The following is a 142,210-nucleotide window of genomic DNA, read 5'->3' on the forward strand; positions in this document are numbered from 1 at the left end:
GGTAGCTTCCTCATAGGCAGAGCTCTGAAACTTTTTCAATTCATGATACCCTTAGCATCTTAGTAATTTTTCATAGTGTACCAGGCCCCCCAAAATATTTAAAAAGTGTTTTTTTAGGTAGTTAGCTTTAAACAAACATAATAATATTTGTTGGCACAGTATCTGGCAGATGTCATTGTGTTTCCATCAAAATTTTAGATACATTGCAGTGCCTCTGTGAGTTTTCTCCAGTGCCTCAGGGTGCCTGAGTGCGGTTTTGGAATTGCAGTCATCAAGTTTTAAAGATGAAATGAGGCGATGCATGTCAAGGACTTAGCGTGTTGCCTGGTCTGGAGTAGGAGATCAATAATGCTGGTTGTCCTAAATCACCCTTCAAGTCTTATTCTGAGATCACTTTCTCTCTAGCTCTTCCTGTGTCTCCTCCGACTCCACAATGACATCTGTCCAATACTGTGCCAACAATACTTCCTGCCTCCCACTCTTGCCACCTCATGATCTCCACTTGCAACCTTCCCCCTGACCACCTCCAGGCCTGTGGTCCCACTTCCATGCAGTGCTGTCTTCTGGGGTAAGATTGTGGGTCCCACTTCTTCATGCCTCATTAAGTCCACACACTTGCCAGGATCTCTGTGTAGTGCAGCATATATCCCTGCCTCTTAGCTTTAGCCTTGGCCATGTGACTAACTTTGTCCAGTGGTACATGGCAAAAGCAACAGTGTGGCAGTTCTGAGCCTAAGCCTGAAGAGGCCTCCCACGGTTCCACTTACTCCCTTATCCTTTGCCAAGCGAGTGTGGCCCAGTAGCCCTGTGATTCCAGGAGGAGGACAAGAGCTCTGTGGAGCAGACTCAGCGCTGCACATCTGCAAACTATGAGCAAGAAGAAATGATTGTTGTTTGAAAGTATGGAGTTTTAGAGAGGTTTGGTACACAGTGTTCTTGTGATAATCCAACCTCTCAATCTGTGGCAAATTCAACATGTCTGAGAGAAGATCTGATTGGATCATTTGGTCACCACTCAAAATGAAGCTCCTCAAAAACCAGTCACCCGTGAGCCAATTATCTCTCTTCTGTCCAGTCTGTAGATGCTGCTTTGGGCTGGGGCACTCATCTCTGCTCCAGGCAGTTGTCCCATGACTACACGGCATGTGACACAAAGCTTGGTGGCCTATTTGGAGGAATCATCTCTGGCCTCTTGTGTTCAAAAGGGGTGTGAATATGGCAGGCAGGAGTTTCTCCGATTCTCTTGGGTTCTGAAAAGTGATAGCTGAACTAGGAGGAATTGTGCGTTAAATTTTTTCTGAATGTAGCAGTCAGAATGTATCTCAAGCTGTAAACACCAGGATATAAGAAATGTGATGTTTCTTACAACTTGATTTAGTAACTATTTAGAGCCTCATTACGCCTAAGAGGGAAAGGATGAGGCCCAAGTTCACACAGACAGTTTGGCAGGGCTGGAGTTAGAACCCAGATGTCCTGGCTCCTTTTACAGTATCCCTTTTCCTGCCCAGTCAGTCTTATACTTGGAAGGAGCCCCAGGTCCCATCTCTAAGCCAGTGAAGCCCCTACTCCAGTCTCTCTGATCATCTGGGCTATGCTTCTGCACTGCATTGACCGAGCACCCACTGCTTGGAAGAATTCTAAACAACATCTGCCTCTTACTGAGTCCCAGCCTGCTTCCCTTTGTCCTATACCCACTGCTATAGTGACGCAGGTGGATCCCAAAATTGGGGCTCAGTCAGGGAGGGTTCTTGGCTTCATGCACGAAAGAATTCAAGAGTGAGCCAACAGAGTAAAGTGAATGCAAAGCAAATTTATTAGAGCAACAGAGTACGGGAAAATGGCTGCTCCATAGACACAGCAGCGCAACCCCATAGGCACAGTAGCAGTCATGGATTGCTGGCTGACTATACGGATAGCTGCTTTTTCATTATATGCTAAATAAAGGGTGAATTATTCACAAATTTTCTGGAAAAGGTGTGGGATGTTCCCCAAACTGGCGGTTCCTCCCCTTTTAAATCATATAAGGTAAATTTCGGGCATTGCCATGGCATTTGTAAACTGTCATGGCACCAGTGGGAGTGTCTTTTAGCATGCTAATCAATTAGAATTAACATTCCGTGAGGAATGAGGGCAACTAGAGGTTTGCTTTCATTGCCATCTTGATTTTAGTTGGTTTTGGCCAGTTACTTCACAGCCTCCTGTTTGAACAGATCCTGTTTTGATCAGTGGAGTTATGCCTGGGATTGTAACCAGTGTCGGAGAACAAGTCCTGCTGAGCTCCTGTCTCACTAGCCCTGTCTTCTAGTGCTACAATAAATATATGCTATTTTCTCTTTAATTTATAAACATTTACTGTAATTTTAAGTTCTATAGATTCTATTGCATTCTTTTTCCAACCTGCCTTTTAAAAAGTGTCTCTTTTGGCTGGGCATGGTGGCTCATATTTGCAATCCCAGCCCTTTGGGAGGCTGAGGTGGGTAAATCACTTGAGGTCAGAAGTTTGAGATCAGCCTAGCCAACATGGTGAAACCCCATCTCTACTAAAAATACACAAATTAGTTGGGTGTGGTGATGGGTGGCTGTAATCCCAGCTACTTGGGAGGCTGAGGCAGAAGAATTGCTTGAACGTGGGAGGCAGAGGTTGCAGTGAGCCAAGGTTGCACCATTGCACTCAAGCCTGGGTGGCAAGAGTGAAACTCAAACTCAAAAAAAAAAAAAAAAGGAGAAAGAAAGAGTCTCTTTTTTTGTATGATTTTGATTCCTTCTTGTATGCCTCCTATTCTTTTCAAAATACTTTTCTTTTGAGACAGGGTGGAGTATAGTGGTGCAATCAAAGCTCACTACAAGCCTTGACCTCTTGGGCTCAAGCAATCCTGCCTCAGCCTCCTGAGAAGCTGGTAAATACAGGCACATGACATCACACCTGGCTAATTATTTTATTTTTTTGTAGCTATGGGGTCTTGTGATGTTGCCCAGGCTGTTCTCAAACTCCTAGCCTCAAGTGATCCTCCTGCATTGGCCTCTCAAAGTGTTCAGATTACAGGTGTCAGCCACCATACCTGGCCTCAAAATACTTTTAATTATCTTCATCTGAAGCTCTTGGGGGAAGGGGGCGATGGTGTCTCTCACCATTGACTCTCATTTATGGTGAATGGCTTCCTTGTGTGTTTTGTCTTTTGGATTGCTAATTCATCTTCAGGGGAGCTCTATCTGAGGATATTTTGTGTAGCCAGATTGAGAGCAAGTCGCCCTAAAGTTGGCTGAGTTTGCTTTGCCAGTCATTTCACATCTTTATCTGGGGCCACTATGATAATTCTTGGTTTGGAGTTTCTAGTTCATATAAATAAGATAAATGTGTATATATATTATGTATATACATTTATATTATATATATAATATATATAAATTTATATAATGTATATATATATATATTTTATATGTATATTATATGTGCATATATATGTATTTGAGAGAGAGTTTTACTCTGTTGCCCAGGTTGGGAATCCAGTGGCACAATCTCAGCTCACCACAACCTCTGCCTCCTAAGTTCAAGCAATTCTCCTGTCTCAGCCTCCCCGAGTAGCTGGGATTACAGGTGCCCGCCACCACACCCAGCTAATTTTTGTATTTTTAGTAAAGATGGAGTTTCATCATGTTGGCCAGGCTGGTCTCGAACTCCTGGCCTCAGGCGATCTGCCCACCTTGGCCTCCCAAAATGCTAGGATTACAGGCATGAGCCACCATGCCTGGCAAATAAGTTTATATTTTAAAAGACCTATGTGAGAATACATTCTACTTATTTTCTTCATAGCATTAATTTGATTGATTATTTTCAATGACTACTAGGATGTCAGCTCCAGGAAAGCAGGGCCTTTGTTTCTCTGGTTTTGCTTGATAATCCCAGTGTCTAGACCAGAACTTGACACACAGTAGACATTCAATAAGTGTTTGGTGAAAGAGAGAATTGAAAACCTGCTTCATAGTGTGATGATGTCAGAGGCATTTAAACGAGAGCAATCCCATCTTAAGTAGCAGTTAGGTAAAATGAGGCTGGGACCTACTGGGCTGCATTTCCAGACAGTTAAGGCATTCTAAGTCACAGGATGAGACAGGAGGTCAGCACAGGATACAGGTCATAAAGACCTTGCTGATAAAACATTTACAGTAAAGTAGTCAGCTAAATCCCACCAAACCAAGATGGTCACAAGACTGGCCTCTGGTTGTCCTCACTGCTACACTCCCACCAGCACCACGACAGTTTACAGATGCCATGGCAACATCAGGAAGCTACCCTATATGGTCTAAAAAGGGAAGACGAATAATCAACCCTTGTTTGGCATGTTATCAAGAAATAACCATAAAAATAGGCAACCAGTACCCTTCAAGGCTGTTCTGTCTGTGGAGTAGCCATTCTTTTATTCCCTTCTTTCCTAATAAACTTGCACTCACTTTGCTGTATAGACTGCCCCTGAATTCTTTATTGCATGAAATCTGAGAGCCCCTCCTGGGGTCTGGGTCAGGACCACTTTCCTGTAACAATGGGAAGAATAAATGGTGTGTCTGGACTGTGTTAGCCTGCAAGTAGCAGTGTCCCTTAGAAACGGGGTCTGTTGTCTCCTTTAGATGCTGTTGCTGATTCAGGGGTGCAATGATTTCTAGTGGCTCTGTGATTGCCCTTTGTCTGATGGTTGCAAGACGGTTACTGTAGCTCCAGACATCACCTCCATATTTAAGGCAGAAGGAAAAGGGAGAAAGTAGGAGTAAAGGGGAAGCAGCAGTGATATTTTCCCTTTTATTAGGAAGGTAAAAGTTTTTCTGGAAGCCTAACAGCAAATTGCTGCTTTGATCTCATTTGCTGGAAATGGGTGTCATGGGGATTCCAGAAACAAGGGAACTTGGAAAGTGAACATTTCCCTTTGTCTAGACGCTATAGATAAGTAAATGAGGAAGGCGACTGGGAACACAGGTGGAGGTATATGCCAAATGAGACATATACATACTTTATATGTAAAGCACAAAGCGAGCCCTTAGAAAAGAATGCCTATTTTCATAATAACTATTATCTTTGCCATTTAAAGCTTTGCAGTCTTTGTGGTCCTGTTGGCATTGCATATTCTTAGCTTCTGGAACCAGCAGGCACCAAGGTATTCAGACCCCTAATGATCTCCCCCCCTTCCTCCTTGTACTGTTCAGAGCGCTAAAGCCCTTTAAAAAAAAAAAAGTCAAATTACATTTTTCGGTGTGAGCCACTTCCTGCTCTCGTTAACTCCATCTTCAATGATTTGGCCAGGACCTGCTGCCAGTCTGAAGGAGGTAGGGGAATGTACAAGTCAAAGACCCCTCAGGCCCAGAACCAGGTCAGTGCCAAGGTCACTCCCAAGGACACTGAGATGAAAACAGCAGAAGAGCCAACCCCGAGCCTTGGGCAGACCCTGGAGTGGCTGAGAAAGGAGCTGGTAAGGTTTTGCATTTCTTTTCCTTGATCCCCCGACCACATATTTTCCAAGGATCTCAGGTTTTCCCTCCCAGTTCCCCCCTGGGGCAGAGGCTGCCAGCCACAGTATGGACCCTGCAGTCTCCCCTCTGGGACCTGCCACACAATGCACAATTGTGATCTCAGGTTCGGGCATAAGTAGGTCGTGACCTACATAGGAGGCGCTGGGTATGGTGCTCGCCAGACTGGTTTTAGAATGACACTGAGTCCTGGGTGTGTGCCCAGCTTTGCCACCGTGAGGCCTCTAGTGGGAGCTTTACCTCTTTGAGCCTCAGTTTCCTCATCACAAAATGGAAATAACAATAGTATGAGTATCGTATGGGGTATTGTAAGAATTTACTGAAGAGATGCTTGTAATCCTCCAAATGAATACTTGGCACATGGATGCTGGCTGTTATAACCCTGACCCAGATGGACATGCGTACACCCCCTGTCTTAGCCTGGGTCTTCTAGAAAGCAGGAGCTTGGGCTAGGATTGAGAAACTAGCACTTTATTTGGAAGTACAAGCCCAGAGTCGCGATAGGGAAGGAAGTAGGTGTGGCAGTAGAGGCCAATGCTATGCCAGGCAATTATGCCAGACATTGTATTACCAAGCTGCCTATGGCTTCAGAAGGGGCCTTAAGGAGGTTCAGTGGGTGTCTCAGCAGCTGAGATCTCTGTAGGGGTTGAAGGAGGAACTGCACATTGGGGTAGAGAGAATGAGAGGAAATGCATCTGCCCTGCTCGTTCCTGTCTCTCATTTCCCATTGGCAAGGACCTCCCCCATGGAGCACTAACTCTCCTGAACTTACGTTATGTGACTTAGTCCCGTGGTTGCTGCTCAAGAAGCCAAGCTTATGCCTTTCATTATGATATTTTCTCCAAGTTCGAAAAAAGAGGGGTGTCCCAAAGTGTGTGGGGACACCAGCCAGGAGAGAGGAGGCAGTTTAGGGAACCTCAGAAAAGGTTCTCATTCTGGGGAGAGACAGACAGAGTTGTCTGAAAATGACCTTTCTGGATTGCCAGGCAACAGGGCAGCTGGGACCCAACTCTGTCTTCATCCCAGAGGAAGGGCTGACCCTGGAGGGCTTCTCATGGGACCAGGGGACTCCAGCAGCAGGGGCCACAGCTTCCCACAGTCAGCAGGCATCCAGCGCCCGGCAGCTGCCTTCCTTGCGCACCCCGAAACTGTGGGTGCCTGGGTGGCTCAACGTCACCTCTGTGCTGGGCACCCCACTGTGATCTTACAGGCACATATCCAGAAATGATGCTGAAGGTTGGACAAAAAAATGTGCAGGAGGAAAACCCTAAAATCGAGAAAACACAGAGTGAATGTTTTCTGAGGAATTAGGCAAAAATGGGCCCAGGACGGCTCACTCTGCAGCCTGAGCTGTCCCAGTGTTCTGAGGGAGGCTGTCTACAGCTTTGCTGCACGACTTTCTTTTTTCTTTTTCTGCGGGGGTTGAGGGGGAAGGAGTCTCACTCTGTCGCTCAGGCTGGAGTGCAATAGCACGATCTCGCCTCACTATCACCTTTGCCTTCTGGTTTCAAGTGATTCCCCTGCCTCGGCCTCCAGAGTAGCTGGGATTACAGGCTCACGCCACCATGGCTGGCTAAATTTTTTGTATTTTTAGTGGAGATGGGGTTTCACCATGTTGGCCAGGCTGGTCTCGAACTCCTGACCTCAAGCAATCTGCTGGGATTACAGGTGTGAGCTACCGCGCTCAGCCTTATATCTCTCTTTCTAGCTACCTATTCTCTTGGCAGTGTTACTCAGGCTTGAGTAGAGGATGCAGACTTGGTTTTCTCAATTGTAATCAGCTTGTCACAAAAATGAAAACACTATTTTAATGGGGAAATAATGTTCATAAGTATCTCTTGCAAAGACAGAGAAAGAGAGAGGCTGAGAATCTGCAAATCTAACCATGTGTTGCCCCGGCCAGCTTCGGAAGGGCAAACGGAAGCATTCGCAGTGGCTGTCTCTGGGGAAGGATGCTTGAGTTGAGGGATAAAGTGAGGTGGGATGGGAGAGACTTTAAAATATATGCCCTTTTGTAGCTTTAAAATTTTCTGTCATGTGTTAAGAATTACCTAGTTAGAAAATAGAATTTTAACATTTTTAAGAAAAAGCAAACTTTCAGAGCTGAGGTGGGAGGATCATGTGAGCCCAGGAGTCTGAGACTAGCCTGGGCAACATGGCAAGACCCTGTCTCTACAAAAAATACAAAAATTGGCCTGACGTGGTGGCATGCACCTGTAGTCCCAGCTACTCGGGAGGCTGAGGTGGGAGGATCAGTTGAGCCCAGGAACTCAAGGCTACAGTGAGCTGTTATTGCACCACTGCACTCCAGCCTGGGTAACAGAGTGAGACTCTGCCTCAAGAATAAACAAATAAACAGAAATAAAAGGAGAGAAAATGTATGGGAAAAAATTCCTAGAGAAAAATGGGAGAAGGAGTAGAGACAGCTGATGATAGTATAGTTCTAGTGGAGCAGTTCTCAAACTTTTGGATCTTAGGACCCCTTTATACTCAAAAAAATTATTCAGGCCACCAAAAAGCTTTTGTTTATATGAGTTATATCTATCAATACTGACTAAATTAGAAACCAGAGCTGAGACATTTTTAGTATACTTATTAATGCATTCTAAAATAATAACAAACTCATAATATGTTAATAAAACATTACTTATTCAAAATAATTTTTCAAAGCAAATATTTAGTGAGAAAAGTAGCCCCATTTTACATTGTTCCTAATTGCTTTAATGTCTGTCTTAATAGAACACAGCTGGATTCTGATAGCTGCTCCTGAATTCAATCTGTTGAGATTTTACATGTCATTAGCTTCTGGAAAACTCCATGGTATGCTCATAAGAAAATGAAAGCAAAATAAAAAGGAAAATAATATGTTAGTATTGTAATAAAAGTAGTTTAGATTTTGCTGACCCCTTTAAAGGGTTTTCCCTTGGGCAAATTCATTCAGGCCTCATGAGAGCATTGAAAAGTAAGCAATTTGCTTTCTGCTTTGCAGAGCAAGAAACCGAGGTGTTGGTGGATACGGCTTCCGTGAGGTTGTGTGACTCACAAGTAGGCTTGTCTCTGATGAGACAGCGAGGAAAGGGGCTTGATGGGGAAACACCTAGGGCTCCATGCATCCCTTCACAGGCTTCTTCTCTCTCCTAGTCTGAGATGCAGATTCAAGACCAGAGGCTCCTGCTCACACTGAGGCATCTTCACAGTGTCCTGGAGGAGCTGCGTGCTGACAGCGCCCACTGGGAGGACGCCAGGTCCAGCGGAGGGACATCCCCCATCAGAGCTCGAGCGGGCTCTGAAGGCAGGGGCTGCCAGCCTGTTTGTTCAAGGGGTCTGGCCCAGCTCCTGCGAGGGGAAGACAGCAGACGAAGCTCTCTCCCTTAACCAGACAGGGATGACACTGGGCTTTAACCCTCTCACCATTAGTCTAACCTTTCACTGTGGTGTTTTAGGGGCAGAGCATTGGAATGGGAGCCAGGAAGCCAGAGCTCTAGGTTCACTTCTGCCCTCATCTGCTGTGCATCCCTGGATCTGTCACTCAGCTTCTTTGTGTCTCTGGTTCCTTTTCTGTCACTTGGGATTTCTTTGTGAGGCACACATAAGGTACTGGATATGAACACTCTGACGGAAAACACAAACATGCTATAGTGTTTTGACAAGCACCATGGCAGTAGTCCTATCCTTGGGGATTTCTCAAAAGGCAATTGTTGAAACAAAAACTACATGTGCAGTAATGGTTACCAGGGTGAAAATTCCAAACCCTGTGTAGTGACTTAGTGGTTGTTTTCTGTCTTCCCAGGAAGCCTTCCCAGCCCCCTTCATCTGATAACATATTAGGCCCTGTAACCACCCTGGCCATAGAGATGGGTATATTACCAGGCCTGGCCAATGATATAATTCATGATTGCCCTAAAAAGATGATTGGCCCAATGGGTGAGCATGTGAACCAACAGAACGAATCACTGACCTTCCCTGAGATTGCTAGCTGGACGCTCTTTCTATTACACTTACAAGGCTGAGGCTGCTGGCGAACATGTTCCTACCAGGTAAAGAAGACCTGTTTGCAGTAGGAAAGGATGCTAACCTTCAAAGGGAAGTAGAGAGGGCCACACAACAGATGGGCAGAGAGGCAGAGCTCTGGCCTCTTTTAGTCCCCAGTTTTAGGCTCTAATTTTGTGAGTTACCCCTGTCAATGTCACCCCCCTCAACCCCACAGCCACTTACATAAATTTGTTTTTGGTTAAGCTGATTTGAGCAGAGTTTCACACATTTGCAGCTAGAATGGTTCTGAGGAATACGATCCAGATGTTCAAAGAATCAAAGAGGATAAATCAATAAGAAGATGGCATTTCCTTCAATGAGGGCTTGTGACAACATCCTCCATAACAGCAGGCAATGATTCTTGTGATACAGCAGAGACACTCAGTTGTGTGTGTGCTGCAGTCATAACAGAAAAATTACATCTGCCTATAAGAAAGACTGAAACAGAAAAGGTGAAAATAAAAAAGTCATGGTGTTAAGATGATCTGATGATTGGTAGGTCTTTTTGTTTTTGAAAATCTACCTGTATCTTGCTAGAACATTGTTTTTATGCCTTTGAAAAAGTAAATCAAGCCAGGAGCAGTGACTTGCACCTATAATCCCAGCACTTTGGAAGGCCAAGGCGAGCAATCACCTGAGGTCAGGAGTTTGAGACCACCCTGACCAACATGGAGAAACCCCATCTCTACTAAAAATACAAAATTAGCCAAGCATGTTGGTGTATGCCTGTTATCTCAGCTACTCGGGAGGCTGAGGCAGGAGAATCCCTTGAACCTGGGAGGCAGAGGTTGCAGTAAGCTGAGATGATGCCATTGCACTCTAGCCAGGAACAAGAGTGAAAACTTAGTCTCAAGAAAAGGAAAAAGAAAAAGTAAATTGATTGCATGCAGAGGCAGTGTGGAGGGGCTGCATTATAAGGATAATGTTTGCAATCAGATCAACCTGTGATTTTTATATTTGATAATATAAATGATACCTGCTCTGTAATGCTGGGGCTGGGTCCCTGCAAACCACATTTTGGTGTTGTTAGCTGCTTTCTGTTTGAGTTTGTTAGACGTTGCCAATATACAGGGTGGAGTTAGACTACAAGTCTAAAGGAGCGAAAAGGGACTTGCTGCTGCTGCTTTTTTCCCTGTGGACTCCCTGTTCCTCTGAGCATCTCCCAGCAATATTTCTTCACTACAGGCAGCAATTCCTTCATGAAGCACCAGACTTCTCCAGGATCCAGGTTCCAGACCCCTGGGACCTCTTTCAGAAGCTCAGAGACAACAGCTCCAGATGCCAGTCCCTCCTCCTCTGAAGTCTGGGTCACTGCCTTACCTACCTGGCTGTTTCCTGAGCTCAGAGGCACCAGCCCCAGTTGAACTGAGTTCCTTTCTCAGATATCTGAATTTAAGCTCCAGGGAATTCCTCTTCTAAGTTTTAAAGTTTTGATAGTTTCTGCCTCTTTTATTTGTTCCCTCAGCCCTGGAGGTGGCAAATGCTTCCTCCAATTGCTACCTTCAAGTTCTTTTCATAACATTTCAATCACCTAGTCAACAACTTTATAACTAGTTAACAATTCTTTATTTTAAATTTTCTGTGTTAAAATAACTGGTGTGGTTTCTGTCTCCTACCTGTCCCAGGCTGACACAGCTTTTTGCTATGATTACCAATTGCCACTGTAACCATTCTTTCCACTGGAAAGGCTAATGAATGGCACCTTATTATTGCTGTGTGATAATATTCTGATATGTGAAACCAGTGTCCATTGGCTATTATAAATGGACAAGCTGATTAGCCACTCTCACCTTGAGAGACATCTGCCTGGCCATGCAAAGTAGAAATGACATTGGTCTCCCATGCCCACTGCAGGCCACTAGCACCCTCTGCCTCTCCCTGCTTTCCACATTTGGGCCCAAAGACCAAAAATCCCTGCCAACCTCTCCATCTCCACTCTGGGAAAATAGACCTAGAGCCCCAGAACCTGCCCTTCTGGTGGGATATTTGTTTTTCTCCAAGACCCTACATTCAGAACCAATGTTTGCTTCCTGATCCCAGGTCAAAGGAAGCCCAGATGGAGCCCAGATGCTGGACAAGGAGTTGGGATGGAAATGACATCTTCAGCGCTGGTCCTAGAAGGCTGGGTTGGAAATAATGGGCATGCAGGACAGTGAGCACCAGAGGGAGCCTGTGGATCATGGTCTCAGAAGGGAAAATCCAGGGTTTTCTCTGCTAAGGCAACAAAAACAGGACTGCACACCTGAGCCTCCTATCCAGGATAAGGAGGGGAGTGGACAGAGATGGAAAAACAATTAATGAGGTCGAAAGCTAAAACTTTAGGAGCAAGAAGAACAGCTCAAGATGTGAAACCACGCTGGGCATGGTGGCTCATGCCTGTAATCCCAGCACTTTGAGAGGCCAAGGCAGGTGGATCATGAGGTCAGGAGATCGAGGCCATCCTGGCTAACATGGTGAAACCCCGTCTTTACTAAAACTACAAAAAATTAGCTGGGTGTGGTGGCAAGTGCCTGTAATCCCAGCTACTTGGGAGGGTGAGGCAGGAGAATTGCTTGAACCCAGGAGGCGGAGGTTGTAGTGAGCCGAGATCGCACCACTGCACGCCAGCCTAGGCGACAGAGCAAGACCCCTCAAAAAAAAAAAAAGATGTGAAACCTACAGCGGGTCAGGGCAGGCAAGGCAGGGCTTACTTACACTGTGACTGATTAGAAATGATGAGCGGCTTGCCTTTACATGAGAGCCAGCTTCCAGTCCTGGGTCAGCTGTGACACCTTACAGAGCCTATGTGTTGTGGTATATATTAGGGTGTAACAAACTGCCTCCAAACTTGAACACAGCAATCCCTTTATTATTGCAACAGCCATTTATTATTGCTGTAAATTATGTTTCCCATAGTTCGGGGCTCAGCTAAGAGGCTCTTGGCTTTGGGTCTCTCAAATGATTGCAGTCAGGTGGTGGCTGCCACTCAATTCATCGCAAAGACTTACTTGCTCATGTCTGGCAGTTGATGCTGGCTTTAGCTGAGGTTGTTTGCTAGAACACCTATACATGACCCTCCAGGTGGCCATAGCTGAGGCTGTTGGCTGGAACATCTATACATGACCCTCCGGGTGGCCAGGCTTCCTCATAGCATGTGTCAAGGGTTGGGCTTTACTTTCTGGTCTTATTTCTGTATCTTTTCGGGTCTACTCCCACTGCTAGAGTGGACCTAGAGTTTACTTTCCTGCTATTTAAAGTTTATAGAGAGGGAATCTGATTGGTCAGCTTAACTTTTGACACCTGGACATATCATAGGTTATTGGCATAAAGCAGATTTATTTTTGTCTTCCACCTCTCCTCCTTCTTTTTCCACCTCTTCTCATTCTTTCTCCTCCTCCTCCTCATCATCATATATAGGTAATAAAAAGGGAAGTCTTTGACATCAGGCTGCCTGAGACTGAATACCATATCTGCATCTTATCAGTTCTCTAACCTTGGGCATATAGTATCACTTTTCTATGATTCAGTTTGCTTTTCTATAAAGTGGGGATAATAACAGAAATTACCTCATAGGACTATTGAGCAAATGCAATGAGTCAACATGTTCCTGGCATATAAGCAGTGCTCAGTAAATCTTAGCAATTATTATTAATAATGACAGCTACCATTTTATTTTATTTTACTTTAAGTTCCAGGATGCAAGTGCAGAACGTGTAGGTTTGTTACATGGGTATATGTGTGCCATGGTGGTTTGCCGCATCTATCAACCCATCATCTAGATTTTAAGCCCTGTGTGCATTAGCTATTTGTCTTAATGCTCTCCCTCCCCTTGTCCCCCACTGACTGGTTCCAGTGTATGCTCTTCCCCTCCCTGTGTCGATGTGTTCTCATTGTTCAACTCCCAGTTATGAATGAAAACATGCGGTGTTTGATTTTCTGTTTCTGTGTTGGTTTGCTGTGGATGATGGCTTCCAGCTTCATTCATGTTCCTGCAAAGGACATGATCTCATTTAATTTTATGGCTGCATAGCATTCCATGGTGTATACGTACCAATTTTCTTTATCCAGTCTATCATTGATGTGCATTTGGGTTGGTTCCATGTCTTTGCTATTGTAAATAGTGCCACAATAGACAGCTACCATTTTTAAAGTCGCGATAGTTTAGTCATTGTAAATATGGCCTGGAGCCTCATTGCCTGTGTTCAAATCCCAGCTCTACAATAAATTGATTGTGTGCAAGTCATTAAACTCTCTATGCCTTGGTTTTATAATCTGCAGAATGGGGATAATAGTATCTCTCTCCTGGGGATTTTATGAGGAATAAATGAGTTAATACATGTAAAACACAATAGTGCCTTGTCATCTAATGAGGGCTATGTGTCATGTAAACTATTCATTATCATTATCAATATCTGCCCTAACTACCAGCATCACACAAGGCACTGTAAAGACCTTATTGCACTGAACACACTCAACATCTCTGCAAGGGTGCTATTAAATCTCCATCTTATGGATGAAGGAAGTAAAGTTTAGTGGAACTAAGTTGCCCCCCTAGAAAACACAATGAGTAAGTGGCAGTAATGGCACTGAATCTCAGGTCTATTTTCCACCTAAGCAGAGCTCGTACTACGACATGATGCTCTTCTGACCAGCCACAGTGGGGGACGGGTGCCATGGAGAGAAGAAGCAGTGATGTCAGGCTCATAGGACCTTCGCTCCCTCCTTCTGGCAGGGTGTGGAGCAAGGCAGTTTCTAATGAGTATGAAGGAAACTCTAGGACAACACCTTTGCTATCTCCCCAGTAAATAAGCAGACATAGAATCTGGTGACCCCAATAATGCACACCCATTCCTGCTCCAGGCATATCTTGAGCCCTAGTTCTGTCTTGTCTCTGTCACCCTGCTTTGTTTTGTCCAAACCCTCCCCAGGTCATGGGACAGCTTGTATTTTACTGGGCTGAGGTCAGTTTCACTGGACCAAAATCAAGGTGTTGGCCAGACTGTACGCCCTGCTAACTCTAAGGGAGAATTCTTTCCTTGCCTCTTCCAGTTTCTCGTGGCTGCTGGCAGTCCTCGACTTGGGCTGCATAACTTCAGTTTCTGTCTCTGTCTTCTCATACATAGCCTTTTGCTCTGTGAGTGTTAAATCTCCCTCTGTCTACCTCTTCTAAAGAATCACATGATTGCATTTAGGACTCACCCAGATAACCCAGGATAATATTCACATGTCAAGATTCCTAATCACATCTGCAAAGACTTTCCCTGGTATAAGTTAACATGTAAGGATTAGGACATGGAGGCCATTTTTCAGTTTACCACAGTAGTTGATCAACGAAAGGGAAGTTCCCTCTCATTCCTTCTGGAAAGCATTTTCTGGCCAATGTGCAGAGCTAAGAAGAATTTCACATAGCTGCAGGTTACCTTGGTCACTGTCAGAAGAGCTCATGTTTGTTGAACACCTACAATGCACAGGCATTGCAACGTACCTGACCAGTGAATATGTATTAATATTTCCTTTTGACAGCGGAGAAAACTGACTCAAGGAAGCAAAAGCAGGACAGTTGCAAACAGATGAAACTGAAGGTTCAAAGCTGGACTTCTCACAGTTGTGTTTAGATTTCGTTACGTGCGCCATCGAAGACTAGGGGAACTATGCTGTATGTGGGCGCCACCTAGTGTCCGCACAGAGCAATTCTTCCGTGAATAGGCCCTCTCAGGGTTTCAGGACTGGCTCTCTCATGGTCAGCTTTCGCGTTGTGGGGCATGTTACTGGGAAGACCATGAACGAAGAGACTTTGTCGCCCCAGAGATCTGCGTTTGGACTTTAGCTCTGCCACTGACCAAGTGATCTGGGTTCTCCTTCTCTTATCCTCCACTTATCTTTAGCTCTAAAATAAAAATGATACCTCTCAGAGCGGTGGTGAGGATGTTGGAAAATGCTTTGTAACAAACTGGGAATAATTGGGGGGAATGGAAGGTAGCATTGTCTGCAGTTGACCAGCCTTGGTTTCATTTTAAAAAATACTTAATGTGCACCTGCTGTGTGTCAGGCACTGTTCTGGATGTGGGAACGTAGCAACAAATAAAACAGACAAAATTTATGTTTTCGTGTTGTTAATATTCCAGCATTCCAGTTTTTGAGTCGTTCATTCATTCATTTACAAATATGTTTCTGGCAGTCCTGTGTGCAGCACTTTCCTAAGCAATGGGCACAGAGGGTATCTAATATGGCTGGGACCCAGGAAGCCAGGGGAATGGGATGGAGCAAGTCCAGAGTTGTGGGGCCTGAAGCTTATACGATTTAGGATATCAATCATATACCCTAAGAGAAAGAATGCAAAGTCAGAAGTACAGAATTAGGCTAGAAAGGGATTTTTTAAGAATGAGAGATGAAATAAACTTTAGCTGGCATAAAAACACAAAACATAAAATCTAGAAACACAGCATAATATTTTTGCATGATATGCCTCTATAATGATTTTTCTCTATATTTTTTTCTGTATCTTCTTTGATAATCTAATCTTGACAGTTTTGTGGTTTTATTTTCTTCAAAGAGACTGTGGAAATAATTCAGTCTCCCCTCTACAAGATTAATTTTTTGTGTGTGGATACTTTAAACAATTTTCTTTATGTCGTAAAAATGCCCTGTATGTTTTTAGGATTATTGTCAAGTTTGAGAAAACCTCTATGTTCCTTTTATATATGAGCTGTAAGCCTTCTTGTAAAGTGACTAATTTTAAATATTATTTGAGTTGACAGTATCTTAGCCAATTTATTGTTGCTGTCCCTATCATAGCAGTGTATTAGAAGTTCTATATTTTCTTCCTATATGTCAGTATTTCATGTTAAACAATTGAGAAATTAAAACTTTCCCAATGTCTTTATATGATTCACTCCTTTTAATTACTTAGACTATCAAACAATCTAAGTCTATTGATTACTTTCATTGCCAGAAAAGGGGGTCTTGATTCAGACCCCAAGAGAGGTTTCTTGGATCTCGTACAGGAAGGAATTCAAGGTCACTCGCAGAAGGCACTGAGAAGAAGCAGTTTTAGTGAAAGCAACTCAGTTACAGAGTAGGGCGCCCTCAGAAAGCAAGAAGAGAAATAGCTCATCTTTAGGTTTTTCTTATAGAGGGAACTTATCTATGCAAAAACTGAGCTATGTCTACATACAGGTGGGCTGACCACATGACAAAATTTAGTACTTTGTTGATTTAAAGAAAATTATCCTTGGCATTTTAGTGTATATATCCATCAAAATGACTACAATCAAAAATGTCCATCAAGATGACGATCACAATCTTGGAAGCACATACTGTTATGGATACCGGGACATCTGGACTTCTGTTCTTGTAGGAGTGTGACCTTGCAGGGGCCTTTAAGTTGTTTTCTCAACTGTAAACGTCTTATGAACATGGGTCATGACTGGCAAGGAATGGGTCTTGCTGGTTTTATGATGGAGTTGATTTTAAAATGGTGTCACCCTGGCTCTCCTACGCTCCTGTTTCCCTGGCACTTTGATTTGAAATGTATCTATTCCTCTTAATGAATCAGTACTTTTGTTATGATCTGCAGGCTAGTTCATCTGTAAGCACTTGACATCGCTAAGGCAGAGATGGCCAAAGAAGTCATGAGCCAATTCATAGGATTATAAACTTGCAACTTCTCACATGGAGGTACTAGCTGTTTACAGTACTACTGCATGCTTGTGCTCTATGAACACAAGACTCTGATATCTTCTAGTTTGTGCAATTCCTATTGGAAAAGAAAAAAAAAGTGCGGTGCATTTATAATTTGCATATATTGTATTGTCAGTAGATTCAAGTAGACAGGCAGACAAGAGCTTCTGCTTTAACTGGGCTTTGATGAGAATCAAATCCTCTGCTTATATGTCTGATGATTTGAAGAATTCTTGATAGACTAGCTTCTGGCTCTGTATGTTTCAAATTTTGTTTCTTACCTGATACATACGTACTCCTGATGCTATGCATGAAAACGATTTATGGCCCTGTGCCTTTGTGTCACAGTGCAGGACGAGTCAGCATGGTGGCCGTAGATGCATTCCTGGAAGCTATTCCTAACGAACATAGACAGCAATTACTTAAATATAGATCGAAGTGACTGTGGACCACATAAATAGATCCCTCTGACCCTGAATTTAATGTATATGTAACGCAGCTCTGCCTCAGCTGCATCCCTCAGCTCCTCCATTGCTACCAATGCAGTGTGACAGAGAGAGAGTTGGAGTGGGAAAAGATATCCATCTTCAAAGATGTTGATAAAATATCTTACTTTCGAAAAGCTTACAAAAACACACGCCCAAATGAAAACACTGCTATGCTTCTCCCAGGGCTTTGGAGGAGGACTTGCAAGTGACAGTCCTGAAGCTGAAGATTCCTTAGTGTTAAGGTAAATCCACCCATGTGAAATGAAGCCAGAATTACAAGTAAGGGGGAAACCATGCAGGGCCTTGCAGTTGTTAGGAGGAAGTTTGAGTTTTATTCTAAGAACAGGAAGATTTAAACGGCTTTAAAAGGAGAAGCCAGCTGATAATAAGATTTGATCTATGTTTTGAGATGGAGTCTTGCTCTGTCGCCCAGGCTGGAGGGCAGTGGCCCAGTCTCCACTCACTGCAATCTCTGCCTTCCCGGTTCAACGATTTTCCTGCCTCAACCTCCTGAGTAGCTGGGATTACAGGCACCCACCACCAAACCAGGCAAATTTTTGTATTTTTAGTGGAGACGGGGTTTCACCATGTTGGCCAAGCTGGTCTGGAACTCCTGGCCTCAGGCGATCCACCTGCCTTGGCCCCCCAAACTGCTGGGATTACAGGCGCGAGCCACCGCGCACGGCCAGGATCTACATTTTTCAAAGACCCTTCTGGCTTCAGTGTAGAGCAGCTGTCTCCAACATTTTTTGGCACAGGGACCAGTTTCGTGGAAGACAATTATTCCACGAGCTGGGGCGGTGGCGGTGGGCGGCATTAGATTCTCATGAAGAGCGCGCACCCTAGATCCCTCACATGCGCAGTTCACAGTAGGGTTCGCGCTTTGTGACAGGAGGCGAAGCTCAGGCGGTGAGGCTCCCTAGCCCGCTGCTCACCTCCTGCTGTGCAGCCCTGTTCTCACTGGGGGTTGGGAACCCCTGGTGTAGAGAATGGGCTTTAGGGAAGCGAGTGACAGGAAGGAGACCGCCCAGGGGCTGGAGCTTTTCCAGCAGAGGGCTGGCTTAGACTAGGGTAGAGTGGGTGGAGATCTTGAGAAGAGATAGATTAAAGTCATATTTGAAGGTGGAGTGATGCGCTTGCTGATGGGTTCGCATTAAAGTAGACGTGAAGGTAGCACCAAGGGTGTCTTCCAGACACTCTCTTGAATGGTTGCCGTGACACCATTTTCTGAGGTGGGAATTGGGAGCTAAACTTCAACTTGAATCCTGTCTCTACAATTCCCAACCATGTGATCTTAGGTTACTATTTTTTCTCCAGCCCTTATTGAAAAGGGGGAAAACCAGTAACTAACTTGTGAGATTGTTTGAAGAGTAAATGAGACAACCCATGAAAATGCCCAGCCAGGATCCTGGACCATATCAATAGCCTTATATTGGATGCCATTGCTGCTCCAAGATTCATTAGTATTTACTATCAAACTCAAGACAGGAAACCAGATGCTCTTGTAGGCTTTTTCTCAGGTTCTAGCACTTGGCTTTGGCTACTGAGAACTGTGATATTCCAGGCTGAAAAATATTTGCTGTCCCCAAAGGGCAGGTCAATGTGAATGATCTTTTTAATAATAATGATAGCTGATATTTGTTGAGCACTTATTATTGTTCGGTTCTTTATGTGGTCCATTTTAGTTATTTTTTACAATACCCTATGGCTCAAGTACTTTTATCGTTTTCACTTTACAGATGAGGAAATCTTAGGTTTAAGGGTTTAAATCATTTTTCCGGTGATCTCCAGCTAATAAGTGGAAGAGACCGGACTGCATCATAGGGATGTTCAGAGATCAGGCAGAAGGATCATCTTTCCCGACAGGACTATGGAGCCCAGGCCCCGTCCTTGTCATGCCCCTGCTCAGGTGTCACAGGTCTGAGCGCCAGGACAAAGCCGGAGACCTCGCGCTAGGACCGGTGCGCCTTGCCCACTGTCTGCATCTGTACTTTCTGCCTCGTCCACGGTCCCCACCAACGCCCCGCGCCCTAGTCCCGTTCAGACCAGATCCGCTCCACTCTAGCCCACCGCCCTACTGTGTACCTGACCCTAACTCCCCCGCCATGCCGGCCGCCTCAGCCCCTCCCCCGGCCGTCGCCCCCGCGTCCAGTCCCTCAGCACCCCGAGTCCCTCAGTCGCTGCCCCGCCCCTCCCCACCTCCTGCCGCCCGTTCCTCAGCCGCTGCCCCACCCCGTCCCTCCTGACCCCTCCACTCCCCTCCACATCCCATGCACGTCCCTCCCCAGCCCTGCACGCCCCGCCCCATCCCCTGCACGCCCCGCCCCTCGCCCGCTGCCCCTCCCACCCCCTGCACGCCCCGCCCCTCGCCCACTGCCCCGCCCACCCCCGGCATGTCCCGCCCTCGCCCGCTGCCCCGCCTCCTCCACGCCCCGCCCCGCGCCAGCTGCGCACGGCTGACGCCCAGCGGCGCCAAGAACTTAGCGCCCGGGACCTGACTCGCGGACCCGGCGACTCTTCGCAGCCTCAGCTTGTGCGCGCCACACCTCAGACCCGGCTTTCAAAGTAGGGCGCAGCATGAGAGGCCTGCCGGACCCCGAGGGCTGTAGGCGGGCTGGGAGATGGGAGCCGCCGCCACCCACATCCCCACACGCACCGGGCCCCGGCGCCTCACCGCCCCCTTAGCTCGCGGCGCCAAGCCTGGAGGGTCCCGCCTGAGGAAGAAAGGTCGTCGCCCGCAGCCCAGTTAGGACTGGAGGCGCGACCCGGGGTCTCTCTTCCCTCACGCAGAAGAAAATGGGCGCTGTGGCCTCAGTTTCCCTCTGTGAGCACCCGGCCTTGAACGCTGAGGAGTCTTCTGTGAAGGAGCCTTTGGCGTCCCTCTGCCCCTGAGAGTGGCCGTCAGCTGCTCCCAACCCCGGCACCTTCCTTTCCCGTCCCTCACCCGCTTCTGTCTCCCCTCCCACCCCGTGAAGGGTCTAGCCCTCTCCGGCTCTCCCCTCTCTCCCCACTCTCCTCTCCCAGGGTCACTCCCCCCCGCCCCGGCCAGGTCTTCTTCCTACCCCTCCCTCCCGCCACTGCCTACACCCAGCCCTTCCTGCCGGTTCCCAGGGATTGGCCATTAGCTTCACTTTGCACCAAGTCAGTTCAATCTAGAGATAGAAATAGCCTCCAAGACATGGGTTTTTTTGTGTGTGCATATTTTGTGGGGGGGTGGGGAAGGGTAGGTAATAATGTGCTCGGGAAAATCAATGTCTCAGGAATAGTAAATCGCAGGGTTTGGGGTTTTGGGTTTTTTTTTTTTTTTTTTTTTAAAGTCCGTCACTTAAAAAGTACATTTTATTTTTTGAGAGAGTCTCCCTCTGTCGCCAGGCTGAAGTAATGAGGTCCCGGTTGACTGGAGCCTCTGTCTCCCGGATTCAAGCGATTCTCCTGCCTCAGCCTCGGAAGTAGCAGGGATTACAGACTCCCGCCACCATGCCTGGCTACTTTTTGTATTTTTAAGAGAAACAGGGTTTCGCCATATTGGTCAGGCTGGTCCCCAGTTCCTGGCCTCAAAGTGATCCGCCCACCTCGGCCTCCCAAAGTGCGGGATTATAGGCATGAGCCACCACTCTGGGCCAAAGAGTACATTTTAAAAGTACCTCACACCACTGGGAGCAATTTAAAAAGATAAATAGGAATTTATTCCGAGATAGCAGAACACACAGACTAAAAAGAAAGACAGTGGAACCAACGCAAGGCACAAGCCATAAACATTAAAATCTCCAGCTGCCGGGTGGGGGAACATGGTTTGGCGGATTACATGCAAAATACCCAGTTTGGGCATAATGATTGGATCTTGCGGTAGAAATGGACATTGACTGAAGTTTACCTAAGTTTTTAATTCTGTGGTCGACTCTGTGTTTATCTTGGCTCAGTTTTCTCTTTTATCAGAACCTTAAAAAGCTTCGTAGTGGCCGTGTAAGATTACTTATATGTAAGCAATAATTTGATTCTTCTCTAGAAGTCAAAGTGTTATAACATCCCTTCTCATCTTTAGCTTAGTCATAGAGCCCTGTGGTGTTACCAAGAACAGTACAGTTCGTAAAAACAGTACAGTTTGCAAAAATGGATATTAATTCCTTCTCTTTAAGTGAAGATTTTCTTTTACCATTCTTATTTCAAAATATTTAAATTTGATTCTTGTTTTCTCCCTTGCCTTCTAATTCTTTTTCTATAGTTTCTTGTTTTCTTCATTTTTCTACTATATGAAGTGGAAACTTCACTCCACTTTTTGGAATCCCATGATTTTACCTTTACAAATCAAAATATTATTGAATAAACCAGAGCATCTTAAAGAGAGCAATGAAATTCAACACTTGTGTATAAATCAATAGTCCAACACTTCTTAAATTCTTAAGTTTTAGAAAAGAGGTGCTCTGTATTAGCTTTTCTTGGTTTTGTCTGCCTTTTCTTACTCTTGTTTCTTATTTCCGTTTCCTATAGTTTCAGCCTTCCTCTTCTATTTGACTATATTAGTAAGAAGAAAACTCCATTTTTTTGTATTAAATAAGTGAAATGTAAGAAGAGATCATTAATCAGGTTACATTTAAGCCAGGTGTAGAGGTGTAGTTCACAATCTACTAGAACTTTGTCGTTAGGTTATAATTTTATTTTCTAAATAAGGTTCTCTTATTTACAAGAGAATAATTTGAATTGAATAACACATTGAATTAGAACATAATCTGAATGTGATTTTATAGAATTGATAAATATTTATTTTATAAAATAGCGATAAAAAGTTTTTGTGGTAAAATTTTAAATATCTTTTCATGTTCTCTCTAGTTCATTAAATACAAGTAAGGAATACAGGCAACATGTTCTACACACATGTGCTTATGAGTAAACGAGGGCCATTGGCCAAAATATGGCTTGCAGCTCACTGGGAGAAGAAACTCACGAAGGCCCATGTATTTGAATGTAATCTAGAGATAACCATTAAAAAAATTCTTTCACCCAAGGTATGTTACTGATTAAAATTATAGCTTGTATTTACAGTGACTTTGGGGGAGGAAAGGCATTAAAATACAGTTATATCAGGAAATACATTTTCAAGGAAATTTTACTTGTCAAATGGTCTTTCCTTTAATTCCTGTAGCATTTCGTGTTATAACAAACATTGGTTTCTGTTGACAATTAACTTTTTCATATATCTGTCATAAATAGATTGGACCCTAAGGGATAAAGGCCATATTTTATGCATATTTATGATCCTTTCTTATTCACTAACAAAATACAGTAGATACAGAAGATACTTAATAAACATCTTTTAGAAAATAATGAACAAATGGGAGGATAGAAGGAAAGATGACTGATTATAAATCCAAAAATATGTGAAAATATGTCATAAACAGTAAAGTACTATGTTCATTATAAAACACTATAAAACAGTGATTAGAATTTTCATTACAGTATTTGATATTGTTATAAGTTAAGTATTTTTCAACTTTAGAGAAGGACAAATTGAAAGCCTGTTGTGTGTTAGGCATGGGGCTGGACTTTATGCCTATAAGTCTATTTAATCTTTACAACAACCCTATGAGGTTGGCTTCTTTGAGCTTCTGTGAACTGTAGTTAGCATGTTTTGAGTTGGTCAAATTTACATTTAATTATTGCTTTATCACTTAATAATTATATTACTTTGGACATCCTACTTAACATATCTGAGTCTTAGTTTTTTCTTCTGTAAATAGATGTTGTCAAAATTAAATAAATTAGTGTATGAAAAGCTCTTAGAACAGTGCCTGACATAAAGTAAGTATGTAATAAATTGTAGCCATTTTTATTAAACTGAAGTTCAGGAAGGTTTAAGTGACAGCTTCAGCAACTGAACCAAGAACTGAACCCAATTCTGTCTGACTACAGAGTTCCTATTCCTCTCATAATACCAATAATAGTATACTTTACTTAAATGCCATATTAGATTAACTTCCTTGAATAAGAATCAAAAGTCAATCATTTTGTAAGGTGAGGTAAAAAGTTAAGTGATTTACTTTAAATAAGAATACAAAATATCTGCTTTTTAAAGAGAACAAATTCTTATGATGTCAGTAACTTTCAAAGAATAGGATTTATGAACCTAATTTTTACTCTTCTAATACTTCAAAAATTGTTGAAAGGTGAAAATTGCACTCCGAACTTCAGGACACCTTCTTTTGGGAGTTGTTCGAATTTATAACAGGAAGGCAAAATACCTTTTGGCAGATTGCAGTGAAGCATTTCTTAAAATGAAGATGACATTTCGCCCAGGTATACATGTAATGTTGATTTGTCTCACTCTTCTTGGTTCCCTTTTGCATTTTAGTTGAGGGTGGGCTCTTTAATATACTTCAGGTGAGTATGGTGAATGTAAACTTAGTTTTGAATGAATCTAGCTTTCCATGGTTGAGGATAAATTGTATTCATTTCCTTGCTCTTTTCCTATGCATGCAGGAAAGGTTGTGCTTTCTAAAACTTGTAATGTTCCTGCATATTTATGTAGGATATATACTTAAAGTCACTACACTTGCATAAGAAACTCTGCTACTCTGTTTTTAATGGATCATTTAGTTTGTCTTACCTGTTTTTGCCTTTATGAGAGAAATTGGAAATAGTATAATTGACAAAACACAGATATCAGTAATTGTAATTGTTTTTCCGAATTCTCAAGACTCCAAACAGCATGTTGCTTATGACATATCAAAAATCCTTAAGCATTCCAAAGTGCTAGAGATTTACATGTTTCATAAATATAATGCCTTCAAAATGTATATAGCATCTGTTTCACTTTTAAGACATTCTTTGTTTTCCTCCTTGTTTTGTGGTTATTTAGGTACAGATTTGCCTCTGTCACTAGTCTTCAAGCTTGTTGAAGGCAAGGTCTTTGTCATAATTATTTTCTGAATCTCTTATAGTATCTGTCTCAGTGCCTTGCACATACTATTCCATCAATCAGCAGGAAGGCAAAATATCTTTTGGCAGATTGTTGAATCAGGATTGATAGATTTTTTTTTATCTTCTTCATTTAAAATATTTGCATAATCTCTAGGCAAATTTATATTTATATCAAGTATGGTTTATTTGTCCATTTATTATTTTTTTACATATTCCACAAATATTTATTGATGTCACACGCAGTGCCAAACACTATGTTAGGCTCGGGGATACAAAGACAAGATATATAAGATTCTTTTCAGTCAGGTGAGGAAATTAGATAATTAAAATATTAAAAACTTATTACAGGAATTATAAATTATAATTGTGCTATAAAGGAAAATAAACAGAGGGCTACAGCAGAAAATAACAGAGAAGTTCACTTTAATTAAAATAATTGGAAAAATCCTTTCTGAGAGGATAGAATTTAAGCTCAGACTTGAAAAATGAGAACTACCTAGCCATGTAAAAAGTCCCTGAGGGAATAGCATTCTAGGTAAAGGAAACTGCAAGAGCAAGGGTCTTGAGGTGGAAAAATGCTTAACTTTTTTAGGGAACAAAAAGGCTAGTATGGTCAATATGGTTGGAAAATAATGAGAAAAGAGATGTCATTAGCTGATGCCTGATAAGTTTGTAGGGGCACAGAGGCTCCAATTGCAAATTTTGATTTTATTAAATGCACTGGAGAGGTCACTAAATCATTTTAAGCTTTAGAGGCATCTAACCTAATTAATTTTTTAAAATATTGCTTTGTCTGCTTTGTAGAGAACAGACTACAGAAGAGTAGGAGTAGATAGAGGAATACTAGTTAAAGAGAATAAGCAGTAGTCCAGTAAAAGAATATAGAGAGTTCGTTGGGAGTTCCTTATTTTATATAGCATTGTTGCTTATTGAGTGTGGTTTTTTTTATTCTTTTCAGGACTGGTTGACCTGCCAAAAGAGAATTTTGAAGCATCTTACAATGCTATCACATTGCCAGAAGAATTTCATGATTTTGACACCCAAAATATGAAGTAAATTATTTTATTTATTTTCCTTTGGTTTAATTTTCTTGATATTTGCTTTTATATTCAGATTTCATTGAGGCAAATGGAATGTAGTTAACAGCTGAAAAAGTACAGATGTGGTTAATAAAGACTTATGTTTGGTATAAAATCCCAAAGCACAACAACGAAAGTGTATCATTATATTTATTCAATGTAGTTTACAATATTGACAGTATATTCATGTATTCATTCAGTAAATATTCATTGTGTGCCTTCCATATGCCAGAAACTGTTCTAGGCACTGAAGAGATAGCAGTGAATTAAACATAGCTACTGGCCTTATGGATCTTAAATTTTAGTTGGGGTAGATAATAAATAAACAAATATATGTCAGGAGATGATCACCATTATGAAGAGAAATACAAAATGAAATAAATAGTATGACAGGAAAGCCTTTTCTGAAAAGGTAAGAACAGAAATCTGAAGGAGGTGAAGGAACAAATCATTTAGTAATGTGGAAGAATATTCTAGGAAGAGCAAGTAGAAAGACCCTAAAGCAGAGAGCATACTGGACATTTTCGAGGAGCAGCAAGAAGGCAAGTGAGACTAGTGGAGTAAATGAGGAGCTGAGTGGTAGGAGATGAGCTCAGAGAGGTAGCAGGAGATGCAGATGATGTAGGATGTTGTACACTACAGTGGGACTTTTTTTTTTTTTTACTCAGGTAACACAGGAAGGTTTTGAATAGAGGAGTAATAGGATCTGACTTGATTTCAACATCTTCTCTCTGGCTGCTTACTATAAGGGGAAAGGGAGGAATCAGAGAGCCCATGAGAAGATTATTGTAGTAAGAAGTCCAAATGAAAGAACATAGTACCTATGATCAGTTCTCAGTCTTCATCTCACCCAGGTGGTAGCAGTCAAGTTACAGATATATCTGGAAGGCAAAGCCAGTAGGATTTGCTGATGAATTGATTATAGCTTTAAGAGAAAGTGAAGGATACTATATGATTTTTGCCGTGAGAACAGACTTACCACTTAATAAGATTAGGATAATCAGATTTAAAAGGGGCAGAGAGAAGGAAGTAAACTAGGTTTTATATATAAGTTTTGGGGTGACTGTTACACATCTGTTACGGTCTGAATGCATGTGTTCCCCTAAAATTCGTATGAGGAAGACACAAACATTTAGGCCATAGGAAAAGTCAACATCTAAGTCAAATCATGTTGAAACCTAACCCTCAAGGTCATGGTATTAAGAGGTGGGGCTCTGAAGCCACAATAATCTTTTAGGAAGAACAACAAAAGAGTTGGAAGTGATTAGGTCATAAGAGCTCCACCATCATAAGTGAGATTAGTTCCCTTATAAAAGAGACCTGTAGGAGTTTTCTTGTCCCTTTCCCTGTGTGAGTTCACAGCAAAAAGACACTGTCTATGAGGAACAGGCCCTCAAAAGACACCAAATCTGCTGGCACCTTGATCTTGGACTTCACATCCTCCAGGACTGTGAGCAAAAAAATTTCTGTTGTTTATAAATTACCCAGTCTGTTATTTTATTATAGTTGCCCGAATGGACTAAGACAACATCAAAGGAGGGTAGTAAGTAGTTGACTCTCTGGGTTGGAAATTCAGGAGAGAGGTCTGAACTGGATGTATAAATTTGCAAGTTGTGAATGTATAGATGGAACTTCAACCATGAACTCTAAGAGATCCCCAAGGTAGTGAATATACATTTAAAAAAAATAGAGAGAGGGATCTGAGGACTGAGTATATGGTCATTCCCAATAGTTAGTCTGGGATATGAGGAACAGAAAAGGAGCAGGTAGGAAGAATATCAAGAAATAGTGATATTTCAAAGAGGCCAAGACAAGAATGTATTTCATGAAGGGAGTTTTCTTAGTCTGTTTGGGCTGCTATAACAAAATACCATAAACTGGGTGGCTTATTAACAATAGAAATTTAGTTCTCGTCATTCTGGAGGCTGAGAAATTCCAGATAAAGTTGCCAGCAGATTCATTGTCTGGTGTTGGCCTACTTCCTGATTCATAGATGGCAACCTTCTCACCATGTTGTCACATGGTATAAAGAGTGAGGCAGCTTTCTAGGGCCTCTTTTATAAGGGCACTAATCTCATTCATGAGGAATCTGCCCTCATGACCTAATTACTTCCTAAAGTTCTCACCTCCTAATACCACCACATTGGAGATTAGATGTAAACATATGCATTTGGGGTGAGGAAGACATAAACATTTAGGCCATAGCAAAAGTCAACATCTAAGTCAAATGGTGTTTGTTTGTGCAAGCAAATAAGGGACTGAAAATAGACCATTGGATTTGGGAGCCTAGAGATTATTTATATACATGTATATATAATAAACTAGTATTTATATATAATACTATTGAGAAAATGAAAATTGTTTTAGTTTCTTCACTGTATCAGTGATATTTTTACAGTATCATTGTTTCCTGTTCTCATGTTTTTCTCAACCTTATATTTCTCCATAGTGCTATTGATGTTTCAGAGCACTTTACTCAGAATCAATGCAGACCAGAAGAAATCACTATTAGAGAAAATTTTGACAATGATCTACTTTTTCAAGCTGAGGGCTTTGGTGAGAATATTTGAGAACTCAAAATTAAAAATTATAATTAATTATATTTGTGTTTGTGTATTGAAACAATGCCAGTAGAAATAGCTATAGAATGAATCTTTTGATGTATAAACGTAATTCTCAATAAATTTTTCCTTGCCTTTTTCTAGTATAGACGTCAATGCTAAGACTCAGTCTTAGGATATACTTCTATTCTCAGTGTTTAACCATTTACTGAATACCTACTATATATCAGGTGCTATCAATAGACAAGGTAGTACCAAAATTTAAAGAAGCAGTTCCTGCCTTCAGGGAGATTCAGGGTATGAGACAGACACATCAATAAACAGTTGCTATATCAACATACATACAAGATTTTATATGTATGCTGCATGAAATGCCTTCAAAATATATTTCTTCTGGCATATGATGTTATCAATTGTAAAATAATGGATTTTAAATCAGCCTGGGGGTGAGGAAGAGGGAATTCTACCACACTAAATGTATATATTGATTGTGAAATAGAAACTGAATTTTAAAATGTTAAAATCTGTTTGGGCAAGGTGAGTGTACTTTATTTTTAAAATTTTTTGAGACAGGGTCTTGTTCTTGTCACCCAGATTGGAATGCATGATCATGGCTCACTGCAGCCTTGACCTCCTGGGCACCTCAGCCTCCTAAGTAGCTGGGACTATGGGTACATGCCACCACACTCGGCTCACACCTGTAATCCCAGCACTTTGGGAGGCTGAGGTGGGCAGATCACTTGAGGTCAGGAGTTCGAGACCAGCCTGACCAACATGGAGAAACCCCATCTCTACTAAAAATATAAAAAATTAGCTGGGCATGGTGGCACATGCCTGTAATCCCAGCTACTTGGGAGGCTGAGGCAGGAGAATGGCTTGAACCTGGGAGGCAGAGGTTGCAGTGAGCTGAGATCATGCCATTGCACTCCAGACTAGGCAACAAGACTGAAACTCTGTCTCAAAAAACAACAACAAAAAAAAAACCAAAAAACTTTTTGTTAAAGACAGGGTCTTGCTATGTTGCCCAGGCTGATCTTGAACTTCTGAGTTCAAGTAATCCTCCTGCCTCAGCCTCCCAAAGTGTTGGGTTTACAGGCATGAGCCACTGCCTGGCTAGTGTACTTTAAAATTGAAGCAATACAGTATAATTTATAGAGTATTTGCTCTTTTTCTTCTGGCATCTACTACTCCCTGTCTTATATCATGATATTTATACACCTCTTATACTGGTCTGCAAGTTACATGAGGGTAGAATCAGTGTAATGTTCATATTTGAATTTCCTATAGTGCCCAAAACAATGAGTATAGGAGAAAGATGGCCTATGTCTATCTTGGTTGGGGAAGGGAGTCAAGAAAGTAATGCTCGACCAACAACTCTAACTTCGACTTTTCATCCTCACTCTGCTTCCATAACTCTTGCTATATCTGCAGCTGTGTTTTTCAATCTGTGGTGAAGGATCAGTTTTATAATTTTTGTCAATTTTCAATCTGTATTATATTTTACTTTGTAAAATACAATAAAATGAATTATTAGAAAAATTTAAAATTTAAAAATCAAAATACAACTTCAAGTTTTGTTAGTAGAATCAACATATATAAAATTGCTCTGTCAAATTTCTGTAAAACTTTCTGAACATGTACTTTTAATTTATTTTCTTTCTTTGTGGACCAGCACCAGTCCGCAGATTATACTTTAAGTAGCACTGATCTCTTACTGGGTATAACCCCAGACCCAGAACTTTAACACATTGGCAAAGAGGTAATAATATTCCCTACTCCCAAGACACTTTTTACAATTCCGTACTATTCTTATTTGGGCCTGAAACTTTAGGATCACTTCTTTTTTTTTTTTTTTTTTTGATATGGGGTCTCGCTCTGTCATCCAGGTTGGAGTGGAGTGGCACAATCTCAGCTCACTGCAACCTCCGCCTCCCAGGCTCAAGCAATTCTCCTGCCTCAGCCTCCAGAGTAGCTGGGACTACAGGCATGCGCTACCACACCTGGCTAATTTTTGTATTTTTAGTAGAGACGGGGTTTTACCATGTTTGCCAGGCTGGTTTTGAACTCTTAGCCTCAGGTGATCTGACTGCTTCAGCCTCCCAATGTGCTGCAATTGCAGGCATGAGCCGCTGTGCCTGGCCAGGATCACTTTTAACTATACTTTCAGGCAGTTTCATACCAGTGCTGTTTTTTGTTTGTTTGTTTTTAAATTCTGAGATGTCTTTTAGGTCTTTTTTCTATTTCCTTAGCCACTGATATAGTTCACCAGTACCAAAGTCCTGGAGTATTGCAATACCCTCCTACAAATCTTCTTCTAGTCTCTTTCCACGTTTTGTACACCTTTGTAAGAGCAATTGTCTTTAAATTCCATTTTTGATATATCACATTCCTCTGCTTAAGTGCAAAGGATTGGGTCCCTATGACTTACTGTATCACGTACCTCTACCTATACTCAAGGCCCTCTCCCAATTTATCACCTTCTTTATTTTATCAGCTTTATTTGTTTTACTCTTAATATGAGCTTTTTGCTCTAGTTAAGCAAACATCTTACCACCCAACCAATACAATTTAATTGTTTACATTTCTGTATCTTCCTATACAATTTTAAAAGGTGGGAAGAACATGTTCTTAGTAAATGGACAGATTTGGGTTTGAATCTGAACTTTCTCTATTGATTTGCTGTGTGATATTGGGCAGATTGCCTAACCTCTCTGAGCCTTACTTCCCCTATTTGTAAAGTTGGGATACAACTAACAACATCATAGGGTTATTTCCCTTATTCCTTCCTTTAATCTTCTTCACCAGTGATTTTTCTCTTCTTTAAAACCTGATTCAAGCCTAATATCCTCTAAGAAATATTTAAAATTAATCCATCTTATTCTGGATTATAATATAACATCAAAGGCAATGATTATTTCTTTTATGTAATTTGTGTAATCTGAGATTCTTGTGATGCTCAATGCTGAGAATATAGTGTCTTCCTAAATCTTATTCTCTTATTGACCAACGCTGGCTTTTCCTTTCGGAGCTGTCAAGCTGTACCTGGATGATGTGAATATATTCTTAATTTTTGAAAAAGTAATTTGGTCTTTTCTTCTGAGCAAGTCTTTAATCCAGCATCATGATAGTTGTTTTTTTCCACTCTTCCTTTCTAGAAGATTTAGGTCTATAAAAGAATTTTCAGTATGGGTAATACTTCATGATTTTCTTTACTGTCTAACACTAACATGGGTTTTTAGAGGGAGGAGAGGACTAACCTGGACCCCGGGGGTTTCAGACTCCTGGACCTAGAGATTCAAACCCAAGAGAGGGAAAGAACTGATTTCTGGTCAAGAGCTGACTTCTGGTCCTCTGGAAGTATCAGTATAGTGTAGTGATTGTCAGAATCACTTTGGAGTCAGAGACAGCTGGGTTCAGACCCCGACTCTGTCACTTATTATAGTGTGACTGTGTGCAAGTTAACAAAACCTTTCTGTGGTTGTGTTTCCTCATCTGTACAATGAGAATTATAATAGTAGTTTCTATTATATGATACATATTATAAGCACTCAGTTAATGTTAGCTGACTGGGTTTTTCTTTTTCTTTTTTTAAAAAACCTATATCACTATCCCCTAGCATATTCAATAAATATTTATTGAATGAATGTTGTAAACCCTGTCTCTAATATTTTACCTACCTTTCAATTTCCAAAGATGGCTGACATGTTCCTTATTTTCCAAACCTCCACTATGCATGAACAGTACAAGCAATTGTCCTTGAAATACTGTGAGATATACTTGGTCAAACAGAACTGACTTACCTAAAATAGAAAAAAATATTTTCCATAGTATTTTTACCTTAGGATGTTATTAAACTATATCACAACTATAAACTCTGTAATATTTTGGCATTTTTTTTCTGTTGTATTTGAAAGAGGATTAGACTAAAAATCTGGTCTCTACTGATTAACTGAGTGACTTTAGTTGAATAATTCAAATAAGTCTTTCAGCCATTTTCTTCATCCGTAAAATGATGTGTTGGATGGCAGGATTATGCTAGATGATATATGAATTTCCTTCTAACCTAAAATTCTGTGTTTCTGTGACTTAGTATTAATGATATATATTTATTTAGGGGAGGAATCTGAAATTCTCAGAAGACATAGCTTCTTTGATGACAACATATTACTGAATTCCAGCGGTCCTTTAATTGAACATAGTTCCGGAAGCCTCACTGGAGAAAGATCTCTGTTCTGTGACAGTGGAGATGGGTTTGGAGATGAAGGAGCTACAGGAGAAATGATTGGTATGCTGTCTGGTCATGTAGAAATCAAATATTTATTTTAATCAGATTATATTAGTAGATTTATTATATCAGTCTAAAATTTCAAATATGTTTTTGTGTTATATAGATCAATACATTTTTCATTAAATTTTCAAAGCCTCTGGCATGTTTAAATATTTAGGCTAGGCCTAAGTAAATAGCCATCTGTTTAAATACATTTTCTATAGAGCTTATAAACTACTTCTTGTTTTTACTTTTACAAATTCCTCATTTTTGGTGGGAAGAGAGTGAGGTTAGTATATTCCTTATAAAATATACTAGACTATATATTGGAAAACATTGTTTTCTTTAACATACGTTGTAGGGCAGCTAAAGTATTTTTCCAGAATTTTATATTATTATTTTATATTTATATTCCTCTGCTTAAGTGCCTTGGGTCCCCATGACTTACTATGTCAAATACCTCTACTTATCCTCAAGGCCTTCTACCAATTTATCACCTTCTTTTTTTCATCAGCTTTGTTTGTTTTAATATAGACTATTTCACATTATAAAACAGTCATAGAAATTGGGTAGACAAAAACTGAGAAGTCAAATGTGCATGTTTTATTTATTATTATTTTTATTATTATTATTACTATTATTATTTTGAGATGGAATCTCACTATGTCACTTAGGCTGGAGTGCAATAGCACGATCTCAGCTCACTGCAACCTCCACTGCCCAGGTTCAAGCAAGTCTCCTGCTTCAGCCTCCTGAATAACTGTGATTACAGGGGCCCGCCACCACATCCGGCTAATTTTTTTCGTATTTTTAGTAGAGACAGGGTTTCACCATGTTTGATCAGGCTGATCTGGAACTCCTGACCTACCTCAGCCTCTCAAAGTGCTGGGATTACAGGAATGAGGCACCGCACCCAGCCTAAATGCACATGTTTTAAATATTATTGACTGTTCCTATCAAATCTTTTAAAAAATTCTCTAGTTCACATTAAAAGTCTAGCTATTCCTTAACAATGTAATGCATAAAGTAACATTAATAAATGTTTAGTGACAAATGACAGATTCCAGTCTGTATGAAAAAGTATTCATTGTGTTTTTCAAGACAATCTATTGCAAGATGACCAGAATATCCTGATAGAAGACATGCATTTGAACAGAGAAATTTCCCTGCTTCCTGAACCTCCCAGTAGTTTAGTGGGTATGTTGAAATTTTCCTTTGTGGGAAAGTAATGGGTACTAATGTTTAAATTGAGCCTCAGAACTTCTGAATTTAAGTAGCAATATAGAATAGTGAAAGGTAATTGTAGGGCTGTTGGGCCCCACAGGGTTGTGGGGTGTCCCTTATGCTGTGCTGAGGTGCAGTATCCGAGAAGTAAAGAGACAAGGACACTGAAGAACTGGTGAAGAGTATCTGGACTTGGAGGGGCCACACCACCTGTGAGAAGCGATCGGCAAGAGCCCCAAATGCCCAGAAGCATCTGTATTTATTAGGTACAAGCAGGGGGCAGGGTTGTAAGTGAGGTCATGATCTATGGGCTTAGTAATAGGGCATACATGATCACGTGAGTCACAAGCAAGGGGGTCACCCCATTATGTCACCTGGGCAGAGAGGTGGGCCGTGTGCAGTAGGGGGCCATGCTGTGCGCAGTAGTAGAGGGTTGTGTACAGAAAAGCGGTCTACCCCAATTAGGTCACCAAGGCAAGGAGGTGGGCTGTGTGCAACAGGTGTCCTGTGCAACACTTCTTATCTGGGGGCTGGAGACTTCAAAGGATTTCTAATAGAAGCCAATGCAGTGGGAGCTGAGACTTGTGCTCTTCTCTTGCGATATTTATGGGACGATGATTTGAGCTAGCACAGAAGCAAGAAAAGACTTGACAGGGTGTACAGCCACTGTGAGTGGTCACACCAGAGGGGTTCTTCTCCCTCGGTTACTTCCACGATCTCAGGCCTGGGGCCTACTTTCCACAGGAACTGGATGCAAGGTACTACAACTCCTTTATCAGGAGGAGAGGCTCTTGCTCCAAGCCTTCCATACAGCATATGCCCTTTCAGGCAGGGACGCCACCGCCTGGGTCTTTGGTTCTTGTCCTGGTCTGGCTGTTTTCCCATGTACTGCTTCTGTTCTGTGACTGCTCTAGGCATTCCTCCTACTACAAACTACTATATGGTTATATAGAAGGATTCTATAAATCAGCACTAAATGTATCGGTACAGCTCTGACTACAATACCTATATGATTATATAGAAAGATTATATAAACTAAGTATGCTAGATATAAGAATTAAGTATGATTATATAAGGCAAATATATGTAAGGAGTAAGTTATACTTCAAGCACTAATTCTATAAACAAATATATGATTACATATAAAGGATTATATAAAGGAAATAATTGAGTAATAACACTATAAACTAAGATATTCTTCAGGCACTAATTGTGCCTGGGGTCTGGACGGTTCTCCTTCCTCGGTGCCCATTGAGGGTGTTACCCACAGTAGTAAAGAACAATGTCCTTCAAACTCTGCTAGTCTGATTGTAGACAATATAAAATAGGAAATTGGATTCTGAGAAAGGTACATTGAAGGGTATTTAGCCAGTATTGGGTTTAGCATGAGAATACTCTGCCAAAATATTATACTTTTGATTTATTAATTAATTATTTTATTACATGGTAAGAAATTAACTAGTATGCTTTGATAATCTACATACAATTTGAGAGAAATTACAAATTGAGGATATTTTCCCTACTTGAAATTCATCTGGACGTAATTCAGATGATTTGAGGTCTTTTAGTCTGATTTTTCTTAAGAATTAAAAGTGCAATTAGCCCCATTTTGATTCTACATAATTTTTTATGTTATATTTGCTTTCTGAAAATAAGAGTAAAAACTGAAAATACAAAGAACTAAGTAATAAAATTTTGGTTCATTTTTTATGGGTCAACCGATAAGTGATTTAACAGAATACCAATTTTTTTAGCAGACATATAGTCAAATTTTTATCAGTCATTTACTGTAGTTGCTGCCACTGTTTTCACTTCTGCTGTGACTTTAGCCCACCCTTAGATGTCTCATGTGCAAAAAGGGATGATGATACTTGACTCACTCGAATTCTATGGGTCCCAGACCATATAATCTGTAAGCCTCTTCAACTCGATTAAATAAATGATTCCAAGAATTCAGATGTTCCAGTTAGCAACATAAATCTTCAGTTAGTTTATCTTTCCCTTTAATTCTCATACAGTCCTCTAGCCTGCATCCTAACTGTTTTTTTTTTACAATTACTTTTATGTGGATGTTGCTTAGTTGAAACAGATAACCCAGAGTGTATATGTGTACCTGAAAATGAAAAAATGGATGAAACAACCTTATTATCAACTGAAGAGGAAGGATTTACCCTTGATCCAATTGATATTTCAGGTCAGAGGCATTCAGATTTTTGTTTTAATTTTTAATACACTGTTAACTTATTTACTTTGAGATGTTTAAATAATCACTGAAATATTATAGGAGGCAGTCAATCTAGTACTAGCACTTGTACTACAATAGAGGAGAAGACTGTGAAGGAAATTTTAGATGATCCTTTTGAGGTGGGAAGTAGGACACAACTCCAGAAGGGGGCTTGGACTCTGGACCAGATGAGGACTAGCTACAAGGGGGAGTGGTGGAAGCTTTCAATCAGACTCAACCACCGTGTCAACTTACTGTTGCCATGGCAACACCAGGAATTCACCCTTTTCCTGGCAATGACCCAATGATTACTACTCCTCCCCTGCATAAACTGGCCCCCTTAATCTGCATGCAATTAAAAGTGGGTATAAATATGACTGCAAAACTGCCCTGAGCTGCTCGTCTCTGCCTACTGAGTAGCCCTGCTCTATAGCAGCAGTCACAGTGCTAGAGCTGTAACACCGCCAGAGCTGTAACACTGCCTATTCAATAAAGCTATTTTCTTCTACCTCTGACTTGCCCTTAAATTCATTTCCTGGACAAAGCCAAGAACCCAGATGGGCTAAGCTCCACTTTGGGGCCCATTTGTCCTGTATCCTTGTACCACTTTCATTATATTCAGTCCTGTTCAAACCACGTATCCAGTTTGGGAAACTGAAAAATTTAAAACTGAGTTCAGTTTAGGAAGGTATTGAGCCATTATTACTCTGCAGTGGGCACAGGAATAAAGAAAAAGACACACTTTTTACTTTTAAGAATCTTACAAAATAGTCTAGTCAGGAAGATAGATAATCATGCAAGTGAATATAAGGCAGAATAAAAGGACCAGAAGAGAGGCACGATGCTGTCTAGCATTTAACTTCAAGCATCATGTTTTTAGGGGTAAGCAGTAAGTATGAATCTAACATAACTAATATAACTACTAGTCTAATATAACTAGGTCATTTAGAAACATCCTAGTTTTTGGTAGTATAATTGATAAGAATTTCAGTTTATAAACTCAGACATGCAAACAGTAAAGCATTTACTTCTTCTTTTTTTTTTTTTTTTTTTTTTCTTTTAACTGAATTCACCACTGAGCCTCTCTCCCACTAGGCTGGCAGGAAATTCAATCTGTATAGCTTCCCAGGCTTCTTTTCTTTCCACCATGTAGTTCCAAAATTTGGGAGAGGGGTGTAGAAAGTGGAAGGGAACCTCTGATTATCAGCCAGACAAATTTGTGGTTCCCACTGCTCCAGCCTACATAGCCTGAGGATCAACACTTAGCCAACCTCTCTGGTATCTTGTCTTGTTCCTGGGATTTTACTGAGGCACATCAGCCAGCAAGCAGGTTCCTGTGCCTTTTGGTTCCATTTGATCTTGGATTTTTATTTATTCTGAGAATACTAACCCTCTCTCTCCTTTTACAGCTTTACTGAAGAAAAGCTTGACTTTTGCTTTCTGCCTGGTCAAGTTTTATTCCATCAAAATTTTACTCGATCAAAATTCCCTGATGGGGTAGAATCCTATGGACCTAGTTACCTGCCTAGAATGTCTATGAATCTCGGTGGGAGAGGAAAAAATACACTGGACAAATACAAATTAATGTTGCAGAAAATTATTCTATTATATAAACATTTTAGGGAACTTACAAATTTGTTGACTTCCCTCTCCCCCACATTTCCTCATTTGCTCACTTAACAGGTAGAACTCTTTCTAAGCACTTCCAAACAATACCTTGCAAAATGTATCAGCTATTGGCTGCTCAGCATAATTTTCAGAGGGAAGGAGAAGATATTTTCTTTCCAATGCAACACTGTAGGTTGTATTATGGTAGAAATTTATTTTCTTTTTTGGAGATAGGGTCTTGCTCTGTTGCTCAGTCTAGAGTATAGTGGTATGACCTCAGTTCACTTCAACCTCTGCTACTCAGGCTCAAAGGATCCTCCCATATCAGCCTCCTGAGTAGCTGGGTCTAAAGGTGCATGCTACCACTTGTGGCTAATTTTGTATTTTTTGTAGGAATGGGGTTTAGCCATGTTCCCCAAGCTGGTCTTGAACTCCTGGGCTCAAGCAATCTGCCCACCTTAGCCTCTTGAAGTGCTGGGATTATAGGCATGAGCCACCGTTGCTGGACTAGAAATTTCTTAAATATTTAGTGCCTACAATATGATTTTAGAAAGCCGTATAATCAATCACATTTGTGCCAATTTCTTGTATTTAGACATTGCTGAGAAAAGGAAAGGCAAAAAGAGGAGATTGCTCATAGATCCTGTCAAGGAGCTCAGTAGCAAAGTTATACAAAAACAGCTTACTTCCTTTGCGGACACACTCATGGTTTTGGAACTTGCACCTCCTACCCAAAGATTGATGATGTGGAAGAAAAGGGGAGGAGTGGATACACTTCTGTCAACTGCTGCCCAGGATTTGATTCATGCTGAACTGAAGATGGTAACAGTTTCTATCCTTCTACATGAGGGCAATGTTTGGTTATAAATAAATAAACAAACACATATTTACATACATATATTTATAACAGAATTTAAACTGGCTAAGAAGTACCTCCTCATTTTGAATTAATTTTCTGGATTGTACATATGAATTCTAGTTTTTTCCTTTTTAGATATGTGCTTGTGTTTTCTTGAATTGTTTTGCTGGTACAAAAAAAATGTATATTTTTGCAGTTGTTTACAAAATGCTTTCTGCCCTCTGGCTTTAAACTTGGAAGAAAAATGATACAGGAGTCAGTAAGGGAAGAAGTGGGAAACCAAACTATAGTAGGTGAGACTTCTTAATTCTGCTGATGTTGAGGGGAATGTTGTGGAAACAAAAATTTGGTGTCTTAAATTTCAAAATGAAGATGGGATCCAATTCCATATTTTAAGTATAAATGCTAACTCTAGAAGAGTAGTTGGACTTAAATGAAATTATTACTTCAGTATTGCATTTTTCTGCATTTTAGATTAATTTTTGCCCCAGAGATTTTATTAAAAAGATGAAGTAGATATACTGTGCAAACCATTCTTATTATCACTCTTTCTACCTCTTCACTCCCAAAGTCAGTACTAAAAAATCCTTAAAAAAGAAAATCTTTATATGTAGCAGGATAGTATTTCAATGTAAAACAAATAACATGAAAAGTCATGCAAGAATAAGAACAGCACTTAATACAGTTAACCTGAAATGGATTATTTCTGTCTACCCAAAAGGCACATGGAGTATTATAATCACTGATTATTATAATGATTGTTTTAAAATAATAATAAAACCAAATGGTGTGATGAGTGAGCCTCCACTTCCTGATGACCCTTCCTGAAGGCATTAAAACCTACTGAATAATATACCACCATGGGCTTGAACTGTCCATGTTGTCTTGTGAGTGAATATGTGAGAGTGTATGTAGAGGAGATGGTTGGCAGAGAATGGGGAATGGAGGTCATAAAGAGACAGAGGACGGGAAAGGGAAGATACACATGTGAGACTTGGGAGCGATAAGAAAGTTTGTTTATCCTTTGCTTAAATTCTTGGATCTCAACTTGTCTGTCAGAAGTTTTCTTTTGTTAAAAGTATATCACAATTGAACTTTGAAAGATATTTTGGTGAAATTGTCTTTATTTCTTTGATAATTCAGAGACATCCATGACACAAGAGCCAAATTCCCAGCGAGAGTTAAGTAAACCCCAAACTTGGAAGGATGTGATTGATGGAACTCAACATAGCTCTCATGAGGATACCAATAAAAATATTGACTCTGAGGTAAGTTATCCAGAGAGAATCGTAAAAATATTTTATGTTCTATAGATATGGTAAAGGAATGTTGGGACTCTAGTGTATTTTTTTACATTTGTATAGTTCATATTTCATTTTAAATTGTTTTACAATTTGTTTAGTAAGTAGCAGGGTAAAACATGATTTTCTTCTGCAAAATTTTTGTAGGAGTTTCAGCTGTAAATCACAACATAAGGTGGTTTCATTCTGAACTAGTATTTTGCATGATATGTTAAATCAATGTCTATATGTAAATCTGGTTATTTTCTGAGAATCCTACTAGGCCTCATATTCTATGTGTCATAGAATTTTTTAGAACTGCAGGCAGTATACCTGTTTTGCTTCTCATCATAAATTCACCCTCTTATCTCTAAGAATAATATATTTTAGACCCACCAGTTGCCTCAACCTTGAGTCTGAAAGACTATCTAAACATCTATGACCAAAACAAAATTTTTAAAACTTTTTATTTGAAGATACAATTTTTATTTGAAAAAATTACTATTTGAAAACATAGTTGGAAATAATGTGCTTTTAAATATTTTCTTTTATTTTATTGGTTGTACAAATATAAATGTTATAGCCACACCAGATAAAAATAAACCCGTGCTTTTCTGGTTGGTTCCATTATCACTGTATTTTGATAACCACTCAGGGAATTCAGTCAACTCATGTTGAAACTGAATGCCCTTGGAAGGAAAGACAACTTCACAATGCATTCAAATAGAATGCATTTTACTAAATATTTGATAATATACTGGATATTGAGATACTGGGTTGCCAGTACTGCTCTCTTCCTCACTTGGGCTCAGGCATTTCTTAAAATGTACCTACCAAAAATTATGATTAGGCAAACCTGTTTAGTTTATGATTTTTTGGAAGGAAAATATAACTGCAGTTATCATAGACATAACAAGATAGATTGTCCCATGGGCTTGAAGTAGAGAGAAGAGAGATTGATGTACCTCTTCTTTTGAACTTTTACTTCATTACCCTATGCTTATACTTTAACCTTCAGTTCTACTCTTATTCTGCTTCCAAAAATGGTTAACAAATGTGAAATATAGTCAAGCATGGGAGCACAAGAACAAGAGGGACAAGAAAATATTGATTCTGTTTAATCATTTTCAAATCTTCATAAAAAAGAATTTTTATATATCATAACTGCAAAGTTGAGAGTATCAAAATGTAGAATATTCATATAAATTAAAAGAAGAAAAACAAGGCTTCACAAATATGTATATTAAATAATAAAATATAACTCCTTATGTTTACTAAAAGTTTTTGAAGCTGAGTGGAAAAAGCAGCTTTCTAACTATGTTAGAGGGGGCTCTTAATCAAGATTGGGGAAGACAGCTGGGGAATGAAGCTTGGAGACAGGTTGAAGATGAAAGAGATTGACAGCTTCTATAGCAATGAGAAGGGAAGGAGATGATAGGGACTAGGGACTCTTTGACTGTCTCTTTTTCTTTCTTCCTTTGTGTCTTCACTCCCCTTCCAGCAGACAGTTTCTTCTTCCCTTTTGCCCGTGACAACTCCAGCAGTGGTGGCAGGAATCCTGTCATGGTCCTTGGTAGAGATATTAATATCCCTTCCCTCACTCTCACTCCCTCTCTGCATGCCTATTGCAGATGCCTTTCCTCTGCCACCTGGTATTGGCATGAGAATAGAGGTAAGGGAGTGGGGCTACATAAAGTGCTTCAAAGCAAAGTGGTCTCAGTAGCACAGCAGTAGAGAGTAAAGTCTCTTTAATGTGAGGCCTGCAGTAGCGAGGAAAATAAAAAGGAAAAGGATAGGAAGCAAGGAGGGAAGGGGCATGCAAGTTCTTCCTTTATGCAAGGCATATGGAAAACAGGAATATTAAGTCAAATACTGCCTATCTGGGATAGTTCAGAGATAATATTTTGAGAATGTGTCTTTTAAATTCGTTTGAGAAATGAGCATTCATGTGATTAAAACATTTAACAAAAATCAAATTGTTCCTGTATAACCACTGGCAGATTTACCTAACTTTCCCTAATTTGCTTCAGCAGGATATTGTTGAAATGGTGTCTTTAGATGCTGAGGAATCATCTTTAACGAATGACTTCTTGGCAAAAGAAATTGAATATAGTCCAGTTGAATTGGTAAATATATGTATAGTCTTGGGGATGTTCTTAAAAAATTTATCTCTAAATATTTAACACCTTATTTATCTAAAACTTGGCTTTTAAAACTGTCATGTTACTTTCAAAATTTATAATTTAAATTTGTGGCTACAACAGAGATGTTTGTGAATAGTTTGATAAAATATTCCGAATTGCTCTGATTTTTGTCTTTAATTTCTTTTGAAACTTCAAATACTTTTAAAGAAAAGTGTGAGATTTTTGTGCTCATCAAAAGTAGTGACAGGATTTAAAATATTGAGAATCACTATTTTAAATCATTGGTATAACATCTCTAGAGAAATAGAACTATATTAAGAGTATGGTGGCCTAGGGCATTTGAAATTTTATCTTATTTACCAAAAAATTGTGAGCAATTTTTTCTTTAACATTATGTAGCACAGTCTTGTATCTATACAAGACTTCTGGAAATCTGAAACAAAATAATCTGGTGGTCAAAGGGCCACATGTCAATTGCAAAGACAGAAGTAAAGTCTGATTTACCTGACTCCCTGCTTGTTAACTGTCTTATTTCTCTGGTCTTGTCCCAGAGTACTGAAAACATTTCTAAGATTGTAAGGAATTTTAGCAAAAGTTTTTTAGTAAATAATATAAAGACACATAGTAAGCCTGATATTAATCTGTTTCTATACAATTACCTATATAATGAGTTCCAAGACTAGCTGATTGTTTTTTCACACAAGAAAACAGACCGAATTCTCTAGATATTCTAGGACAGAATAAATAACCTGAACTTTTTACCTGAACTATCCAAACAGCTGAGCCAGAAGTGGGTTGATTCATTTTTTCTATTTGCTTTGCTTCTATAGATGCAGGTTATTTTCATACATGGTCAAGCAAATCGCAACATAGCACAAGTTCAGCTGTTTCAATAATCCACTGGGCTTTCCACACAATGGATTCAGCTGTAGGGTGTCCAGATAGATCAATAGACAGGCTTTAGCAGAATGCACAGAGTATTTCTTATGAGTCTTTCTCTGGTTAGGTTAGTTGTACATTATAGGTAAAGCTAGATCTCATGGATCTTTAACAAAGAGGTTTGTACATTTCTAAAACTGCATTTGTTTATTTAAAAATAAAATATTAATAAGTGGGTGTCCTCATTTATCCAAGGACAGATCAGAAAATAATAATCATAAATTTTAGCTGAAGGAATTTGGAAAACTCTCCAGAATAAAGTGGCCATATTTTCAAATCAGTTTCTTTGGGATACAGGAAAGCATACAGCATAGGCAGGCCCAGGAAGCTGGTATAGTTGGTGGAAATGGGGACTCAGTAGTTCCCAGGCTGAGTCAAAGAGTCCCTTTAGCCTCACATGATTTAAAATGTCATGCAGAATATTCTGGTGCTTTCTGTAATTGTCTTGGAGTCTATGAAATTGAAAGCACTTTTAGCAAGTGTCTGGGCTCCTATACATGAAGGCTAAACAAACAGTGGACATGTGATGAGAGTGACACAGATGCTGTTGGGTTGAGTGGTCAGAATTAGCTTAGGAAGAATTATAAAGTAGGCCAGCTTTGTGCCACTTCCCTTCCCCCAACCCTTTATAGGCCTCTTTTTTCAAATTCATGGACACTTTTCATATGCCCAGTTTCTGTTCTTACATCATAAGGTGTTAGTTTGTAAGGGATCGGAATAAATTCTCGCAAATGATTTCAACTTTACCATTTTTAAATATTGAGATATTTCTGAAAGTGGTTAAGCCTTAAATACCAAAAAAAAAAAAAAAAAAAAAAAAGAAAAAAAAAAAGAATCTATTCAGATAACATGACAGGTAGTCAGGCAGTGGGTTAATCTTTTTTGAACAAGGCATCTCGAAATCTGAAAGGTTTCTAACCTAATTGTACACAAACTACTAAACAGCAGTTGGGTTTAGAGCTTCCATTACCAGATAAGTTCAGATAAGGGCCTTTACAAAGCAGAAATAGCTGTATGTTTACTCCTGTCACCTGAATTCAGATTGACAGAACTAGGATAACCCTAGGCAAAAGTTGTTGTCTTTGATAACTTTACTTTTCAAAGTAACCATAAGGCCATGGACACATTACCAAATAAAGATGGCAGAAAAAAAAAAAAAGATGGCAGAATTTCCTATTTTGGAGCCTCTTATCGGAAGACACCCTGGAGAGTATAGGTGTAATTGTGCAAAGCCTGATTTATATTTGTATGTTAGCCTTATTCTCTTTATTATCAGACTATAAGCTCTTTATTTGGCAGGACCCATTGTAATAGTTGTGTTTCTTGTAGAAGATAAGTTGTGTTTCTTATCTTCTACAAGATTGGCAAATAGTAAGTATTTAGTAAAATTTGCATAAATTAAATATTTTATTTATCAATCAATCAATCAAACAGGAGTCATTGAGGAATGAACAAAATATTGAGACAGAGAGATGGAATCGAAGAATACTTCATATGTTAAATCATTTACGGGTGAGATGCTAGGGTTTGTCAACCCTATTTTTATTTTTAAAAATAAGTCAATATGGACTTCAATCTTCTAGATATCAATGAAAATGCAATGGTTTTCCTTATTTTTTTTTTTTTTGAGGCCAAATGCTACTAGAGTGCAATGATTTTCAGTAGTATACCAAGGGCTAAATATAGAAGTTTGGTTTTGGTACCTGCATATTCTAATCAACTTCTTATCTACCCTCATACCCTTAGATATCTATTCTGTGTCCCATCCTTGTTTTTAGCAGGATACCAACTACTTCTTAACATGAAATGTAGTTTATAGCAGTTCAAGAGTGACAATTCAGATAATTTTAGAATTTATGTTTTTATCAAAATAATATATGTATATTATTTTTAAAGTTCAATAGCACCATGCAATAAGGCTGAAAAAAAAAAGCTTTTGTCCTATCCCTCCTTATTCCTGTCCTGCTTACCAGAAGCAACTACACTAAGCTATTTCTTTTAGTATGTGTATCTATATTCCTAATTAACGTGCTTTTACTGCTCTTTCTTGATATTTCAGCTTTAAACTTTATCTACTGACTTCTTTTGACAGAAAAAGAAGGTTTAGCTTAGTTACCTTTCCCAGCCTAGTATACTTTTAGCATAGTGTTATGTGTTTACAGTGTTATATTTGTAATAGTTATGATGCAGGTTTGCTTGTGACAGGGAGCCAAAATATTAGTGGCCTAAAAAGCATAGAAGTTTATTTATCTCTCAGGTAAAAGTTCAAAGTGGTATGGCAGCTATGCTCACGGAGTTGTCAGGGACCCAGGTTTCCTTTATCTTCTCAAGATCCAGAACGGCTAACTAGCCACCATGTCTATACTCCAATCAGCTGCAAAATATCCTTCAAGAGTACAACCCAGAAATTGTGTCACTTTTTACACTTCATTGAGCAGCACTTAGTCACATTGCCATAGCTAGTTGGGAAATGTAGTCTTTATTTGGTAAACTTAGTCCCAGCTAATAATTCTATTACTATAGAAGAGGATAATGGAAATTAAAGGACAACTAGCAGCTGCTGCCATAAATACTATATAAAAATTAGTTTACATTGAAGCTTCATAGTATAATTATATTTCTTATCAACTTTATGGTTGTTTTGTCATTAGGTTTTTTTCAAGTTAATCATTACCTCATTTTTGTTCATTTGCTCAGTGTCTCTAAACCCATTTTAATTATTTTTCCAAACTCTGACAGTATGACCAAACTGTGACAAACTCTGGCAAAAATACCATTTTATGGTTTTATAATATTTTATAATATCTCTTATCAAATAATCCATCAGTTCCATTTTTTTCCTTAAAGGTATCTGGGAGCTCACCATCCTCTTGTTCTGATCCAAACCAGTTGCTCTTTAGGTCTGTTCCATAGTTTTTGTCTTGAGATATTGCTTTGTCATACATATGGGAATTTGTCTCTTCCTGTATGTATTATCACCTCTGTGTTTTTTGGTGCTTTGATCTTCCTTTATCTTACATTTTTTGATTGTTAACATCCTTTCATAATTTCCTGAGTTAAAGAGTCCATAAGAGATAGAGACCCCATACAACCCTGAGCATTTATTTCACCTTTAACATGATTGATTGTCTCTAGACATAAGTTGAAAATATATTTCTCTCAGATGTTGAAGGCTTTGTAACATTGCTAGGATTCTTGTGATGTTGTTGAAAGGTCAAATGTTGTCTTAGTTGGTGATCCTTTGTAGGTAACCTTTATTTTCTCCCTGGAAGCTTTTGATCTTTTATTATTAATTATTATTTTTATCCCTGGCACTCTGGAATTTCACGATGTTTTTCTTTTTTTCTTTCACTTACTGTGTTTATCATGTAGTGTGCTCTTCTATTCAGGAATTTCATGTTCCTGAGTTTTAGAAAAATTTTTAAAATTTCTTGGACTTTCTCATTATTATTATTGTTTTTTAAAGTTTTTCATGGAGTCAAGGTCCTGCTGTGTTGCTTAGGCTAATTTCAAACTCCTGGCCTCAATTTCCTTGTAATTTATCTGTTTTGTCTTCCTGAAGGGCTTATGAGTCAAATGTTGAATCACCTGAACTGCTTCTTTAATTTTTAACAAATATTTTATCCTCTATATTAATTTCCTTTGTATTTGTGTTTTTCTACTCTCTAGATTGCTTGAACTTTGTCTTCTATACTTCATTGAATTTTTATATCTGCTTTCACCTTTTTGTTTTCCAGGAGTTTTTTTCTTAGTTACTAACTATTCTTTTGTTTTATAGTATCCCAATATTTTTATTTAATTATTCAGTTAGGTTTTAAAAGCAGCTTTATTGAGACATGATTAACATGAAATAAACTATTTATATTTAAAGTATGCATTAGATAAGTCTTGACATATGTATACAACTTTGAAACCTTCACCACGATCAAGAGAGTGAACATATCTTAAACCAGAAAAACTTTCCTTGTGTCACTTGAGAATTCCTCATTTGCATACCTCCAACTGGTACCCCCATTCCCAAGCAACCCCTTATCTGCTTCCTCTCACTGTTTCACTATTTTCCTAGCCATTTTCATGAATACAATGAAAAATACTCTTAACTTCAGAGGTTGCACTTCTGCCCTCTGCATTAGCTTTCCTTAGTGATTTTCTTGAATGCATTTCTTTTTGCTCTTTAATATTAGAGATTTTACTCAAATGTCTTGTAGATCCTAGGATTATCTGTTTTTTATTTAAGAGTGAGACACCAAAAAACGGATTGGAAGTTATATATGCATGAGTAGGGCTTATAGACTTATAGTATTTACACTCAGGTAATTGGGTGGCACCCCTCACCTTCCCCAGATTGTATTACATAACTGGATTTTGTTCCCCCCTTAGAATAGTAATAGTAGGCTTTTCCAGAGTAATCTTTAAGTCTGCTGCCTAGGAGATAGAAGCAGGATGCCAGTGGCTCAGGAATCAAAAGGAGGTAAAGTAGAGGCCAGTTATCTCACTGTTCAGAGTGCAGAATTTCCCTTAATCTCACTATTCTTGGTATGACGCTTCACCATCCACAGGGCTACTGTCCTAAGTCCAGAGCCTTGGTTTTTGGTATCTCCGGAAGGGCAACTCCTTGCCTTCTACTATATGAGCAGTGTTCTCTGATTCTGTGAGGTGGTGGAGTGGACAGAAGGTCTAACTGTTCCTAAGTAGATTCAATTCTCAAGGAACTCCTGTTTTCAGCTTCATGCCCGCTTCCCAGTTTATGACACACAGATGTCTCCAACTCCTGAGCTTTTCTAAGATACTGTGTCTCAAATTGGCTTGCTTTTTGCTGCCTTCGCCGCTGCCAGCACTGAGGTTTCAGTTGTTTCTACTCTACTAAATCAGTTATGTCTTCACTTTCTTTGTCTTTATTTCCTTCCTTTGTCACTTTTTCTTCCTTTACCTTCATTTCAGAAAGGTTTCTGAAGGGAACAGAAATAAACACTTATGTTTACTCTTGCATATTTGTCCCTTTAGGGTTTTTCAAAATAATTCTTGAAATTGAAAAAGCTGTCCTTATTCTTTCTCCTGGGGGAAAAAGCCATCCAATTCGCATCTTTTTCTCTCAAGGTGGGGAATAAATGTAGGGTGGATATACCATCTTTGAAAGGTTACTGACCCTGGGCCATACCTTTGGTTAAGATAAAGTATGAGAAAGTATTTAATTTATTAATTTGTTATATGTTATGGACAACAAAACCTTGTATATGGTATTTCTAAACATGCTTCACAACTATCCAAGAAGTATGATTCTCATAGGGACACTGGCCATTCACTGCAGTATTTCCTTTTCTCTTTTTTTGGGGGGACAAGGTTTCACTCTGTCACCCAGGCTGGAGTGCAGTGGCGTGATCTCAGCTCACTGCAACCTCCGCCTCCTAGGTTCAAGTGATTCTCCTGCCTCAGCCTCCCGGATAGCTGGGATTACAGGCACACACCACCATGCCCAGCTAATTTTTGTATTTTTAGTTGAGACGGGGTCTTACCATGTTTGCCAGGCTAGTCTCGAGCTCCTGACCTCAAGTGATCTGCCCTACTCGGCTTCCCAAAGTGCCGGGATTACAGGCATGAACCACCGCACCTAGCCACACTGCAGTATTTCTAATTAAAAAACTACTATTCTAGGAATCTGATTGCAAATCCTAGTCTTCATGAAAAGAGTTATTGTCATCCATAATTAAAATGCTTGATTGTACCTCAGTTATTTCCAGTAGGTATACAGATGCCATATAGTGAATCCAACATCTTTTTAATTTGTGCAGAGAAATTGGGTGTTTTTTACATAGTTATAATCCCCTGCTGCTGAAACTAGAGTTGGTTATAATCAACACCAACACTAGTACATTTAAGTAAGAGAAGACCGATAGGTTTATTATTTTTATTGTATTTGAAGCCTCCCAGAGTCCCGTGGACTTTTTTTTTTTTTTTGTCTCTGCAAATTTAGCTTAATTGCCCTTTCCACAGTAGCCATTTGTGTTAACATCAATTTTTAAAAAGACCTAACATTTGTATAACACCTTATACATTTTTATAACACTTTGGAATTCTTTTGCATGTATGTTCTTTATGAACTTAGCTCGTGTACAGTGACTTGTGTTGTTTTTATGTTTACTAAGGAGTCATTTCCCTTTTCCATTTAAGGATTTTATAGTCAAAATGTCAATCAAAATATCTTATCAAAAATGTCAATATTTTGTTGTTCATTATGCATTTGTAGCCAGCTTTACTTCTAATGATCTTATTTCCCTTTTCTTTTCTAATCATTTTCCCAGGAATCTAACAAGATGGGAATGCAGTCCTTTAGTCTGATGAAGCTCTGTAGAAATAGTGACCGAAAACAAGCAGCTGCCAAATTTTATAGCTTTCTTGTCCTAAAAAAACAGCAGGCTATCGAGCTGAGCCAGAGTGCTCCCTATGCAGATATTATAGCTACGATGGGACCAATGTTTTATAAAATGTGAAGGAAATCCAGACATACAGATTTATGTCATCACTGGAGTTTCTGTGTAGATAGTTGAATTTAATGCGGAAGCCATCTGGAAGCAGCTGAAGGTCTGATCCATTTCATAGATAGGCTGACCTATTTCCTCTCTGTAGTTCAGAATAATCATATCTAGAATTGGAAACCTACATACTTACAAAGAAATATTTTAAATTCTTTTTTTTTTTTTTTTTTTAAGGACAGAGGTCTCAGTATTTTCCCCAGGCTGGACTTGAACTCTGGGCTCAAGTGATTCTCCTGCCTCAGTCTCCTGAATAGCTGGGACTACAGGCACATGCCACCATACCTGGCTCAGAAATACTTAATTATAGCTAAGTAATTTTTTTAAACTTAGCTGATTTGAATATATCGCATTTATCATTTCCCTGATTTGAATATTGCATTTAGGATACATTTAGGATGCATTTTTAAAATGCTATATGCTTTTGACAAACATTCAAAGATGTATCTTAAAAGACTATTTTAAATTGGTGTATTTACTTGAATTTTGTGGGGTTAATGATGAAAACGTTCTTATTTCTACACAGATAATTTCTTTGATTGTAATGCATATCATCCTTGATTTGGCTTAATGCCATAGGTTTTAATCTACTATCTTAATTGAAGAGTTACATAGCTCATCTTTGCTTTAAATTACTTGAATGGCTTTTAGTCTATTTATAGGTCATTTAACCTTTTTATTTACTATTTAATGATTATTATAATCACCATTAATGTGTCGGCAAAACTAAATCTGCTTCTATTTTTTAAAAAATTAGCAGATACTTGTTCAGCATGTTGTTTGCAGCTACAGTCTTGAGTAAAGATCACCAAAATAAATGTTATTTTACTTGGTGTTCATTGAACATTTTTGACATTAAAACTGTTGTTTTTCTTTTTTCTTAATTGAAGTTTGAGTTAGGAAATTTTCATATTATGTTCTGTGAGCTCCATAATACACCGTGAAATAAAGCCTATGGTAATCTTTAAAATGCTGTTGTATCTGGAATTATGCTGCAAACAACAAATTCTAAATAGCCTCTCTAAATGTATTTAACCATACATTTTAAATGTCAAAATTGTCTTTTAAAAATTTCTTTTATTTTTTAAATTAACATATAGAAAAATTGACTTATTAATTTTGGTGCACAGTTCTATGAATTTTAACATATGTTTAGACTCCTGTAACTATCTCCACAATCAGAATTCCAGCAGTAACGTCACCCTGAAAAAATTCCCTGTGTTATCCCTTTGTGTTAACACCCTTCCCCTATATAACATCTGGCAACCACTCTTCTCCATGACTACACTTTTGTCTTTTTGAAAATGTCATACAAATGGAATCATATAGTATGTACCTTTTGATACTGGCCTTTTTCACTCATAAATGTCTTTGAGATTCATCCAAGTGGTTGCATGTGTCAGTGGTTTGTTCCTTTTTATTGCTGAGTAATATTCTGTTGCCTAGATATAGCACAGGTTATTTATCCATTTACCCACTGAAAGATGTTTAAGTTGTTTCCAGTTTTGACAATAATAGAGCTGCATACATTTATGTACATTTTTGTGTGGATATAAGTTTTTATTTGTCTATGGTAAATATCTAGGAATGGGATTGCTGGGTCATGTGGCAAGTATATGTTTAACTTTATAAGAAATTATGAAATTATTTTCCAGAGTGGATGTACTATTTTACATTCCCTCTATGTAAGAGAGTTCCAGTTGATTTTTTTGTTTACTTGTTATTTTGAGATAATTGTAGATCCACATGCAGTTGTGAGAAATAATACAAATATCCCATATACCAGTTTACCTCAATGGTAACATCTTGCATAACTTTAGTATAATACACAACTAGGAAATTGGCATTGACACAATCCACCAGCTTATTCAGATATCACCAGTTTTACACGCACTCATTTTGTGTATGTATTAATTCTATGTAAATTTATCACATGTGTAGGTTTGTGTGGCCACCACCATAGTCAAGAAACAGTGCAGTTCCATCACAAGCGTCACTTGTGCTACCCTTTGTTAGCTACAGCCATCTCCCTCCTTACTGTCCTCCCTAGCTCCTGAAAACCACTAAACTGTTCTCTGTCTCTATAATTTTGTTATTAACTTTTTTGTATTAACTTTGTATCCCATGACCTTGCTAAATTCACAAATTAGTTCCAAGTATTTTGTTTTACATAAATGGAATTAAATCATGTTTTGCCTTTTTTTTTTTTTTTTTTTTTTTTTTTTTTAGACAGAGTCTCACTCTATCACCCAGGTTGGAATGCAGTGGCACAGTCTTGGCTCACTGCAGCCTTGACCTCCCAGGTTCAAGCAATTTTCCCGCCTCAGCCTCCAGAGTAACTGGGATTACAGGCTCGTGCCAACATGACTAGCTAATATTTTTGTATTTTTAGTAGAGATGGGGTTTCACCATGTTGGTCATACTAGACTCAAACTCCTGACCTCAAATGATCTCCCTGCCTCAGCCTCCCAAAGTACTGGGATTACAGGTGTGAGCCACCACTTCTGGCAATGTTTTGCCTTTTGTGTCTGATTCCTTTCACCTAGTATAAAGGTTTCAGGTTTCATCCATGTTGTAGAATGTATCTGTACTTTATTCCTTTTTATGGCCAAATAATATTCCATTGTATGGATATACCACATTTTGTTTATCCACTCATTGGTTGATGGACATGTGGATTCTTTCTACTTTTTAACTCCTATGAATAATGCTGCTATCAACATTAGAACATAAGTTTTGTGTATATATGTTTTTATTTTTCTTGGTTATATACCTAGGAGTGGAATTGCCAGGTCACATGATAAGTTTATGTTTAACTTTTCAAGGAGCTGTCAAACTGTTTTCCAAAGTAGCTGCACTATTGTACATTCCTACCAGCAATGTTTCAGAGTTCCAATTTCTTAATATCCTTGACAATACTTGTTATTGTCCCTTTTTAAAATTATAGCCATCCTAGTGAGTGTGAAGTGGTAACTCATGGTTTTGATTTGCGTTTTTCCTAATAACTAATGATGTTGAATATCCTTTCATTTGGATTTGCTAATAGTTTATTTAGGGTTTTTTTGCATCTGATATTGGTCTGTATTTTTCTTTTACTGTCTTTTTCTGGTTTTGATGTCAGGGTGATACTGGCCTCATAAAGTAACTTAGAAAGTGTTTCCTTCTACTTTTCTAGGATAGGTTGTGTATATTTGTGTTATTTCTTCCTTAAATAATTGATAGAATTCACCCATAAACAATATGGATCTGGAGATTTATATTTTGTAAGGTTTTTAAACTATGAATTCAATTTTTTAAATAGTTGTAGGACTATTTAGTTATGTATTTCATTTTAAGTGAGTTTGGGTAGTTCTTTAAGTAATTGGTCTATTTCATCTACATTGGTAAGTTTATGTGTGTACAGTTGTTCAGAGGTATTCCCTTATTATCCTTTTAGTGTTTGTGGGGTCCATAGTAATAACCCTTTTTTTTTTTTTTTTTTTTTTTTTTTTTTTGAGACAAACTCTCGCTCTGTCTCCAGGCTGGAGTGCAGTGGCTGTGACCTCAGCTTACTGCAACCTCCGCCTACTAGGTTCAAGCAATTCTCCTGCCTCAGCCTCCTGAGTAGTTGGGACTACAGGCGTACCCTACCATGCCCAGCTAATTTTTGTATTTTTAGTAGAGATGGAGTTTCACCATGTTGGCCAGGATGGTCTCGCTCTCTTGACCTCGTGATCTGCCTGCCTTGGCCTCCCAAAGTCCTGGGATTACAGGCATGAGCCACCACACCCAGCCATAACCCCTCTTTCATTTCAGACATTGTTAATACATTTTCTCTTTTCTTTTCAGTTATGCCAGAGGCTTATTAATTTTCTAGATCTTTTAAAAGAATCACATTTGGGTTTCATTGATTTTCTCTTTTGTTTTTCTGCTTTCTGTTTCACTTCATTTATCTCTGCTTTTACATTTTTTATTATTTTCCTTTGGTTTGCTTTGAGCTTATTTGCTGTATATTTCTAGTTTTATTAAGGTGGGGGCTTAGATAATTTATTTGAGATCTTCCCTCTTTTCTAATATAAACACATAAAGCTATATATTTCCCTCTAGGCATTGCTTTAGCTGAATCACATAGATACTTATATGTTGTATCTTCACTTTTGTTCAGTTAAAAATATTTTCTAATTTCCCTTGAGATTTCCTCTTTGACCTGCAAATTATTTAGAAGCATAGAACGGTCAGTTTCTAAAGGATATTTCCAGTAATTGATTTCAAGTTTAATTCCATTATGGTGAGGAAACATACTTTAAATGATTTTAATTCTTTTTTCATTATACTTTAAGTTCTGGAGGTACATGTGCAGAACATGCAGGTTTGTTACATAGGTATACATGTGCCATGGTGGTTTGCTGCACCCATCAACCCATCATCTACATTAGGTGAATTCTTTTAAATTCATTAAGATTTATTTTATGACCCTTTACTAAGTTGAAAATTTGTGAATACATTTTGACTCCCCCAAAATTTAGCTACTATTGTTGACCAGAAGTCTTACCTATAATGCAGTCAGCACATATGCTGTATGTTATATGTATTATATACTATATTCTTACAATAAAGTAAGCTAGAGAAAAGAAAATATTATTAAGAAAATCGCAAGGAAGAAAATATATTTTGTATTCATTAAGTGGAAGTGGATCAACATAAAGGTCTTCACCTTCATGGTCTTCACATTGAGTAGGCTGAGGAGGAGGAGACAGAGGAGGGGTCAGTGTTGTCTCAGAGATGGCAGAGTCAGAAGAAAATCCACATAAAAGTGGACACACACAGTTCAAAGCTGTGTTGTTCAAGGATCAATTCTGTTCTGCATTTGTTAGGTGGAGTGTTCTATAAATGTCAATTGGACCTAGTTAGTTCATAGTATTGTTTAGTTTTTCTACATCCTTGTTTATTTTGTCTATTAGTTCTACTGATTACTGAGAAAAGTGTTTGTGTCTCTAGCTATAATTATGGATCTGTTTATTTCTCCTTTTCGTTCTATCAGTTTTTGCTTTATATATTTTGAAGCTCTTTTATTAGGTGCATATAAATTTATAATTATTATATCTTCTTGGTAAAGTGATGCTTTTATTATTGTGTAATAATTCTCTTTACTCCTGGTAATTTTTTTTTGCTCTGTAGTCTAATTTTTCTAATATTAATGTAGTTATTCCAGATTTCCTTTTATTACTATTTGAAAGGTATATCTTTTATCATCTTTTACTTTTAGCCTACCTGTATAATTCATTGTATTTAAAGTGAATTTCTTGTAGATTGCATCAAATAAAGTCATTTTTTATCCATTCTATAACCTCTATTTTAATTGATGTGTTTAGATCACTTATATTTAATGTAATTATATGTAATTATTGACATTTTTGGATTTAAGATTTTATTTAATTAGGATTTATTTATTTAGGATTTTGGATTTTTAAAAAACTGTTTGTTCCCTTTATTTTTTTATTCCTCTGTTTTCCCCTTTCTTGCCTTCTTTTGGAATATTTGGAATTTTTTGGAATTCCATTTTGATTTCTTCTTTTTTTTTTTTTTCTGAGACAGAGTCTCACTCTGTTGCCCAGGCTGGGTGCAGAGGTACAATCTCAGCTCATTGCAACCTCTGTCTCCAGGGTTCAAGCAATTCCTGTGCCTCAGCCTCCTGAATAGCTGGGATTACAGGTATATACCACCATGCTCAGCTAATTTTTGTATTTTTAATAGAGACCGGGTTTTGTATTTTTAATAGAGACCTGTTGGCTAGGCCGGTCTTAAACTCCTGGCCTCAAGTGATCCACCCACCTCTACCTCCCAAAGTGCTGCAATTACAGGCATGAGCCACTGCCCTGGCCTATTGTGGTTTGTTTTTGTTTTTGTTTTTTTACTACATTTTTTGTTATAGATTTTAAAAATAGCTATTCTAGGGATTACGAAATACATACTTAACTTTTCATGCTCTACTTAGAATTGATATTTTAGCACTTCAAGAGGAGTGTAAAAATCTCACCATGTAGGTTCCTTTATACCTCCTTCTTGATATTGTACTTGTCTTATGTACTACATCTACATACATTAAAACCCATCAACAATTGTTGCTTTCAACTATCAAACATATTTAAAAGGATCAAGAGAAAAATAGTCTATTAAATTTACCCAAATTTTTGTTCTCCTTTCTTCCTGATGTTACAGGTTTTCTTCTAATATAATGTCTCTTTTGTGTGAAGATCTTAATTCAGTAGTTCTTTTAGAGTAAGTGTGCTGGCAATGGATTATCTTCATTTTCCTTTATCAGAGAATGTGTTATTTTACTTTCATTTCTGAAGGATATTTTTGTTGGATTCAAAATTCTGGTTGACAACTCTTTTCTTTAAGCAATTAAAAAGTTTTGTTCTATTTTCTTTCGCCCTTCATGGTTTCTGATAAGAAAACCACAGGTTATTTAATTTTTTTTTCCTTTCTTTTTTTTTTTTTTTTTTTTTTTTTGACATAGGGTCTTGCTCTGTCACTCAGGATACAGTGCAGTGGTGCAATCATGGCTCACTGCAGCCTCGACCTCTTGGGCTCCAGCAATCCCACCTCAGCTTCCAGAGTAGCTGGGATTACAGGTGAACACCACTACACCGAGCTGATTTTTGTATTTTTTGTAGAGATGGGATCTCACCATGTTGCCCAGGCTGGTTTCAAACTTCTGGGCTCAAGAAATCTGCCTCTTGGCCTTTGAAAGTGCTGGGATTACAAGTGTGAGCCACTGCACCAAACCTATCCCTGTATTATTAATGCATCATTTTTCTCTGACTGCTTTCAAGATCCTGTTTTTAATTTTCAGCAGTAACTGAAAACTATTATTATTATCACCATCATCATTTGGTTTGTCCTCTCTGGGTTTTGCCAGAATGCTGGAGTTTGGAGTTTTATTTACTCTGTTCTGCTTTGCTGCCTACTTTCTACAACTGAACTTGCATCTGAGACCAGGTGGTAGGAGGACAGAGACAAAAAACAGCAGGGGCTCACCCTCCCTCGGGACTACAGCTCCTTTTCTTCCTCAGAGTTTTAGGCACCTGTGAGTTCTTGCTGTCACAGCTACCACAGCTACCATGGCCTAGGGACTGGCCCATGAGAGAATGGAGAAAAGATTTGAAAGGAAAAGAAGAATTATATCTCTCACTCACTCACTCACTCTGAGCATCAGAAGTCTCTTTTCCTGATCTTCAAGTCAAAACTAGAGAGATTCTTTGGGAGCTTTCTCTTCATTGAGCCCCAATTCTAGATTTTGATCTCCTTGAGACCAGGCTAGGAGTTATAGGAAGAAATAAAAATGGTAAATTCACCGCTAGTTTAGTGGTAGGGTGTGGCAAATTCTGGCTTCTTTCCCAATATGCCTGCTAGTATTTTGTCTTCAGAATCCTCAAATAGCTGCTACATGAATTTTGTTCAGGTTTTATTGCTGCATTCAGTGGGAGGAGTATGCTTACCCAGAATTGGAATAAAATTGTTTTTGAAACTAAAAAACAAAATTTATGTATTTTCAACTAGTCCAAAACAAAACAAAATTGCTAATTTCTTTTTCTTTTTTTTTTTTTTTTGAGACGGAGTCTCGCTCTGTTGCCCAGGCTAGAGTGCAGTGGTGCTATCTTGGCTACTGCAACCTCCACCTTGTGGGTTCAAGCAATTCTCTGCCTCAGTCAGTCGAGTAGCTGGAATTACAGGTGCCTGCCACCATGCGTGGCTAATTTTTTTGTATTTTTAGTAGAGACAGGGTTTCATCATCTCTAGAGCCAGGCTGGTCTTGAACTCCTTGACCTCGTGATCCACCTGCCTGGGCCTCCCACAATGCTGGGATTACAGGCATGAGGCACCATGCCCGGCCTTACTAATTTCTTAGGAATAATTTTATTTTGTTTTATACTTATAATCCTCATGTGTTGCCATTTACATTATAACTAAACACCAGTTCTCTTCTCAATCATCTGCTTCCTAATGCTGAGAAGAATTCTTTACTAGCTAACACCATTCCAGGTGACAGTAATGTGAGTGAAGTTGCTCTCTTGCTTTGGGGAAGTTCCTTGTGGAGATATCTGGGAAATGTAGTCTCCTAAGTATCAAGCAAAAAAAAAAAAAAAAACCAAAAAAAAAAAGCAACACCACACAAAAACCCACACATACACACATGAGGATGGGACAGCCAGGCATGGTGGCTCAAGCCTGTAATCCCAGCATTTTGGGAGGCTGAGGGTTGCTTAAGCCTAGGAGTTGGAGACCAGCCTGGGCAACATAGTAAAGCCCCAACTCTATTAATAACTAAAACACCATGGGAACAGATAAAAAATATTTTAATGGCAATCTCAGAAATGTTCTCCTGCTAAACATGTAATAATTACATGGCTTCCTTTGGTTTTGCTTTAAGTGTAAAAATGTCATTTATAATTTCAGTGAGCATTAGAGGAGATAAAACATTTTATCAATTAACTTGCTGACATAAGCATTAGATATTTTGGACAGAAGGCCTCAACATTTCACATGGCTCTTTCAACTAGTTTCCTATTCCTGCTACAATTGCTCTCCCATGTTTTTCTAGAAAACATAATATAATGATGGCTATCTGATAGGATACAGTTTAACTGAATGGAGGACAAAATATAATCAATGTCCCCTCTAAAATGTATTAGCATTTGTTGCAAAAAAAAAAATGGATTTACTGTAGCTCAGAGATACAGAAAAAGATTTGACTGTGAAAAGCAATAGTAAACTTAAAATAATTATTTTTTCATGTGCATTATCAATATTAACTGTTTCTCACCAGGCCAGTACTGCAGAGTCATGATGTAAATCAGTGAAGTCACTTTACAGATTCTTCTTTTGGAAAGTCAGCTTGGGGCAGAGAGTAGAGGGTACCAAATTCAGCACTGGCAAGAGTAAACAGACTTAAGGACTTAAGAGCCTTAAGAGACTTAAGACAAAAGGACTTCCAGGATGGCATCTGGCCGAATGTTCTCATAGAACACTGGGGCCTGGCACAATGTGTGCTTGCTTTCTCATTCACTTAGTCAATATTTATTGAGCTCCTACTATGTGTTAGGCACTGCTCTGGGTACTGGAAATACAGCAAGGGAAAAAACAAAGTTCCTTCCCCCCATGAAGTATACATTCTAGTGGGAGTAATAAATGAGAAATAGTAAATATATACTATGTCAGCTGGTAATTAAATATAGCAAAACTAGGGGCAAAGTGGGTGGAGAGGAGGGAGTTAGTATTTTATGTAGAATGGTTAAGGAAGGCCTCCCTGAAACTGTGACATTTGAGCAGAGACCTGGAGGAAGGGAAGGATTGAACCAGGTGGCTCTCTGGTGTGTCCTAGGCAAAGGAGACAGCAAATGCAAAGGCCCAGCAATGAGGCCTCAGCAAGAAGGACAGCTTGATGGGAGAAAAGTGAGTGATGGGGAGAGCCAAACAAGATGAAGTCAGAGAGCTGGAGTAAGATGAGGGCATGTGGCCGAGAGCGATATGGAAAACCACTGGATGGTTTAGAACAAAGTAATGACACATCAGACAGGGCTGGTTCAGAAAGAAGGAGCCCATTCTCACTCCACCTATTTTCCCACACATGAAGCAGAGACTTAAGACAAAAGGACTTCCAGGATGGTGGAACCAGGCCCAGAAAGTGAGTTAACTTATCTAAAGTTGCATGGCTAGAAGGGAAGGACTAGGCAGAAAATCCAGTTTTTTGGACTTTTTGGTCCTCTTGTTTCCCCTGTGATATCAGAGGGAAGACAGAGGGAAAAGAGCCACAATGAACATTTTAGGTTGTGATATCTTATCTCTCTGAGATCCTTCCAATGATTCACCTTTTCACTACTTCAAAGGAAAACATTTTCATTTTCAGATATTTAAGATTCCTGCTATCATTTTTCTTAGTATCCCAAGTACTGCTTGCCATTCACATTAAATAACCCTGGTACTCAAACTTCGTTTGGGTAGTGAAAAATGTTCCTAAAGGCTTTTGGATAAAAATGACTATTTAACTAGAGCCAACTATGTGCCAGGGAGTGAGATTGGTATCATCATCCCACGTTACAGAAGAAAAAGCTGAGACCCAGAGAGGTGAAGGGACTTGCACAGGGTCACACAGCCTGTTAGCTGACCAAGACGCTTTCCACCATGCCCGACCGATCGCCCAGCTCAGAGTACCGGCTGGTGTGTAAGTGGGAGAGGACCCTGCTCCCCGTGTGCTTGCGTCTCTGCTCCCAGGGCCTCTATAGCAAGATACCAACTATCTCTTTAAGAAGGAAAGTAAAGACGGGCCCGCTTACGCAGCTGCCGGCGAGCCGCCGACTGGCTGGTCCCCTCCATCCACCTCACCCTCCCCGCCCCTCCCTCCCGGCAGCCCCAGCCCCGAGGAGCACCCAGCTAGCCGCCTCCTGCAGGGGCTCGGGAGAGCAATTCGGCGGCCCCCGCAGGGCAGCTGAAGCCATGGAAGCCTCCGCAGGTGATGACAAGGACCCCGGGGACCTCCAGGCCCACCGCCCAGCTGCACCCGCCGCAGCCCAGAGTGCCAAGTGCCAGAGGGTGGGGTGGGGTGGGGTGGGGGCCGCGGGCCGCGAGGAGGAGGGGACTGAGCACCAGGCAGGCAGCCTGTCCTCCAAGCCTTCTGGCTAAAGCGGCCCAGCTGTCAGCGGCCGGGGGCTCAGCTGCCCGTGTGTTCCCCGCCTGCGCTCACCCGCCCCTGTCTCTCTTTTTCCCAACCCCGCAGGTTGCTGATCAGGGCCTGGCGGCTGCAGCAACGACTGCAGAGGCGCTGCGCCAAGCCGGGCCGGAGTGGTGCGAGCCGGCGGGGCTGTGGAGGGCGAGTGGGCTCAGGTGAGGAGGCCGCGGCGGAGCTGGGAGCTGGCCCTGCGCTGCACCGCGGCAGGTGGGGGCTGCTTGCAACCGCTTGCTGCGGTAGAATCCCTTGGAGGGCACCAGCCTAAGAGGGGTTAATCGTGACTCATTCTTACCCTCCCTTCGTTCCCCTACATCCCTTTAAGCTCTTCCTTCCCTTCCCTTCCGTGAAATTTACGAATTAGAGGGTGCTGATTGCAGCAGGGAAGATGCCCAAAGTGGGCGATTAGGAGGTTTTTAGGAAACCCCACCCCTCCCAATTTTTATTTGTTTTCCTCTCTGGCATTTGGCAAACATTTAAGCTTCTCTTTTCCTTCTTGGGGGAGGAACAAGGGTACCTGGAGGTGGGAGAAGGATGGAACCCCACACCCACCCCAAGGTCAAGTGCCAATGACTGCTTCCATCCCATCTTTCCCTCTGAGAAGCATCAGGGCCCTGCAGTAGATCTGGGGGGAAATGCCCTTAAGTCCTCGAGTGGAAGAGCTGAGCCTCAGTCTCCACGGAGCTTCCCTGGGATATGAAGCCTTCCACTTCCCAGCAGGGAGCTGTGCTGTTTGCAACACCTACTGGCCTGGGGAGCCCCATCTTCCCTTCCCCAACCCTGCAGACTGAAGGAGAGGCCAGTCACATGCTGCCTGTTTCCTCTGCCTTCTCTGCCCATCTGGTGGTGTGGGGATGGGTTGGAGGCTTCTCAGAAAAAGGTGGTCTCTGCAGGCAGAGTCATGTAAGGGAAGTGCCAGAAATTGGGGTTCTAGGCCCTTTGTTAATTAGCCACAAGTAGCCATCTTAAAATTGTTTAGGCGTGGGTGTCTGCTCATCTGTTAAATGCAAGAATTGGATTAAATGATCTGTATAATTTCAGTGTATCACTCAAGCAGCTTTTACATGTCATGGGGACCCCTTGCTAAGGCAATTTAAATTTAGGTCCATGAAATAACTGGGGTTTCCTCAGTTGATCTCTTTCAACTCTGGACTTCTCAAGTGAAACACTGACCTTGTGGGCCACAAGGAACTGGAGGCACCAGACAGCCCTATGGTGACATCCATGTACTGCCAAGTGACTTCCCTTCCCCCATCTTCAGTTTCTCCATCTGTAAATCTAGGGGTACACCTGCAGAGGGCTGATGCGAAGATTAAGTGAGGTGTATGTGGAAGCACCTAAAATAGTGCCTGTGCCTGGCACATAGTAGGTTCTCAGGAACTCAGGACTTAGGAGATAGACTGGGGGAAGGGAGGAAGAGGTGGCTGCTTATAGTCATCTTCTCCTCCCCCTCCCCCTCCCCTACCAGTCTCTTCCACACCCCTGCGGATGGTGTCCCTGCCAGGGGTAATGAATGCTGAAGTGTGCTGGGCCACCAGGCTCAGAGCCTAGGCAGCAGCATTTCCACTGCAAGGACTGTGACATCATTCCAGCAAATGATGGTCCCAAGGAGACCTATAGCCCAGCATTGGGTTTGGAAAATCCTGGCATCCAAGGGCGGAGTCTCTGAGGGAACAGAAGCAGCAGAATCTTGTGTGCTGGCAGCAGGGCAGGGATCAGGTCTTCCAGATCTCATGCGAATCCCACTGCGGCTCTCTTGCTCTCCCTGGAGTGTCTCCCTAGAGTCACCCTGAGGCCAGGAGTCATGTTTTTGGTGCCTGTATTTTCAATTCTTTATCTTCCTTCCTGCTGTCATTTTCAGCCTAGCACACGTCTTTTTCCCCTCTATTCCACAGATACCTTCTGCCTTTTGACAGCATGGTAAAGGAAGTTCCCCACAGGGCCGGGTGGAGGGTGTTGCCGCTGCACCATTTGGGCCAAAATAAGTTGTCATGTCCCCCCACCTCCATTCTCAATTTCTGTTTGGCAGAGGCCCTGTCATTTTCCTTTCTATGTCTCCAGCCTCTGGCCCATGAGTCAGCCCAAAGTAGGTGCTGTAAGTATTGAATGAAATGAACTTGAGGAAATTATGTCCCTAGTCCAACTAGGTTAGGGAGAAACTAGGAATGTGTTGATTGTAGAGGTGAAAGTCCTTTTAAGTGTAGGATATCATACAGGTTGTTGGTTGTCATTATTATTATTTCTACTACTGTTATTATTGCTATTACTGGTGGTGAACAGATGCTTTGCCTACCCCCTAAGGCTCCTGACTAGACCGAAAGGGGCCAGATGTGCCTGGGAGGGTGGTGATGTTGGCAAAAAGGGATCCAGATGGCACTGGTTGGTGTGACATGACTGTGAAGGCAGGATTGGGAAGGGAATGATTCTAGTCATTTTCTGTGTGTGAGGGAGGGGAGCAGATAATTAGAATCAAGTGGCCAACGTGGATATGCAGTAGAAAGTCATGAAACCCAGGTCCAATGTCCCATTCAACCACCACCTTATTACATGACCTTGGGCCAGTCAGGCCTCCCCTCAAGGCCTCTGTGTGCCCGTCTATATAATGATGGGACTGGACTAAGTCATCTTTAATACCCCTTCTGCTTCTGACATTCTGTCAAGTGGATTTTGTTAAATAAAAATCAAACAATTATTATTACCCTCAATGTCATTTCTGAAGTCCTAGACCATTAACTATCTGAGGTAATCCTTATAGCAAATAATGCCTATTTCAAAGATGAGGAGACTGAGGCTTGGAGAGATGAGTGACTTGCTCATGCTTGCACAGCAAGACCTGTTACCTGACACCAGATCTGTCTGGAACATGCTGTGCCAAAGGTTTCACTTCCTCTTCATGCATACTTTGCTGATGCTATGAGCTGTGTGTGCATTTGCAAATGTGTATAGGGGTGTGGAGAAGAAAAAGCTGTGAACATTTTATGGTGAGACATCAGGCGTTTCTCTCAAGTGATTGTTGCAGGGTACTTCCTGGTTGAAAACTGTGAGAGTCAGGAATGGTGAGTTTTCCTTTCATCAAGATCTCTCCTTTGCTGATGGTTGGTGGGTGCCCCTTTACCAAGGATAATGGTTAGGCCTGAATGACAGTCAAGACAGACACGTTTTTTGAGTCGTCTTCTTTTCTGAGATGGAGTTTCATTCTTGTTGCCCAAGCTGGAGTGCAATGGCACAATCTTGACTCACTGCAACCTCCACCTCCCAGGTTCAAGCAATTCTCCTGCCTCAGCCTCCCAAGTAGCTGGGATTACAGGCACGTGCCACCATGCCCAGCTAATTTTTTGTATTTTAGTAGCAACAGGGTTTCACCATGTTGGTCAGGCTGGTCTCAAACTCCTGACCTTGGGGTGATCCGCCCACCTTGCCTCCCAAAGTTCTGGGATTACATGCATGAGTCACTGCACCCAGCCTTGAGCCTTCTTATGTGTTGTGCTCTGTTTTACAGAGGTTTAATTATTTACTGCTCAGATTATCCCATTATGTAGGCACTATTATATATATATATATATATATATATATATATATATACATATATATATATATATGTATATATATATGTATAAATTTACCCATTTTTATAAGTGAGAAAGCCAAGGCAGAGAGGCAAAGGGTCTTACCTAGAGTTGTGCAACCAGTGTGTCATAGAACCTAGAAAATGTTTAGCTGAAAGTGCACTGGACTGGGTGTTCAAAGGGTTGCTTTTAGTCTGAGCCCTTCCAATGACTGTGTAACCATGGGTAAGCCAGTTTCCCTCTGAGAGTTCCCATCCCTCAAATGATCGCATGTGTCTACTGGCTCTAAAAGGCCTACATGCAACCTCGTTCCAGTATTGGAGGTGGAGGGGATTCCTTAACTTGCTGAACATTGATCAGCATTTGTCATTTATTACCTAGGCCCTGGGCTAAGTGTACAGCATACAAGAAAGAGTAAATGGCGAGTCCTAGTTTTAAGAAGCTCGTATCTAACAGAGGGAGACAGATGCCTAAACATGTAGGTATGAGAAAATATCTGGAAGCTATAAGACATACTGATATGTGTGTGAGGGGGTAGGGAGACAGAGGGAAGGGAATGATCTTTCTTACTGAGTGGGTCAGGAAGGCTTTAGAGAGATGATGCCATTAACATCTCTTTATTTTTGGCATTGAGTTTGTGAATAATAATTTAATAATAATAGTATAGGGTTCTATCCCATTTAGAATGTTTCCAAACAGCCCTAAAGACTTGTTGGCTCCTGTCTTCATCAATCTAGAAGGTGGACACAGAGTCTGGGGGACCATCCAAGCTCACTCCGTGGCACAGTTTTGATGGAACTATCCATTTGTCCCAGGTAGACCAGAACCTTTCCTGTCCTTAGAGGCTTCTAGAAGCAGGTTTCTGAAATTCTTCTGAAAAAGACTGTCTCGCGCCTATAACCATCTGATAGGCTTGGGTAATTTTTCTTCATGTCCATTCTAGGCATTCCACCTGTCTGGAGGAGCACCTAACACCTGAGAAGTGAAGACATGTGCCTAAGATTATTCAGCAGGGCTTGGTTCATAACTCTGGCCTAATGGGAATTGCATTTCTGAGCCACATGGGGTCTTTCTACATCTAGGCCACCAGAGGCCCGGGGTGCCAGTTCTTCATTTGATGGGCAGCTGGTGCTGAGGGAAGTCTTGATGCAGGTGATGTGAAGCTGAAGCTGAGGGCCTTGGAGAGGCAGAGGCCTGTGTGTCCCAGGCTGCTTTGCATTAATCAGATATTTATGAGTGTTTGTCGCATGCTCAGCACTGTCCTCTGAATTGAGGTGCTGAGCCAACCAAAAGGGAGTGGCTGGGAAGCAGCCTGACGCAGCAGGCAGAGCCAGCACAGAGGAGTCAAGAGACCTGGGTCCTCACCCCAGCTCTGCCATTGACCCACTGGGTGGCCTTAGGTCAGACCCTTTGCTTTTCCATGCTTGTAAAATGGGAGTCAGGGGTGATGATCTCTAAGAGCTTTTTTAGCTCTGAGTGGCTAACAATTCAGCAACTCTTTCTTCTTCCTTTTCTTTTCTTTCTTTCTTTTTTTTTTTTTTTTTTTGGAGACAGAGTCTTGCTCTGTTGACCAGGCTAGAGTGCAGTGGCATGATCCTGGTTCACTATAACCTCCGCCTCCCAGGTTCAAGTGATTCTCCTTCCTCAGCCTCCCAAGTAGCTGGGACTATAGGCATGCACCACCATACCTGGTTAGTTTTTGTATTTTTAGTAGAGATGGGCTTTCTCCATGTTGGCCAGGCTGGTCTCAAACTCCTGACCTCAGGCAATTCACCCGCCTTGGCCTCCCAAAGTGTCTTTCTTCTGTTCTGTAATGACTTTAAGGGGTAGAAGGGTGGATAGGATACATATAATTTTAATTTGAGGAAGAATAAGACAAATATAATAAGTATGAACAAATATAATAAGAATTATGTTCTGTGGATTTGCTGGAGGGAGAGAGCTGGGGAAAAGCTCAGTTCAAAAGCCACCTCTGCAAAAATAGAATGATGCAGATACGGTTAGATGAAGTTATATGTTTTTGTTTTTTGTTTTAACCAAGAGGAGTAGCAGAATATTGCTGTCATACTGGGACAGGAAGTCTGTAGCAGAGCAGTGGGTCCTGGGCTTAGATTTCATAAAGATAAGTGCATTTGTGAATCCATCCTAGGTTGGCTAGCTTTTTATTTTACCAGATGAGGACCTTCAGATGACACTTAGGGTTCTCTTTACTGTCATTACCATATAATAAGAGAAAGAACATTTTAATACTTCTATTCCCACAAGTAAGAAAGCCATGTTATCAGAAAAAATTAGCATTCCTTCAAATTGAATACGTTTTTGCTTTGTTAGAATTTCACTGCCCTGTCTATATTTTCTTCATTTTGCCATGGACTAGTGTTCCTGTGTTTGGCTCTGAAGTTGGGCTGCTGGGGTTTGAATTTTGGCCCAGATATTTTTTTCCCTCAGAGCCTTTGTTTCCTCATCTGTAAAATTGGGAAATGATGTTGTCTCCTAAGGTCATGAGAAAGTCTCTACAGCAAAATGAAAGATGTTAAGCAAGGGATGTCAAATGCTATTGTCTACAAAGGTAAAACAGGCCAGGGTTGTAGCAAATTGGAAAGTGCTTGCTTGAAAGAGGCAGCTGCTATCCTGCTCCCACCCTTCTTGCCTACAAGAACATGTGCCCAGTGTTATCAGATCTTCTGATTTATAAGATAGGACTCTGGGCCGGGCGCGGTGGCTCACGCCTGTAATCCCAGCACTTTGGGAGGCCAAGGCGGGTGGATCACGAGGTCAGGAGATCGAGACCATCCTGGTCAACATGGTGAAACCCCGTCTCTACTAAAAATACAAAAATCAGCTGGGCATGGTGGCGTGTGCCTGTAATCCCAGCTACTCAGGAGGCTGAGGCAGGAGAATTGCCTGGACCCAGGAGGCGGAGGTTGCGGTGAGCCGAGATCGCGCCATTGCACTCCAGCCTGGGTAACAAGAGCGAAACTCCGTCTCAAAAAAAAAAAAAAAAAAAAAAAAGATAGGACTCTGGATATTTGTTTGTGACATCTCCTAATTTTTAAAATTTGACTGACTAGGCACATATTAAAATGTGTATGTGACAGGCCATCAGTCTGTGACCTCAGATGCAAAGTTTTAGATGCTGGGCACATAGTGCTCAGTAGTTATTGGCTGGCCCACAGACAAAGGCGGAGAAAGGAAAGAAGGCTGGAAAGGCAGCCTAGGCCAGGGAATGCCTTGTTTGCAAGGCTGGGGCATTTAGCCTGACGTTGGCAGCTTGTGATCTTCTGCTTCTGGCTCCCCCAGCTTCAAAGGCCCTGATGGTGCCCCTTCCCTTTTGGCAACACTGTTAGGATTGAGTCTCTGGGGACAGAGGCCTCCAGATAACCTCTGCACTCCTTGAAGTTGGCCCTAGCCATACCTCTCTACCACAGGGTCTCTAAAGCTTGGTTGGCAGCTTCAGAAGAGGAAACTTGGCTAGTGGTCTGTGCACGCTGGCACAGGAGCCACCTTTGAGAAAGAGGCGTGAAGAAAGGTGCCTGGCAGGTCCTCAGTGTGTGGGATAGTTCCTGTGTTCCTATTCTTTTTTTTTTTTGATGGAGTCTCGCTGTGTTGCCCAGGCTGGAGAGGCTGGAGTGCAGTGGCATGATCTTGGCTCACTGCAACCTCCACCTCCGGGTTCAAGCAATTCTCCTGCCTCAGCCTCCTGAGTAGCTAGGACTACAGGCACATGCCACCATGCCTGACTAGTTTTTTGTATTTTTAGTAGAGACGGGGTTTCACAGTGTTAGCCAGGATGGTCTCAATCTCCTGACCTCATGATCTGCCCACCTCGGCCTCCCAAAGTGCTGGGATTACAGGCGTGAACCACTGCACCCCACCAGCTCCTGTTCTTTGGAAGCCATGCCAGCATTGCAGCAGAGCTGCTGCTGCCCTCTTCTTCGGTTGTGCTGTGGTCCGGACAGCAAGCAGTCTCTCTGTGGACAACTCTGCCACATGTTCCCTGCAGAGGGAAAGTTGGGATCTGGTTGTAGAGAGAGCCTAGAGTGTTCTTAGAGAAGGATCTCACAGGACCTCTTAATTAGCAGAAGGAACCCTACCAGGGCTTCAGGGCCTTCTAGGATTCAGCTTACAGCCACTGATGACAGTTTACATTTTTTGTGGCTCCAGTAAATCAAATATTCATTAAGCACCTATGATGATAAGGTTCTATTCTGGCCACAGTGAAGAAATGTAAAGAAGTATTTATATCCATTCATTCAACCAGCATGTACTGGGGATCTGCTCTACACGCAGGCACCAAGATGTGGTCCTTACCCTCAGGTAGCTGTTTAGCCTGGTTGGAGGGAAGGTATGTGAGTGGTGCACAGGGCCTGACACATAGAAATATTAACCACAGCTACCATTTGACTGTGTGTCTTCTGAGTATGAGGTGCTAGCCATCATAGCACCCATTTTACACAGTGGATAGGGATTGAATGGAATCTTCATCTAAAGCTCTGAGCACTGTGCCTGCCACACAGTGATAGAACTGCATTATTGGTAGCCTGGGAAACTGGGCCGACGCAGAAGAAAGGCAACATACAGATGATTCAAAGACAAAAAGAAGCAGTCAACCAATCCAGGCTCACTTAGCATATGTTATTCTCGTTTTATAGAGGAGGACACTGAGACTTAGAGAGGGGAAGGAATTTGTTCAAGGTTACACAGCTGCTGTGTTGCAGAGCCTATGCTTAGATGCCAGTCTGTTTGGCATCAGAGCTGTGTTCTTTCCTCTAAGCCATACTGCCTCTTGGTGAACAAAAAATAAATTCAACTACCATTTGTTGAACACATGCAACAGGTGAGGCACTGTGCTGCTTGGTAAGATAGGAAGTGTTTTAATTGTTAAGGAAGCTAGGACCACTAGGAAGAAGAAACTGGCCCAAAGTTATGTAAGCACAAGGGGTGGGATGAGGACTCCAACACAGGTATACAGGATATGGCTTCCCACACTGTAGTGAAGGAATAGTTGTCTTCAGGGGTAAAGGTATTCAAAGTGCAGACACAGGAGAGAGTGTGGGCTTCTGCATGCCCTGAGGGACAGATGCCAGACCAGTCCTTGCAAGTGCCAGCAAAGGCGGCAAATTTTGGCTCAGTTCAAGGGAGAAAAGGGAGAAAATTTAAAAATCTAGTAAAAAATGTGGTTTGAGAGCTAGCACCTCATCTCTGGGCTGCTCACATAGGGCTGGATGTTCTAGGAGGAATTCTTGCCATGGGATGGAGTTTGGAAAGGCTGTTCTTGACAGCTGTAACCCAGATGATCTGGAATTCTAGTATAGGGCTGGTCACAGGTGAGGCAAGCAGTGGGTGCCACTGGCATTCCCAGGAGAAAGAATGGCTGTAGGTCGGGACTATCTGAGAAGACTTCCCAGAGGAAGAGGAGGAACTAGAACAGGATCTAAAGAGCTGGCGCTAGGCAAGGGAGCAGAGGAGGACTGTGTAAAGATGGTGAGTCTGAGGGCACTGAGCTCTCTAGTCAGGCTAGGCCATCAGTCTGGTGCTCTTCAGCAAAGGGCAGCTCCCTGTCCTTTCTGGCTTTTAAAATGGTGGAAACAGAGGCACAATAAATCCTGGGTCCTGGGTCTTTCCCAAAGCCTCATTAGGCAGCCAGTTTGGCACCACTTCCCCCGTATTACTTCCCACACACTCCCTCTGTCTGCATTGTACCATTCACTCTCCCTTCCAGCCTCCCTTTCAGAAGTGGCAGACTTTGGACATCTCGCCCCAGAGGGAGAAGGGGCGTTCTAAACATCTCCTCTGCTGTGAGGGAAATGTCATGGGGCAACCTAAGTCTTCTGACAGTAGCCACCTTCTTCACTTTTGGGGCTCAGAGCCAAAAAAGGAGGAGCTCTATCCACTTAAGCGGCCCTGGGCCTTCTGGGAGCCACTCACTGCTTCAGAGTCAGGCCTGGCTCATTTCCAGTTCCACCACTTGTTAGCCTGTGACTTCAGACAAATTGTGTTACCCCCTGGGCCATTTTCTCATCTGCCAAGGAGAAATCGATTATTCCTGCCTGAAAGGAGATGGGATGATCTGTTGCAGTCCTCTGTGGAAAACAGCCTGATAAAACAACCTTCCTCCTGTTTCTATGGGCCTCGATTGCTTTTCTGACCCTCTAAGTCCCGACTCATGTCCAGGTTAATGATATCAGCTACACTACATGTCAGGCTCAGGGGATATGTGACCTTATAACATCCTCCTGACAGCCCAGGTAAGGAAAGCATTATTATATAAAGGAAAGCCGAACTATAGGAAACTGAAGCAATTTGTCCATGATCCCACAGCTCTTACATGGTGGCTGAGCTACCAAATACCTGATTCCAGAGCCCAAACTCTCCCTGCCCCTCATTTTGCTTTCTCATTCTCCTCTTCTCCCCATTTCTGTCCTCTTAGGCCTGTGAATGTACATTCCTTCCTCCTCAAAGCTTAGGTGGGCTCTTAAAGCAAGGTTGCTAGCCCTGGACCTGATAGGAGTGAGGTGGCCTAAGAGCTAGAGAAGGACATTTTGATGCGTTATGACTTCAGAAAAGTCCCCAAGTGACCCTTGGACATGTTCTACCCCAGTTAGCAGTATTTCCTCCCCGCCATTCCTTTCCACCTCAATTACTTTTACTTGCCCTGTTCCCTCTGCCTGAAATTTTCTTCCTACTAGTACTGCTCTCTCTCCATGTTCAGATCTGTCTCAAAGCCCAGCTCAAACACAATCTCTCAGGGGTCCCACTTCCAACTCCCGCAGCACCTTCACAGAGCCCAGGCTCTTACCAGCCTAAGCTCTGTGCTCTCAGAGGATGGAGAGGACCTGAGCCCTCCACACCTTCCTATTCCCTGACCTGCAGAGACCAGCCCTCCCTGGGTGGCACCCAGGGCCTAGATTGGCGCTGTAGACCATTTGAGCCAACACTCTGTTTTGTGGCTTCCTTCTGGAGAGCCCCTTCCCCCGCCACTGGAGGGGAGCTCCTCACTCTTGGACCATGTGCCTGAGGAAAAAGGCCTCAGAAGCTGTTACCCTGACAGAGGTGGGTGTTATAAGGAATCCCTGAGGCCAGCCATCTGGATGAAAAAGACCAGGATCCAAGCCTAGGCAGCACCAGGCCCCTTGGCCCCCTTGCCCTGCCCTCTAGGTGGTTGAGAAGAGAGAGCACAGACTGGAGCTGGAGGTGCTTGGACTGCTGTCTCCGTCTCTGCCATAGACTGATTTTGTGACTGGGCAAGTCACTTAATTTATCTGACCCTTAGTACCTCAATAGTAAATGTGGGCATTATAATCATAACCCAGGCCTCCTAAGAGCAAAGCTGGCATGGTAATTAAACCAGATTAGAAATCTATGTGTAAAGCCCATACTTAGTCCAGGGGCTTCATTTATTAGACACAGTAGGTGATTAATAAATGCCAGTACCCTTTCATCCATGTTGTATAGGAATTACTTTATAACTTCCCTACTTTTCCAGAGCTTCAACACATCTTCAGTTGATAGTGAGCTCCCTCCTCACTGGAGGTATTCAAACTGGGTCCAGGTGACTGTAGAACAGGAATGTTGTTCAGAGAAACAGAACTTCAGTCAGGTGGATGTTGGGCTTTGAAACCTTCAGATTCTTTGCTGTCCAGAACTTTTGTGATTCTGTGAAGAATCACACTCAGATCTCATTGGTCAATTATTAGAAATCAGTTGGGGTTCAGCTTGGATGTCTGTTTTGCACAGATAAAAGAGAGAATTCTGCTGGAGTTGTGAGCTAATTGAAGGCTTTCTCCCAAGAGGTAACAAGGGTAGAAACAAAATCAGGCCCAGGAGGAAGGGCTCCAAGGGACTCTGTGAAGGGAATCTGGCTGGGATGTTAGGGGCATGTGGCTAGATGTTTAGGTTGAATTTGGGGAAGGCTATACTGTTGCTGCTAGAAATAATTTCCTGGGGCTAGGATTGTTTGTCTCTGAATTCCCAGTGCCCAGCACAAACCAGGCACACAGGAAACACTAGAAAAATGCTGAGTAAATGACAAGAAGCTTTCTTGTCCCTATCAGATGGAATCTTGGGCTGAGAGATTCCTTGGGACTAAAGGCCATGTGGGAGTTTCATACTCTGTGTCTGTGTGTGTATGTGTCTCTTTCTGTATATGTCTATGTCTGTGTGTGTGTCTGTCTATGTCTGTGTGTGTATGTGTGTCTGTGTGTGTATGTGTGCCTGTGTGTGTGTCTGTATGTGTGCCTGTGCATGTCTGTGTGTGCCTGTGTGTATCTGTGTGTGTGTGTCATTGTGTGTGTCTGTGTGTGTGTGTCTGTATGTGTGCCTGTGTGTCTGTGTGTGTATCTGTGTGTGTGTCAGTGTCTCTGTGTGTGCCTGTGTGTCTGTCTATGCCTGCGTGTCTATGTGTCTGTGTATGTGTCTGTATGTGTGTCTGTGTGTGTATCTGTGTCTGTGTAGATGTCTATGTGTATGTATCTGTGTGTGTCTGTGTGTGTCTATGTGTGTGTGTCTGTGCATGCCTGTGTGTGTGTCTGTGCCTGTGTGTATCTGTGTGTGTGCATCTGTGTGTGTCTGTGTCTGTGTGTCAGTGTCTGTGTGTGTGTGGTGTCAGTGTCTGTGTGTGTGTGTTGTTTGTGTTGTTTGCCTGGCTTCCTAAGACAACTCCTGTTTGCTATGCTTCCCCTTTCCTTTTTTCCACTCCTTCCCCTCCTCCTCCTTCTAACTTTATTGAAATATAGTTGATAACAACAAGCTGTACATATCTAAAGTACAGTTTGGTAAATCTTAACATATTTCTTTTTTATTTCTTTCAATTAGCAATAATCATGCCTTGGATAAACCACATTGGCTACGATACTGCCACTGTGCAAAGCTATACTGATGAAACCATCACCACAATTAGGATAGTGAACATGTCCATCATCCCCAAAAGTTTCCTCCCTCCTCATCCTCAGGCAATGACTGATCTGCTTTCAGTCAGTACAGGTTACTTCACATTTTCTAGTAATTTATATAAACGGAATAATATAATATGCACATTTTTGGTTTGGCTTTTTTACTCAGCATAATTATTTTGAGATTCATGTTGTATATACCAATAGTTTATTCCTTTTTTTTTTTCCAAGACAGAGTCTTGCTCTGTCACCCAGGCTGGAGCACAGTGGTGCCATCTCAGCTCACTGCAACCTCTACCTCCCAGGTGCAAGCAATTCTCCTGCCTCAGCCTCCCAAGTAGCTGGGATTACAGGCACATGCCACCATGCCTGGCTTATTTATTTTATTTTTTTTTTGGTAGAGATGGGGTTTCACCATGTTGGCCAGGCTATTCTCAAATTTATATTCCATAGTATAAAGAAAGGATAAATTATCATTTGTTTATACATTCATCTGTTGATGGGCATTTCGTTTTTTCCAGTTTTTTTTTTTTTTTTTTTTTGTGGCTATTACAACTAAAGCTGTTATAAATGTCTGTGTATAAATCTCTCAATTGACATACATTTTCCTATTTTCTTGGGTAAGTTCCTAGGAGAAGAATGGCTATATCATTTGGTAAATATATATGTAACTTTTTAAGAAACTGCCAGAGTGTTTACAAAGCATCTGTACCATTTGACATTCCTACTGGTAGTGTTAAGGGAGTTTCAGCTCTCCTACATCCTCATCAGGACTTGGTATGGTCAATCTTTTTAATCTTAGCCATTCTAATAGGCTTGTAGTGGTATCTCCTTACAGCTTTAATGGGCATTTTCCTAACGACTAGTGACATTTAGCATCTTTTTGTGTCTATTTGACAGCCACATATCATTTTTTGGTGAAGTGTCTGTTCAAGTATTTTGACCATTAATTAAAAAAAAAAAAAACTGGGATGTTGGCCTTCTTACTGAGTTGAATGAGAGTATTTTATACATTCTGGATATAAGTTCCTTGTTAAATATATATTTTGCAAATATACTCTCCCAGTGTGTAGGGCTAGCCTTTAGAGAACCTGATGGAAGTTTCGTACTCAGTGTATATGAGTGGGTGAGAGAGGCACTGATAGAAAGACTGGTTTCCTGAGAGACTCTAACTACTACTGCTGCTGCTGCTGCTTCTTCTTCTTCTTCTCCTTCTCCTTCTCCTTCTCCTCCTTCTCCTTCTCCTTCTTATTCTTCTTCTTCTTTGTGAGACAGCATCTCACTCTGTCACCAAGGCTGGAGTGCAGTGGCACCATCATGGCTCACTGCAGCCTCCACCTCCTGGGCTCAGGTGATCTTCCCACCTTAGCCTCCCAAGGGTCCCAAGCTGGGACCACAGGTGTGCACCACCATATCTGGCTGAATTTTTTTTTTTTTTTTTGAGACGGAGTTTTGCTCTTTTGATCAGGCTGGAGGGAAGAGGTGCAATCTTGGCTCACTGCAACCTCTGCCTCCTGGGTTCAAGCGATTCTCCTGCCACAGCCTCCTGAGCAGCTGGGATTACAGGCATAAACCACCATGCCTGGCTAATTTTTATATTTTTAAGTAGAGACAGGGCTTTGCCATGTTGGCCAGGCTGGTCTTAAACTCCTGTACTTAAGCCATCTACCCACTTCAGCCTCTCAAAGTGCTGGGATTACAGGCATGAGCCACTGTGCCTGGCCCAGATTCCAACTTCTGCATTCAGTTCTTCCCTTCTACCATCTAGAACTATGAAAGTATAGCATCTGGACCTGCATAAAGCTCACAGGTCCCAACAGTCTTATTTTGCAAACAGGGAGCCTGAGTCCCTTAGATGCCATGAAGGTCTAGTGTCAGAGTCCACAAACAGCTCTGCTGTCCAGTGGGGCCTGGCTGGCCCTTGATACCTTTTGTTCCTGTGACCCTGGGTGAGTAAGGTGACTTAGCATCCTTCATCTTGTGAAGATGTGCACAGCAGTGCCTTCCTGTGGATGAGAGGCTGGAGCAGAGCTTTCCAGCTTACCCTTCCAACAGCAAGGGTAAGGAGCATGTGTCAGCACCAAGCCATCAAAAGTCCTTTTGGAGGCAGAGGAGGAGAGGCTATCTATTCAGTAAGGAAGGTTTGTTGAGCTCTACACTGACCAGATTGGGGGATGCACTGGCTGGAGCAGTGCCCACAGCTTTTCGGATTTGTTCTGAGTTGGGTGGAGCCTGGACGAGGGCCTTGTGACCTCTTCTGTCAGACCTTTTTCTCAGCTCACCAGCAGCACACACATATATGTGTGCACACATGTATACATGTAGGCTCAGTAACTCCCAAAAGGTGGGAGACTGTGGTCTACAGGTGGAGATGTGTGTAAACAGCATGTATCCTATTGATGCACCATGAGCTCTGAAAGGGGCATGTACCACAGGGCTGTGAACTCTGTCTCCCTTGAGGCTACACACAAGCATTCAGGCCTGGGTTGAACTTGGAAGATAAGTAGGCTGAAGAGGCTAGGGAGAGCTTTCCAGGGAAGACAGCACTGCATAGGCAGAAGTCCAGTGAATTTTCAAGATGAATTGTGAAGGAAGCGTGTGGGAGACAAGGCTGACAACGCAGACAGAGGTCAGGTTGTCACAACAGCTCTATGAGGTGGGATGTGTTATCTCCACTTTATAGATTGGCAGACTGAGGGGCAAGAGAGATATGCCTCAGGTCTGAGTCATACTCAATGGCAGAGCTGAGTGTCCTGGCCCCAAGTGCTGTGGCCTCCATACTGTACTAGGCTTTGTCCCAAGAGGCTGAGAGGATGGAGCTCTCTCAGGGGCCCTCTTCCTGGTGCCTGAATTGATGGGATGGGGTTCTCAGAACTGCCAGGTCATCTGCTTGGCTGCCTGACTTCCCTCAGCAGGTGTTTACTAAGCCTTGATTCTGAATCTAGCTCTGTTCCTAGCACCTGGGAAGACTCCAAGCCTCTGGAGGCATGATGCCCGTTCCTCTTTTAGCCCTTGCAGGATAACAGACACCTAGCCAGGTTCCCAAGCCCAGGGTGCCGCTGTTCACAACTCACAGGCCAGAACTGCCACTGCAACTCTGGATAGAGTGGGGTCTGTGTTTGTATGTTTTCAGCTGGGTAAACTGCCCCCCCGAATAGGGTTTTATTATTGAGGGAGGAGGGCTAGAACATTGGGTACGCAGCAAAGCTAACCCACTTAGGCCTTAGTGTCATCACGATTCTTCCCTCTCCCTCATTCTCTACAGCCTGTCTTTTCTGGGGGCCCTAAAAAGTCTACTTCCTAAATTTCTCTTGAAGCTCCCTTTACTTCTGTCACCTCGTCACCTCCACTCTCATTTTGACTTTTATAGCCCTCATTAAAACTTCATCATCTCCGACCTCTCCAGGTGCTTCTCCTCATCTCTTCCCAGTCCATATTTGGCAGAGCTGGTACAGGATTATATTCTATAATATAAATCTGACCTTGAGCTTTAGACCTGCCTTGACCTTGAACTGTAAACTTGACTTTGCCCTTAAACTTGATCAGAACTTTTTTCTGTAGGCTCAAAATACACCCCTATTTCCTCCTGGCTCAACCATTCTCTCTACTTTCCCTATGCCCTACACTGTGTGGTCTAGCAGTGCCCAGCCCTCCGCAGCTCTCTTAATCTCTGTGACCCTGTAAATGCTAACCCCTGTTCCTGCCCAGAATGTGTAATGCTCCTCCACAGGTAGCTCCTGGGTACCTGGAGAACAACTATGCACCCATCTTCCAGAGCTCTGCTCGAGGGCACCAGCTTCTAAGTTCTGCAGAGGAGTCCCTCTCGCTTCTAGCCAACCTCTCCCTGACACGTGCTTTGATTATGGGACTATTGGCAGAGGAGGAAGTGGCACACAATAGACACTTGGTAAATATTGACTGAAGCAGCCATGCCAGAGCTGCCACACAGATAGGAAATGCTGTAATTAGAAGGGGGAGTAGCTTTGGGAGGCTTGCTTTCCATCTTGGAGCTAGGCTATTTCTGAGCTAAGCCTTAGTTCACCGCCTGCATTTCCATGGGGCAGAGGGTGGAGGGTGGGGGTGAAGATACTTGCCACAGGGCCGAAGAGACATGGGAAAATCATCTTGGATGATTTGTATGTCTGAGCTTGAACAGTTTGCCTTTTAAGGCTTTGGCTAAGTGCTGGTGGTTTGATCAAGTAGAAAACCCAGCTAATGGATATATATTATGGGTGGGAGAACCAATAGGCAACCTAACCCTTCAGGAAAGCAGTTTGGCAGCACATTCATGCTTTTTGACCCTATAAATCCATTACCAGGGAACCAGCCTAGAGAAATATTTCTAAATACAGAAAAATAATCATGTACAAAGATGCCTATTGTAACATTATTTTTGATAGTTAGAAAGTCTAAATGTTCAACAGAGAGGGATGCTAAATGAACCATGATGGACCTATTAAATGGAATACTATGCAGCCCATAAAATACTTTTTTATAAAGGATATGCCATATGGGCAGTTCTTTTTTTTTGAGAGGGAGTTTCACTCTTGTTGCCTACGCTGGAGTGCAATGGCTCAATCTCAGCTCACTGCAATGTCCGCCTCCTGGGTTCATGTGATTCTCCTGCCTCAGCCTCCTGAGTAGCTGGGATTACAGGCAAGCACCACCACACCTGGCTAATTTTATATATATATGTATATATATATGTGTGTGTGTGTGTGTGTGTGTGTGTGTGTGTGTGTATGTGTGTATATATATATATATATATATTTTTTTTTTTTAGTAGAGACAGGGTTTCTCCATGTTGGTCAGGCTGGTCTCAGAAACTCCCAACCTCAGGTGATCCACCCACCTTGGCCTCCCAAAGTTCTGGGATTACAGGTGTGAGCCACCATGCCTGGGCAATTCTTAAACTATGATAAATTTTGAAAAGATACAAGTTATGTTTTTGCCATGGTTATAACTGTGTAAACATAACCCCATGCCCCCTAAAAATATCTGTGCTTAGGAAAAGGCCTGAGAAGAGGCAGCAGTCAAATTAAACAGTGCTTTATCTTTCAGTAGCAAAACTGGAAGGCTTTTAAACAGGTATGTACTACTTTTACAACTGTATTTAAAACTTTAAAATTACCCAGTTGAAGCTATGGGAGCCCATTTTAGTTCTGTACCTTTCTGGGTTAAGTTATTCAATTGTCTCTGAGGCTTGGCTTATAACATACAGGAAAGAAATTACTATTCATTTGGGAGTGTGTGTGCCAGGCTCTTTGCATGCACCACTGAGTTCCGTCTTCACCACTGAAACCCCATTTTACAGATGAAGCTCATGGTCAGCCCTATGCTAAGAACTAGGTTTCCAGCTTGATTCTGCCCTAGGACAAAGCCGCTGCTCTCTACATCATATCAGGGGCCCCTACAATGCCTGCTCTGGGGAAAGGGCAGTGAGCAGGACACTTGAGAGTGCTATGTCAACAGAGCCAGTGTGGGCTGAGCCTTTCCCCTGAGTTTATTTTACAAGGTTAGGGAGTTCAGTGTTTACCAGCAAGTGGGAAGAAGAGAGGTTTTAGCTGGCTGCATCCAGAGCTGGTGGTGCTCTCTGCTTTACCTCCTTGGCCCTATCAGCCTTTTCCTGAAAAGGATTTACCCCTCAGCCCAAGCATTCCATTCTTCTTCCCTGACAGCTCAGAACCAACCAAAAGAACATTGCAAAGCTGTGTTCTCGGCCTCCTTGTACATCCCAGTGCCCTGGATTCAGAGCCATAAGCCTGGGGTTCCAGTCCTAACACCACCGATGATTTACTTGGGGCCTTGGGCAAGTGCCACCCACCCCCACGCTGACCTCAGATCTTCTACATTTAAAATGAAATTGGACCAGAATAGAGTTTCCAAACTCCAATGCCAGGCCGATAACAAACAAAACAGACCAGTTATAAAAGCAAAGCTCTGGTAAGAACTTTGGCAAAAAGGAACCACTTCTCAGTCTCAGACAATCATTACCATGCAGAAATGCAGGCACAGAGCTGAAAGATCTTTCCATTTGCTTGAGACAAGCCAGAAAACATGGATTTTAAAAAATATGAACTATCTCAGTTTATAAATATTGACTGAATTGGAATACATATACATGCAGGTCTTCAAGCACGATACGGCTGTGGGCTGCCACTTTGGAATCTCTGTGGTCACCTGTCTCTGAGAACCTTCTCACCCCAACCTTCTGGTACCTGGACTCCTGGTTACAAACACTGCTAGGGCCAGTGCTGGGCAGAATAGGACCTGGGGCTGTGAGAGCAAGGAGGTCATTCTGCTGAGAAGGAGGAGACGGCTCTAAGTTTGGCCTTCCTGGGCTCCAGGCTTGCCCTTGCCCAATACTTAGCCTTCAATGCTTCTAGAAATTCTGTCCCAGCTATGACATGCACGGTGTACCAAGGGCCCCTTGTATGCTCAGCAGCACAACCTCCCTTCGTTGTTATGGCAGTGAGTAACCTCAAGTACACACAAGGAAATTGGTCCCGAGACTGATGGGCCTGAGGGCACACAACTCCCAACTGAGCTGGGATTTGAATCCACCACCTGAGCTCATGCATATAGTCACTACAGCCCTTACAGGGGACCTGCTGGTGCTATTTTTTCAAAGATGAATAAAACTCTTCCAGCTCATAATCTAGCAAGAGAGACAAGCCCACTAAAACAGGATACTGTGTGTAGAAAGGACTATAATAATATAAACAAAGTACCACAAAGCTTTTTTTTTTTTTTTTGTCTTTTTGTTGAGTTGCTAAGAAGCCTATCCTTACTTGGGTGGTGACATCAACCCAAATGATTGCAGACCCCCTTATTCATCCAGCAAAGATTTATTGAGGGCCTGTTGTAGACTGGCACTAGTCTAGGCACAAGGCACTCCTAAAGCATAAAATGGGCATCTCTCCTTACCTTTCTGGAGCTTATATTCTAAAGGCATAAAATGAATACATACATACATATGTTAGCTGTTGCTAAGGACAGAGGAGAGAAACGAAGCATGGGAAGAAAGAGGAGTGCTATGGGAGGAGCACACAAACAAAGCGGTCAGAGAAGATTCACTGAGAGGGTGAACTTGGAGCAAAGGCCTGAAGCAGGAGAGAGAATACATGGGGTAGAGACCTGGGAGAAGAGCATTCTAGGCAAAAGGAACAGCATATGCAGAGGCCTGAGGAGGAAATGTGCAAGAAGGCAGGGTGGCCAGAGCAGAGTGAATGAGGAGGAGAGGTAGATGAGGTCAAAGAGGTAAGTGGGGGTGGGGGGAGGGATGCACAGAACTTTACATCAGCCAAAGTAAAGGCTTTAGCTTCCATTGAAAGGAAGGACCATTGGAGGGGTTTTGAGTAGAGGAATGACATGATCCAACTTTGTTCTAAAAGGATCCCTTTGGCTACTGGGTTGAGTTTGTAGGAGATAATGAGACCTGCACCATCCGAGAAAGAGATGGTGGTAGCTTGGACCAGGGATGGGGCAGTGAAGATGCCAAGAGGCGTCAGATTCTGTGACTGTGTCCATCTCAGTCTCTTTATCTGTAAAATGCATACACTGTGCAAGGAAAGAAAGCTGACAGGCTTTTCTGATATATGTGAGGGTATTGGCCTACCTGACTGGAGTGATGGAGTTGCCATTAACTGAAATGAGGGAAGCTGTAGAAAAACAGATTTGTAAGGCAAAATCAGAAATTCATATTTTGGATGTGTTAATTTTGAAATACTCTGTTAGACCAAAGTGGTCATGCCCTGAAATCCTGTTGTTTGGTAGACAGTGATCAGTTTGGGTTTTTTCTTTCCTTTTCTTTTTTTGCAGGTAGACTTAAGAAAGCATAAAATGATTCTGTAGTCAGGAACCTCTCAGATATAAACTAGCATAATCGTTCAGATTAAGATTTTGGACTGGAAGAAAGATGTAATATACATGAACAACATTGAAAATAAGAATACATCAGGCAAATAAATAATTACTGCTATTTATGGAGTGCCGTCCTTATACCAGGTCCTTGGTAGGCATTTCACATGTGTTATTGCTCATTGTGATTATACTTATGCACAACTGTAATTAGCTCCCTTTGACAGACAAGGAGACTGAGGCTTAGAGGAGTAAAGCAGCATTCCCACTGTCATAAAGATGGTGGGTAGTGGAGTTTGGAATTCAAATTTCCAAATCCAGTCATATTTGATCTAAAATTCAGTCACATTTGATGCTCAAGCTGTGGTTTCTTTCTGTCAGGTTAGTCTGCCTCTCAGCAAAGGGGAAAACTCGTTTTGAGACAGATAAAGGGCCTTTAAAATAGGACATAGATGTTTGTAGAATCTCCCTTTTAAAGCATTTTAGAATGCTTCCTTTGGCTAAGTTAAGAGTTAGGGCAGCTTTCTGGGTAAACTTAGGCAACTAACATGCTTTTTCTGGGTTTCAGTTTCTTTTTCCAAAGAAGGAAAACTTACTAGGAGAGGCATTTATTAATTACCCACTGTCTTCCAGCAAGTGTGAGCCACAATAGGCCTTGTTGAAAGCCCTGGATCTTATCGAAGGTGAAAAAATTCAGCATGGCATGGGAAGTGCCACTGGGAATCAGGTGGACAGTGACCAGCTGCTGAGGACAGCAGGGCAGCCAGCAGTTGGAGAGAGAGAGGGGAGCTGGGAGGAGAGATGAAGGAGCTGCTATGAGATGGGCTCCTGGGCTGAAACTGGCACGGTTGGGTACGCTGGGCTCCATGTCTCCATGCTGAGCCCCTGGGAGCTGCAGGAAGATAGATGAGCCTTGACTTCCAACAGGAGCGGCATGCCTGGAATGGTTGGTGGGATTAGAATGACCTGGTCCTGCTTCTATGGCTCCATTGTGGCCTTTGGCAAGTCTTCACTTTTCTGTCTAGAAAATGTGGCAGTTGGGCCTCAATTGTCATGAAATTCCAGGAGAGAGTGTGTGTGCATGAGTGACAGGGAGAGAATACAAGTGCAAGAGACAGCGTGAGTGATTTTATGTGGTTTCTGGTTTTGTATTACCAGGAACGAGGAAGCTCTCTGATCTCAGGAGGGGTGGGGCCTTGTCCCTGGAAAGGGGCTATCATTGTAGGCGGAGGAGATGACACCTCCACATCCCTTTAGTCCTTTGGTTTGTGTTTTCCACATGTCCTTCAATCTCACAAGAGCAAAACACAGCACACACAGGGCAACTTGGGTGAGCTTTGAGGGCACCATCTTTCCTTAGGACCCACTTCGCAGACTCCTAGTGGACCATGGTCTTGGCCTGCAGCCTATCCCATGCAAAAATGGTTCTTTTAACATTCATTGTAGGGAGATCTTTATTTCTTCCAAAGAACCAATTTTCTAACTACCCTCCCATAACCATGAGAACAGTAAGACTGAGCGTACTTTCCCTTTTGACATCGGTGGCCAGGAAGCTTGGAATTGAATCTCAATGTCATTGCCACCATGTATTTGTGGTCAGCTTGGATATTCCCTTCTTCCCTGGGCCTCAGTTTCAGTGCATATTTTACTGTACGTCATTTATGAGCTGCCTTAAAATTGTCAGGACTTCTCCTGTCATATCCCTAGGCTTTCCTTCCAATATTTATTTACTTGAAAAGCTACTTTTCATTCTTATTTTTTTGAATTTTTGCCTGGATCTAAATTGGGGGGAGGGAGAGGGTTGCAGTGCAGAAGGCTCACTGCTAAATTCAGGAGTCCAGCCCCAAGGCCAGGCTCTGTCCCTGACTTTCTGGGTAACCTCAGGCAACTAACATGCTTTTTCTGAGTTTTGGTTTCTTCTATAGAATGATAGCTCGTGATGAGGTCTACTCCAGATCCTTTGCATTCTATGATTTTGAGAGTGTGTTAGTCCCTCTTGGTACTTGGGATAAATGCCAGGTGGCAGGGGCATGACTCCAGGATTCTAAGAACCAAGGCAGAAATCTGGAAAAAAAAATGAGAATCCATAGTGATGGAAGTCTTACCATTTTCCTCATCCTGTGATGATTTAGAGCTGGAAGCTTGGGAGAAAGGGGAGGGGAGAGGAGCTGGACTGAGGCTTGACAGCTCTATCAGTCAGGAAGCCTAGGGAAGCATATGCTGTAGCCAAGGTTGCTGAAGGGCCTCCATCTGCCAGGAGCCACTTGCCAGGCAGCCACCAAGCTGGGGCTGGCACCACTGCCCCTCCGTTCCTCATACTTCTCCATGGGTGTCTGCAGAGGGGCAGCCCTGGAGCAGCTGGGATGGTGGAAGCATGGGAACCAGTGTTCCCCCTGCTACTCCCAACGTAGAAAGGATGCCCGCCAGACATTGCCCTGGAGAACCATCCCAGATCAGTTGGCCTAGCAGAGGTTGCCAGTAATTTCAAAGTCACTCAAGCCTGGGCTTGTTGACTTCCTCTGAGGTGATAAAGTAAGAGTTATTTCTGAAGAAGGGAAAAAGAGAGATCTTCAACAGGTAATAATGATACCAAGAAATGTTCAGTCCTCTGATGTCCCAGGAACTGCCCCTATTCCTCCATTCATTACCTTGGTTGGATCCCAAAAGAGACAGGCAGGGCCAGGAAGATGGTGCCTGAATGCATGAGATAGCTAAGACTAACAGAGGTCAAAGACCCAAGGTCACCAAGAGGGCTGACGTGATACAGCCCAGAGGAGCTGAGGATCTCTCAGAGGTGGGCTTGCACAGAGCCTGGGCTGCTGGGTGGGATGCAGCAGTTGTTGGAAGAGGAAAGCGCAGTGCTCCTCATGGAAAGAACTTCTCCTTTGCCTGCGAGGCTGATTCTTAGAGGAACAGGGAAAGTCACTAGTTAGGGAGAAGGCACATGAAGAATTTCCCTTTTTTTTTTTTTTTTTTTTAAATGAGACAGAGTCTCACACTCTTACCCAGACTGGAGTGCAGTGGTGCAATCTCAGCTCACTGCAAACTCCACCTCCCAGGTTCAAGTGATTCTCCTGCCTCAGACCCCCAAGTAACTGGGATTATAGGCACTCGCCACCTTGCCCAGCTAATTTTTATAAATTTAATAGAGACAGGGTTTCACCATGTTGGCCAGGCTGCTCTTGAAATCCTGATCTCAGGTGATTCATTCACCTCAGCATCCCAAAGTGCTGGGATTACAGGTGTGAGCTGCCACGGCTGGCCAAGAATTTCTTTTTAAACAACTTTCTGTAGTATGCTTACCTCTTATTTCTGTGATGTCCTGCTTTTATGGAAGCGTGACCAGCCCAAAATGCAGGTGTATATCTGCTCGTCTCCACTGTGGTATCTTAAAGTCTCATGGAAAAGTAAGTTTTTTCTTTTATGCAGCAGAATGATATGTGTCCTAGGTCTGCTGTGTTATGACACCTTCATGATGCTGTAGAAATACAGGTGCCTATGACCTGGAAGTCCAAGATGCAGCCCTTGGTGACCCTTGTAACCTCTGGGGCTTCAGATTTCCCATGCGTCAGATGGGCTAGTCTCCACCTGGCCTCCCTCTATAGGGAACTTGTGAGGATGAAATGAAATTGTGAATGTGCAAGAACCTTAGGGGCAGCCTCAGTCACCTATCTCCTCCAGGCTGACCCAGAATCAGGAGCACTAGGGAAGCATCCTGGGCCCAGCTATCTGAAGTCAGGTAGAGGGGGCAGTACTGGCCCTAGTTCTCCTGCTGCAACTTGCTGAGCCATTCTGGGAGAGTCCCTACCCCTTTCTGGACCATGTCTGTGTTTTTATTAATACGCAGTTCATTTAAATACACACACACACACGTGTGTATATATATAATGGGGTCAGGGGCATGGTGACTCACACCTGTAATCCCAGCAACACAGGAACTGATGCTAGGGGAACACTTGAGGCCAAGAGATTAAGACTACCAAGAGCAACATAGTGAGATCCCATCTTTAAAAAAAAAGAATAAAAAATAGACTAGCCAGGCCAGGTGGCTACTGGAGAGGCTGAGGCAGGAGGATCACATGAGCCCAGGAGTTTGAGGCTGTAGTAAGCTATGATTTTGCCACTGCACTCCAGCCTAGGTGACAGAGTGAGAACCTGTCTCTTTTAAAAAATAAAATATACATTACATGTATTTTTGAAAATTTTTTTGTTGAGATATAATTCACATTCCATAAAATTTATCTTTTTAATAGCCAGATGCAGTGGCTCACACCTGTAATTCCAGCACTTTGGGAGCAGGGAAGCCAAGGTGGGTGGATTGCTGGAGGCCACCAGCCTGGCCAACATGGAGAAACCCCATCTCTACTAAAATATACAAACAGTAGCCAAGTGTGGTGGTGTGCGCCTGTAATCCCAGCTACTTTAGAAGCTGCAGCACGATAATTACTTAAACCTGGGAGGCAGAGGTTGCAGCGAACCGAGATCATGCCATTGCACTTCACCCAGGGTGACAGTACGAGACTCTGTCTCAAAAAAAAAAAAAAGTAATCATACTTCAGACCTTCTATATATAAAACACATACAAGAAGAGCCTCTTCAGGTGAAATGGGGAGGGAAGCCTGAGCCACCTCTCTCAGCAGGTGCAGAGGCAAGTCCTCTTGGGTGGTTTGAAACCTAGACTCCATGGCCTTCAGCTCTGGAATCTGAGTTTAATCACTGGAGACACATCCCGTGTAGCCATCGCCTCAGCTCTCAACCTATCCTGGTTGCCTGGGAAACTTCCTTATAGCATTTGGCCAAGTTGTGGGTCTGCATTGCCGCTGTGTTGGGGTTGCCACGGTGAGAAGAAGTCTGATGGTGCCTCATCTGTGGTCCCAGCTTTGAAGGTGGCTTATGCGGGAAACAGGAGGCAAGCTGGAGAAATGCCACCAAGTCCTGGAAGGAAGATCCTAAGTGTTGTTGACAAAGGAGGAGCATAGTGGCTGGTGAGGCCATAGCCAGTGCAGGGTTTACTGAAGTCCTCAGCTGTGAATAGCCCTGGTAGTGCTAATCTTCTAAGATCTAGAGTGCGGCTGCTGGAACACTCCCAGGCCTGTCTTCCACTCCCACTTCTCTGCATTAGCATTCTAAGATCACCAGGTGCTCTGCAGTCTAATGGGTGGAATGTTCTGCGTTCTAGTGTTGCCTTGGCAGAGAGAGGATCCCCACCAAGTTCTGCTCTGCTGACTGCAATGCTCTGCTTTCCCCAGCTGTCAGTGGCTTGAGTCATCAGACACAGATTGTTCTGTTCCCTTGGATTTTAGGATAGCTTTCTTCTTGTATCAATGGCTAATTCTTTGAAAGAAGATAAATTATAATACATACAGGGACTTTTGCTTAGCTAAAATATTAGATTAACCCAAGCACCTGTTTTTTCCCCCGTGACTTGTTTATTGAGTAAAATGCTATCATGTCTCTTTGAAGAATGCAGCTTCCTAATTTTATAGATGTGGAAACTGAGACTCAGAAGTCCTAGTAATGGAGGAGCAGAAAGCATCAATTAGAACCCCATAATTTCATTAACAGCCCTAGAATTAGAGAATGTTAGATCCAGAACACCTTAGAGACCACCTAGCCTAACTCCTTGGTCTATCCCATGAGCTTGTTTAAACCATTGTGTTACCAGCAGCTGTGTGTTGATTGTGTTTGTTTTTATATTTTCCCTGGGGATGGTGGTCCCTGAGTTTTAGTCCAAGGCACAGCATGCTAAGTGGCCAAGACAGTAAATGATAGGAAAATTTCCCGGTGGAAGGGCTGTGGGTGGGGCCTAAAGAAAGAGTGCAATATATGCTTGAGGACAGGCAGGAAAGGTGCCGCAGACAGGATGAACGGCCCATGCAGAGATGAGAAGTTGGGAGTGACTAGCCAGGGTTTCCTGGATGGGTCAGAGGGTCAGTTGGAAAGGGTGTAGATGGTAGATCAAGAGCTTTACTCTAATTTTTACCTAATCTGGGACTTCCAAGGAATTCTGAATAGGATCCAGGCCCTTTTCTCCATGGTTCCTGCCATAACCCTGTCCCAGGCCCTCCTAATTTCTCCCCTGGTAACCTCCTAACTGGTATCCCTCCCTCTCCACACAGCCTCGCTTCCCAAGAACTTTCTAAAATGCAAATAGGAGTGTGCCTGTTTCCTACAAAGCACTTGCATCGCTTCCTGTTGCCCTCAGGACAAGGTCCTGGCTTAAGTGGCTCTGTGTGGCCTTCCCCTGTCCTTCTGCAGCCTCACTCTCACTGTACTTCTGCCCTTTCCGGCCTCCCTAGTTTCCGAGCAGCCAGCTGTCTGTCACTCACTGCCTGTGTCCAGCCTTCTCCTTTTCTCCCATTTGCTGCCACTTCCCGGTGAACTCCTATTCATCCCTTAAGACCCAGTACAAATTTCTTGTAGAGAAGTGTTCCTGGATCTTCCTAAAGCCACCATTATGCCTCGAATGCGTTTGTTTTGAAGCTCCCTTCACATTACTTCCAAAATACCGGCTGTTCCGTGTTTTAGTATTTATTGTGTGATAGGCACTGACCCACGCCCCATACTCACGTTATTTTATGTTATTCTCACAGTAACCATATGAGGTGCATTCCTTACAGTCCCACTTACAGATGTGGACACTGAGGCTCAGGGAAGTGGTGTGACTTGGCCAAGGCATGCTGCTGAAGGGTGACAGAGCTGGCATTTGAGTCCAGATCAGTTTGTATTGATTTCTGCAGTTGTTAGTCTCTTGCTCCCTGGATCCCCATTGTCGGGGGGGGGTTAGAAAGTGTTGAGCATTTGAGGGACCAGTCACAGGAGTGGGCACAGCAGGGTTGCTCTGGTGTGGGCAAGATGGGGGAAGTGGAGGGAAGTTTGGTGAGGGCTGGGGCTGGGTTTACTCTGGGGTGAAAGTGATGAGAGACTATCAGCCTAGCTTCTCACAGTTAGGGGTTTTCTATCTTCCTTTCCAAGTGGCAGCCTCTGGCCACCTGGGGAGAGGCCTGTGGGACTCCAGGCTAAGCAAGTGGCATGGTGACAAACACCATGGCAACCTGCCTCCTTGCTAGGGCCTAGAAGGGAGGGAGGACCTGAGAGAGCATAGGGTACACACTAAGTTTTCTGAATAGGATCCTGAGAGGTGGCTCCTTTTGGGCCTGGGTGGCTTCCGCCCTCCCATGAGGGACCCTGCCTGCAAGGTCCCATCCCAGCAGGGGAAATGCCACTTCCACCTTCGTCCCAGATGAATAGCTGGCTCTGAGTTCCCAGGAGACTGTTAGCTGCACTCAGGTAGAAATGCCACCCGCTTCCCTCCCCCAGGCCAGGGAGGAAGGAAAACGGAGCTCAAGAGGAGGCAGACGTGGGGTTGCCAAGCAAGGTAGCAGCAGGGACAGCTGAGACAAAGCCCTCATAGCAAGGCCACACGCAGCTCTGAGGCAAATCAGGCATCTTGCCTTCCTCCCAGGACTGGGCCTTGCACTCTTCCTGGACTTTCCTGGCTCCTTAGAACACTCATCCATGCTGGCTTGGAAGAGCCCATCCTCAGATATGAGTCCTGCCTCTGCTGGAAAGTGCTCCTGAAGGCACAGCCTCCTTTTTGCATCCTCCCAAAAGCCAGAAGGGCAGGGATAATGGGGGGAGAGTTGTCAGTGAAGCCAGGCTGACCTGGGCCAGAAGCCATAATGTGTCACACCTGCAGCTGTGTGACCTTGGGTCCAAATGCAGTAACAAAGCCAGCCTTGAAGATTGCTGTGTGAAGTAATGGGCCAACGTATACGAGAACACTCAGCATGGCCACCTTACCGCAGAAGGCATCAGGCAATGGCAGGTGATTCTTGGAGCCTTGCTCATGTGCCCCTCTGCCCCTAAGTTGTTCCCAATCATGGTCCTCCTGTGTCCAGGAGGCAGTGAGCCACTTATGGCCATCCTCAGAAATGAGGGGGTGCACTGATGTCCTCCTGCCCCCAAATCTCCCCTTCCCCATGCTTCTTACTCTAGGGGCCAGCCCTACAGTTCCAGGAGGCCCTGCCTGGGTGACTGGGCCATGATGTGTAGGAAGCATTGCCAAGCTGAGGCAAGCAGCTCAAGTGACAGGCGTGGTGTCGGCAGGTCCTGCAGCCCAGCACCCGACACCTCCAGGCAAACAATGCTGGCTGTGTCCAGACCCTCTAGGGGAACAGGCCGTGTTCTATGTCCCCGCCAGGAAACAGGCCATCTGAGCAGTGCCTTTGTCCACTCAGGAGGCAGCCCCGCCGCTGGCTGGGATGACCAGGCTCCAGGGAGGCCCTGACGTGGGAAGGGGGTGGTCCCCGGGCCAGAGACTCTGAGGTTTGAGATCCAGCCCCTCAGCATCTGATGTTGACCTGGTTTGAGTATTGGCTCTGCCACATACCTGGGATGTGACTTGGCCAAGTCCCTTCCCTCTTAGTGGCTAGATTCCTCATCTGTAAAAGGGGACTAATCACAGCACTTCCTCATAGGGTTGTTGAGAGGAGTCAATGGCGTGATGTACGTAACGTGGTTGGCATGAGGTCTGGCATGGAGTGGGGCTCGATGAATGCTTCCCTCCAGCATGGAGAGAGATCTGGGCATGACATCCTCAGCCAAGTCTCCTGTAACTCAGGCTGCTGTCCTCTGTCCCTGCTGTTAATGTGGAAGAAGGCGACTGAGGTCTCTGGAGCTGGCACAGGACCAGCACATTGGCTGCAAAGAGCCCAGATTACCCCCTCTGCCCAGACTCCAGTAACTCTGGGCTAATGCCCAGTATAGCCCTCATTCTCAAAACAGCCAAAATCCAGCCCAGCATGGGGCCTCTCCCCTCCTTAAACCCTGGAAAGGCTGTCCTTGGAGCCCAAGTCTCTACCCAGGAAAGAAGCCTATGGACTCGGGGGCAAGAACCAGGGGCTGGATTCTACCTACCCACTTAGCAAGAGGCCCAAGGATGGGTCTCTCTAGGCATGAACACTTCTTCCTGGGTCCACCCACTGGGATACCCCCATCGGAGGGCCTCTGCTCCCATCCACCCCAGTGCTCATCGGCTTTGAGCCTGTACCCCCAAATTCCTGGTAGATGCCAAAACCAGCATGCAGATTGCATGGGTGGGTGCGGACGTGCCTGTGCCGCGTGGGTGCGGGGGAGCCTGGCTGCATGGCCTGCGTCATGGGCTGGCTGCCTGAGCACGTTCATGGAGACACGTGTGGCATGTCTGGGAATGGCAGGGACATGGTACCTTCTCGTGTTCGTGTGTATCCATATGTCTTTCTATACATGTGCTGGTATGTTGGTCTGTCTTGTCTCCCTTGTAGACGGGAAGCCCAGAACCACGCGCCAACTGGGAAGGTGATGGTCGGCGAGACCAGCCCATCCTAATTCAGGGTTCCTGGTCCTGCTCCAGGAATCCTACAGCCTGCAGCCCCTACCAGAGAGGGAGGACTGAACAGCAAGGGGGGATGTGGGTCTGAGTATCAGGGTCCTGGGGAAGAAGCAGGCCTGGCTCACAGAGTAGAAGACTCGGTACCAGCAGTCAGGAGGCCCTGCTCCTGAAGCCCCTGTGACCTTGGGCACGGCCTTCACTCTGTCTGGGGCACATTCACTCATCTGGAGGACACAGGGTTGGACTGATGTTTTTTAGCCACTCCTGAGGCTCTCACAGTTGTGATTTTAAGTTGGGTGGTGGGAACCTGTGCACCAGCCCCATTAAATTCATTGGTGAAGGCAGCCGCGGCCTGCCAGGCCCTCGCTCCTGGGGTGTCCTGCCGAAGGGTGAGAAGAGAAGCCATGCCGGGCAGCGGCCCCAGCGAGAGGATGACGTGGCCTGGCCCGGCCCTTTCTGCGGGCCCCCCAACCCGCCCTCTTTCCTCAGCCCCTGGGACACCGCCCATCCCACCCCTTACTCGGACCCGCAGCCTCATGGCCATGTCCCTGCCGGGAAGTAGACGGACCTCTGCTGGATCCCGCAGGTGAGTCCCCCCCTCACCCAGATCCCTGGCTTTGGAGGGCGGGAGGAAGGTGCGGGGCTCTCTCCACCTGCCACTGACTTGCAGTGTGTCTTTGAGCAAATCATTTTCCATTTTCCCATCTTTAAAATGGGCTTGCTAACACTTGCCTCCTCCTGGAACTGTTTAATGGCTCAAATGACACAGTGGATGTGCGAATTCTCTTAAGGCTTAGACCACTGGATTCCTACCAGCAGTAGCCTCATCAATACTGTTTGATCTTCACAACTACTGGAGGGAAGTTGTGCAGTCATCCACTCAGGCTCACTTGGTCTCCCTTGATTTTTACCCCTGTGGGTCCCTCCTCCTGTCCCCACCCCCATCTGCCCCATTTTTCTCTACCTTTGTCTCAGTCTATGCAGGGATCTCCTCCCCTGGGTTTAGGGAACCCCAGAAGTTGAGGACCCTTGAAAAGAGCATATGAGGCTCCACCCTTGCCCTGCACCCCTGCCAGCCTCCATTCTTGTCCCTGGGGAGCCAGGAGGATGCACCTCCTTCTGGTTTTCCATCTTGATTTGCACTGTCTGTTCTGTCACCCCTGTCTGTGCGTCTCTCTTCCTGCTTCTCTCCCCTGCGGTGACCCCAAAGTGGGGGCACTTTGGGCCGCAGCGGCCTGGCAGTGTTCGCCCAGTGTCCGCAGCTGCCCACCAGCCAGAACGAGCACCTGCCTCTTCTTCCTGCCTCCAGGCGCACCTCTCCACCTGTGAGCGTGCGGGATGCCTACGGCACATCTTCCCTCAGCAGCAGCAGCAATTCAGGCTCCTACAAGGGCAGCGACAGCAGTCCCACACCAAGGTAATTGGCCCCTCCTCCCTGGGCCTGGCCTTGCTGGCTGGGAACAGTTGCCCTGGGCAGGGGAGGTAGGGGAGCAGGGTGATGTTTTAACCACCCCCGACGGCAGCAAAGTCGCTGGCTGTGTGACCTGGAGCAGGCCACTTCTACTTTCTGAGCCCCAGTTCCTATGTGTAAGATGAATATAATAACATGCAGCTGTACATAAACAAATACAGTGGCTTAAACAAACTAGGGGTGATACTTACAGAACAAGGAGCCAAGGGTTGGCAGCTCCCTGAAGCGTCAGGGACCCCATGTCTTCTCCCCCTGCTCCACCATCCTTGGTGTACAGCTTTTGTCTTTGTCATCACAGGATGGCTTCTTCACCTCCAGGCATCAGGCCCACCCTCTAGGAAGGAACAGGTGGAAAGGACCAAAGCCTTCCTCAGAGGTTGTTTTTCTGAGAGAGACAGCTTGCCCCCAAATCCTGCCAGTTCTTGCTGGCCAGAACTGGGTCATGGGAATAACTCTAGCTGCAGGGCAGTTCATGTTTTCCCCAGTACAGTGCCACCCCAGACAAATGGGGTTTCCTCTAGGGAGAAAGCAAGATGAGTATTGGGAAGCAGCTAGCAGTGTCTACCATCATGCACTTCTCAGGGGAACACTTTGAGAGTGACAGAGGTGGCATTAGCTTGTGAGGCGAAATGTTACACATGCGGCAGATGCCAAGTTGTAGTCTTGGGTAAGGTGAGCTCAGACTCAAAAAGCAGGATCACGCTGCAGAAGCAGGTGTCGGGGAGCAGTGGGTCCTTGAAGACCAGGAAGCAAGAGCTGTCATGGAAGGCCTTGTCCTGCTTCCCCAGCACTGAAATACAAGAGGGAGGCTGGGGTGTGTGGGGAAGGAGCATGGGCTCTGGATTGGGTCTCTTCCTGTCTTGAGCCTCCATTTCCTTATCTTTAAAGTGGAGCTAATAACTAGGAAGCTTCCGTGACTTGATATCTACACGTTGCCTGTGCATCCTAGTTGGCCGATAACTGATAACTGCTGTTGTTAGGGCTTCGATCTGACTTAAGGCCAGGAGATGCCTGGCCTGTGGCTTCCATGGCTGGAGCACCTCCGGGAGGGCTCAGCAGAGAGGACGTCATTTGTGTGAAGCGACGTCCGAAGCCACCAAAACAGCAGTTAGGAGTTTTCCATCGTGACACACATGATGGGTAACACCCGTGTGCAGGACCCATGCCTCAGCATCCTGGCTGTAACACCACCCCAGAGACGGGGGGGAACGTGGGAGTAAAGCGTCAACCTATATTTTGAAAACTATATAACTGGCAACTTTAACATTTTTCCATTAGTAACAGATTTTGTAACGCATCTCATAACTGCAGCCCATGGGGGTAACCCCAACCCCAGGACTGAGAATTGCTCCCAGTGAAGGATCTTCTTGCCCACAACAAGGTTTGCTGCCCCTGGGTAAGCAATGGAGCCTCAGTTAGGCCCCCTCTGCAAATAGCCAGGCTTTCCAAAGCAGGAGTAGCTGAGAAACATGCATTATAGATTTTTTTTTCTATTTTTAGTTTATATATATATATACACACACATATATGTATTTACAAAGATAGAGCTAGTGACTAAAAATGTATAAGTGTTAAATTTTATATTGTGGAAAAAATATTCATGAAAGCAAAATGAAGAAAATATAAAATAGTTACTTCCTCTCTAATCCTCAATCCTCACTAGTTTGGCTAATCTTGGTTCCCCCACTCCTACCACTCCACCCCACCCCACCCCCAGGCATGGGGGAAGGACCTCTCTTTACTCATCACAGATCTGTGCCTCTCTAGACAAAGCTTTTGCAGGGGCAGGAGGATGACAGTAAGACAAGCGTGTGGGGCCTGAGCACGATCTGTGTGGCTAGCTTCTCTTTTGGAAAGAGATTTCTTAAACCAGAGGGGAAACCCCAAGCTCCCAGCCCATGCCACTCCTCCGCCCCTTGCCAAGCAGAAAGCAGACCTGCATGACTTGGTTTGAGTTAACCTAGGGGCCATGAGGCGAGTACATAGAAGAAAACCATTTCTCATTCCACGTCTATCACCACTTTCTCTTTGACAATTTACAACTTACAAGTACATTTTCCTCAGTAAACATTATACAGCTTCCACAGAACTTTCAAAACTCCCTCCAGCTTGGCTGCTTTTGCAAATGGGCCTCACCAAGTCCTGTCTTTTCCAGGCTCATAAAGGGGCATTGTGCCTCCCTAGACCTGGCAGTTACCCTCCCCTCAAGGAGCAGAGTTGAATGGCAACAAGGCCTGAGTCTCTAGTTGTGTGAGAACATGCCCAGATTTTAAGCCAAGATCCAAGGTTTCTTTATGAGAAGAACAACCAGCAGCCAGGACGCTGAGCGTAGAGCTGGCTGGGCCACAGTCTGTTGTGGAATTGGGGTATTCCCCTTCCCTCTGAAAGCCTGGCCCTCCCTCCTCCACTGGCACCTGACTGCCCTGAGTGGAAATTCCTTCTTCTTTGCCCTGGTAGGGCACCATGTCAGTGCCGCCCTGTGCTGGGAGCAGTGCACGTCCAGCCTGCTGCCGCTCCAGAGTACTACAGTGGACAGGTCCCTGCCCAGAGCCAGCAGATGTTCACATGTGTGCTCTCATGTGCTCCCAGAGGGGAAAGTGTGAACATGGACCTGGGCTGGTGCCCTAGTACGCGCAAGTGCCCGCGAGGCACAAGTGTGTATCTGCACATGCAGGCGCAAATGGACTGGGAATTGACATCCTCACATGTGCACTCCCAGGAAGTGTGCGTGAATATAGGGCGCACCCACATGCACACAGTGCGAGTGAGGAGTGAGAGTACTGGGGTGTGGATGGAGAGAGCTGTGTCTGTGCGTGTCTGCCCTCCCTGTCCCCCGGCTGTGAGGGGTCTTTGCTCTGGAGAGGGGAGCTTCTGCCTCCACCAGGGAGATGTTTTCTTCCTCTGTGGGGATGAGTCCTTGTCTGCCATGCAGAGCCAGAATCTGCCACTTACACATAGGTCTCCAGCCTTCAAACTCATCCTCTGGGCTGGAAGACTAGGTACCTAGGTTCTGGGGTGCACCACTGGGACTGTCTGAGGGGCTTTGGGCAAAAGCTAACTTCTCTGTGGCCAGCAACCCCTCTAAAAGATGAAGTCCCTACCTCCATGGCTACTGTAAGGATTGACAGCATTGGTCAAGCGCTTGGCCTACTTCCAGGTTTACATGTGTGCTCTGGGATATATCTCCCCACCCAGCCCTAACTAGAGGAGCCCTGAAGCCCACATCCTGACACTGTGGTCTTCACTCAGAAGAGCTCTACTAAAACCCACCTTCCAGTAGGTTGAGGGTTTTCCTGCCTTGTGTGGGAGGCCTTGCTTGGAGCCATCTGGTGGCCAGGGATGGTGAGGTTGGAGTCCCCTTGCTCCCCAGAGGAAAAGCACCTGTGCCTTGCCTGACCTCTTCCTCTCTCCCTGATGATAAGCATCCCCTTGCAGGCGTTCCATGAAATACACACTGTGCAGTGACAACCATGGCATCAAGCCCCCGACCCCGGAGCAGTACCTGACCCCACTACAACAGAAGGAGGTGTGCATCCGGCATCTGAAAGCCCGGCTGAAGGACACGCAGGACCGGCTCCAGGACCGGTGAGCAGGTGGCCATGAGCAGCCCTGGGGGCACCCCACCAGCTGCACACTCAGAGGAACCAGGGCCCTGGGGCATCTCTGGGAGGAAGGAGTAGCCGGGGGTCTCCCAGCATCCATCTGCTCTCTTCTTCCCAGCAAAGCCTCGTTTGAGCCCCTTTGCAGACCCTCACCCCTGCCAAAAGCTACTCACCTTGACTGCTCCACGAGGCTGCTGGGGGCCAGATGGGAGTGATTTCCCATGAGGGTCTGTCCCGTGGGGCCTCCCACCTGTGCAGTCCTCTCCCAGCTTCAGCCTGACAGCCCCTCTGGCTGCTTCTTTTCCCCTGGCTTCCATCTTCCATGCCTTCTTTCTGACTTACTTGTGTTTTTTGGGGGAAAAACAACTCTGTATCCTTCCTCACTTCCTGCTGAGTGAGTCTCTGGAGGGCTTGTGGCCGACCTTGACTTCAGGCCCCAGAAGCCTTCCTCCTCATCTGCTTCCTGCTGTGGAGGATGATCATGAGAAACCTTTTGCTGAGCTCCTCCCCAGCCCAGGTGTCTCCCAGGAGCCCCCACAGGCCCATCTGAGCTCATTCTCAGGTGCTTAATCCCAACCCTCCCAGGCTGTACCCTCCAGCCTGGTGGCCTCATCTTCGTGATGGACACTTCAAGGGCATAGCTCTCCCATTGTCTTAACTATCCTTCTCTGGACTGTGTCTGTGCAAACGTGCAGCCTATTATGAGTTGGACAAGGCGCTGTGTGGGGCTGGAGCTCCAAGAAGGCACCATGATCTCTCCTTTTTCCCTTTCTTTTTTTTTTTTTTTTTTGGTAAATACAGCAACTTTATTGCACTGTAATTTGCATACCATACAATTCACCTATCTAAAGTATACAATTAGATGATTGTTAGTATAGTCACAGAATTTTGCAACTATGACCACTATCTAATTTCATAAATATTTTTATCATCGCAAAAAGAAACCCCATTCCCATTAGCAATCACTCCCAATTTCTCTTAACCACCCTAGTTCCTGGCAACCACTAACTTTTCTGTCTCTATGGATTTTCCTGTTCTGGACATTTCATATAAATGGGATCACACAGTATGCATGACTACATGGTTCTTGACCACAGCTCTGCCAAGCAGCTACCTGGGTTTGGATTTGTTGTGGTTTTAAATTGCAGGCAGTTATGAGTAGCATTCAGTGAGCTTCACTGTCTACAGAGCTAGGATTTCTATTTTTATTTTCCCTTATCTTCCCAATCATGGCCAGAATCTGCATGCCTTTTGCACTAATGTCTCAGGGAGCAGATGGCCCATCTTCCAGCTTTTTTTCTGGGGCCAGCCCCATGGCTTAGAGCAGACCATCTGCCCTGTGTGGTTTGGGCAGGATGCCCTGGCGTGGGCGTGCCCACACCTTCACTCCCTGGACACTGTCTGCCCGTTACTCCCACAGGAACCTATGGCAGGTCTTTACATGACATACTGTCACTGTCCCCACACTCTCTACATAACAAGTTTCATGCCTGTGCTTCCTGCAGTGGCCCACCTTCTGTTCCTCAAAGACACCACGTGCTTATGCACCTCTGTGCTTTCATATCTGTGTCCCCACTACCTGAGATGCCCTGCCCCCCATCTCGCTTCCTAGGCAAACTTATCCTTCAAGACCCGCTTCAAATGTGATGCCACTGAGGCATGGACAGGACTCAAAGCCATGGCTCCCTGGGGTTTGAGCCCCAAGGAGAGAGAGGCAGGGGCTGGCTGAGCAGATCATGCCCAGTTCCTTCTTCCAAACTTACACTCTTTCTCAGGGAGAGGTGTGAGTGAGGAGCAGGGTGAGGCCAGGAGGGTTACCTAGAGCGAGCCCCCCACCTGGAGGCAGGAGGCGTGAAGATCCAGTATCTCCCACCCCCCAGTACCTGTTGCCTTGTCTGTTCTTGGCACTCTAAGCAGCTCCAGCTGTGTCCTGTTGGATGGTGGGGCCCCTTCTAGGCGATACCATTGCTGACCTCTGTGGCTGCTGCACCCGCTCAGCCCCCAGTCCCTCCAGCATATTGAGGAATGAGATTCCTGGGCCCATTTCCTGTAGGAAATTTCTGATCTGGCTTTGAAAAGTATATGGTGCTTGATCTGAGACAGTCACTCTGCTGGGCTGATAAGTGGCAGCCATGGCATTTGTAGATAATATTGATGGGAATGTAGGGTTGAGGCTGAGGGGGCTCATGGGGGCTGCCACTAGGGAGTGGATGAGAATGCCCGGGACAGGGTTTGATGTCTCCTGGATGATTTTCCTCCTTCCTCGATAGTGTTAATCAGTCGCTGTTTCATCTTGCTCTGGTTTTACCTCTAGACCTGATGGGATGTTTTTCTAACTTACCTCCCTCACCTGCACCCTTGCATTCGTCTGTGACTCGGGAATTTGAAAAGCCTGAGCATTTCTGGACAAGAGTCAGCCGACTGTCCTGTTCACCTGGTGCTTGCCCGCTCTCTCAGGAGTAACTCTGTGCCTTTCTCCTTGATCTTTTCAGCCTTTCCTCTTTAAGATACAAAGATACAAGGATATACAAAGAAGCAGCTTCTAGCATGGATAGAAGAGAGCCACCCTGTTCTCATCGCTCTCCCGGCTCCACCCACCGCTTTTCATCCCTCTACGTAAGGGATGATGTAAAGTCGTCAGCATCCCCCAGCACTGAAGGCTGTCATTTCTCTCCCCAGGGGTCTCTGGCCAAATACTCCTCCATCTAAATTGTCTGCTTTAGTAGGAGGCGACCTCACTTTCTATAGAGCCAAGATTTTCTGCCTAGTTTTTGTTGTTTTACATTAAGATTTTATTAGGTTTTTATAGCAGCAGGTATCAAACTTGCGAGGATCTTTGTTGTCTAGTCTCTTCTCTAGATGATGGATTTGAACGTTGAGAGTCGTCTGCGTTTTGGGGAGTGGTGGGGTGGGAATGCTAGTGATATCTCCTCCTGAACTTTCTTCTCTCACCAGGTATAGACTTCTCCTGCCTTGCCCCTCAGCCCCTCTCCCCAGCCACTCTCACTACCCCCATAATAAAAAGGCGTTGAGTTTGTCCTTCTGTTTTGGGCTCTGAGCCACAGCAGCACAGGGCCCTTTATCCTTGGTGACATTGTCCTCTCCCTGCCTCTCCTTGGCGGTGACAGAGCAGGCAGGCAGGCAGTGAGCATGTGTGTGTCTCCTCGGCTCACAGGGACACAGAGATCGATGACCTGAAGACGCAGCTGTCACGCATGCAGGAGGACTGGATTGAGGAGGAGTGCCACCGCGTGGAGGCCCAGCTGGCCCTGAAGGAGGCCCGCAAGGAGATCAAGCAGCTCAAGCAGGTCATCGACACTGTCAAGAACAACCTGATTGACAAGGACAAGGGGTTGCAGAAGTACTTCGTGGACATCAACATCCAGAACAAGAAGCTGGAGACGCTGCTGCACAGCATGGAGGTGGCCCAGAACGGCATGACCAAGGAGGATGGCACAGGGGAATCGGCCGGTGGGTCCCCCGCGCGCTCCCTCACCCGCAGCTCCACCTACACCAAGCTGAGTGACCCGGCCGTCTGTGGTGACCGCCAGCCCGGCGATCCCTCCAGCGGCTCTGCTGAGGACGGGGCTGACAGCGGCTTTGCGGCAGCTGATGACACACTGAGCCGGACGGATGCGCTGGAAGCCAGCAGCCTGCTGTCATCAGGGGTGGACTGTGGCACCGAGGAGACCTCGCTGCACAGCTCCTTTGGCCTGGGCCCCCGCTTCCCCGCCAGCAACACCTATGAGAAGCTGCTGTGTGGCATGGAGGCTGGTGTGCAGGCCAGCTGCATGCAGGAGCGTGCCATCCAGACAGACTTTGTGCAGTACCAGCCTGACCTCGACACCATCCTGGAGAAGGTGACCCAAGCCCGGGTCTGTGGGACAGTCCCTGAGTCAGGGGACAGGTGCCCAGAGCTAGACGCCCACTCTCTGGGACCCAGAGACCCCAATTCAGCAGTGGTGGTGACAGTGGGTGATGAGCCAGAGGCCCTAGAGCCCATCACCCGTGGACCCACCCCACAGCAGCCTGGTGCCAACCCCAACCCTGGCCAGTCGGTGAGCGTGGTGTGCCCCGTGGAGGAGGAGGAGGAGGCTGCCGCAGCTGAGAAGGAGCCCAAGAGCTACTGGAGCCGCCATTACATTGTGGATCTGCTGGCTGTGGTGGTACCAGCCGTGCCCACAGTGGCCTGGCTTTGCCGCTCCCAGCGACGCCAGGGCCAGCCCATCTACAACATCAGCTCCCTGCTGCGGGGCTGCTGCACTGTGGCCTTGCACTCCATCCGCAGGATCAGCTGCCGCTCCCTGAGCCAGCCAGGCCCCAGCCCAGCGGGCGGCGGCTCCCAGCTCTGAGGAGGCCTATTCGGGCAGCGGCGCCTGCGGCCTGACCACTGATTGTAGGGATGCCGTTCCCCCTCCTTCTCCCTTGGGCATCATCTTATTTATTTAGTTTTGGGTGTGGAACTGTTTCTTTTTTTCAGGATGTTAAAACAGTATCGTGGCAGGAGTAGGGGTTGGAGACAGGCATCCCAAAGCTTCGATGGAGAGCAGGGAAGGGAGACCAAAGGCAGGAGGCACACCGGCTGGACACATCGCAGGGAGGGGAGGAGGCGAGGGCCCCCCGGCCCCTCTGTCCCCCTGGCCCTTTGGACAGGGCCAACCCTGCTCAGGAAGTCTCTGGCTGTCTTTATCCAGAGAAGCCGGGCTTAAGTTGCTCATCAGGCCCCCGCCCTGCACCGTCCTGTCCAGTGCCCTGTTCACTCCATGCCTGCTCTTCCAAGCCACCTTGCCCTCAGCCCCAGCTCAGGGGCCAGCGCCCTCTCCTCAAATGGAGGCAGCCATGGCCTAAACTACAGATCGCTAACCCAGGTCTCAGAGCAGGGGCCGAAACCACTGGGCCGGGCCAGCGTTCCAGCCTCCCCAGACTGCTCCCCACCTTGGGACTCAGGAGCTCAGTCAAGGCCACAGGCTGGAGGAGAGGTGGGTTGGGCGCAAGGTGGCAGACGGCAGTGTGGGTTCTGTGTGTGTCCGTTCATCCTAGGCCTTCCCGTCATCTCTTTCCTCTTGGCACCTCTGGGTGTGTCAATCATTATTCCTGTGAGGCAGCTAAGCCCGGCAAGCTCAGTGCTGGGGTAGGAGTGCCTGCCTGAGCCCCAGCTCCCAGCTGGAGAATCCACCAGCACAAGAAGAGGAGGCAAGCCCCTGCCAAGAGGGCTCCCCCAGCCTTTCAAGGTGAGGCCGTCTCATCTGCAGGCTGGGTGGCGGGGCTGGACTCAGGAATCCACAGTTTACTGAATAAGCCAGAGGCCGTGACTGCCTCTTGGAACTTGCCCCAAGTTTCTCTGGGGCCTTCGGGCCCAACTTCTGCTTTGCACTATGTTCACTTTGGGGCTGGTTCTCAGCCATGCAAGGGCCTCCGGGGAGGTGGCTGCTTGCTTTCTGAGATGAGGGTTCCTAAACCTTAAACTTATCTGCCTCTGGAGAAGGGTGGGGGATTCTGGCAGGATGAATTGCAGGACGGCATACTGAAGCCACGATGTTTGTCCAGGCCAAAGCAGGATGTCCTGGGATGGGTTTCCCAGGCATGCGTGTGGAAGAGCGGGCAGGCATCCTGCAGCCTCCCTGCTCCCAGCCCAAGGCCAGTTGGCCTGGGAAGGTTCACTGCCCCCAGCCCCTTTCCGGGACCACACTGAGTCCCCCAGCCAAGCTGCTGACATTCTTATTACCATTATTATTTTACCAAGTAAAGTCACTCCTCTTCCCCCACAGGGTTGGCACCCATCTGGTCGTCCCACCCACTCTTCAGAGGCGAGGCTCCACATCTGGGGGGTTGGAGGGACTCTGTGTCTTCCTCGCCCCTCTGGCCTCAGGGCCACTCTGGTTCTCTGCCAAGGTTGCTTGCCCTCACCCCGATGCTCCAACAGCCATTGCCTGACTGCTGGGCTCTGCCCTTCTGCTTGGTGCCCTCCACGTGAGGTCGGGCACCTGCATGCACTGGGAATGGGCAGCTGGCCCAGCCCTTGGGGCAGGAGCCCCCTCTGCCACACGCTTTGTGCCTCCAAAGCTCCCCCCGCCTCGGTCAGGGCCTCAGACCAGCCATCCTCTGTGGAATATGCCCCAACCCAGCCAAATCAAACCTAAATGCCTGGGGCCTGGCTGGGGCTGCCCCTGCAGGACACTGTGGCCATGCTACGGAGGGGGCAGTGGACAAAACCAATCCAAAGCCAAGCCGGGACTGGCCACGGACCCAGCCTCCTGTGCCGTGCACTCATGGAGCTGTGTAGCCTCCTTAGACATAGTCCAAGCTTTGCCGAGAAAAGAAATGTATGAACTATATTTGACAACATAAAGTCTCTATATTTTTCACCACTGGAATTTAATCAAGCTTCAAGCCCCTCTGCTCCTGTCTGTGTCTTGCGTCTGTGGCCTTCCTATTGTGTCTTGTGTTTTGGCGGATGTGACAGGGCTGGGGCCACAGTCTACTCTGTCCCTGCTGCTAGAGAAGCTACCTGTGGAGGAGTGGGCTGTGGCTGGGCCCGAGGTGGAGGTGCGTGTAGCCGGAGGAGCCACCTGCGGAGGAGGTGAGTGTAGCCGGCTGCAGCCCCCTACTCCTGCTCTGGCCTGAGACCGCCGTGGGGGGCACGCAGGCCCTGGCCCACAGTGTTGAGGGTCCTCTCTTTCGGGGGTTCTCCTGGGGCCTTTGATGGGCTTTTCTTCTTGTCAGTGAAGGAAGCAGCTCCCCACTCGGCCCTGGGACAGGCCCTGGGACCATGACGGCAGGTGGCCCTGGCCTAGCTCTGGAGTGTGTCTACGTGTGCTCAGTATCTGCATCAATGCAAAGGTGCAGGTGGCCCGTGCAGCTCCAGGTGGTGGAGGTGCAGCAGCTACGGCTCGGGCGCCGCGCCCTGAAGAGGCTGGGTACAGATGGGGCTAGGAGGGCAAAGCTGGTGCGGGGCCTCCTCCTGAGAGAGCTCACCCTCCACAGCAGCCCTTTTCCTTCCTGCCTAATACCTCCTCCCATTGGGTTGCAACTTTTTTCCTCCTGCCCTCAGCTTCTGAAGCAGAAATCTTTGGGGCCTCCCCTTTCCCCAGCGTCTAGCCAGAGCTGATGAGGTCCTGAGGAACAGCATCCCCAGAAACCGCCTTCTGGAACCTAGTGGGCAGAGGTGGCTTCTGCTGAGTTCTAGGGCTCAGGCCAGAGTGGCCCCACTGCCTGGCCAGTTCAGGCTCAGGCAGGCATTGGAAGCTGGGGCCCGGGCTCTGCACAGAGAGCTGGGTTTGAGTGGAGCGTATTGTAGATTTCTCCCAAGGGGATCACTTAGGTTCTCACTGACACACCCTTCCCATTGCCACTAGCACAGGGGTATCTTACAGCACTTTGGGGAGGGGTGGGACAAACTCCAAGGTTCTGGGGCCAAGGCCTACCCAAGGGCCTCTGCCCAGAGAACTCACAACCCCCTCTCTGACCTAGGGGACAACGCAAATGGGTCACAGTACACTCCCATGTTAGGCCATCCCCTTGACAAAGAATTCAGGGGATTCGGGAAGTGGGGAGGTGGGGAGGGATCTTGACTCTTGTCTCCTTTGTCCTTTTGTTCAGACAGAGTTGTACCTGCGGCAGACAACTCTGAATTAAAGCATGAACACAAAGCAAGCCCCTCAGCCTGTTTTCTTTATACTGTGTGGTTTCTCTAAACAGGGGGATTGGGGGGGTTCACACTGTCCTCCTCTGACACAGGGGTCACAACACTTGCACAGGAAAAAGCCAGGCAGGCAGCCATCGTCTCTGACGTGCAGGTAAGCAGAGAGCTGCATGGGGCTGGGGCACCACTGCCCTTCTGGGGTCAGGCACGGGGTCTGGAACCACCTCCCCCCGCCCTCACGTGGCACACCCTGCTGGCACCATGAGTGCATCGCGTCTCATCCCCCCAGCACCCCCTGAAGTGGCTTCTCATTCCCGCTTTGCAGAAGCAGAAGCAGCCAGTCACATGGGAGGGGGCCCCAAAGCCAGTGCTCCCTCTGCCAGTCCCGCTGCCCTACAGTCCCACCCCATCCCCACAGTTCCATCCTGTCCCCAGTTCCAGTCATCCCTGTGCCAGGCTGGCAGGCAGCATATGACAGAGGCAGAGCCAAATCATGGCTCTCAGAGGCCATGTGTTGAAAAGACCCTGGTCCCCCCACTGTTAGAGAAAACCAGCCCTGGCATGTCAGGGGACCAAGATTCCAAAATTTCAGTTACCTTTTTATTTTATTATTTTTGATAGTTTTGGGGGGAATCAATTACCTTTGAGGACAGGATTTTGTTTAAAATCAAATCTTTATTCAAAAGGTAATCAAGGCTGAGAACTTCCGCAGTCTATGACAAAGAGCAAGTCCAGGCAAGGAAAAAGCTCTCACAAAGAATGTCACTCTGGTCTCAAAATGTTTAACTGTTTTCCTAGTAGAGCAAAATCTTGAAAGGGGCCCAGTTGCAACTTTAAGAAGTGTTTAGGCAGCCTGCCTACGTGGCCGGCATTTAAACCAGTGCCAGAGAATCGGCTTCCTGTGGGCCGTGCCTGAGCCTCAGCCCAGCTTGGAGTCTGAGCCGCCAAGGAGGCCTGTGTTCATAAACGACATGCCCATGCCATCCCGTGGTCACCCTCCTGGACATGCCCCCCCTCAAGGCAACGCCCACCTTAGGCAGCAGGCCAGCTGCAACCCATAGTCGGAGGGTGGTTGCCTTTGGCCACAGGAGGGTGGGAGGCCTGCCCTGCCCTCTGATGGCTTCAGACATCTGGGATGGAGTGGTCCATGGTGTGGCGGAGCAGCATTGGAGACAACCTGGGTACAGCAACAACGGTGGCCAAGTTGGCAGCTCCTTCTCTCCGCCCTCCAGCACCCCCATCCCCTTTTGAGCCAGAGCCTCCATGTGGGCCTTCACTCCCAGTTCTAAGACTTACAAATCTCCAGAAGCCACAGGCTGCCTTGGAGGGAGGGGAGAGGAAGGGAGGATGGAGCTGGCTGGGCCTGTGCCCTGTGTCAGGGCTGAGAAGGTGGGAGTGGCCGAGCCCAGGTGCAGCCAGGAGACAGAGAGGTGGGGGATGGCAGAGGAGGGGTGCAGCCTTACTTTTTGACCATGTGCTCATAGATCACAGCAGGGATGATGGTCAGGGTGACAACATTTCCAGCTGTGGCCAGAATCTCCATGATCTGTTTGTCCTAGAGAGAAGGCAAGTGGGCAATCACCTTAAGGATTGGGGACCAGGGGCAACTCTGCAGGCCACTCTGTGAAAGGGTCAGCATGGCCACTGCTGGAGGACACCACTGATGCCTGACTGCAGGGCAGGGCTGCCTCGGACCCCAAGTCTGTCAGACAAGGGTCCCAGCAGACTCCTAGATAAAGCCTTGCTTGAGTGAGAACATGGGCCTCCCACTTGAGGAGCTCCTTGGTCAAATGAGCATGCGCTTCCCGCCCTCAGCTTGAAGGCCAGTGAAGTGGGCCTGACGCATAACAGGGCCTCATCAATGCGATTCTTCTCCCCCTTTCAAGGGCTCTCAGAGACCCACCAAGCCCACATTTGCTATCCTATATCCCCGGCCCCAGCCACATTTGGGTTCTGGCCTCAACGCATAAAGGGAATCCGCCTCCTGTGGGTGGTATTAAGTGCACCCATCCACCCTCTGGCTCCTGCTGCCGTCAGGGCCACAAGGGTCCTCCTCCTCTTACATCCTCTTAGATCTGCTTGTTTGGTAAAAAGAGAGGCCTGCAAACACCACGTAGATCATGGGAAGAAAAAGAAACTAAAAGTCTCCAGGCAAAGTGTGCCAGGCAGTCCAAATACAATGCTGTGGCCACAGAAGAGCCTCTGGCCCTTACTCAGAGCCCAGTGACCTTTACTTTACACATGTATGTAATCTGGTTATGTGTCTTCTTGGTTGTTCCAAAACAAACGAGAGTAGGTGTGCTAGACAGGACTAGTGATGGCCACAGGTGGAAATAGACTTTGAAAAGACGAATGATCTCAAAAAGTATGGCTGGCTGGGACAAACCCAGTTCTGAAGAGCCTGATGACCCTATGGATTTCTGAATAACAATTTTCTAAATCATTCCTACTTCTGAACAGGATCCACTATGCAAATAACAGTGCCATACAGAGCAAGGAGGTGTCCATGCAGCCAGCAGCCACCTGGGTGGGTGCCTGGGATCTCTACACACTCCTAATCCTGTCGTGCCTCTGGCCTCCATGTGTCAGTAGCAATAGCTATTATTTATTAAGCACCTACTATATGCCTGGCACTGTGCTCAGAGCTCTAAGTATTTTTTTTTTTTTTTTTTTTTTTTTTTGTAGAAAGAGGATCTCATATTGCCCAGGCTGGTCTCGAATTCCTGGGCTCAAGTGATACTCCTGCTTTGGCCTCCCAAAGCACTGGGATTACAGACGTGAGTTGCCACACCCAGCCCTCCCAACACTGTCTTACTAAATCCTCACAGCAACCTTAGGATGAGGACACTGAGGCTCAGCTGCCCACAGACCTGAGCCCTCCCACCACCCAGCCATCCCTCCCTGGCGCAGCCACCGGCCTACCTTCAGCCCGATGACATTCTGCCCGTTCACCTCACACACATAGTGGTTGGTGAGGAGCCCGTTGCGGGCCGCAGAACTCCCTTTGACCAAAGAGACGACCTTCCCCTTCTTGACCATGAAGCCCACGTGGCCCGTGCTGTCCTTGTGCATGGTGACAGTCCGCTGGAATGGCCTGGCAGGAGGGACAATGAGCTGGCCTGGGGACGTGGCTGGGGTCAGACGGAGAGGCTGTCTGGGCCTGGCTACTCACCTGTCCCGAACCACCATGATGATCTTCTCGGCTGATGCCCTCTTCACCATCCGATGGGCTTTGTGCGAGCTCCACCCGGCACAGTCACAGCCGTCAATCTGCAGGATCTGGTCTCCAAAGCGCAGCCCCACAAGAGATGCTGGGGTGTTGGCCTGGACCAACTGCACAAAGAGCCCCTGGGGGAGGCAGGACCACAGAGTCAGTGTCCCTGGCCCACCCTGGGCCAGGATCCCTCTTCCAAGCTGTCGTTTTCCTCCTGATACTCCGGGAGCCTACAGTGTCCCAGGGGCACAGCTCTGCACGGTGGGCACCAAGGTTACCCCATTTCCCTGGGGAAGAAACACTCTAGGCTGCATAGTTAAGAAGGAGGTGAGTCAGGATTTCAACCCTGGCCCGAGGCTGCACCCGCAAACACTCTACTGTACCATTCACAAAGGCATGGGCTTCCCTGGCGTCCGCTGTCTACACCGTCGCCTGGAAGCTAGATGCCCTGGGCAGTGAAGGGCAGGTGGGAAAGGAGGCTCCTCCGAGAGGCAGGGGCCCATGGAGAGGGCGGCAGAGGGCCCGGCGCAACCCAGAACCAGCCCCACTTGGGCATCGGGACAGAGGGACAGGGAGCGAGGGCCTCCCCGCTGGGGTTAGGAGGCCCACCTTACTGTGGACGGGACCCCTGAGCTCTGAGGCCTGGCGGGAGGGCGGGTGCAGTTCGGGGCTCCTCTTCCCGCCCAGCCCCGGCGCCCTACCTGGTCGACTGTCCGCAGCCTCAGCCCTGTCTTGCCGCGCTCGTCCTTGCACAGGTGGATCTCTCGCACCCCGGGCTTGATCTCCGCTCGCCGTACGCCCAGGCTGTTCCCGGACACCGGTGCCACCACCTGGACGGGCCCAGGGCCCGAAGCCGCTGTCTGCAGACACCAGGGAGCAGGGGGTCAGCCAGGCCCATAGGGACCCTGTGCCTCAGGAGACACTGGAGTTGGGGTAGGGATGGGGAAAGGATGGAGCGGTCCCGGGTCCCACCACGTCCCAAGTCCACACCTCTCCCCTAGGGCCGAGAGGAGACGTGGCACCATGCGGCCACTAGAGGGCGTCAAAGTCCATGCCCCTAAATGGGGAGAGAAGGGGCGAGGATACAGAAAGAGGCCCTTCATTCTCCGAGGGAAATTGGTAGGAGGAAGACTCCTTTAAAATCCACTTAAAATAGAAAAAGTCACAATAAACAGTGAGCAGCAGGGGATAAAACTACTGGATTTTTGTCTTAACAAATGTAAAAATATAAAAATTAATGATGCAGAAAAAGGCAAGGAACTTCACTCTCCCACCACTGTTAAAGACGGACGATCTAGCCAGCGCAACAGGCAAGAAAAGAGGGGGAGTCACACAGATCAGGAGAGAAGAAATAAAACGGTCCCTATCTACAGATGGCATGATGGTCTACTAGAAAATTCCAAAGAATCTACAAATAAACTCCTAGATCAAATAAAGGAGTTTAGCAAGGTCCTGGGATGCAGAATTAACATATAAAAGGTTAATCGTATTCTCAGCCTCCCAAAGTGCTGGGATTACAGGCATGCCCACCACACCTGGTAGCAGTTCCTTTAAAAAAATTAAACATACATTAATCATACAGCCTAGCAATTGCACTTTGGGTATTTATCCCAGAGAGATGAAAATGTATGTCTATACAAAAACCTGTATACGAATAGCTTTGTTTGTAATTACCAAAAACTGAGAACAACTAAACTATTCTTCAACAGGTTAAACAAATCCTGGTACATTCGCATCATGGAATACTACTCAGCAGTAAAACGGAATGAATGATTATTGACACACGCCACAGCCTGGATGGATCTAGAGGGTTTTGTGCTGAGTGAAAAAAAACCAACTTCAAATAGTCACACACTGGATGATTCCACTTGCATAACATTCTGAAATGACAAAATTACGGAGACAGAAAACAGATGCCTGTTTGCCAGTGGTTAGGGAGGGTGGCGAGCAGGCAGGCACGACTATACAGAAGCAGAGGTGGTTGTATGATGAACTAGTTCTGTGTGGATTGCAGTGCTGGTTATGTGAATCGACACACTGATGAAATGACAGAGAACTAGAGACACACATTATACCTGCGCAAGACTCCTGGTTTTGATAGTATACCATAGCTATGGAAAATGTAACCATTGAGGAAACCGGCTGAAGGGTACAAATGACTTCTTTGTACTCACTTTTCATCTTCCTGGGAATCTACTATTTAACAATAAACAGTTAAAAGACAACCCACACGGTAACTCATGCCCTTAATCCCAGCACTTTGGGAGGCTGAGGAGGGTGGATCATGAGGTCCGGAGATCGAGACCATCCTGTCTAACATGATGAAACCCCGTCTCTATTAAAAATACAAAAATAGTTAGCTGAGTGTGGTGGTATGTGCCTGTAGTTTCAGCTACTCAGGAGGTTGAGGTGGGAGAATCGCTTGAACCCAGGAGGCAGAGGTTGCAGTGAGCCGAGATTGCATCACTGCACTCCAGCCTGGGCAACACAGAGAGACTCTGTCTCAAAAAAAAAAAAAAAAAAAAAAAAAAAGTTAAAAGCCATAAACAATTTAAAATTATAAAAATATATTTATCATCTTATATTTGTATCAAAATTAAGGTTAAAGGTTGAATGCATTTATGTCCTAATTATTGGAACAAAGGATGGTGACAGTGGGGGCTGCCTAGCAGGACCTTCTTTGCTTCGTGTGTGCCTTTCACAGCATGACCATGAAGGGGGCCATCGTGGAGAAACACCCCAGGGTGCCACCAGTTCTTCTCAGGGTCCCACAGAGCCTCATCCTTGTCGATTTTCTCCTGTCAGATTCTCGCTTTGGCAGTGGCTTTGTACGCGTCTGTGACAGTTCTCCATCATCACTTCCATCAACATCATGAAACTCCCCACCCTTAGCAAGCCTTGCAGTTCGTACTTTCTGTTTCATTGGCTCCGGATGAGCCTGGCAGGAAAGACTGACAGGTGGGACTCAGGGATGCTAGAGCTAACTGGCAAGGTGCTTAGGTGGGGACTGGTTCTGCAGGTGAATACATTTTCATAGCGAATATTTCTGATATGGTGTCTTTTTTCTCCCAGAAGCCGTGGAAAGCAGGCTCAAGGGGATTCCTTCTTTCCATGGCTTCTGGGAGAAAAAGGGGACCAGAGCTGGGTGGCAAGCTCCTGCTCTCTTGGCTCTGCTTATCCATGCAGGCAGCCCTGTTTTTGATGCCCCCAGGTTCATGCTGGGTTTAAGGGCCTCCCTTCTCATCCAACTCAGGCCCAGGGTCAAAGGGCAAGCCTTGGTTCCCCAGCCCCAAGGCTTGTGGGAAGATCTGAAACTGTGAAAGCCCGCAGTGCTTTTCATGAAGCCTCAAAATTAACAGTGCCATCAAGAAACAGCCACAGAGTGCTGGGGAGAGAGGAGGTCTGAGCAGAGAGAAAGAAGGTCTGCTGAAGTGGCAAGACCAGGAAAGAGGGAGGATTGGGACGTTCTGCACCCACAGCAGGCAGAAGCCAAATACGTACACTGTCATCCTCTAGAATCTGAAGCAGGCTCTGCTGGACTTCTTGGCTGGAGAGGGAAAGACCCATATAATTTTCCAGTTCTGCTAAGTTTGGGTACAAAACTGATGGGGAAGGAAGAAAGAAGAAATGTGGCATTCAAGGGCATGTGCTTCCCCATACCCGCCTGGCTTCCCTGTGGCTGCTCATTTTTATTAAGAAATGGGGCCTGGGAATGGTGTTTCTTTCCAAGAGTGCAGGTTATCCCAGGAACACTCGCTGGTGAACGCTCCTCGAAGGGCCCAGGTGCAGGGTGGGATACCGAGTCCTCATGCACCACTTTGCTATTCAACTCCACTGACTTTGTTTGGCACCTGGAAATCCCTGCACCCCTCAGTGAATGGTTCCCACCAGGACTGGCAGAGCCCTAATCCCTTCTTGTAAGGAGTTGTGTCCTTATAAGAAGAGACGACAGAGGGGGGCAGGTGCTCTCATGCTCTCTCTCTCTCTTGTGTGCTCTCTCTCTCTCGTGTTCTCTCTCTCTCTCTTTCTCTCTCTCTCTCTCACCCCACCCCCACCCCTAAGCAAGTGCACTGAGGAAAGGCCATGTAAGGACTCAGCCAGAAGGCGGCAATCTACAAGCTGGGAAGGGAGCCCTCACTAGAAACCGATTTGGCCAGAACCTTGATCTTGGACTTCCAGCCTCCAGAGCTGTGGGAATATACATTTCTGCTGTTAAAGCCATCCAGTCTACAGTATTTTGTTATGGCAGCCTGAGCTGAATAAGGCAAGTGGGGTTCTGGCCCCTTCTCTCTTTGGGGCGCTATCTGCCATCCACTTCTCCCCCATCTGCCCCCACCCTAGGCCAGCCACAGTTCCAGCAAGGAAGTCTGGCAAGTGTGATATTTCATTCCTGGGGTCATATGAGATTGGGTCACCAGAATAGTGCTGACATGCTAAATCGAGGTGACTCCAGTTGTTTATTTAGACAGAGGCCCCCACAAATGATACCACATTCTCAAGGCAGCCTTGCTGGAGGTATCAGAGAAGACCAGCTTCCCTAACTCTGAGTTGGGCTTGGAAGGATAAACAGGAGTTCACCAGGCCGTCGAGGAGGGAGGGAGCAGCATGGGCACAGGCTCTGGGAGGTGAAGTGACTCAGCCCAGGTCACCCAGGCAGTAAGATGTGGGTAGCAACTGGAAGCCTGGTCCTCTCCTCCACCATGTTGAGTCATAGCCTAGGAGCCTCCCATACCTTTGGCATTGCCAAGCTTCCCTGATGACCTCTTCCCTGAACAGACTGGGCACCCAGGAGCCCCCCAACGCAGCTCACTTACCTGGTGTTGGGGAAATGGCTGCCGCCTGGACTGGCAGCGCTGGCATCTTGGGTGAGGCTCTGGCCTGGGCCTAGGGAGGGGTAGGGAGCACTGGTCAGCTGTGGCCAGGACCCCAGGAACCCCAGAGCCTGGAGCTCCATGAGGCCAGGGTCTGGGCATCAGGTATGTGAGTGGGCCTGGGGTGTGGGGGGGAGTGTCCACCAACCCTCAGGTCTCAAGATCACATAAACGTGGCCTCTGCAGATGTGTCTTTTCCTGGGAGGAAGTTCTGAGGACTGTGACCCACCATATACCACAACTCATTTACTGTCTGCAGAAGGAAGAACATCAAGGCCCATCTCCCAATCAAATTCTCAGCTGAGAAGTTCCAAATTCTCAAAACCCACTGGAACCACAGAGTGCTGGGATAGAGGGACAAGGGGGCTCTGGGGGCTGAGCAGGCCAATCCCCACACCCAGAGTCTTGTTTCCTCTGAAAGCCTGCCTCAGAGCATGGGGCCTGCCTATCCTGGACAGAGGGAGAGCTGGGACTGGGCGGGCCAGAGCAGGCATGAGAGAGGCACGTATGCAGCTGTGTGGTCTCATCCATTCTCGCTGTAACACCACTGGCATTGCCCCCTGGATGCCTTCTCTGCCCAGCAGGCCCTGCAGTGGAGACCTACATGCCCTAAGGCCTACAGGAATTTCCAAGTGGCCCCAATACCCAGCACCTTCCAGGGTAATCCCCAAGGTCCCCTTCAGGGAGTCCAGGCCAATAGGGCCTAGTGACTTACCTGAATGGCTTGGTCCACTTTTAGGTCCTCCAGGGATGGGTACAGGGACGACATGGCTACTTATCGGAACACCCTGCAGAGCACAGAGGTTGGGGAGGGATGAGGACGCAGCTCGCACCCCCATGAGAGGAGGCACAGACAAGCGGGTTGGAAGTTAATATTCAAACAGAAAGGCATCAGGGTCTTTAGAATCTCTCCCGGAAATCTGCCCCGAATTCCCTCTCTATATCGGAGCTCTACTGTATTCCACCCATCTCCAGCCTTACTGTCAACTTTTAATCTTGGCCACAGTGAAGTAAGACCAGTAGGAAATTTATAAAGACTCTCACACAAACTGTAGCAGAACATAGACACTCAACAGAGCACTGCTCAGAGGGAGGCGGGAATGGGGGATGGAGAGGCACCACAAACATTCATTTACTAAACACCTTCTCATTGTCCTGGGGAGAATCAGCAGGGCCTCTGAGCAAGGTGCCCAGAGAAAGTGAAAGGAATGATGACCTCTCAAGACATGTTTTAGTTCCTTCCTGACAAAATGTGGGGAAGCAGTCTGCCTTTCTGGGTTCCTTCCTTTACCCACTAACCACTGGCTCTGTCACACCTCCAGGCTTCACTGAGGCAGTCTACGCCAATGGAGCCCCTCTTGGTCACTCTCAGTTCCTGTGGGACAGGCCTCCCCTGGCTTCCAGGCAGCACGGTCACTGCCCCGGAACAGTGCTGGGCTGAACTTCAGTCTCCCGCCTGAACTCACTAATTATCCTGACTGCAGTTCTGAGAGGTCAATGTGTGTCCTGTTCATCCCACTGAACCCACATGTGACAGGTACACATGATAAACGCATGCCTGCTGGCAGCACAGGAGACTGAGGGGCCTGTGCTGGGGTGATGTGACTTCACTCATAAGAGCAGGAGCTTTGCCCTGTTCACACTCGATCTTTTCCCACCAAGACACTGCCCAGCACATGTATGCTAGCAGAAATTGTTTGATTGAATAAATCAGTGGTTTTCCAAGGAACAGATTGGAAATTTGTGTGGGTATTTTGGGTGTCACAAGACTGAGGGAACAGTCATATCCCGGGGGGGGAGGGTGGCAGGATATGAAACTCCTGTAATGGATGGGACAGTCCATTACAGTCACAACAAATGGTCCTGTCCCACTCAACTTTCAGATCAAACCTTCAAGAAAGCCAAAAATCTGTTATAATTGGTTGTATATACAATCATAGTGAATTTTCCCCTAGTTTTAATACACATGAGATTGTCTGGAAATGCATACACTAGGTTACTTGTGGGGAGTTACACTTTGCTCACCATTCTAGAAATCACTGCCCACCCTGCTCACCACGGGTGAGTCACTGGAACAGCATGCCCACGTCTGTGCGCATGTGTAGCTGTCAGAGTGGCTCCACGCTTCTACACAAATATATTTAGCCTTTGATTCAAGATGTCAGATATAAACTGTTGGCAAAATCCAGCTGAATATTCTCTTACAGTAAATCTAAGCTGAGTCCTAAGTTAGGTATAAGCATGATCGGGTGTAAGCCAGCCTCAGCTTTTACAAAGTGAAATGCATATTCTTTTATTAGAAATTGCTTTCATTTCCCTGACTTCTCCTTTATAAAGACAGGGCATCATACTGATTTTTTTACTCGGGGGAACCATCACCTAGGCTACAGCCTCGGGATAAACCTGCCCCTTCCCTTGGCCTCAATTCCCTGCTTTGGGAAATAGGAGCCACGAGGCACACAAACTCCATCCACTGCGCAAGTCCAGAAGAGAGGGCCAACGCAACGGTCCCTAGGGCCTGCCTCCACCCTGGCCTCAGTTTCCCATTTGTCAGATCGTTCCATGATCTCGAAATGACTACAACCCCCGCCGTCGCCCCAAACGAGCCAGAAGCGACATCTCCCGGTTGCTACAGGTTACGGCGGTTGCTAAGGGCTAAGGCGCCTGCGCAGAAACCCCGCCAAGTGACGCAGCAGCGTCTAGAGCGCATGTGTCTCGCCCACCCAGACTCCGGCGCGGCTAGGGGTGATTCCCACGATCCCTGGCGGCTGCGGAGTGGAAAATGGCGGCCTCCATGTCGCGTGGGTTGTTGGTCGGGTGGGTTACTAGAGTCCACCCGGTCTCATGCTTTCTCTGGGCACCCGTAGCTGGCGCCGGCATCCACAAAAATAGATCAGGTAAAGCAGCAGAGTAAGGGATAGGAAGGCTCGGTCGGGCTCTGCGGCCCCTCTTTACCGGATTGGAGGCTGCGAGGGTGAAATCAAGCTTTAAACTCCCCTGGCCTCTGAACACCGTTTTAGCTTCCGAAGGAGGAGGACTTATAAGATTCTGTACTAAGGCAGCCGTGGGAAAAGAGGAGAACCGGGTCGACCCGTGAGCTCCACGCTGCTCTTGCGCGCTCTTTGGTTTCGGAGGCGTCAGGTCCCAAGGTATTTCCTACCAATTGTGACTTCACCCTTCCTCCCACTCTCTCACCCGTTTCTTGTCTGGCAGTGACTTCTGACCCAGTGCTAAGCTAAAAAGGCCCCGCCGTGTCCTACGCATATTTACCTCCTGCCCCACCTACCAGTGACTGATTGGGCCTCTGCTACCTAGGGAAGAGTTCTTGGCTTGGCCAGGCAAATCAATTCCCACAGCAAAATCAGACCAAAAGCCAGTCATGAGGGACTCAGACAGTTGGGTCTGGCGTATAGGAAAAAGGCTAGGGCAATCTGGAAGGTCTCCTGGAGGGAGGAAGAAGATTCTGACTGGGCCATGTAGGATGGATATTCAAGTGGGTGGGAAGAGAGTGCTGTTCCAGGGACAGGGAGGCCCGGGCCTGAGAGTCTAGTTGCTTTCTGGATCCCGTTTACCTCCTGCAGGTTATCCAAACTGGACTCGTAATTCTCCCCAGCAGCTGCTGCGCCTCCACAGCAGTCCCACTAAATCCACCCCCCAGGGCTGTGCCAGAAATCAGGGAGTTATCCTCAGCTCCTCCCTTTCCCATCTGAAGCCATACCTAGTTCTTGCCCTGAAATTTCTGTGACCTGACTTCTGGTAATGTTTGTAATCTCACCAACTCACGCTTTGCCACAATCATCATGAAGTTCATTTATTCCAGACTACTTTACGTTGAGTCCTAAAACTCAACCTGCTAGTTCATGCCTCTATGCGTTTGCAGGTGCTGTTCCCTCTGTCTTAAATGTCATTCATGCCTTCTCCGTTTTCCTTGTGAACTCTTCTTCCTCCAATTCAAAGCTTTCCCCCACAACCACATGTACCCATGGAGATTGGCAAGCCTCCCTTCTGTAGAATACAGCATTTCTTATATTGGCCCCTTCATCATTCATTCCACAAATGTTTATTAATCACCTATTGTGAGCAAGGCCTTCTGCATTTCCTGGGTTGGATTTCCACTGTGCTGTGTTTGTTTGCTCATCTCCCTCACTGGTCAGGAAATGTCACTCATTTGTTAACCCCCAGTGCGGTGCACAGTGCCTGGCACACAACAGGCGTCCTGTTACTATTTCTGCAAGGAGTGGAAAAGCAAGCACAGAGAAAAAAGAAAGCTTGATATCCTAAATATACAGACTTTCTCCCCATGTTTGTCTGTGTTTGCAATAACTAAGCAGAAAATCCTCCGAATAATTACGTGGGCCTAGAAAGGGAGCGAAAATACGACCATAATGAGTTAGGTTGAAAGGCTGCCTGGCTCCTATAATCTGACAATGGAAGTTTGCTCAGTTCTGTGCTGACGGCTTCCCGCAAGTAATTAACTCCTCTGAAAGGAAAAGAACCCACCTAACTCCTCTCTCCCAGAGGAATTTTCCTCTCCCACAGCACTTTCCAGATTTCCATCCCTGAGCTTCTGTACTTTTTGATGTTATAAGCAATAACACCCACAACAAACCAATAGTTGGGCTTTGGAGATCAGCAGGGCTGACAAGGGGACTTCAGCCCCCATCTTTGAACTTAGAGTGAGAACACTCCTTTGGAACACTTAGTTCCAAAGAGCTGAAGCAATGGGACTCCCACTCGTTCCTGTGGACACCTCATCCATCCTTTACAAGACAGCGCGGGGGAGGGAAGCGTGGGTTAGAGTGTCAGAGGAATAGCTCCTGGAAGGCCAAATTAGCCCAGGGATACCGTGAGTCGGAATGGAAGAAGCTGTTGCTAGGCCACCAGCATGTACCCCTGCTCCTCCTCTCAGGGCTGCACTGCCTGCTGGAGAAAAGCTGTGACTTCCTCAAGCAGACACACCTGAACCCACCCTCGGGGTGGAGGGGGGAGCAGAGTTCAGACTGACCACTTCTGACTTGTGAGAGCACAGCATAGGCAAGTCCCTTTTGAATGCCATTTCTTCCTTTATAATCTGGATAATAATACTTGCATCACAATTACCTGGAGATTGAAAGATTTTTAAAAAGAGATAAGTTGTATATGGAAAGCATTTAGCACAGTACCTGGCACAGAATAGGCATTCAGTAAAAGTTAGCTGTTTATTCATTGTTTCAACACTTACGGAGCACCTACTAAGTCTGAGTACTGTTCTAGGTGTCAGCAGTGAAGGAAAGAAGAATTGGTCCCCAAATGTGCTTTTTTAGGGGAGGAGCTGGATAAATAGGTTCTGTGACTTTATGTGCTGTGTTAGATGGTAGGAGGCAATGGAGAGAAAAGAGCAGAATGGAGGGTTGTGTCAGGAGGGTCAGAAGCCTTGCTGGCGGGCTGGGGTGACATTTGAGGAAAGGCCTAAAGGGGTGGGGAAGAGCCTTTCCGACTGAGGGCATGGCCATTGCAGAGGCTCTCAGGTGGGAGTTGGTGTTGTGTTTAGAGAGCATCTCACCAGTGAGAAGCTGTTCAGAGAGGGAGTAAGGAGGAGTAGTGGGAAGGAGGCTGGAGAAGTGAGAGAGGCCAGATCCTGGAGGGCCTGGAGGCCGTGATGAGGACACTGGCATTTACTGTAGTGAGGTGGGAGCCACTGGGGGATTTGAGCAGCAGAGTGCCAAGTTCCAGCGGTTAACAGGCTTCCTCTGGCTGATGTTTGGAGGATAGGCTGCAGGGCAGGAGTGGGAGCAGGAGTCCAGGTGGGAAGTGATGGTGGTGGAATTTCATGAGCTTGGTCCACTGTATGTGAAACCACCTGTCCAGTGCCCGCCCAGCCCATAATAGGCTCATTTCCTGCCCCATTTTCTGAGGCCCTGCTGAGGAGGGCATGCACTGGCTCCTTGTGTCCAGCATGTCATCCCATTCTCCCGACTTTGTGGGCTCTTTTCAGTCTCCAGATGAAGAAGCCAGTTTTTAGAAAGGTGAAGTCCCTGGTGTAGTTCCCCAGTAGATGTTTCAGTGCTGTAGCAGGAGGGTTGCTTGATAGAAACAGCTTCAAGCCAGAGAAGGAGGCCTGGGCTATGGATTCCTTAGGGAAAATGGGCTTTTTGCCTGCCTACAGCTTCTGGTTTCAGCTGGAATTGGCCTTTCAAGGAGCAAAGTGTAGGTCTCACCTCCTTGAGCACAGTCATGGGCAGTCAGAAGGCACTGGAGGCCTCATGATGTCTGGGTAAAGAAAATCACTCAGCCCTCAATCAAACCTGGCCCAGGGCTGGGATCAGAAGAAGAAACCCCACTTCACACTTGACTCCTAGAGTGAAGCACTTTGAAAGGAAGCTGCCTGAGAAGTCCCAGAAGGGAAGGGGCAGGGAGGGAAGGAGACAGGGTGAGAGCAGGTCTCACTCATCCCAGTCCTAGCCAGGATCAGGTCAGGACCCCCAGCGCTTACCTGCAGGCTAGGTGCTCCTCCACGTCCTTCTCCAGCTGCTGCTGAATCTGTTTTCCTTCCTGGAAGGTAGCCCTGTCTCAGCTGGCTTCGTGCTCTGGGAAGGGTGGCGCCCGTCCCCTGTTCAGCTGACTCACCTTGGACTGGGTTGGGCACAGGTCAGGCCTGTGACTGGGTAAACAAGGCAGGTCGCCAGCCCAGAGGAGGCCTTTGGCCTTAGTCTAGATTTGGAGGTGGGATTAAGGCCCTCACAGCTGCTGTTGAGAGGGTTATGAACCAAGACTTCTTGGCCTTTTCTTAAATAGCTCTAAATTTGGGTTGGACGCCTAGTCCTGTGGATCGGGGAAGGCCACAGGGGAAGGGGAAGGGTGGGTTGTGATAGGTATCTAGGGATCTAGGCCAGGCTATTAGAAAGTGGCCAGATGCTGTGTCCCAGCATTTCTTCTTGGAATTTGTTACAGTGAAGTCTCAGGGCCCATCCGTCATTGCTGCTTCTAATAAGGAAAATGTAGAAATCCCAAATGCCTCTGCTTAGTAAATCATTATCTGTGGAAGATCACAAAGCTATTAAAGTCATTTAAGGAAGAAGCTGTGAGGAAATAGTTCTGAGATTCTGGTGAGATACTGAAAAATCAATATTGTGAATCTCTTCTTGCATTTTGCTTTCCCTTTTTGTAAAGTGGACGTGCGTTGAAAGCAGTCTAGGAGGACATACGCTAAAATGCCGAGTGTCTCTGGATGGTGGCGTTGAGGTTTTTAGTTTGTACTTTTGTGTGTTCCAAGGTGATGTTTTTCTTTTTTGTTTGTTTTTTTTCAAAAAGTCATGATTTTTGTAAGGGAGAAGTGATTAAGTTTAATTATTTTAAGGGGAATTTAGATTGGTTGTCTCCTGGGAGCAGAACTGAAGAACTGTGTGCTGAAGTGGAGATTTTTTTTATGGCACATTTTTTGGTGTCTTAAATTTTGAAAAGATTAAATGTACTACTTATTCCAAAAACAATCACATAAATTTAAACGGAAAAGGAGGAAGAATTTAGTAAGATCCTGGTAGGTTTGGTTGGACAAGGGTGCCTGTCCCATTGGGTGCCTGGAGAGGGACGGGAACCCACGTGCTGGGCAGTCCCATGAGGAGTGACAGTGTACACACTCAGGGTGTGTCAGTATCTGGGCTGCCCGCCAGGCCACACAGGCCCACGCCACAGTCCCCGTGACCCACCTGGCAGAGTTGCACTAGCCTTGGATGTCAGATCTTGTGCCTACCTATGAAGAGCTTACAGCCCAGAGTCTCACACAGGAAACACGCAATAGGAACAATAACAAGAAAGACATTTGCCACTCCCAGAGAGCACAGGGATACTGCCTCTGGTATTTTAAAGGCATTATCTCAGTGGCTCCTCATACCTTCCCTGCAGAGTAAGTGTGACTCACACCATTCCTGCAGGTGGGGAAACTGAGGTACAGGGGCAAAGTTTCTTTCTCAGGTTAGCTGGAAAGTGGCCCAAGGCCATGCCTTCCCTTCTATGGGACATGCTGTTTCCAAAAGCTGAAGTGTGGGGCATACCTCATTGTAAGTCACGTGGGCCTGAAGCTGAGGTAATGTGGGTGATGGACCCACTTTAGGTCAGGTCTCCAAGGCCAAACCAAAGTGGAAAATAGAGACCCTAATTGAACCAAGCGACTCCTTCCCCATCTCACTTCATTCAGTCTTGACCTGAAAGGGCCTTAAGAGAAGAGAGAGGAGGAAGCAAGCCCTTCTGGGCGAGGGACTTGCCTGTGGTCCCAGCATGTCAGCATGGAGCCCAGGTCCCCTAACTCCCATCTATTGAATACATACAGGGACTCTCTTTCTCTTCTCTGGTTTTCTAGTTGCCACCCCTCACTGACTTCCAGCCACCTTGAAATCCTTTCCATTGGGCATGCCCCTGCTTGAATGCTTCAGTGTCCCCCTCCTGCTTCAGGGTCTGGACTAAACTCCCAGGGCTGACATGGAGACCTCCACAGCCCACTCCCTTTACTACCTCCTCAACATTCCCCCTGCACCTCTCCCTCAGCTGGACTGGGAGCCCCACCATTGTTGCCCCACCGCACACCCACTTCCCACTTGCCCTGACCCCATACTTTTGCCTGTGCTGCTGCTGCCCCTGGAACCCCTTCTGCCCCCACCCAACCACCTCACCAAATCCACCACTGAGCTCCTCCAGGAAGCCTCCTGGATCATCCCCATCCACGTGGCCTTTCCCCTCTGACTCTGGATCAGACTATCCTGTTCCATTCTTTAATAATAATCATCTTATATTCGTGTGTACCTTAGGCTACTAGTTAGACCCTAAGTTCTTTGAGAGCAGGGCCAAGTTATTAGCTCTACAATGGTTACTCTTCTTTTGAGATAGCATTTTGCTCTGTTGCCGAGACTGTAGTGCTATAGTGCAATCATGGCTCACTGTAGCTTCCACCTCCCGGGCTCAAGGGATCCTCCTACCTCAGCCTCCCTAGTAGCTGAGACCACAGGTGCACACCGCCACACCTGGCTATTTTTTTTTTTTTTATTTTCTGTAGAGACAGGGTTTCACCATGTTACCCAGACTGGTCTCAAACTCCTGGGCTCAAGCGATCCACCTGCCTCAGCTTCCCAAAGTGCTGGGATTACAGATGTGAGCCACGATGCCCAGCTAGTTAATCTTTTCAAAATAAGGAGCGTAACCTGTGCTCTGATCAGAATATATGTCTGTTTTGTTTACATTTGTATGAGTAAGTCTAAAACTTTTGGGTGGCCAATATACAGCACACACTCAGAAACTTCCTAGTTGCACCCGTGGCCGCCTGAGTAATCAACCACTACGTCCTTCCTGATGAGCCCAGAGGCCTCTCTGGATCCTCGTATAATGCTGCAGGCAGCTACTGTCACCTAGAGTTGGCTCATGAGGTGAAGTCCCTATGCCATCTGGAATGGGTGCTCCATGATGGCAGGGGCTTGTCTTATCCCTAGGGCCTAAGTACTATATCCAGAACACAGCAGGCTCTCTACATTTTTTTTTTTTTTTTAAATAGGATCTTGCTCTGTCTGCCAGGCTCAACTGATGCTCCTGTCTCAGCCTCCCAAGTAGCTGGGACCACAGGTGCATGCCACTACGGCTGGCTAACTTTTGTATTTTCTGTAGAGATGGGGTTTTGCCATGTTGCCCAGGCTTGTTTTAAACTCCTGAGCTCAAGGGCTCTGCCCACCTTCGCCTCCCAAAGTACTGGGAGTACAGGCATGAGCCACCACACCTGGCCTCAGTAAATATTGATTGAATGAATAAATGCCCCTCCTAGAAAAGTCTATCACAGTTAGAAACTTAAATGGCTGACCCTTATTTAAAAGATGGGTCGGGCTTGGGTATCAGATCTGAGTCCCAGCTCTGTGATGTTGCACACATTACTAAACCTCTCTGAGCTGTAGTTTCCACACCTACCTTCTTTACAGACTTATCCCCAAGACTAAATGAGGACTAAGCCTAGGACACAGCTGGCATTTAGTAAATGTTAGTTTCCTACTTTCTCATGGCTGCATAATACAGAAACAGTCATCTGATTGAAGTGAAAATGGATATGCTCTTCGAAGAAGAGAGAATGGAAGCTGGGCAGAGGAGCTTCTCTGCACTCCAGCCCTCTGCATGGGATCTGGGTGGTGCAGTAAGACCCTGACTTATGTCACCGCATCTTTGTTTCTATTGCTGAATGAGAATAATGGGAAGAGTACCATTTATTGAGTTCCTGCACAGTGGGCGCTCTGCTGGGCACTGGGTATATAGTGATCTCATCTGTTCACCTTAGTCCCCAGCTTCGGAGTAAAGCACCTTGCCCAAAGCAACACATCTTGAGAGTGGTAAGGCCAGGCCTTGGCTGTGAACGTCTAGTAGTCTCCTACCCTGGTGCAGCTGAGTCACAGATTCCTCTTTAAGAAACCCACAAAGAAGCCCTTAGGTGGCAAAAATTTGATCACATGGCCACGTAGAGCTGCATGGAGTCTGGGAAATGGAGGGAGTCTATTGTTAGCAGGTTCTGTGCCAGCCTCTGTTACAGCATGCTATCCAGCCCCTGCCCTCTCTGGGTCTCAGTCTCCAAGTTTGGATGGATTTTCTCTGAGGTTTCCTCTAGCTGTACTAAGGTCCCACAAAGGGCCAACTCTGTGCCACTTCCAGTCCCTGCTGAGGCCTGAACACCAAAGATGTCCACTTTGAGCATTTGGTCTCCAGAGACAACATTCTTCATGCTGTTTCTGAGCTCTGTCTGGTTTTGCTCTTTGGAGATATGTATAAGTTAAGGTAGGCCAGGTCATGCTGCAGCAACAAACAACCCTGAAATCTTAGTGGCTCCTAATAGAAGGTGTCTTTCTCATGCACACTACTATCCACACAGGGCTGGCAGGGTCCCCATGTCTCCTTACTCCAGGACCAGGGGTGATGGAGCAGCTGCCATCTCAAAGGCTGTCAGAAGCCACGGCAGAGGGAATGAGGTCTCTATCTGGCAATTGAGTGCTCCAGCCAAATGACAAATGTCACTTCTCACACCTTGTGGGCCAGGTTACCCCCACCTCCCAATCACAAGGGAGCAGAGAACTGCCATTCCACCACATGCCTGGAAGGCAGAGAGTAGGAAATAAAGGAGGATGACATTTATGATAACCTCAGGCCTCTCTTCCAGCATGCCAGCCAGCTGTGATCACCTGTGTTGGGGCAGGGGTAGCAGATGTGACCTGGGAGGCTGCACTGAGCCCTGCTAGGACCTACCTGGAAGTGAGGGGCTAAGAGATGGAAAGACATCTGACATTCTGGAGTCTGGGTCTGAGGCTGTCAGTCCAACCTGCCACTGTAGGTAGAATTCCTATGTTGAAACTGAATCTCCAATGTGATAGTACTAAGAGGTGGGTTCTTTTGGGAGATGATTATGTCATTAGAGCAGAGATTAGGGCTTTTATACAAGAGGTTTGAGGGAGCTTGTTTGCCCCTTTACCTGAGGATACAGTGAGAAAATGTAATCTCTGAAGCAGAGAGCACCTTGATCTTGATCTGGAGGACTTCCCAACCTCCAGAATTGTGAGTAGTAGTAAATTTCTGTTAATAAATTACCCAGTTTAAAGTAGTTGTCACAGCACGCTGAGTGGACTAAGACACAGTCCTAGCAGGGAGCATTAGTTTCCACTTCTGTAAAATTGGGGCAGTATTTCCTAACCTGCAGAATTTTAGTGAAGACGAAGTGGATGAGTAACAGTGGGAAAACACCTTTCTACTCCCAGCAGCCTTCTATGGAAGGCGTACTTTTCAGCAGAAGACTGCCCAGCTGAGGCCTATGCTGGATTTGGGTGGTCAAATTTGAGAGCAGGAGCTTGGCAAAGAGGGGCTTTGGAGAGGCAGTCAGTTTGGAGGGGGCATGTTGTAAGACTGTGTGCTCACAAAAGCATAATATAGTCCTAAGATTTTTGGGGGGTGACTTTATTTGGGACGGTTTTGGGGGAGTTAATGGAGATGGGGGCAACTGAGCCCGTGATGGCTGCCCCCATTCAAACAGAAGATTTGGGGCTTCCTGTGGCAATGCACAAGATGGGGGTGCAAAAAGGGGACAGGAGAAGGAAGGCAGCATGATGGATGGAGGCTGGAACAGTGTAGTGACCTCCAGGGAAAGTACCCTGGGAGGGTTGAAGGCAAGTAGGAGAGTACTCTGAGAATAGGGTTAGATTCTGAAGCTGTTGCCTTCCTGTGATGCAGCTCCTCCCCCACCCTCAGATCTTCAGTAAACGCCCTCTGTTGACAGGACATTCGCAACTGTACAGTGGGCACTCAGCATGCTGCTTTGTGTCACCTGTCATGTCAAAGCAACCTGTGGACACAGAGGTCCTCTCAGCTTCCCTTGGGTGAGGGTGGTGAGAAAGCAGATCAAAAGCCCAGCCTTGGTGGGAATGTAAATCAGTACAACCACTATGGAAAACAGTATGGAGCTTCCTTAAAGAACTAAGAGTAGAACTACCATTCAACCCAGCAATCCCATTACTGGGTACCTACCCAAAGGGAAAGAAGTCATGTGTGGAAAAGATACATGCACACGCATGTTTATAGCAGCACAACTGGCAATTGCAAAAATATGGGAACAACATTAATGGCCCATCAACCAATGGATGGATACAGAAAATGTGGGATATATACACCATAGAATACTACTCAGCCATAAAACGGAACAGAATAATGGCCTCTGCAGCAACTTGGGTGGAGCTGGAGGCCATTATTCTGAGTGAAGTAACTCAGGAATGGAAAACCAAATATCATATTTTTTTTTGTTTTTGGAAGAAGTCTCACTGTTTCCCAGAATGGAATGCAGTGGCACGATCTTGGCTCACTGCAAACTCCGCTTGCCGGGTTCAAGCTATTCTCCTGCCTCAGCCTCCCGAGTAGCTAGGACTACAGGTGTGCACCACCATGCCTAGCTAACTTTTGTATTTTTAGTAGAGATGTGGTTGCACTATGCTGGCCAGGCTGGTCTCGAACTCGACCTTGTGATGTTCTCTAAGTGGCAGCTAAGTTATGAGGATGCAAAGGCATAAGAATAATATAATGAGGCTGGATGCGGTTGCCCATGCCTGTATTCCCAGCACTTTGGGAAGCTGAGGCAGGTGGATCTTAAGGTCAAGAGCTCAAGACCAGCCTGGCCAAGATGGTGAAACCTCATCTCTACTAAAAATACAAAAAAATTAGCCAGGCGTGGTGGTGGGAACCTGTAATCTCAGCTACTTGGGAGGCTGAGGCAGGGAATTGCTTGAACCGGGGAGGCAACAGTTATAGTGAACCAAGATCGCACCACTGCACTCCAGCCTGGGTGACAGAGCAAGACTCCCTATCAAAAAAAAAAAAAAAAAAAAAAAAAAGATGAAGAATGTAATGGACTTTGAGGACTCACAGGGGAGGGTAGGAGGGGTTGAGGAATTAGAGGCATTAGAGGCTGCATATTGGGTACAGGGTACACAGCTTAGTTGATGGGTGTACCAAAATCTCAGAACTCACCACTAAAGAACTTATACATGTAACCAAAACCCACCTGTACCCCAAAAACTATTGAAATTTTTTAAAAGCCTAGCCTTGGTCCTGCCCAGTGCAGAAACACATGAAGCTATGACTTGGATTTACTCTTCCAAAAGCCTCAAATAGCCAGCCCTGATCTGTTGACACAGCTCCACTTCTGAGCAGAGAAAAGAAGGCAGCAGAACGACAAGAAAGAAACTCCCCTGAGATCAGGGGCTAGCTCATTAATCTAGGTGAGCATGCCAATTTGGATGTTAGACAAACTGACCCTGGAGGGGTCAAATGACTCAGTAATGCAGCCAGCCCATGGCACAGGCAAGGTGAGGAGCCACATCTGCCGTCCTACAGCCATTAGAGAAGGAAAACGGGCACAGAATGGTCACACAGCAATTCAGTAGCAGAGCCAGGATCCAGCAACCCCAAAGCCTGGTCTCTCCTGGCTGCCAGCCTGGAAACATTGCCCAGCTCTTTCACCCTCTTTTGGCTTTGGCTCCTTACCGCACCTGTGCCAGTGGCTGGCTGGGGTACTCTGAGTCGCTTGACTCCTCCAGGGCTCAGTTTGAATAATCTCCCAAATGGCATGCTCACCTAGGTTGACTAGCTACTCCTAATCTCAGTGAAGGGTCTATTTTGTCTTTCTGGGGGAAATCTGGGTGTCAGATAGGGAAAGGCAGCATGATCTGGGAAATCTAAGCCCCAGACACTACAGGTGGAACTGGTTCCCCTGCATCCTGGCTGGAAGTAGCGTTTGAAAGCTGGTCTTGAGCGAGACAGTAAGTGAGGACAGCCATTCTCAGGGTTGCATGTGTGATGTTACTTAACCTTCAGGTGGCCCTGTCAAGTGGATTCCTTCATTTTCTCATTTTTCCATTGAGAAAACACAGGTAGGATTCAGTCTGAACACTCGTAGCTCAGTGCTCCCAACAAGGGGCATGAGGGGCTTGGCTGAGCACTTTGAAGGTAGAGTGGGGCTGGGTGCCAGAACAGGGATGCTTTCCTGCTGGCTGGAGCTGCTCCAGCCGTGTTCCGGAGCAGGGCAGAACAGGAAGGCAGAAACAATGGGCAGCCGGCAGTGGCAGGGTGCTGAGGTTCCTGAGCCCAGGGTGGGGAGGCTCAGGCCTGGTCACCACCAAGGCTGGGAGTGCAAGTTTCCTGTGCAAGAGACTAACAAGATTAGCAGCTAACATTTTTGAGCACTTACTGTATGTCCGGACCTGTGTTACACACTTTAGATGGGTTAGCTTCATTTTACAGATAAAGAAATTGGAGCGCAGAGAGTTTAAATGAAATGCTCAAGGTAAGTAAGAGGTGAAAGATTTGAACTCAGGCAGATTGGCTCCAGATCCTATGCTCTTAACTACTATAACTTTATACATGTGTACATACATATATGATTATATACATGTTATACATACTTTCCCATAATTTTCCCTTTTCACTTATCATTGCCGGCTTTCTATGTCATCAGTATCATCCTTGTTTAAATTGCTAACATGCCGAGAAGACCTTGTCCGTGTGTCCCGCCCACACCCCAGTCTGTTTTTCCCACTGAGGGGTCTGGATTTTCACCATTGGTGCTGACATTGGGTTAAGGTGTTGTTCCTCTCATTTAAATTAGTGATAACAATGGTGGCATCAAGGGGTGGGCTTCGGGGGTGCTTAAGCCCCTATATTTTTTTTAAGAGATGGGGTTTCACCATGTTGGCCAGGATGGTCTCGATCTCTTGACCTCGTGATCCACCTGCCTCGGCCTCCCAAAGTGCTGGGACTAGAGGTGTGAGCCATCGAGCCCGGCCACCTTTTTTTTTTTTAAGCCCCTCTTAATCTCTATCATAATAACCCCTTTATTTAAATAAACACTATCTGCAGAAAATAATGTGCTTTTATGCAAACACTGCTTCAAGACAGGCTTCCCTCCCCAGCTCAATCAGCTTGCTGCACCCAAGCATTCCCATGGAGAAGTCCCCCAGGCAGCCTGGCTGGTGGGTTCACGCCAGAGCGGTGCTAGTTCTGAACACAAGCTGTGGGAGCACTGTAGGTTTCTTAGGATCCAGTGGGGTGGAGATTTGGAGCCCAGGAAGACCCAGCCTGGCCTGGTGGTGGTGGCTTCAGAAAGAGTTGGAGAGGATAGAGGCTCTTGCATAGGGCTCTGCTTACTGCATTTTATGTAAGATTAAGGCCTCAGATTGGTGCCGTAAAGACTGAAGGCCTGTGGGACTCAGGACTCCCGGGTAAGACTGACCTGCCCCTCCTTTCACCTGAGACAGATAGAGATCCCAGGGCAGTAGAGGCAGGGGAGTGGGAGGGACTTGTTGAAAATGCTCCACCATGGCAGCTAGGAGACGCTGCTGGAGCTGCTCCCCCAGGGGTGAGGAACCAGTTGGAGGATCCCTCCTGGAGCCCCTTTTGGCCCTCACAAGGCCAACTGGGAGCACTGGAGGGGGAACCAGATACCTGAGTTTTGTGTTCTAGTTTCACCCGTGCCTGTGGGTGGCTGTGTGGCCCTGGGCAAGTCACTCTACTTGTTAACCTATGGCTTCCCAACCGTACCACACCGGGAAACACCATGGGCTCTCCCGTTCTGCCAGATGATCTAACAAATAATGCTTTTCCTCTCGGGTCACCTGGGCTGGCAGTTGGGTGATTCAGAAGTCATCTTTCTAAACCTCCAATTATTAGTACAAATTAATATACATTTACATAATTTCCTTCTAAGGATGGCTGTTGGGGGTCACCTATCTACTTCCCCTTCTTATGGTAGCTGTCCTCAATTTTCCTCTGGGGAAGCCTCCTCTCCTCCACCTCAGCCATGTGCAGTGGATGGAGTTGACTCTTCATCTGGCTCCAAAAGGGGAAGAGAGGCTTGCTGATCTGTGCATTCCATTCTCCAAACCTCAGAGGGGTGGTGATCAGGGTGGGGCATGTGACCCAATTCCAGCCAATGGCATCAGGCATAAAACTGGTTTCGATTGTGGAGAAGTCTGGAAGCTTCTAACCTAAGGGTATTTGAGGCTGGAGTTAACTGGCAGCCATCCTGCTCCCACTGAGAATGGAGACATTGCAGAGAAAGCGGAGCTGAGGGTGGAGAGACAGACCAGGGCCTCGTAGCTTAATCCCTCAAGTCCAGCTGTGCAAGAAGCCAACTGCTTACCCTTAGGCTTTTCAGGTACAAAAGACAATCAAATGCCTTTTTCACTGAAGCCAGTTTGAAGTGGGTTTTCTGTTGCTTACGGCTAGAAGAATCCTGACTTTCGTTGATGTTACCTTAATTCTATGATGCTATGAATGGTACGATGATTTTTTTAAAGGAAAATATTAAATCTGTTTAATAACAGGGTTTGTAAAAAATTTTTTTGAGAAGGTCTTGCTCTGTCACCCAAGCTGGAGTGCAGCGGCGTGATCTCGGCTTACAGCAACCTCTGCCTCCTGGGCTTAAGCCATCTTCCTACCTCATCCTCTCAGCCGCCCAAGTAGCTGGGACTACAGACACATGCCAACCACACCCTGATAATTTTTGTATTTTTAGCAGAGACGACATTTCTCCATGTTTCCAGGCTGGTCTCGAACTCCTGAGCTCAAGCGATCCACCCACCTCAGCCTCCCAAAGTGCTGGGATTATGAGCCTGAGCCATGGCACCTGGCTTAATAACAGGTTTTTTTCCTTTTAATTAAAAAGATGCAAATCAGATTTCCCCTGGGAGAAAAAAACTGACAATAACATATTTTTATTTATAAAATTGCATACCACCATCTCCGTTGGTAATATGATCAAAGTTCTTCACATCTAGAGTCTAGATGGTGAGGAACAAACTCACCTATCCAAACCCAAAGAAGGGACTTAGAGACACAGAGAACAGTGGAAAAGAGACTTTTAATGACAGTCTTGCAAGATCAGGTATCTGGGGGGCAGGCACCCGCAGCATGGTTACAACAAGCACTTTATCCTCTAGTGTGCAGGTCCCTGCCCCGGTTCCTCATGGGCTGTACTATGGGGTCAGAGTCTTCCTAGACCCTGGACATCATCTGCTGGTCGTGGATAGGGCTTTTTATTTTATTATTTTGTTTTTGAGACAGAGTATCATTCTGTCACCCAGCCTGGAGTACAATGGTGTGATCTTGGCTCACTGCAACCTCTACCACCAACACCCCCACCCTGGGTTCAAGTGATTCTCCTGCCTTAGCCTCCCAAGTAGCTGGGATTACAGACACATGCCACCACACCTGGCTGGTCTTGAACTCCGGACCTCAAGTGATCCGCCCACCTTGGCCACCCAAAGTGCTGGAATTATAGGCGTGAGCCACCTCACCCGCCCGGGTAGGGGTTTTAGGTGTTTCCTTCCTTCCTTCCTTCCTTCCTTCCTTCCTTCCTTCCTTCCTTCCTTTTTCTTTCTTTCTTTCTTTTTCTTTTTCTTTCTTTCTTTTTTAATTGTATTTGGACTCTGGGGTACATATGTACATCCTGTATCCTGCAGGATTGTTGCATAGGTACATGCCATGGTGGTCTGCTGTCTCCATCCCTGCGCCTCCCCCTGCCCTCCTCCACTGTCTCCTACATCAGGCATTTTTCCTGGTGCTATCCCTCCCCATCCTCCCTGCCCCCCTTCTCTGTCTCTCCCCTCCCCTCCCCTCCACCCCACCACCTCGCCCTGTGAGGGTTGTTCCCTTCCCTATGCCTGAGTGTTCTCATTGTTCATCACCCACTGATGAGTGAAAACATGCGGTGTTTGGTTTTCTGTTCTTGTGTCAGTTTGCTGAGAATGATGGTTTATAGATTCATCCATGTCTGTACAAAGGACACAAACTCATTTTTTATGGCTGCATAGTATTCCATGGTGTATATGTGCCACATGTTCCCTGTCCAGTCTATCATTGATGGGCATTTGGGTGGGTTCCAGGTCTTTGCTATTGTAAACAGCACCTCAGTGAACATACATGTGCATGTGTCTTTATAATAGAACAATTTATAATCCTTTGGATATATGCCCAGTAATGGGATTGCTGGGTCAAATGGAATTTCTATTTCTAGGTCCTTGAGGAATCGCCACACTGTCTTCCACATGGTTGAACCAATTTACACTCCCACCAACAGTGTAAAAGTGTTCTTATTTCTCCACATCCTCTCCAGCATCTGTTGTCTCCAGATTTTTTAATGATTGTCATTCTAACTGACTCAAGATGGTATCACAATATGGTTTTAATTTGCATTTCTCTAATGACCAGTGATGATGAGCATTTTTTCATATGTTTGTTGGTCTCATATATGTCTTCTTTTGAAAAATGTCTGTTCATGTCCTTTGCCCACTTTTGAATGGGTTTATTTGCTTTTTCTTGTAAATCTGTTTTAGTTCTTTGTAGATTCTGGATATTAGCTCTTTGTCAGATGGGTAGATTGCAGAAATTTTTCCCCATTCTGTTGGTTGCCGACTCACTCTAATGATTGTTTCTTTTGCTGTACAGAAGCTCTGGAGTTTAATTAGATCCCATTTATCTATTTTGGCTTTTGTTGCCATTGCTTTTGGTATTTTAGTCATGAAGTCCTTGCCTATGCCTATGTCCTGAATGGTGTTGCCTAGGTTTTCTTCTAGGGTTTTTTATGGTGTTAGGTCTTATGTTTAAATCTTTAATCCATCTGGAGTTAATTTTTGTATAAGGTATAAGGAAGGGGTCCAGTTTCTGCTTTCTACACGTGGCTAGCCAGTTTTCCCAACACCATTTATTAAACAGGGAATCCTTTCTTCATTGCTTGTTTTTGTCCAATTTGTCAAAGATCAGATGGTTGTAGATGTGTGGCATTGCTTCTGAGGCCTCTGTTCTGTTCTATTGGTCTATATCTCTGTTTTGGTACCAGTACCATGCTGTTTTGATTACTGTAGCCTTGTAGTATAGTTTGAAGTCAGGTAGTGTGATGCTTCCAGCTTTGTTCTTTTTGCTTAGGATTGTCTTGGCTTTGCAGGCTCTTTTTTGGTTTCAAATGAAGGTTAAAGTGTTTTTTTCCAGTTCTGTGAAGGTCAATGGTAGCTTGATGGGGATAGTATTGAATCTATAAATTACTTTGTGCAGTATGGCCATTTTCACAATATTGATTCTTCCTAACCATGAGCATGGAATGTTTTTCCATCTGTTTGTGTCCTCTCTTATTTTGTTGAGCAGTGGTTTGTGGTTCTCCTTGAAGAGATCTTTTACATCCTTTGCTAGTTGTATTTCTAGGCATTTTATTCTCTTTGTAGCGGTTGTAAATGGGAGTTCGCTCATGATTTGGCTCTCTGTTTGTCTGTTATTGGTGTATAGGAATGTCTGAAATTGGTGATTTCTGCACATTGATTATGTATCTTGAGCCTTTGCTCAAGTTGCTTATCAGCATAAGGAGGTTTTGGGCTGAGACAATGGGGTCTTCTAAATATACGATCATGTTGTCTGCAAATAGGGACAATTTCACGTCTTCTTTTCCTAACTGAATGCCCTTTATTTCTTTCTCTTGCCTAATTGCTCTGGCTAGAACTTCCAATATTATATTGAATAGGAGTGGTAAGAGAGGGCATCCTTGTCTACTGCCAGTTTTTAAAGGGAATGCTTCTAGTTTTTGCCCATTCAGTATGAAATTGGCTGTGGGTTTGTCATAAATAGCTTTTATTGTTTTGAGATACGTTCCATCGATACCTAGTTTATGGAGAGTTTTTAGCATAAAAGGCTGTTGAATTTTGTCGAAGGCCTTCTCTGCATCTATTGAGATAATCATGTGGTTGTCTTTTGTTCTGTTTGTATGGTGTATTATGTTTATAGATTTGCGTATGTTGAACTAGCCTTGCATCCTGGGGATGAAGCCCACTTGATTGTGATGGATAAGCTTTTTGATGTGTTGTTGGATTTGGTTTGCCAGTATTTTATTGAAGATTTTTGCATCAGTGTTCCTCATGGATATTGGCCTGTAGTTTTCTTTTTTAGTTGTGTCTCTGCCAGATTTTGGTATCAGGATGATGTTGGTCTCATAGAAAGAGTTAGAGAGGATGCCCTCTTTTTATATTGTTTGGAATAGTTTCAACAGGAATGGTACCAACTCCTCTTTGTATGTCTGGTAGAATTTGGCTGCGAACCCACCTGGACCTGGACTTTTTTTGGTTGGTAGGCTATTAATTACTGTCTCAACTTCAGACCTTGTTATTGGACTATTCAGGGTTTCAACTTCTTCTTGGCTTAGTCTTGGGAGTGTGCAAGTGTCCAGGAATTTATCCATTTCTTCCAGATTTACTGGTTTATCTGCATAGAGGTGTTTGTAGTAATCTCCGATGGTAGTTTGTATTTCCGAGGAATCGGTGATCTCCTCTTTATTGTTTTTTATTGCATCTATTCAATTCTTTTCTCTTTTCTTTTTTATTAGTCTAGCTAGCGGTCTATTTTGTTGATCTTTTCAAAACCAGATCCTGGATTTATTGATTTTTTGAAGGGTTTTTTGTGTCTCTATCTCCTTCTGTTCTGCTCTGATCTTAGTTATTTCTTGTTTTCTGCTAACTTTTGAGTTTTTTTTTATCTTGCTCCTCTTTCAATTTTGATGATAGGGTGATTTTAGATCTTTCCTTGTTTCTCATGTGGGCATTTATTGCTATAAATTTCCCTCTACAGACTGCTTTAAATGTGTGCCATAGGATCTGGTACATTGTGTCTTCATTTTCATTGGTTTCGAAGAACATTTTTATTTCTGCCTTCATTTCATTGTTTATCCATTCATCATTCTGGAGCAAGTTGTTCAGTTTCCATGTGATTGTGCGGTTTTGAGTGCTTTTCTTTATCCTGAGTTCAATTTGATTGTGCTACGGTCTGAGAGACTGTTATGATTTCCGTTCTTTTGCATTTGCTGAGGAGTGATTTACTTCTAATTATGTAGTCAATATTAGAGTAAGGGCAATGTGGTGCTGAGAATAATGTGTATTCTGTGGATTTGGGGTGGAGTGTCCTATAAATGTTTATTAGGTCTGCTTGGTCCAAATCTGCATTCAAGTCCTGGATATCCTTGTTAACTTTCTGTCTCATTGATCTGTCCAATATTGTCAGTGGAGTGTTAAAGTCTCCTACTATTATTGTGCGGGAGTCTAAGTCTCTTTGTAGGTTGTTAAGAATTTGCTTTATGTATCTGGATGCTCCTGCATTAGGTGCCTATATATTTAGGATAGTTAGATCTTTTTTTGCATCGATCCTTTTACCATTATATAATGCCCTTCGTTGTCTTTTCTGATCTTTGTTGGTTTAAAGTCCATTTTACCAGAGACTAGGATTGCAACTCCTGCTTTTTTTTTTTTTCTTTTTTTTTGCTTTCCATTTGCTTGGTAAATCTTCTTCCATCCTTTTATTTTGAGTCCCTGTGAGTTTTTGTATGTGAGATGGGTCTTGACTTTTTATCCAGTTTGCCAGTCTGTGTCTTTTGATTGGGGCGTTTAGGCCATTTACATTCAATGTTAATATTGTTATGTTTGAATTTGATCCTGCCATTTTGTTACTGGCTGGTTGTTTTGCTTGTTAGTTGACGTGGTTTCTTCATTGCATCATTGTTCTTTACCATTTGGTACGTTTTTGCAGAGGCTGGTGCTGGTTGTTCCTTTCCCTTTTTAGTACTTCCTTCAGTAGCTCTTGTAAGGCAGGTCTTGTAGTGACGAAATCTCTCAGCAATTGCTTGTCTGTAAAGGATTTTATTTATCTTTCACTTATGAAGCTTAGTTTGGCCAGATATGAAATTCTGGGTTGAAAGTTCCTTTCTTTAAGGATGTCGAATACTGGTTCCCACTCCCTTTTAGTCGTAGGGTTTCTGCTGAGACATCCGATGTGAATCTGATGGTCTTTCCTTTGTGGGTGCCTCTATCTTTCTCTCTGGCTGCCCTTAGGATTTTTTCTTTGATTTCAACCCTGGTGAATCTAAACAATTATGTGCCTTGGGGTTGCTCTTCTTGAGGAATATCTTTGAGGTGTTCTCTTTGTTTCCTGGATTTGAATGTTGGCCTGCCTTGTTAGGTTGGGAAAGTTCTCTTGGGTAATATCTTGAAGAGTGTTTTCCAACTTGAATTCATTCTCCCTGTCACATTCAGGTACGCCGATCAAGTGTAGATTAGGTCTTTTCACATGATACCATAGTTCTTGGAGGCTTTGTTCATTTTTTTTTCACTCTTTTTTCTCTAATCTTGCCTTCTTGTTTTATTTCATTGATTTGATCTTCTTTTTTTTCCCATTTATTTATTTTATTGCATTTTAGGTTTTGGGGTACATGTGAAGAACATGCAAGATTGTTGCATAGGTACACACGTGGCAGTGTGATTTGCTGCCTTCCTCCCCATCACCTACATCTGGCATCTCTCCCCTTGCTATCTCTCCCCAGCTCCCCACCCTCCACCGTCCCTCCCCTATTTCCCCCCAACTGACCCCAGTGTGTAGTGCTCCCCTCCCTGTGTCCATGTGTTCTCATTGTTCAACACCCGCCTGTGAGTGAGAACATGCGGTGTTTGATCTTCTGCTCTTCTGTCAGTTTGCTGAGAATGATGGTTTCCAGGTTCATCCATGTCCCTACAAAGGACACAAACTCATTGTTTTTGATGGCTGCATAATATTCCATGGTGTATATGTGCCACATTTTCCCTATCCAGTCTATCGTCAATGGGCATTTGGGTTGGTTCCAGGTCTTTGCTATTGTAAATAGTGCTGCAATGAACATTTGTGTGCACGTGTCCTTATCGTAGAACGATTTGTAATCCTTTGGATATATACCCAGTAATGGGATTGCTGGGTCAAATGGAATTTCTATTTCTAGGTCCTTGAAGAATCGCCACACTGTCTTCCACAATGGTTGAACTAATTTACACTCCCACCAACAGTGCAAAAGTGTTCCTATTTCTCCACATCCTCTCCAGCATCTGTTGTGTCCATATTTTTTAATGATCGCCATTCTAACTGGCGTGAGATGGTATCTCAATGTAGTTTTGATTTGCATTTCTCTGATGATCAGTGATGATGAGCATTTTTTCATATGTATCTCTGATATCCTTTCTTCTGCTTGATCGATTTGGCTGTTGAAACTCGTGTATGCCTCATGAAGTTCTTGTGCTGTGTTTTTCAGCTCCATCAAGTCATTTATGTTCTTCTCTAAGCTGGTTAGTTAGCATTTCGTCTAACCTTTTTTTCAAGGTTCTTAGTTTCTTTGCCTTGGGTTAGAACATGGTCTTTTAACTCAGAGAAGTTTGTTATTACCCACCTTCTGAAGCCTACTTCTGTCAATTCATCAAATTCATTCTCTTTTTTTGTTCCCTTGAGAGTGAGGAGTGGTGATCCCTGGGAGGAGAAGAGATATTCTGTTCTTTGATGGTTTCATCCTTTTCGCACTGTTTTTTCCCCATCTTCGTGGATTTATCTCCCTTTGATCTTTGAAGTTGGTGATTTCAGGAGTCGTCTCGGAGTGGATGTTTTTTTCTGTTGCGGTTGGAGCTGTATCTTTTTTTGGCCTGTAGAGGGCATTGCTGGGAGCTCTTGGGTTCAGTCAGGTTGTTGGGTGGGTGGTCCTTCCCTGGAGTTTGTTTGCAGGTGAGATTGGCCCCGCCTTCTCAATGGCGTCTCTCCCAGAGAAGTCAAACTGCTGGTGTATTTGCTGCCAGGCTCTCTAGCAAGGGCTTCAGTTTGAGTTCTGTGGAGGTGGGGCCTGCCGGCCTTATGGTCGGTTTTCTTACTTTCAACTTTGCCTTCGCACTGTCCCTCCCGCGTGTCTGTGCAAGTTGCTGCACCCCACAGTAGCCGTTGCTCAGATTTGCTTCAACTACCTGCGGCGCCCCTCAGTCTGGCAGGGCTCCCGAGGACTGTGGACTGCAGGACGGATGAGGTAAGCACAGGATCCGAATTCGTGCGCCGAGTGGGGTGAAGTCCCCCCAGACCCTCTGAGCCAGCTGCACGTTTCAGGTGGGGACTCACCCCTTCTCCGCCGCCCCCTTCCCCAGTCTCGATTTGCCCTGCTGGGCGGCTCTCGCCCTGGAATCATGAAGTCTTCTAGCCCTGTGCCTCTCATTTGCTGGGAGCTGCATTCCGGTGTTGCTTGCTCACAGCCATCTTCCCCGGTTTTAGGTGTTTTCTTGATGGTTGTCTCGCTGCATTTTGTTGCAGTCCCTACTGCGTTGCAATTACAGTCTGCTCAGGGGCTTTTAAAGTATTTGACTTATGACCTAGGTATTCAGGCAAGCTGATAAGAATAGATAAAGTGAGCTATTTTGCAGGCTACTAAGCTTTCGTTCTAGACTAAACTCTTATGTTCAGGTGAGGGCGGTTAAGGGCGCCCCAACAAGCAGGTGCCAGCTATTAAAGCAGAGGCCTAGTATGTTCTGTCCTTCTGTAGTTTGCAGACCCAAGCCTACTTGAGGCACTTTGTCTTGGAAATGGACCACCATTTACATTATTTCCTACATACACTTTGGAGAAATTTAGCTATTTTTACTTTTTTTTTCTGTTCTTTTTCTTCTTTCTTTCTTTCTTTTTTTCTTTTTTTTTTTTGACAGAGTTTCATTTTGTTGCCCAAGCTGGATTGCAGTGGTGTGATCATAGCTCACTTCAGCCTCTAACCCCTGGGCTCAAGTGATCTTCCCATCTCAGCCTCCTGAGTAGCTGGGACTACAGGCATGTATCACCACATCCAACTAATTACTTTTTGTAGAGACAGAGTTTTGCCATGTTGCCCAGGCTGGTCTCAAACTCCTGGACTCAAATGATCATCCCACCTCAGCCTTCCAAGGTGCTGGGATTACAGGCCTGAGCCACCATGCCCAGCCTTCTCTTTTAACTGCATTGTCTGGCTAGCAATAAATCAGTGTACTGTATACTCAATATAATCTGTTATTTCCATATGATATCATTTTAAAAGTCATTTTAAGTGATAATTAGGGAATCGGGTAAAATTCCACTGGACTTGATCACAGTCACCTGAACAATTGGATAGCCGACAGTGGCAACACCTAACTCACCCTCTGCCTGATAACTGGTGGGTTTCTTGGACATCGCAATTCTTGGGCACACCTCATTCCAGAAACTTTAAGATGGTGCTGATGGAGGTAGTGTGTGAGAACAACTTATGATCATTGTTACCATTTCTTTGAAGCATTCCAAATTGTTACCAAACTTGAAACAAATGCCCCTGGCCGAGTCTGGGTGTGTTGGGGGCCAAGTGTATAACTAGAAGTTCTCTGGATTAATGTCTATATAGAATACAATGCTTATTACAGGTGGTTTTTAAAAGTGCTAATATCATATTATTAAAACGTAACCATAACCACGATGATTATTTAGAACTTAAGACTAACAGGGCCGGGCGCGGTGGCTCACGCCTGTAATCCCAGCACTTTGGGAGGCCGAGGCGGGTGGATCACAAGGTCAAGAGATCGAGACCATCCTGGTCAACATGGTGAAACCCCGCCTCTACTAAAAATACAAAAAATTAGCTGCGCATGGTGGCGCGTGCCTGTAATCCCAGCTACTCAGGAGGCTGAGGCAGGAGAATTGCCTGAACCCAGGAGGCGGAGGCTGCGGTGAGCCGAGATCGCGCCATTGCACTCCAGCCTGGGTAACGAGAGCAAAACTCTGTCTCAAAAAAAAAAAAAAAAAGACCAACAAAAGCTTTTTTGGGTTAATTTAATCACTGACTTTGGAATTGCTAGTGCAATGATAATAAAAAGCAGACATATCTTTGGTGGTTTCTTTGTTGCCTTCAAACTTTCTGCAGATTACATTCCCCTCATTGCCTGTATGAAACGGGTCTCCCCCCACCCTGCTGCTCTATTGTGTTCAGTAAATGTTTTGATGATCATCAGGAGAGGTCTGTAATGGGCATTCCCAGAAAGGAGTGAAGGAGGGAGTGATCCCAGGACAGGGAGCCATTGCTTCTGAGTCTTCGGCCTGACTCATTTATAATATGTTGTGTGTCTTTAGGGAAGTCACATGCTGTCTGTGCTTCAGATGGGGTATCCTTTCCCTGCTCTGCTTAGCTTGGATGATGGAGATGTCAGGCCTTGGGCAGAAGTGAATGAAATGCTTGCCTGCTCCAACTCTCAGCACCTCCTAGGAGTCAGACCCACACTGGTGCTGGGCCAGGTCAGCCTTACCTGCCCGCCCCTTCTACTCCTGAGCTATCCTTGCACCTAATGTTTAGTGGGGGCCTCTCATCTGAAGGGGCTGATCACTGATGCTCTCAAGGACCCCTGTCCCTGGAGTTGCCTCATGGCTGCCACTGTGAGCACCTCTTCCCAGCCTGTGCAAAAATGGCTTCCCAATGTCTCACTGCTGTACTGGTTTCACAGCACCAGGCTGGGGCCCCAAAGGACATCTTCCAGTCCTGTCACTTAGCCATCCAGTTAGTTATGCTACAGCTGAGCTTGGTGAAAAGGCAGCTTCATTCCTGCCTGGAGCTTCTGCTCCTTTCTCACTTTTAGTCTGATGGTGGAGTCTGACTCACTGCAGTGCTGTGAGGACAACAGATGGCCCGGAAGAAAACAAATGCATACACACACACACACCCACCCACCCACCCACACCCTATGTTTCACATTACTTTAAGGGTAGTGAGATGGCCACAGAGCAAGAGCAGATGCAGCCAGTCATGGCCTGGCTTTTGACCTTCCCCGGTTCCCTGTGGGGCCCTGCAGTGGTTACTCTGAGTAGGTAGGATCCTTCAAGAGCAGAAAGGCTGAGTCCCTGCTATGCCACAAAGTCTTTAGACTCAGTTTCCATCACTTCCAGAAGAACCTACAAACAATGGAAGCCCTTCCATGTAATGTTCACCAAGGTCAAATTTCCTTAGTTCCTAAATCTTCAATATTACCATTCCAGCCTTCCTGTGACCGAGATAACTCTTCCAAGCTCATCTTGCCAGTGTCCTGAGTCTTATTTTCATTGAAGACCACCTCATCTCCATCAAACATGACAGGAGAGGCCTGAGGGCCATTGGTTGGCAGAGATTGTTTCTTCCCTAGTTCTCCCCTGTGAGGACTGAGAAGTGGTCAGTCTGCCAATCCTGAGAGACAGCTCAGGAGGTTTTGTCTGCCTGGTGCATACAGAGGCGCCTGTGATGGGTCACATCTAATGTCTTCCCAGAGCAGAGAGGAGCCCAGGATAGGGATGTCCCTGTCCTGACAGAGGTGAGAGGCAGGACACTCAAACACATACACATGCATACACAGGTCCATGATGACAGGGATTCTTTTGTTCACTATTGTGTTATAGGACCTCAATAAATACTTCTTCAATAAGTGACTGGAACCACACTTACAGTATATTAAAAATATGCATAGAACAACAAAATACTTTTTCATTCATCATTTAGCTAACATTTAAAAGATAATAACATCCAGGCTAAGCACGGTGGCTTACACTTGTAATCCCAGCATTTTGGGAGGCAAAGGCAGGTGGATCACTTGAGCTCAGGAGTTCAAGACCAGCCTGGATAAAATAGTGAGACCCCATGTTTACAAAAAATACAGAAATTTGCCAAGCATGGTGGCACATGCCTGGAGTCCCAGTTACTCAGAAGGCTGAGGTGGAAGGATGACTTGAACCCAAGAGGCAGAGGTTGTAGTGAGCGGAGACTGTACCATGGCACTCCAGCCTGGGTGACAGAGCAAGGCCCTGTCTTAAAAAAATAATAATAAATAAAAGATAACTGTTTTGGTGATAATGCAGGAAAATACACACTCCTCACTGCTAAGTGGGCAACACTACCACACAGGGCACAGGCTGTGCACTGCACAACTGCGTAATTATAATTATAAGTTACCGGTGGAGGGTGTCCAGGTTCTTGAACAAAGAATTGGACAAAATGCACAAACAAAGCAAGGAAAGAATGAAGTAACAAAAAAATTTGTGGAAAGTGAAAGTACACTCCACAATTTGGGAATGGACCTGAGCATAGGAGCTCAAGGGCCCCATTACAGAATTTTGGGGAGTTTAAATACCCTCTAGAGGATTCCATTGGTTACTTGGTGTATCCCCTATGTAAATGAAGAGGATGAAGTTACAAAGTCATTTACTTGGCCATGCCTCATGGAGATGGTATTTCCTGTCATAGCGGAAGTGTGAATAGGCTTTATGTTCCCTGCCTCCAGATACCATTTTCCTGCCTCAAGAGGAAGACCTGATGGAAGGGATTGTGATAAAATGTATCAAAAGCCTGATAAGTGTTCATACTCTTTGAACCAAGAGTTCTACTACTCCTAGGATTTAGCTCTAAGGAATAACTGTGAGGCGAAGGAAGATTTAGCTAAGGATCTTCATCACATGGTTTATGGCAGTGAAAAAAGTCTAAATGATTAAAAATAGTGAATGATAGACTAGGGAATGTCACACATACACTTATATAGCAGAATGCTCTTCAGGAATTTAATGACAATCTAAATGGCACTGCAAGAATAAATTTAATAACCCAGGCAGGTAGTGGCATATACAGTAGAAACCCACTTTTAAAAAGTGTGAGTATATGTATATATATGCTTTTTTTTTTTTTGAGACAGAGTCTCACTCTGTTACCCAGGCTGGAAGTGTAGTGGCATGATCTTGGCTCACTGCAACCTCCACCTCCCGGGTTCAAGCGATTCTCCTGCCTCAGTCTCCTGAGTAGCTGGGACTACAGGCACCCGCCACCAAGCCTGGCTAATTTTTGTATTATTAGTACAGATGGGGTTTCACCATGTTGGCCAGGATGGTCTCGAACTCCTGACCTTGTGATCCGCCCATCTTGGCCTCCCAAAGTGCTGGAATTACAGGCATGAGCCACCACACCTGACCTATATATACAACTTTTTATGTGTGTTATTTATAGAATAAACCCAGGACATCTGTGAAGAATTACAAAGGCGGGTTAGTTTTTGATTTTAATCTATTAATTTTTCTAAAATGAATGTGCATTAGCCACACGATTTTAAAAAAATTTAAAAGCTTATTTTAAAGATACTGGAAGAAAATACAATCATACCTTATTACAAGTTGTTTTGGAAGGGATAAGATTTTGAATTCTTCTATACTTCTAACTATAAAGCTGTAGTAATTTTATAATGGAAAAATAAACTTTTAGAAGAGAAATAGGAGATCTGGGGATCAAGAGGATAGTTTAGCACATGCTAAAATTTATCTTTTTACTTAAAAAACAAAAATGATAGAAAAAAATTTTAAATATATACATAAATACAGACATACACACTCATTCTCAAAATCTTTGTCAACCAGAAACCAAAAATAAAAAGCCCACTGTTGAAGCAGGAATTGAACCTCAAGACCTGCAGGAGCTGGGTCTAGAAACAGGCCTTGGGCCTGTGGTAGCCAGTGTCCAGGATGGTCCCAGATGACCCTTACCTCCTGGTATTCATGCCCTTGTGTAGTCTCCTCCCACAGTGAATCAGAGCTGATCTGTCACTAGTAGAGTATGATGCAAGTGACAGTGTATGATTTCCACATTAGGTCATAAAAAGTATTGCAGCTCCCATCTTGGTCTTTTGGATCACTGAATTTGGGGGAAACTAACCACCATGTTGTGAGGACACTCAAGCGTTCTTTGGAGGCCCAAAATGGAGAGGAAAGAACTGGGGGACAAGCCACCCTGCAAGTCAACCCTAACAACTTGGTTGATGACACAAAGACCACAAAGGAAAGGGTACATAAAGCAGGGCCCTTTGAATCTGGGGCACAGTTTGGCACCATGTACCAATGGCACTTTTGTTTTAATTAATAAACCAATATTGATATATTGTTATTAACTATAGTCTATAGGTTATATTAAGGTTCTCTTTTTTTGTGTTGTACAGAGCTGTGTTGTTTTGACAAATACATAATGTTGTTTGTCCACCTGTGTTGTTTTGACAAATGCATAATGTTGTTTGTCCACCATTACACTATCATACAGAATAGTTTTACTGCCCTGTAAAGCCTCTGTTCTCCACCTTTTTAACACTCTGCCCTCAAACCAAACCCCTGGCAACCACTGACTGACCTTTTTACATTCCCTATAGTTCTGCTTTTTGCAGAATGTCATAGTAGAAATCATACACTATGCAGACTTTTCAGACTGGCTTTTTTCACTTAATAATATGCACTTCTGTCTTCCATGTCTTTTCTTGGCTTGCTAACTCTTTTCTTTATTGCTGAATAATATTCCTTTGAATGGATGTGCCAGACATTGTTTATTCATTCACCTATTAAAGGACATCTTGGTGGCTTCCAGTTTCTGGCAATTGTGAATAAAGCTACTATAAATATTCATGTGCAGGTTTTTGTGTAGAGTTAAGTTTACAACTCAATTGGGTAAATATCTAGGAGTGCAATTACTGGATCATATGGTGCAAATATGTTTAGTTTTGTAAGGAACTGCTGAATTGTCTTCCAAAGTGGCTGTACCATTTTGCATTCTCATCAGCAAAGAGAGGGCATTCCGTTGCCAGAATTTGGTATTGTCAGTTTTGTGGATTTTAGTCATTCTAAAAGATATGTAGTGACATCTCATTTTAATTTGCAGTCTCCTAATGTGGGGCTTCATTTCCATGCTTATTTGCCACCTGCATATTTTCTTTAGTGAGATGTAATTTTCAGAACTTTTGCCCATTTAAAAAAGTAGATTCTTATTGTTGAGTTTTAAGTGTTTATAATTTTGAATACCAGTCCTTTATCAGTTAATGTGTTTTGCAAATAACTTTAATCTTTGGCTTACCTTTTCATTGTCTTAACATTCTTTCACAGAGAAGTTTTTAATTTTAATAAAGTTCAGTTGAAGGATTTTTTATTCCATGGGTTGTGCTTTTGATGTTGAATTTAAAAACTCATCGCCAAACCCCAAACCACCTAGATTTGTTCCTAGGTTATCTTCTGTAAGTTTTGTAGTTTTATGTTTCACATTTAAGTCTAAGATCTATTTTGACCTAACTTTTGTAAAAGGTCTGGATTTTCCCATTTGTTAAAAGATTATCCTCTTCCTGTGCTGAATTGCCTTTGCTCCTTCGTCAAATATCATTTGACTATACATATATATATATATATATATTCTTTTTTTTTTTTTTTTTTTTTTTTGACAGAGTCTCACTCTTTTACCAGATGCTAGGCTGGAGTGCAGTGGCGCCATCTCGGCTCACTGCAACCTCCGTTTCCCGGGTTCAAACAATTCTCCTCCCTCAGCCTCCTGAGTAGCTGGGA

At 44.8% G+C, this 142,210-nt stretch overlaps 4 protein-coding genes, 1 long non-coding RNA gene and 1 other non-coding gene across 13 annotated transcripts; 3 read left to right on the forward strand and 3 right to left on the reverse strand.

Annotated features, from left to right (window-relative positions):
• Positions 1-5,264: 5,264 nt before the first annotated feature.
• On the forward strand, positions 5,265-10,025 carry CUNH20orf202 (chromosome unknown C20orf202 homolog). The gene is made up of 2 exons (XM_032295383.1): positions 5,265-5,456; positions 8,656-10,025. Exons 1-2 carry the CDS (start codon positions 5,322-5,324, stop codon positions 8,887-8,889), a joined length of 369 nt encoding a protein of 122 aa, XP_032151274.1. The 5' UTR covers positions 5,265-5,321; the 3' UTR covers positions 8,890-10,025.
• Positions 10,026-20,142: 10,117 nt separating this feature from the next.
• Positions 20,143-49,493, forward strand: RAD21L1 (RAD21 cohesin complex component like 1). Its single transcript, XM_032295384.1, has 14 exons — positions 20,143-20,258; positions 22,521-22,696; positions 23,855-23,984; positions 25,567-25,660; positions 28,137-28,243; positions 32,363-32,533; positions 33,617-33,712; positions 35,820-35,933; positions 38,167-38,393; positions 38,627-38,723; positions 39,574-39,698; positions 41,744-41,836; positions 44,228-44,305; positions 49,093-49,493. The coding sequence occupies exons 2-14, from the start codon at positions 22,553-22,555 to the stop codon at positions 49,279-49,281; spliced, it is 1,665 nt and encodes a 554-aa protein (XP_032151275.1). The 5' UTR covers positions 20,143-20,258; positions 22,521-22,552; the 3' UTR covers positions 49,282-49,493.
• Positions 49,494-59,675: 10,182 nt separating this feature from the next.
• On the forward strand, positions 59,676-102,444 carry SNPH (syntaphilin). Of its 6 annotated transcripts, none has more exons than XM_032295385.1 (6): positions 59,676-59,815; positions 60,080-60,186; positions 89,651-90,304; positions 90,929-91,135; positions 94,625-94,774; positions 97,967-102,444. In XM_032295385.1, exons 3-6 carry the CDS (start codon positions 90,123-90,125, stop codon positions 99,141-99,143), a joined length of 1,716 nt encoding a protein of 571 aa, XP_032151276.1. In that variant the 5' UTR covers positions 59,676-59,815; positions 60,080-60,186; positions 89,651-90,122; the 3' UTR covers positions 99,144-102,444. The 6 variants fall into 6 exon arrangements, with proteins under 6 accessions (XP_032151276.1, XP_032151280.1, XP_032151279.1 ...); XM_032295389.1 differs by having other exon boundaries at positions 59,677-59,815; positions 60,080-60,238; positions 90,208-90,304; XM_032295388.1 differs by having other exon boundaries at positions 59,677-59,815; positions 90,208-90,304.
• LOC116562895 lies at positions 62,020-69,788 on the reverse strand. Its single transcript, XR_004274119.1, has 3 exons — positions 69,705-69,788; positions 69,519-69,524; positions 62,020-62,031 (listed from the first exon to the last, which is right to left on the reverse strand). It is a non-coding gene; the product is annotated as an uncharacterized LOC116562895 (long non-coding RNA).
• LOC116563070 lies at positions 72,329-72,465 on the reverse strand. Its single transcript, XR_004274206.1, has one exon. It is a non-coding gene; the product is annotated as a U4 spliceosomal RNA (small nuclear RNA).
• A 575-nt stretch (positions 102,445-103,019) lies between the features above and the next one.
• On the reverse strand, positions 103,020-117,225 carry SDCBP2 (syndecan binding protein 2). Of its 3 annotated transcripts, XM_032295393.1 has the most exons (10): positions 116,991-117,225; positions 116,716-116,882; positions 111,234-111,306; positions 110,462-110,531; positions 109,149-109,249; positions 106,349-106,507; positions 105,606-105,781; positions 105,356-105,527; positions 103,897-103,988; positions 103,020-103,610 (listed from the first exon to the last, which is right to left on the reverse strand). In XM_032295393.1, exons 3-10 carry the CDS (start codon positions 111,285-111,287, stop codon positions 103,556-103,558), a joined length of 879 nt encoding a protein of 292 aa, XP_032151284.1. In that variant the 5' UTR covers positions 111,288-111,306; positions 116,716-116,882; positions 116,991-117,225; the 3' UTR covers positions 103,020-103,555. The 3 variants fall into 3 exon arrangements, with proteins under 3 accessions (XP_032151284.1, XP_032151283.1, XP_032151285.1); XM_032295392.1 differs by lacking the exon at positions 116,716-116,882 and having other exon boundaries at positions 116,991-117,220; XM_032295394.1 differs by lacking the exons at positions 116,716-116,882; positions 116,991-117,225 and adding an exon at positions 113,610-113,633.
• Between the last annotated feature and the right edge of the window lie 24,985 nt (positions 117,226-142,210).

This window comes from Sapajus apella, unplaced genomic scaffold, assembly GCF_009761245.1.
Source record: "Sapajus apella isolate SASKATOON/1434 unplaced genomic scaffold, GSC_monkey_1.0 scaffold33, whole genome shotgun sequence".
Lineage (NCBI taxonomy): Eukaryota > Metazoa > Chordata > Mammalia > Primates > Cebidae > Sapajus > Sapajus apella.

Coding starts and splice junctions, on each gene's coding strand:
- CUNH20orf202 (XM_032295383.1), top strand. CDS start 5,322: ATGTACAAGTCAAAGACCCCTCAGGCCCAGAACCAGGTCAGTGCCAAG. Junction 5,457..8,655: donor AGTGGCTGAGAAAGGAGCTG/GTAAGGTTTTGC, acceptor TCTCTCTCCTAG/TCTGAGATGCAGATTCAAGA.
- SDCBP2 (XM_032295393.1), bottom strand. CDS start 111,287: ATGTCGTCCCTGTACCCATCCCTGGAGGACCTAAAAGTGGACCAAGCC. Junction 110,532..111,233: donor AAGTGGACCAAGCCATTCAG/GTAAGTCACTAG, acceptor ACCCCTCCCTAG/GCCCAGGCCAGAGCCTCACC. Junction 109,250..110,461: donor AGCCATTTCCCCAACACCAG/GTAAGTGAGCTG, acceptor CTTCCCCATCAG/TTTTGTACCCAAACTTAGCA.
- RAD21L1 (XM_032295384.1), top strand. CDS start 22,553: ATGTTCTACACACATGTGCTTATGAGTAAACGAGGGCCATTGGCCAAA. Junction 25,661..28,136: donor TTTGACACCCAAAATATGAA/GTAAATTATTTT, acceptor ATTTCTCCATAG/TGCTATTGATGTTTCAGAGC. Junction 35,934..38,166: donor TGATCCAATTGATATTTCAG/GTCAGAGGCATT, acceptor TCTTGTATTTAG/ACATTGCTGAGAAAAGGAAA.
- SNPH (XM_032295385.1), top strand. CDS start 90,123: ATGCCGGGCAGCGGCCCCAGCGAGAGGATGACGTGGCCTGGCCCGGCC. Junction 90,305..90,928: donor ACCTCTGCTGGATCCCGCAG/GTGAGTCCCCCC, acceptor GTGACCCCAAAG/TGGGGGCACTTTGGGCCGCA. Junction 94,775..97,966: donor CAGGACCGGCTCCAGGACCG/GTGAGCAGGTGG, acceptor CTCGGCTCACAG/GGACACAGAGATCGATGACC.